This window comes from Esox lucius, chromosome 13 (genome assembly GCF_011004845.1).
Source record: "Esox lucius isolate fEsoLuc1 chromosome 13, fEsoLuc1.pri, whole genome shotgun sequence".
In the NCBI taxonomy this organism is placed as follows: Eukaryota; Metazoa; Chordata; class Actinopteri; order Esociformes; family Esocidae; genus Esox; species Esox lucius.
In genome coordinates this window covers 20,531,408-20,675,586 of record NC_047581.1, presented here as the reverse complement: position 1 = coordinate 20,675,586, position 144,179 = coordinate 20,531,408, and the positions used below count along the sequence as shown (strand labels likewise).

General features: G+C 40.0%; 5 protein-coding genes across 9 annotated transcripts; 4 read left to right on the top strand and 1 right to left on the bottom strand.

Moving 5' to 3' along the window:
• The first annotated feature begins 22,641 nt into the window (after positions 1-22,641).
• LOC105025601 (G-protein coupled receptor 1) lies at positions 22,642-24,023 on the top strand. Its single transcript, XM_034296352.1, has one exon. The coding sequence runs from the start codon at positions 22,672-22,674 to the stop codon at positions 23,629-23,631; it is 960 nt and encodes a 319-aa protein (XP_034152243.1). The 5' UTR covers positions 22,642-22,671; the 3' UTR covers positions 23,632-24,023.
• A 12,758-nt stretch (positions 24,024-36,781) lies between these two features.
• Positions 36,782-52,447, top strand: LOC105025604 (C3a anaphylatoxin chemotactic receptor-like). 2 transcript variants are annotated; one of them, XM_020052163.2, is made up of 2 exons: positions 36,782-36,923; positions 51,213-52,447. In XM_020052163.2, the coding sequence occupies exon 2, from the start codon at positions 51,234-51,236 to the stop codon at positions 52,242-52,244; it is 1,011 nt and encodes a 336-aa protein (XP_019907722.1). In that variant the 5' UTR covers positions 36,782-36,923; positions 51,213-51,233; the 3' UTR covers positions 52,245-52,447. The 2 variants fall into 2 exon arrangements, with proteins under 2 accessions (XP_019907722.1, XP_010894691.1); XM_010896389.3 differs by lacking the exon at positions 36,782-36,923 and adding an exon at positions 50,033-50,194.
• cmklr1 (chemokine-like receptor 1) lies at positions 37,158-45,719 on the top strand. The gene is made up of 2 exons (XM_010896390.4): positions 37,158-37,235; positions 44,246-45,719. Exon 2 carries the CDS (start codon positions 44,262-44,264, stop codon positions 45,327-45,329), a length of 1,068 nt encoding a protein of 355 aa, XP_010894692.2. The 5' UTR covers positions 37,158-37,235; positions 44,246-44,261; the 3' UTR covers positions 45,330-45,719.
• Positions 52,448-55,809: 3,362 nt separating the features above from the next.
• On the bottom strand, positions 55,810-143,514 carry wscd2 (WSC domain containing 2). Of its 4 annotated transcripts, none has more exons than XM_010896393.5 (10): positions 142,701-143,277; positions 124,744-124,806; positions 113,596-114,478; positions 109,519-109,633; positions 101,568-101,752; positions 98,656-98,777; positions 98,259-98,433; positions 93,127-93,291; positions 92,813-93,013; positions 55,810-60,759 (listed from the first exon to the last, which is right to left on the bottom strand). In XM_010896393.5, the coding sequence occupies exons 3-10, from the start codon at positions 113,978-113,980 to the stop codon at positions 60,401-60,403; spliced, it is 1,707 nt and encodes a 568-aa protein (XP_010894695.1). In that variant the 5' UTR covers positions 113,981-114,478; positions 124,744-124,806; positions 142,701-143,277; the 3' UTR covers positions 55,810-60,400. The 4 variants fall into 4 exon arrangements, with proteins under 4 accessions (XP_010894695.1, XP_019908397.1, XP_019908398.1 ...); XM_020052838.3 differs by having other exon boundaries at positions 124,781-124,806; XM_020052839.3 differs by lacking the exons at positions 124,744-124,806; positions 142,701-143,277 and adding an exon at positions 143,493-143,514.
• On the top strand, positions 86,557-89,026 carry LOC114829678. The gene is made up of 2 exons (XM_029115396.2): positions 86,557-87,970; positions 88,066-89,026. The coding sequence occupies exons 1-2, from the start codon at positions 86,787-86,789 to the stop codon at positions 88,289-88,291; spliced, it is 1,410 nt and encodes a 469-aa protein (XP_028971229.2). The 5' UTR covers positions 86,557-86,786; the 3' UTR covers positions 88,292-89,026.
• Positions 143,515-144,179: the final 665 nt, after the last annotated feature.

Genomic DNA, 144,179 nt, shown 5'->3' with positions numbered 1-144,179 from the left:
GTTGCGGGAATTTTGAAATCAGGCGGAAGCTGTGGCCCCAGCAGTCTCATTGTAGCAGGCCACATCTGGAGAGTCTCATCATTATGTTTTCATAATGGAAACTAGGGCTTGACAATGGCACCCGCCCACCCGCCAAATGCGGGTGGAATTCCGCTGTGGCGGGTAACGCAGTCACTCTTACTAGCCACTTTTGGCGGGTGACATTCCATATCTATACACAGGGTTTTTCCATTTTTCAAAACTCAAAGGCAACAGCCTTCCCAACATTTGGCACCGCCTCTGTCTGTTGGCGTGGTCAAACATGATTTTGTCCGGGAGAATAGCCGTACTGTCAATGAAATCTTGCAACCTTGCATACCACAGGGGTCCTGACATTGCGGAGATGAGTAACGTCGGAAATACAAGTGGATCGTAGTTTTCTTTTAAACCCAAACATGTCAAAATATTTCAACAAAACGTAATAACCTCAAACTTCCAATCCGCATACATTTTTTAAACTTTTCAGGTGACTTCTAGTAGCCTACAATTACAGATTTATTTTATGAGAGATCGCCAGACAAATGAAGATGACTGGTAAAACGATCATCAGATTAGGGTATGTACTGTCACCAAAAACATTGGGCTATATATTCAATATACAGTGAAGAAAATGTACATGTACATATTTAAGTCACTAAAAATATAAATATATAAACGTGAAGACTTTGGATCAGCGACAGCAGCAGAGCCTAGCAAGGGTGGGTAGAGTACTGAAAATCTGTACTCAAGTAAAAGTACTGTTACTCGTCCTAAAATGTAATCAAGTAAAAGTTGAAGTACCACCTGAAAAAACTACTCAAGTAAGAGTAAAAGAGTACTTGGTCAAAAAACTACTTGAGTACTAGTTACATATTTTGTTCAAGTCATTATAACGCCATAGTAACAACAAGGAAAAAACGCAACCTGTATTTTTAATGTTTGAATAAGTATGTTTTCCAGAGCCCATAGCGATGCAGAATAGAAAAACAAAATAAATTGCAAAAGTAAATAATACTGTAATTCTATTATTAATCTGTGTTGCAAATAAGATTATTGCAAATTAAGTCCATCATACATGTTACTGGTAAAAAAAATAAAAACACACATCTTGTAGTAATGCTGGTTGGTCTTGTCAATCAAATATTTGTTATTATAATAAGTCAGGTCTTGCATGGAATTACTGACCGCATTGCAACCAAGCAACCTGGTTAGCAGCAATTGCTTTCAACTAAAATCTAGCTAAAATGTTGCTGCTAACTAAAGTGCATTTCTAAATAATAAAATTAAAGTCAAGCCCAATGAACCGCTAACACAAATATACTAACAAGTTGTAGTGTTATTATATATTGTAGGTTAGCTAGAATATTACATTATCATTAGGATATATTACATGTCGTTATACTGTACGTGTACTTGTTCAATGACAAAACAGTTGAATCTAAAAAAAAAACAATAATAGGATTATTAGATGTCTAATAGAAGAAGCGCGAGCCGGTTCGCTAACCTTACCTCTATGTTCTTGCGGAGCTCTGATTAATAGTTTTTGAAACCATACGTGGTTCCGTCTTTGGGAATAAAAAGACAACATTTAATGATGACTGTGTTGCCTATTTTAAATTAAAATCATACATTTTGTGCAACTGTGGCCAGGGATTGGAATTTCCCTCGTCAACGTCCTCCAATTGACAACTTTCCATGTCGGTGTCGGTGTCTGTCATTTAATTAGCTACGTATTTTTTGACAAAGGACTGAAGACAGAACTGTTACAAAAGAGTAGATGAAATGTAATGGAATAGAGTAAGATTTATTTAAAAATAAATACTTGAGTAAGAGTAAAGAGTACAGCCCCCAGAAAGTACCTAGAAAAGTACTTGTTCCAATGAAACTGTACTCTTTTACTCATTTGCGTTACTTGTAACGCGTTACTACACACCTCTGGAGCCTAGGACTGCAGAACGAAGTCGAGAGAGGGGGAGATTAACGATGCGGCGTCAAGGATCGGATGGAAGAAAAAGGTACGTGACAAGGCTGTAATATATACAGCTCTGTTTCGTTTTTATGCAAGTCTATATTAACAAGAATATAGCGTAACAACGAAAATAGACAACTATAATATTGACTGATATTAATTATATAGTTGATGAGTGAGTTCATATTTCATTTTAAATAACATGCTAATAGGACTATGTTAAGAATAAATAGATTGCATATATATTTTGGTTGATATTAGGGAGGACATGACAGAGTGCATTAGCTGCTCAAGTGGATATGGACAACAGGGTAGATTTTACACAGTGCAGTGCACAAGTGTGTAGCCACATATTATATAAAGTGTTTCACAGAGGGGAGTCCGGTAGAGTGCTAGGGTTGGGGTTCCACCTTTGCCTAATTTTTACTAGCCAATATATATGTATTGTGGCTAGTGAAAATGGAGAGTGGCTAGTAACTTTGGAAAACCACTAGCCACAGTGGCTGGTGAGCCAAAAAGTTAATGTTAAGCGCTGCAGGAAACCATTGGCATATTTTTCATTCTACATCCCATGCATGGACATTTCATTCAGCTATTTCAGAGCTGAGAGGAGCAAAAAAAACCTTTTTGAATGTATTTAATTTAAATTCAGATATTTTGTATATGAAACAAGCAGAAAACTCCACTTAAGATCAACAACACTCTTAGTATTTTTTTTTACTTGTTATATGTGGTTATTTATCTAATTTGGGTGGTACCAATAACTGCAAGTTGCTCTAAATTACTGTAAGTGCACAAATTTTAAATGTAAACAATAAAAATGGATGATGGATATTATTATTCTAATGAGCTCCCACCCTTACATGAAACCTGAATTATATCAAGACTGTTGAAAATACATTTGTAAAGTAAACCAAAACCTAGGATATGAATACATTTATTTCCTACCCCTACCAAGTGAAACAATTCATAACAGAGCAAACATGGGAGGAAAAGAACAAAGGACTAAATAGAAACAACGGTGTGATAGATTTATTGTTTTATAGATTTATTGAAGGAACCCTAATCTCCAATAGTCTCCTTGTAACTTAATCTCCTTGTAAAAATCCCATTCTCTTATAACAAATTACAATAAGGAATATTGTCAAGACTTTATACTGGTTTGCTGTTATACAGATAATAAGTATTATATGCAGATGAATAGAATATGAGAATAATACACTAACACTATATGAAGAGGTTCAATAATACACTCAGTCCAAAGCACATTATTCAATATCGCTATTAGAGACTGAGCTTCAAAATCAAATCTATAGAAGAAAATAATAATAAATGATAAATGTTCATGTCTCCTTTGAGTGGTTTGTGGAGAATGTGCTTTCACCCTGCCCACGCACAAACTACTCATTAAGAAGTACAAATAATGAATGGGATACACACAATTAAAGCAGAGGGAAATGGCAGCTAGTGCAGTAAGCTGCTCATCATGAATTCCCATACATGCTAATAGCTTTAATGTTGATCAACTCAAAATAATCTAGAAAAAGCTGCAAATTGAAACATGTTATAACCATTATTTGTAACTTTAGTCGTGGTTTGTTTGCAGGCACAGGAAAAATATCCCAATGTGAACAGCACACAACCTTCAGCAGGGAGGGACTACAGGTATAACAGGAGCACAATTCTACATTCTACATGTAGAAATCCACCCTGAACCCAGCCTTTAGGGAGTTAGGGCAGTGGTAAAGGTATTTCTGATTGCAGTAACTGGAATTAAATTAATTGCCAAAGCCAACAGAGATGATCGCCTATATTCCTTTCGCCCATAGAACTGTAATGTGTGAAGGAATAAAACAATTAATATATAAACAATTGGCACATTATTATGAAATCTTTTTTATAAGGCCCCTAAAATAGTAATGTGTTAGGGCTAGTCAGCTTGCCGTGCCAGTGAATCCAACACCCTCTCTCCATCATTTCATCACGGTCACCTGTTTTCCCTCGCCACGGACCCTATTTAAGTTTCTGCCTCCTCAATGTTCCTTGTGTGCTTTTATTTGGTTTTCACACCAACCCAGGAGAGAGGGAATGTCTGTATCTTAAAATTGCATACTACGTACTACAAGTATGTACTGTTTTGTACATCGTAAGCTAGTATGCCAGTATTGGGACCGATTGGGACAGACTACCGTGTCATAAAATTGCGTCTCAACATTACATTTTGGCGCGCATTAACATCATGCAATTCTGGTTGCTCATGGACCCCATTCCATACGGTTGCTGCTTTTGGTTTCGCCTCGCCCCCATTCTTCCGGTGTCCTGTTTTCCTTGTCTTGCAGTTGGAGCTGCGCCTTTGCGGGGGGTATTGTCACACCCCCGTGCCAGTGAATCCATCGCCCTCTCTCCCGCAATTCATCACGGACATTTGATTTTCTCATCACGGATATTTAAGTTCCAGCTGCCTCAATGTTGCTTGTTGGTGTTTGTTTTCACCCCCAACTGTAATGTTGTTCTGTTTTTGTGTTTGGTTCAGCTTTGTTATGTCTTAGTTCTTTTATTAAATGTCCTCCGTTCTCAAGCACATGTGTCCTGCCCATGATTTAAATGTTACAGGTATGATATTTCATGTTAATACACTGTATTTCCCAATGTTTTTCTTTCATCACAAGATGCATTTCATAAAATCACTGTTTTTCATATTATTGTGACCCAATATCAGTGTATTTCATAGCGCATTTCATAATTCCTTGGTGTATTTCATCATTTAATAGAGTATTTCATCATTTAATGGTATATTTCAACATTTAAGGTGATATTTCATTGCATATTTTATAATCCCAAGGGATATGACAATCAATGCAAGTGGATGATGTGCAAACTAGTTTTTTACATGGGCAAACTTGTTTTTCTGCTTTATATTTTCAAGACCAGACATTAAAGGTGTCTTATGCAGCATTTTCCATATTGATATAACTGATAATATATATCAATAATAACATCATCAGTTAAGGTTACATATCATCAGTTAAGAGTACACTATCCCCACTGCCATGGTTGCATGTAGAATGTAGAAGGTTGGGATGTTGGTAGGCAGGGCCGCCTTAATGCACAGGCTTACCGGGGCTTAAGCGCAGGGGTCTACGAAGACGGGGGGCCTATAATGAGCCAATAAAAAATCACATTGTTTTGTAATTTGTCAAATTTTCTGTCCATCACTTGAAATTCATGATTCTGGCTGCTGATGGATACAATTTTGACGTGACCAATGACACTACGTTACCATACGTTAGCATTAGGCCGTTTTCATGGTACCGTATAATGCTAGTGAGAAGTTGGGGCTAGCTAGGTCAAAAAGTTTGAGAGCAGTGCTCAAAAACGAAAAATATTAAGCCAAAAAGAAAACAGTGAGAAGGATTAAAAGCTAACAGGATTATTTAAACCTGCTAAAAATGAAGAGGTGAGTTCCTTAACGACCAGTGCAGCGATAATTAGTGGAGAGGATGACGAGCAGACAGGAGGACCGCTAACGTTACTGGGAGAAGCTGAAGAGGACGAGGACTGGATGAGCGTAGAGCCAACCGGAGATGGACAGACCGGAGGCCCGTTACCTGTCTCACCAGGAGAAGAGGACCTGGCAGCGATGGGTAGATCCAACCGAAGGGGATCACAGAGGAGGAGACAAATGGGCAGGATCAGGACGGGACGAGTCGGATGACGACCCCAAAAGCACTGACCCGGGTCTCTGGGGCCAAAATAATACTGACGAACAGTAAATCTGGATTTGGCATTTATTAGATGGAGACAACTGAAGTTTGAAAAATGTATGAACAGTTATGCAGAGTCGGCTACCTTTATATTAGACTGTTAATGTAACAACATATACCTAATTTAGCTTGATTGTCAAGGGAAGATATACAGCTCTGGAAAAAATTAAGAGACCACTGCAAAATTATCAGTTTCTCTGGTTTTAGTATTCATAGGTATGTGTTTGAGTAAAATGAACAGTTTTGTTTTATTCTATAAACTACTGACAGTATTACTCCCAAATTCCAAATACAAATATTGTCATTTGGAGTATTTGTAGAAAATGTAAACTGGTCAAAATAACCAAATAAATATGCATTGTTTTCAGACCTCAAATAATGCAAAGAAAATAAATTCATATTCATTTTTCAACAACAAAATACTAATGTTTTAACTTAGGAAGAGTTCAGAAATCAATATTTTGTGGACTAACCCTAATTTTTTATCACTGCTTTCATACGTCTTGGCATGCTCTCCACCAGTCTGTCATATTACTGTTGGGAGACTTTATGCCACCACTGGCACAAAAATTCAAGTAGCTTGGCTTTATTTGATGGCTTGTGACCATCCATCTTTCTCTTAATCAAATTCAAGAGGTTTTCAATGGGGTTCAGGTCTGGAGATTGGGCTGGCCATGACAAGGTCTTGATCTGGTGGTCCTCCATCCACACCTTGATTGACCTGGCTGTGTGGCATGGAGCATTGTCCTGCTGGAAAAAACAATTCTCAGAGTTGGGGAACATTGTCAGAGCAGAAGGAAGCAGGTGTTCTTCCAGGATAACCTTGTACTTGGCTTGATTCATACGTCCTTTACATAGACAAATCTGGCCGATTCCAGCCTTGCTGAAGCATCCCCAGATCTTCGCTGATCCTCCACCAAATTTCACCGTGGGTGTGAGACACTGTGGCTTGTAGTCCTCTTCAGGTCTCTGTCTAACCATTAGACGACCAGGTGTTGGGCAAAGCTGAAAATTTGACTTGTCAGAGAAGATGACCTTACTCCGTTCCTCTACGGTCCAATCCTAATGGTCTTTTGCAAACTTCAGCTTGACTCTTCTTTGCTTCTCATTGATGAAGAGCTTTTTTCTAGCTTTATTCTAGACTTTGTCCCTAGGAGCCAACGTCTTCGCCGTGCACTTCACCCCAGCTGCTGTTTGCCATTATTTGTAGGTCACTTGATGTCGTCCTACGGTTGTTGAGTGACATTCGAATGAGTTGACGTCATCTCGGTCAATGGTCAGCCATTTTCGCCCTCTGCCAGTCTGTACAGTAGCTTTGTTGTCCACAATATCTGTTGCTTGACCTTGTTCTTATGAACTGCCGTCTTTGACATTTTCAGGATGGAAGCAACATGACGCTCACTGTATCCCTCTGCCAGTAAAGTCATAGTTGAACTCTTCTTTTCCTCACCCAGAGCTTTCTTTTCAATCAATCAGTCGAATTTATAAAGCCCTTTCCACATCAGCAGATGTCACAAAGTGCTTTTACAAAAGACCTGGCCTTAAACCCCAAGGAGCAAACAACAGTAGTGTTGAATTTCAACACTTTTCAACTCTTTTGTCATGCTGAATAGTTTTTTTTTTTTAATTCAAATTACCTTTGAGGTACTACTTGCACTGTTTTTGCCATCCAGCCTGTCCTACTGGATAGTGATGACCACAGCAGTGTTTTTCTATACTTTTCCTAATTAAATTAGATTTGGTTCAGGTAATCACCTAATCATTACCTCATTAAGTAAAATAAGATGTGCCTGTGTTGGAATTTAACAGACACTGGAATGGAATGGCTGCCATACATGTAGAGATGCTGATTTAAGAAAAATCATCATTAGTCTTATATTCCAATGATAGGATGGAGAAAAATGTCTGCTCATTTTGACCAGCTCACTGAAATAAATAATTTTCTTTTACTTCTAGGAGTGCAGAAACTTTAGGAAGGTTGCTCCACACTCTGTGATCAAGACAGTAAGCTCGTTAGCTAACTAAGATAACCCAGATTGTTTTGGTTAGTTTAGCTGTTTACTGTGTTTATTCTGTGTTGTGTAGTTTCGGAGAGGGCCCATCAACTAACCCCATCTAAACGAATGTTGCTCCAGCACGAATGACAATTGGAGGTTGCTGCTTCAGACCAGTCAGTATTCTCATAGCTAGTAATAGTGTCAGATCCTAATGGAGTTATAGAACTGATATTCAACTCACTGCCCGACAGGTGGCTCAAACTTGCACAGTGCACCTTTATGGTGGATTTCAAATCCCTTGCTGTGTTCTTCTCCCGAAGAAAAATGACTTATGGTCTTGTCTATTTCCATGGCCATTTTTGTCATATTCTCAGTCTCTTTCAATTACCTTCTCACTCACCCCTTGTTAACCAATCTCTCCTCTCAGTTCAAAGATGTTGCTACTGTGTTAAACCAGGTCAGGCGAATTAACTAGACTGGGTGAAGGTGTGCCATGCGTGACTTCCAGTCATATAAGCTGGTCTGACTTCCCAAAGCACGTTGTGTTTGCTCCAGATTTAATGAAAATATAGCTATTTGGCCAATTACTTAGGTTTTTGTTGGTGAATATTTAAGCTATTAATGTCTAGATTATAGCTGTCTAAATAAAATATGTCTGTTTACGCCAGTAGGAAAACTATTGGATGAACACAAATTACATTGACCAGTAAAAGTCCATTAGTGTATAAGCAGTTAAGACTAAAACTCCATTGAAGAAAGGCGTGGATGAGAGTTTCAGTGTCAGGGTGTGAAAGTGAGGGTTGTAGTTGGGAGATGTTACGGAGGTGAAAATATGCTGTCTGGGTGGTGGTTTGTATGTGCAATTTGAATGAGATGGAATTGTCCAGGATGACACCAAGGCTCTTAACCGATGTTGACAGGGGTACCGGTACGCCACTTATGGCAATGCTGGGATCGTGCTGTTTGATCAGGGTTGATTTGGAGCTGATGAGCATGACCTCTGTCTTGTTGCTGTTAGGTTTGAGGAGGTTCACGCTCATCCTGGTCCGGATTTCTTGAAGGCAGTTGATCAGGGAAATGCCTTTTACCTTAATTAAATCCAAGCAAACACAAGGAGTCACTAGAGCAACCATAAGGCAACCATATTACATTACTATGCTCCCCAAACCTTGATTGTGCTGGCCAATTGCGCCATCCTCCTTGGTCTTACAATGTTGCAGTTAATTGCAAGGCAGTGAATTTACAGATGCATTATTTAGGCCTCCACCTATATTAATATTTTAATATAAATATTCAGAAATAGGGGCGTAGTGGTTTTGGGTTTATCCATGTACTGATCTAACACACAGTTCAGGTCTCTGAGGCACATATTGTATCAGTCCTTTTCTGAAAATGGTGTGATAATTTGTTTGGACCATTCATTTGTGTTGATTCACCTCTGGAGAATTTAGTTAAAGGAACATTTGTCAATTGAGATTTGGCTTTTACATTTAACCCACACACTCCAAATTGGAGAGGTTAGTGGATCTGCCATGGTGACCAACAGTTTTTTTTTACTTGCTGGCTCACAAATTTGGTCCAACAAACTTTTAGTAACTGGTCAGATATGCTAACTGTGAGGCCACCTGCCACCCTTTTTTGTCAAAAAATTATAATTCAATTTCTGTGGCCCCCAAAAAGTAAGACAAAGCATAACTACAATTTGTGAGAATTACTATTGGACCACAAGAAAAGACACCAACAGATCTCTTCAGGTTGTTCTGTGAGATAAAACAACAAACAGTCAGCACTGCTTTATTACAGTTTTTGTCAGTTGCTTTGGCTCATTTCTTTAAAAAGTATTAACATTCTCTAAACTGTAAGTGTAATCTACACTTTATGGGACTTCACAACTATACTGCATGTCTGCAAAATGCAGTAGGTTAAGTCATGCTTCAAAACCTTGTTCTTGTGTCAGTAAATTGGCCAATGCCGCCAAAAATAAGTTTTTTTTCTCATTGTGTGAGCTGTACTGTAGATGTTTTTTCACCTTGGCAGTCAAACCTGGCTGCCAATTTGTTATTTACAAATGTCAATGTTTTTTTTTTTTGGTGACACTGACTGCTTACTCTACTATAAAAATGACAGTTTTGCCTAGCTTAATGCTTTTGTGTATCACTGCGCTTTTTAGATACCGATTTCAAATGTAGGTGAAAGTTTACTGTGATAAGTCAATACTGTATAATACTGTAGTACACAGAATAAGGATATGCACATTGTATGTCTAAAGTAAAAAAAAAAAAATGTGGCAATGTGTTACATGTTAATTTCTACATATTTCTTACATGTAAAGTCATAGATGGTGAACAGACAATTTGCCACAAAATGACATACTGCTCTGGAAAAAATTAGGAGACTTATACTGCACCTTTTTCTTTCTTTTCCAAAAAAGCTGAAAAGTTGCAGTGGTCTCTTAATTTTAACCCTTCTGTTCCTTTTTTGGAAAAATCTGCTTGCCATTCCTATTTCATTACTATGTCACCTGGCAGGTATTTTGTCAATTTAGCAGATATCACAAACATTCCATGACATAGATTTTTATGGAATGTACATGTATGACTTACAGATTTTGATTATTAAATGGATGATTTTGCAACACGATGAAAGAATGTTTGGAACTATGTCAATTTCACTGAGAATCCACTCAATTAATTGCATTCAAAATGGTTGAACTAGTTGTCATAATCTGTCAATCATATTTTCTATACTCAGCCCCATAATCAGATGACCGTGCTAGCTGCCATGGATGCAGCATGTGAGGACATAACAGATGCCTGCAGAGGCTGAATAAGACACTGTAAGAGATTATTTCTGTGGCCCGACAGACTGGGACTTCAGGAGGTGTAGCAAGACTGCACTGCAATTCCCCATACAGTGCTGCATGAACGGTTCTGCCTAAGGGGTGTTTCCTATGTTAAACATGCTAATTTTATATTTTATTTCCTTTTTGCTGTGATATAGTTTTGTTTTTACATTTTCTGTATCGCAATGACATTGTACTATAATTTGTTGACAGACCAACAAAAAAAGAATTAATGTGAATCCAGTCCAATCTGTTGCAATCAATATCCCACATACAGTAATGTGTAACTTTGTACTGTTGACATTGTGAAGCCTTGTGAATTTTCAATCATTGTCATTAATAATGTAGGCATAGTTTACATCAGAAAATACTTACAGAGTTCACTGTTAGATTGATAAATATTAACTTTTGAGAGATGAACTAAGGATTTTGAGCAAGGTCCAGGCATTTGCCAGTAATCCATTGTGTGGTGCTGTTTGTACAAATTGTTTCTAGAAATGCACTGACTGGTTTGCAAACGTTAAGGATTATTCAAGAAATGTACCAAAGCGACTGAGAAAACTGTAATGCCATTTCTGTGCCCTAAAGGTTACCACCACACATAACAACTATTCACTTATTACCCCATATTTCAAATATCCACTAATTTAATCTGCATTGTTGAGCTGGATTTCAGATAAGCAGATTTCTGCAAGGGAGCACACATAGCCTAATGCATTTCTATCTCACACTAATCATATAATGGCTCTGAAGCCTTGCGATTTTTGGTATGCTTTTATGTGCGGGGAGAACACTCAAGTTAATATAAAAGACAATCTAAGTGGGACACTAACTGACCGGACTGGAATGTGAAGCAGATTTTCGAGCAGAGTATGAAAGCAAGACAAAGGCAGAGTTCACTCACCCATGAAGTGCCGGCCCTAACCTTTTGGGGCCTAGTGGTCTGAGGCACACTAGCAGTCCAGGACTCCCTGGCAGTCGTGGGCCCTAAGCGGTCGCTGATGTCACTTATGCCTCAGGCCGGCCTTGCACCCATGCAATGGGAGAGAATTGAACACTGATTCTGCAATTACATTAATCACTGTGTCTTGGCCAGGGCTGGGCCTCGCATTAGGCAAGATTAGGCAACTGCCTATGACGGCACTTGAATTTGAGGCTGCATTTTGACGATTGGCTGCTGCAATTGGGGGAGGAGGAGGGGGCAGCATTTCTGCCTTGCGTAAGGTGGCAGAGCATCCAGGGCCGGACCTGACTTCGGCCATATCACTCAGCCATTACTTAATGGAAAGTTGGATAGGAAGCACAAGCAGGCAAGCAGTGTGGCTAATGGGTACCAAGCAGAGACAGGGCAGAGCCAAGGTATCAACACAGCGGGAAAGGAAGTCACATCTTGGGGATTTTTTGGTTCCTCATTTAGATCATTCTGTTGTCAGTTTGTCTGATGTAAAGGTCATTTTGTAGAATATCAGGCTAAAGAGAACCAAAGAATAATATTTAAAACAAAACAAATGATTCACAAGCTGAGTAAGTGAATTGTTTACTGTTGATTAAAACAGACTCTCAGCAACAAAGCCCATAGCATCCTTGCTTCTGCAGTACTTCCTGACAACCAATGTAATGGGGAAGTTCACCCACATACATTTGGCCTTATTTTATTACTGAGGGAAGTCATCACCATAAATATAATCTTCTGGTCACTTCCACTTAAAGTGAGCAACAGGAACTAGGAGCCTTTCCAGGAACTGAGCTCTTGCCGAGTCACTTTGTATGACGTAACGTGCATACGTCAGAGTGAGAACCTACGTCAGAGTGAGAACATACATCAGTGAGAACGTAGGTCAGAGTGAGAGAATAAGTATTTGATACACTGCCAATTTTAGGTTTTCCTACTTACAAAGCATGTAGAGGTCTGTAATTTTTATTATAGGTACACAAAAATCCAGAAAATCACATTATATGATTTTTAAATCATTAATTTACATTTTATTGCATGACGTATGTATTTGATCACCTACCAACCAGTAAGAATTCCGGCTCTCACAGACCTGTTCGTTTTTCTTTAAGAAGCCCTCCTGTTCTCCACTCATTACCTGTATTAACTGCACCTGTTTGAACTTGTTACCTGTATAAAAGACACCTGTCCACACACTCAATCAAACAGACTCCAACCTCTCCACAATGGCCAAGACCAGAGAGCTGTGTAAGGACATCAGGGACTTGCACAAGGCTGGGATGGGCTATAGGACAATAGGCAAGCAGCTTGGTGAGAAGGCAACAACTGTTGGCGCAATTATTAGAAAATGGAAGAAGTTCAAGATGACAGTCAATCTCCCTCGGTCTGGGGCTCCATGCAAGATCTCACCTCGTGGAACATCAGTGATCATGAGGAAAGTTAGGGATCAGCCCAGAACTACACGGCAGAACATGGTCAATGACCTGAAGAGAGCTGGAACCACAGTCTCAAAGAAAACCATTAGTAACACACTACGCCGTCATGGATTAAAATCCTGCAGCGCACACAAGGTCCCCCTGCTCAAGCCAGCGCATGTCCAGGCCCGTCTGAAGTTTGCCAATGACCATCTGGATGATCCAGAGGAGGAATGGGAGAAGGTCATGTGGTCTGATGAGACAAAAATAGAGCAGAAGGTCTGTATGGAGGAGTGGGCCAAAATCCCTGCTGCAGTGTGTGCAAACCTGGTCAAGAACTACAGGAAACGTATGATCTCTGTAATTGCCAACAAAGAGTGAGAACATATGTCAGAGAGAGAACATATGTCAGAGCCAGAACATACGTCAGAGAGAGAACATACGTCAGAGCCAGAACATACGTCAGAACCAGAACATACGTCAGCGTGAGAACATACCTCAGAGAGAGAACATATGTCAGCGTGAGAACATACATCAGCGTGAGAACATACGTCAGAGCCAGAACATACATCAGCGTGAGAAAATACGTCAGAGCCAGAACATACGTCAGAGAGAGAACATACGTCAGTGTGAGAAAATACGTCAGAGCCAGAACATACGTCAGAGAGAGAACATACGTCAGCGTAGAAATTTGCCTAATCTTCGCAGGGACTTTAGATTGTGGTGGAAACATACAATAATGGACTGAAGAATCCTTTTATTTCCTTGAAAATTTTTCCTTCAGGGCACTTTTGGTGGAAACCATGACTTTAAGGCTAATTTCTATGAGAGGCAGAGCAGAGTTCCATTCAGGCCAAACTCAGTGATTCACCAGAGTTTATATACTGTATATAAATAGTGTTATTTTATCTGTTAATGTATTACTTAACAGATGGATATTTGTTTTTCAACAAACATGGATGGCAATGTTATTATATTATCTGGGATACTTTTAAAGCATTCCTTAGGTGGCATGTCATAGCATACTCTACAGAAAAAAAGTAATGAAGCTAGTAAGGAGCTTTACTCTTTGGAATGAGAAATTCCAAATGCATTAAATATAAAAAATCACAAATATCTGAATACTTACTTCTAAATGTATTTTAAAGTAATTGAAATTCTAATATTTTCAAAATTAGAACATTTTTATTGGAAAATGTATTTGGAAATATAATAGCACCAACAATATGCGTGCCATACTTGTGAAAACCAAACACATTAAAAACTGAGGGAGGATGATTTTGTATACATTTTGTGCCGCAACTATTTTCATAATGGTGGCACTGGAGTTTTTGATTTTTCAGTAAAAGATTTAAATTTAAAGATTAAAAAAAACACTGTGGATTGTACTTCATTCTCACCCAATACAGAGAATGTCTTTTTTTTTTTAATGGCACAACTTTCCAATATCCAAATTTCTATCAAGTTTTGTCAAAATTTTTCAGTAATTGATATTTTTGAATTTGAATTAAAGAAATGTGTAAAAGCCAAATACACAGATTTGAGTCTATCCTTCCCTGATTCAGAATATATAATTTCCATAGTCATGTAATGCTTGATTTAATAACAACTGACAGGAGAAAATGATGAACCACCGAATGTCTACTATAAAATTAACTTGACCTTGCTCCTTTACAGCCCCGTTTTGAAGTGGATAGGGGCGTGCCTCCATTTCTTGTAGCCCAGCCTTGGATGGGGTACCATCTAGAAAATTACTAACACGCATAACACAGTAACCCTTATTCAGCAATCTGTATTTCAAACTCCCTGAGAGGAACCAGAATACCCAGCTGTAAGTAAACCTTTAAATTATTCAATTATATAAGATGAAGAGAAATAAATTATTACTGACCATAAGACTGTAATTCACGTGGGCGAACCGGGTTTGAAACTCAGTATGCCATAACTTCAACTGTCCCATGCCCTCTTAAAGGTGCACAACACAATTCAGCAGGGCTCTAAACAGACTTTAGTTTTACAGTGAGCATGTGAGGTATTATGTATACATTTATTCTATCAACCCCTTTCCATATATAATTATGTCAATGCTGTTAGATCATGAGTCCAGATATTTTCTCCTAACAAAGTACATGACATAATATAGAAGAGCACCATTTGAAATGTAATAAAAAAGCATATAACATTTACAAACAATCAAGAACATTTATGTAATAAAAAAATCATTTTATTGATCACCCACCTCACACTCTCCCAAGTTTGTCAATGGTACAGAAATTTAAATCAGAACTGTGTGGGACTTTAAAACAAACAGGAACGATAAAGTAGGAAATCCCACCTAGTTCATTACAATTAAATTGCAGGAATTCAATGGCAATAACCAGGCTAAACAAACAAAAAATCCTTTAACCCCCTATTTAGCCTGTCCGGTTCTGCTCCATGTCGAGTCATTGAGTGTGTTTCATGTGTGTCCCAGCCTGCCTCCCTGTGTTTCCTGCTATTTATTTTTTTGCGTTTCCTCATCGGGATAAAAATATGTAATGATCATGGTCGTGTAATGCTTGATTTAATAGCAGTTGACAAGAGAAAATAATTAACCACTGAATATCTACTACAAAACTAACTTGACCATGCTCCTTTACTGCCCTGTTAATGTGGATGGGGGTGTGTTCACACTTTGCCCACAACACATTACCCCTTGGACCCAGCAATCTGTATTTCAAACTCCCAGAAAGGAACCAGCATACCCAGCTGTAAGTAATCCAGAGATACTGCTGTATTTACATATTTGCACACAGTACTGAGCCAGGTTTAGGTACATTATTTACATGCAGGAGTCGGTTTCCCAACTTTAAAACATCTGTAAACAATAAAGTGTAAAGGAGAAGGAAAATAATATGAATTGATTTTAGAAGAAAAAAGGAACATTCTACAATTAGGTCATATTCTTATGCCAGCCATACATCAATTGCAGATTTAGAATTGACAAATTCAGACAATACATACAACACAATTTTCATTTTTAATACTTTGTTGAGAATCCTTTGCAGGCAATGACTGCTTGAAGTCTGGAACGCATGGACATCACCAAACATTGAGTTACTTCCTTTGTGATGCTTTGCCAGGCCTGTACTGCAGCTGTCTTCAATTACTGTTTGTTCATGGGTCTTCCTGCCTTAGGTTTTGTCTTCAGCAAGTGAAATGCATGTTCGATTGGGTTGAGATCAAGTGATTGACTCGACCTTGCCGAATATTCCACTTCTTTGCCTTAAAAAACCCCTAGGTTGCTTTTGCATTATGTTTTGTCCATCTGTAAAAAGCCAAAGCGATTGTAAACCCACGTAATAGAATAGCCAAGAGTATGGGGTTTTCTATTGGACATGCTATATTGAATATTAGAGACCAGTGGGCCAGTGTGTTTGTTAAATGGTTATGGATACATTTGTTCCCATAGCATCAAAGTGCTGCTATGTCTTCAGAAACCCATTTTAAATAATAGTTATTTAATAACTGTGTTAATTGTCATGGAATACCCATTAGTCCCTACACTAGTGGGTTCTTTAACATTGGGATATTCTGATTACACTCCTGGAAATAGAGGTCCTCCTGTAATTATTTTGGATGTGTGAAAGGGGGCAAGGATTAAAATACATTCAGGGCTTAGCCCGAATGTTTGGTCAATTTGAGATCCAGGGCTATTCATAAAAGATCCGGGGCTAATGATACCACTGCCTGTTGTCCAGTAAAATGCTACACATTTCTGGTGTGTTCATTTCAAGTAATATTTTTCTGACTATATGGCTTTATCTACACTTCTGATATGTCAGCCTTTAGTTTCCTGACATCAGGATCTATAATGTGTCAAAGGCATGGCTTGCAAGTTTAACCTAGAAACTCTAGGCTACAGAACATTTTAAAATAAGCTGTAAGAAAGTGGGTTCATGCATCACAGGCTTGAGAAATGAATCTAAAATTCTGAAACAAACACGTCTTAATCTATGTCTTTCGAGGTCAATTTCCTCTTGTTAGTCTTGAATCCCAAAATTATATGGGAAGTGTGGTCTACATGTTCAACATGGGCTACCTCCAACTGTTTATTTTTTATTGCACTCTTACATTGACTTGAGATTCCTGGTAATTCTAAAGCTTCCATTGTGACATCAGCCATAACTCTGCTTCACAGATAAGAGAACACTGTATAGGCTGATTACATAAAGCTCTTATACATCAGAATAGATCAATTTGTCAGCCAGCTTACCTGGGACCTGTTCTAAACAAGCAACAAAGAAATACATGGCGTGGGAGTGAAAACAATAACAGTATATAAGGGTCATGTAAAACAATTCTTCTCCTAAACATGAGAATCATGGTATTAGAGAGGGGATATATATTGTTGTGTGAAGGGTGAAATGTACAGAGTGGATATACAGCCTAAGGCACACCTGTGCAATAATTATGCAGTCTAATCAGCATCTTGTTATGCCACACCTGTGAGGCGGATGGATTATCTCGGCAAAGAAGAAGTGCTCAATCCACTGTACATTCATGAAGTAAGTATTGATCTTTCTCAGGGAAAGGTATAAGTGTGCAGAATTATTAGGCAACAATTGGTGTGCAGAATTATTAGGTAACTAAATTACAAAAATAATTTCTCCCAACTTGCTTGTTAATTCTCAATTTTTAAATAAGTGTAACAAAAAACACAAATGAAAACATCTCAAAAATATTGTGTGACCAATATAGCCCCCCTTCTTTTCAATAACTGCCATGAGTCTTCCATCCACGGAGTCTGTCAGTTTCTTGATCTGTTCATGACCAACTTTTGCTGAAGCAGCAACCATAGCCTCCCTAATGCTGTTCAAAGAGGTGCATTGTCTGACTGTAAATCTCACGTTTGAGAAGGGCCCACAAATTCTCAATAGGATTTAATTTAGGTGAGGAAGGGGGCCAGGTCATTATTTGGGCATCTTTGAGGCCCTTGCTTTCTAGCCAATAGTGGAGTACTTGGATGCCTATGATAGAGCATTGTCCTGCATAAAGATCATGGCCTTATTGAATGTTGAGGACCTCTTTCTGTACCACTGCCTGAAGAAAGTACAGTGGGGAGAACAAGTATTTGATACACTGCCGATTTTGCAGGTTTTCCTACTTACAAAGCATTCAGAGGTCTGTAATTTTTATCATAGGTACACTTCAACTGTGAGAGACAGAATCTAAAACAATTATAGCGGCAATCATCGTTTCAGGGGGCCAAGTGGGGCACAGGAAGCATCTCACTGCATTCTCTCACTAGAGACATTTTTTGATATTTAAAAATGTCCAATGCCGCTAGTAGTCAGGATGTCCAATCGAAGGAGAGGAAATCAAAACAAAACAAAAAGACCTTGAAACCAGAAAAGGAACCAGGCAATCCTAGTTCAGTCGATTAGGAGGGATGAATATTGTTGTCGCAGGCAGGTTTCAATCCCTGGTTTTCTATGTGGCAGACTGTCTGTAATCATTACACTATTTAAACAGCAGAATGCAACTTTTACCTCAGCCATTACATTTTTGCTGAAATAACGTGGACAAAAGAACATTTATTAACGGAACTAAAGAGTACCCTTGCACAGAGACTATATAGCTTATAGCTATACAGCCTACTTATAACGAAAACAATGACTCCAATCACTCCATGGCTGATTTGTGTCTTTGGAAAACAATAACAGTATATAAGGGTCACGTAAAACTATTCTTCTCCTAAACATGAGAATCATGGTATTACAGACGGGATATATATTGTTGTGTGAAGGGTGAAATGTACAGAGTGGATATACAGCCTAAGGCACACCTGTGCAATAATTATGCAGTCTAATCAACATCTTGATATGCCACACCTGTGAGGCGGATGGATTATCTCGGCAAAGAAGAAGTGCTCAATAACACAGATTTAGACAGATTTGTGAACAATATTTGAGAGATATAGGCCTTTTGTGTATGAAGAGAATAACAATAACAGTATATAAGGGTCACGTAAAACAATACTTCTCCTAAATAGATGAGAATCATGAGATTACAGAGTGGATATACATTTCAGAAGTACAATATTTGGAACATCTAGGGTTAGACTATTGAAGAACAGGGATGTCCCAACTACACCACAGGGGCTACAGGTTGGCCCCAGAGCTCTCTATCCTCTCCAAATGTAAATTTTACCCCAGTCATTACAATTTTGCTGAGATAAAGTGGGCAACAAAACGTTTGTAATGGAGCTAAACTGTACTGTTGTACAAAGATAACTATAGATGGCTAGCTAATAGCTATACAGCTTACTTATAGCGAAATCAATGACTCCAATCACTCCATGGCTGGTTCCTTTCTTTGGAAAACAATAACAGTATAAAAGGGGTCATGTAATACAATTATTCCAGCAAATTATTCTATTCTATTCTGAACAAATCTTAATACAAAACTTGTTTTGTCTACAGCGAGGCTGAAATAGTGGTCAGCTGCATGGCAGTCTGCATCTCTAACCATACTATGCTATTTAACAAGGGATAGCTTATCACTCCCTCACTTACTCAGTAAGAGACAATTGCTCTTCTTGACCGGCTTCGCTTACGCGGTCTGGCAAAAACCATGTGTGTATGTGTTATGTGTAGAGATATGGGACATAGTGTTTGTGGGGGAGGAGTCAGGTTTCTTGAGTGAAAATAGGAATGTCTTTATGCTGAGTGATAGGAGAATGTGTGTGTGATTTTATGTGGAGATATAAAAGAGTGTGTAAAGAGAGAGAAGAGAAAGTGTATTTGGAGTAGAGGGTAGAGTAGGAATATGTGTGTGGAGCAAAGAGTGGGTCTTGTTGAGGAGTGGGAGGAGAAGAGTGTGTATTGTGTGTGAAGAGAGAATGTAATGTGTGTGTGATAGCGTGGAGGGAGGAGTGCGTGCATTAGCCATCTTGTGTTAGCCACCTAGCGTTACCCACCTTGCTTTACCCACCTATCGTTAGCCACCTAGTGTTAGCCACCTAGTGTTAACCACCCTGCTTTAGCCACATTGCGTTAGCCACCTAAGGTTAGTCACCCTGCATTAACCACCTTGCCTTGAGCTTGCAAGCCACCTGAGTGACAGCTAAAATCCTCTTCCTCTAGCATCACATGCAACACGCAGTGGCCAAAATGATATGGTTGAATTCCTAATACCATTGACTTTGAATGGGAAAAGGTTTAGCTTGCTAAGCTGAAGAATGTTTGGCTTAGTTACCTCATTTAGTGATTAACTAAATAATTCGCCGTGTTTGGAGGAAGAAGAAGGATGAGTACAACCCCAAGAACACCATCCCAACCGTGAAGCGTGGAGGTGGAAAGATCATTCTTTGGGGATGCTTTTCTGCAAAGGGGACAGGACGACTGCACCGTATTGAGGGGAGGATGGATGGTGCCATTTATCAAGAGATCTTGGCCAACAACCACCTTCCCTCAGTAAGAGCATTGAAGATGGGGTCGTGGCTGGGTCTTCCAGCATGACAATGACCCGAAACACACAGCCAGGGCAACTAAGGAGTGGCTCCGTAAGAAGCATCTCAAGGTCCTGGAGTGGCCTAGCCAGTCTCCAGATCTGAACCCAATAGAAAATCTTTGGAGGGAGCTGAAAGTCTGTATTGTCCAGCGAAAGCCCTGAAACCTGAAGGATCTGGAGAAGGTCTGTATGGAGGAGTGGGCCAGAATCCCTGCTGCAGTGTGTGCAAACCTGGTCAAGAACTACAGGAAACATATGATCTCTGAAATTGCAAACAAATGTTTCTGTACTAAATATTAAGTTCTGCTTTCCTGATGTATCATACTTGCATCTATACTTATGTCATGCAATAAAATGCTAATTAATTACTTAAAAATCATACAATGTGATTTTCTGGATTTTTGTTTAAGTTCCGTCACTCACAGTTGAAGAGTACCTATGATAAAAAATTATCTTGCTTTGTAAGTAGGAAAACCTGCAAAATCGGCAGTGTATCAAATACTGGTTCTCCCCACTGTATCTTCCAGAAACTGGCAGTTGGTATGGGCATTGAGTTTCAGTCCATCTTCAACCCAAAAACGTCCAACTACCTCATCTTTAATGATAGCAGCCCATACCAGTACCCCTCCTCCACCTTGCTGGTGGCTGACTCAAAGTGGTGCCATGTCCATTAGTGATCCACCCACAGGCCCGTCCATCCTGTCCATCAAGAGTCACTCTTATTTCATCTGTCAAAAAAATCTATCTTCAGGTATTTCTTTGCTCAATCTATACGCTTCAACTTGTGAATCTTAATCAGCGGTGGTCTTCTTTCAGCCTTCTTGACCATGGCCATGTCTCTGAGCATTTGATACCTTGTACTTCTGGACACTCCAGGTAGGTTGCAGTCCTGTAATATGGTGGCGCTGGAGGATAATGAGTTCCTGGTAGCTTCACGTTTAAATCTTCTCAAGTCTTTTGCAGTTCATTTGCGTCTTTTCTTCTCCATGCATTTTTTGCACTCCAGTTGACTATTCGCAACAAAACATTTGATTGTCTGGTGACCACGAATCAATAGTTTAGCTATTACAAGAATGTTGCATCCGTCTGAAAGGCATTTTACAATTTTTGACTTTCAGTATCAGTTAAATCTCTTTTTTTGCACATTTTACCTGAGGTAATTAAACTGCCTAATAATTACGTATCACCTGAAAATAATTCAATCCAATGAGCATTGAAGTTTATTTGGAGTTGGAAAATGTGCATAGAAATAATGATACGATCAGAATACTCACTTCCCTAATAATTGTCCATGCAGTGTATGATTTTGTTGCATAACCATTTCCAAAACATACTGGTTATGGTCATTCACAATGAAGAATAAGTACCCAAAGCTTTCAAGTGAATGATTAATTTACAAGATTAGATATCTCTTTAAAAACAAAAGAATGCACATTGAAAAAAGTCAAGGGTAAAACGCTGTGTCCCTTTTGGAGTGAGGGGGAAAAGTAAACTACTAATACCATACAACATTGCAGTCTCTCGTGTCTAAATACTGAAACAGATGAAAGTCACCTTACCACTGAACAAAGTCTTTAGGAAAATGGCAGATTTTAGGCAAGCAATGAGTTTCTCAACAAGGGGGTTTTAGTCCCATATACATACAATAATTAATATTCAGATTTTCTGTAAAATCAGTTGAACCCAACTTTGAATACCAATGGTCACATTAGTCACATGGTTGGGCTATCCCAACTTACAATTATACGTGTTTTTTATAATTTATAATTATTGAAAATAGCATATGTTTTCATAATTACTGTTAATTAAGCCTTATACAGTATATTTAGAACCATTAAAGCTGGAGAGAAGAAACCACTTTTGTTTCACATGTTTTGAATATTCTAACTTAAAATTATTAAAGGTGTATCATTTATCTAGGACATCAGGGTATTGTGGGCCAAGACACTAGCGCCAATCAGTTATTGCCATTCTTGGACTAATGTGATCTAACAGATTATTGATAGTTACTCATGGATATAAAAATGATTTACTAATCTTTAATTAGGTAATTATTCACTTTATTAAACCTTTGCAAATGTTACCTTATTTTAAATTGTTATTCCTTGATTTTGCCGTATTTATGTTAGTTTGTTATCATGTAGACACAAGATGTGGACTGATCATAACATTCTTTTTTTTCCTTTTTTTTATTTTTATTTTTTACAGTGAACAGAAATCATGGTGGACTTTCTCAGCACAGTTGAATATGACTACAATGATTCAGTGGAAATACCGAGCCAGTCCCCAGTCCTTTATAAGACGTATCAGATGAGGACTGGCATTAGATTCATGTATGTGGCAGTGTACTCAGCCACCATTTGCCTGGGTCTACTGCTCAACTCTGCTGTCATTTTTATGACTGTGAAATGCAGATCTAACGAGAAACTGAGTCAGTCGACGTTGATCATGGGCCTGGCTGTTACCCACCTTGTATTATGCCTCTTCACCCCAATCTACCTGATCACTGCCTGGAACTACTTCTCCTGGACATTTGGAAATGTTGTCTGCAAGCTGGGGTCCTATGTTATTTCCATGAACATGTTCTCCGCCTCTTTAATGATCACCTTCTGGAATGTGTGTTGTTATGTCCCAGTCTGCTGTGATCACCACATGTCCACAAACATGGTCCTGCTATCCTGGATTGCTGGGGCCATACTGAGCACCCCTTCGTTACTGTCCAGGGAGGTTCAGTACACTGCTGATGGATGTGCCTGCCTCGACAAATATGATTACATTGAACATCTCCAGATCTTTAAAGGGGGAAAGGATAGAATGATGGCAGTTGTATTCTCTCGCTTCATTTTCGGGCTGCTGCTCCCTCTGGGTGTGACCTGGCTCAGTTGCTGCTGCACGAACAACAGGCGAAGCTACCAAGTGAACTCTCTGATTCGACCTGTGACGGTTGCCCATTTCCTTTGCTGGGCTCCTGTCATCTGCCTCACGGTGTTGCAAGTGGGGAGCAACAGAGTCTGGTTCATATACGCATTGCCTCCAGCAAATGCCCTGTCTGTCTTAAACAGCTGCATATGCCCTGTCATCAGCATATGTAAGGGAAAGATGGAACTGAACTCTCTTGCACAAGACCCTCATATAGAGGAGAACAGAGAGGAGGATGAGGAGATGTCTTCACTGGCATAAAGACGAAAAGAAGGGATTTAATATGTACTACGGGGGAGCCCCATCTAGCCTTTTCGGTGCCCTAGGGAATTTTGTCACTCATTAATGGACTTAATGCACAATATGCATGAACCGTAGTGCTAATGTATATTTAAAGACATTGTTTGGTATGTATTAATGATGGTTGATATACTGTAGTGTGTGTGTGGCCAGTTTTCAAGACTGTGTATAATGGCCTTTGGGTATTAGGTGTTTGGGAGAACTTGGGCTAAAGACGAATTACAAGGATGGCAGCATTCTATCAAGGATGGTCTGGTCTGTACTAGTAATATTGGGAATGTAATGAGGTGTTGAATGATTAGACACTGTTTAAATACTTTGCTGTGACATTTATAGTTTGCATGGATTAAATATATAGAAAATCTGTGCGTATATTCATCACAACTCACAAGTAAAAATAGGATTTGTAAATGTGAAAAAATATGTTGTAAATAAAAACATTATCTGTGTTACGCATGCAGGTATCTTGTATGTGCTTTTGTGTTTTTTCCCCTCCTGCCTCCCCAGGTGTCCCTTATGTTCCTGATTGTGCTAGTTGGTGTTTCCAACCTGGCAGTCATGAGTGCATCGCCTGACTGCTGAGGTGGACCAATCAGTGGACACCCCTCCTAATTGCACAACCTGTTCCTTTTTCCATTACCCAATCACATCACACATCCCTGGTTTAAAAACCCAGTCAGTTGGTTCTCACAGAGAGATTCTTTGGCTTCCCCCCACATGGACATAGACACTCTTGAGATACACACCTTTTTTGATTGACAGACACATTGTTCATTCATACGTCACTTAGTTTAGCAAATACATCTCACTTTGTCTTGTTTCATGTCAGTATGTATTACTGTGGTGTTTTGTTTGGTGTTGTCTAATCAATTGTTTGCTGTTTAGTCCTTGTTCAACCTATGTTTTTGTTTGTCCCTGGGAAAGTTTTTTTTTTAGCAAGTCGTCCTTGGGCATACACAACCCATAGGAAAACTGCCTAAAAACACTAGTTAGAATTGAGCGGACCACTCACTGTATTTTTGTATTGGTTAGTAGTCAACTAAGCGGTTCTTGAGGCAGGCAAGTTCAGTTTAAGGGTGTTTGGACTATTATTTCATTTCTTGGGTCCAACTCAGCCCATTTTCCCTAACCCCTTTACCATGTGTTCATAATAAACGTTTTATGTTTGACGGTAGCTTTGGTTGTCTGTCGTTTGTTCTCACTGTTTATTTACTCTACACAATTTTGCATGAGTTTTATGTTACAGGTCTCTGTACCATCCACCCTAGACTGCTAGAGCCACAGGGTTCGTAATAATCTGTAAATATGTAAACATGTTTCACAAATATAAAATCTGTGAAAATTTAAACATATTTAGCAAAAAAAACCACAAATCTGTTAAATATTTACACGTGTTGACTTACATTTACAAATCTGAATTTATTTACGGATCTGAATTTTATATTTACACATTGAGACACATTTTCCTTCGGTCGACAAGTTCTCATGTGCGTGGTTTGAGGGCTCGCTTGGTGGGACTCATGGAAAATCAGGACTGGATTCTGGTAGATTTAAGTCTATAGGTAGCTAGGACACGTTTTTCCTGAAACGTGAGTATGACGTTTATTGGTATAACAATATTTTCAGCAAATGACTGCATTACCAATGGGTAATACAAGGACGAGTATGTTTTCGATTTCAGGCAACTAACTTAAGCACAGTTATGTCAGCCTACATCTGGTTGGCTAGCTAGCCAGCTAGAAGGCTACTGTTGCTTAACTAAAGTAATGAAGCCAGGTATCAAACCCCATCGCGTGACTGACTAGATAAAGGTATGTTGCATATAATATGTTTGTATTTCTTTGTTTCCCTCCACCTGTAGCTTGTGTCAATGTCCCCTCACAATGTCCTTCAATGTCCCTCACACTAAACCTCAAGGAAATAGGTGAACACTCTTCAGTTCCTTTGCAGTATTTTAAGAATGGCATTCCCTAATATTCAAAGTGTTAAATTTACTAAATGCATGAACTATACTGTAGTGATCTTTGCTGACTTCTACACTACCTGAATCTGTGTTCTTACCATTGATTTGATACTGTTACTTAATTGCACAAAAAAGATCCATCAATCATGTGACATTCTCTGTCCTTTCTTCAGCAATGTGTTTTAATGACCATCCTCTTTGCCACCACCACCGAATGATGCCCTGTCATTGAACTCCTAAAATAATCTGTCTCCAAGTCATCAGGAACTAAGGATTATTTCTCAGAGAGGAGACTATAACATAAAATATACTGTATAGTTATTAATATTGCTTTTATTATTATAATTATATATTTTTGTTATGAACCATGTCTTTGTTTGACATCACGTTGTCAGTATGATTGTACAAAATACTCTGTATTTATTAAATCCCCATGTATTCAAATTAGTAATTACATACTGGAGTATCCTTGTATTCAAAAATATAAACTTTGCTTTGTGAATGCCTGATGTCATCCTCCATTCACTACTGTCAATGAGCAATTACAGTTCAAAAGTTTGCATACCCTTGGAGAACTTTAAAGAAAACGTGGGTGAGCAGGCAAAACACATAAATTTTATTTCTTATGGGATTCATATTCAACTATAGGTTATAACATAATAGCACAATCATGAAACAAAACATGTCAATAAAGAAAAAAATTAAATGACCCTTGTTCAAAAGTCTGCATACTCTTAGTTCTTAATACTTTAGCATCAATGATAGCGTGCTGTCTTTTGTAATAGTTATCTATGAGGCCCTAAATTATTGCTCGCGTTATAGCTGTACATTCGTTTTGGTAAAATGCTTCAAGGTCATGCTAAGTCTTTGGTCGTTTTGCATGAACCACTCATTTGAGATCTCCCCAGAGTGGCTCGATGATATTAAGGTCAGGCGACTGTGATGGCCACTCCAGACCCTTCACCTTTTTCAACACTAATTCCAATTTAAAAAGCCACAGGTGTGGGAAATTACCCTTTAATTGCCATTTTAACCTGTGTGTGTCACATTTTGTGTCTGTAACAAGGCCAAACATTCAAGGGTATGTCTTGATCAGGGCCATTTGGGTGATTTCTGTTATCATGATTTAAAAAGGAGCCAAACAACTACGTTATAATAAAGGGCTTCATATTATTATTTTTTTTTTGCATGATCAGTCATATTTTCAAAATCGATGCCAAAATTGCACAATTTCTGCCAGGGTATTCAAACTTATGAGCAAATTTGTATAACCACTAACACTAGCTATATGTGCAAGACTCATACTGAATGAACCAAATGCAGCTGTGCAAGTCAACAACATATCACGCTGTGGGGTTGGATTAGGGTTGCCACCTTCAAAGTGGAAAAATAAGGGACCCCTTGCCTGCGGCCCCAAACACGGGGGACACAAATGAAGTGGGTCTGGGGGTCCTCCTCAATGAGAGTGTCAGATGCTTCATTCCCTGCATTCTGGTGAATTTCTATGCACCAATTTGTATGCATAGAAATGCATTGTATGCATTTCTATTAATACCATACCATACCATCTTCTTCCGCTTATCCGGGGCCGGGTCGCGGGGGCAGCAGTCTAAGCAGGGATGCCCAGACTTCCCTCTCCCCAGACACTTCCTCCAGCTCTTCCGGGGGGACACCGAGGCGTTCCCAGGCCAGCCGGGAGACATAGTCCCTCCAGCGTGTCCTAGGTCTTCCCCGGGGTCTCCTCCCGGTGGGACGGGACCGGAACACCTTCCCAGGAAGGCGTTCCAGAGGCATCCGAAAAAGATGCCCAAGCCACCTCAGCTGACCCCTCTCGATGTGGAGGAGCAGCGGCTCTACTCTGAGCTCCTCCCGGGTGACCGAGCTTCTCACCCTATCTCTAAGGGATCGCCCGGCTACCCTGCGGAGAAAGCTCATTTCGGCCGCCTGTATCCGGGATCTTGTCCTTTCGGTCATGACCCAAAGCTCATGACCATAGGTGAGAGTAGGAACGTAGATTGACTGGTAAATCGAGAGCTTCGCCTTGCGGCTCAGCTCTTTCTTCACCACGACAGACCGATACATCGACTGCATTACTGCAGAAGCTGCACCGATCCGTCTGTCAATCTCCCGTTGAACAAGACCCCTAGATACTTAAACTCCTCCACTTGAGGCAGGCACTCTCCACCAACCTGAAGTGGGCAAGCCACCCTTTTCCGACTGAGGACCATGGCCTCGGATTTGGAGGTACTGATTTTCATCCCCACCGCTTCACACTCGGCTGCAAACCGTCCCAGCGCATGCTGAAGGTCCTGGTTAGAAGGGGCCAACACGACAACATAATCTGCAAAGAGCAGAGACGAAATTGTGTGGTCCCCAAACTTGACACCCTCCGGCCCCTGGCTGCGCCTAGAAATTCTGTCCATAAAAATTACGAACAGAACCGGTGACAAAGGGCAGCCCTGCCGGAGTCCAACATGCACTGGGAACAAGTCTGACTTACTGCCGGCAATGCGGACCAAGCTCCTGCTTCGGTTGTACAGGGACCTGACAGCCCTTAGCAAAGGACCCAGGACCCCATATTCCCCAAGCACCCTCCACAAGATGCCGCGAGGGACACAGTCGAATGCCTTCTCCAAATCCACAAAACACATGTGGATTGGTTGGGCAAACTCCCATGAACCCTCCAACACCCTGTAGAGGGTATAGAGCTGGTCCAGTGTTCCACGGCCCGGACGAAAACCACACTGTTCCTCCTGAATCCGAGGTTCTACTATCTGCCGTATTCTCCTCTCCAGAACCCTGGCATAGACTTTCCCGGGAAGGCTGAGAAGTGTGATCCCCCTATAGTTGGAACACACCCTCCGGTCCCCCTTCTTAAAAAGAGGGACCACCACCCCGGTCTGCCATCCCAGAGGCACTGTCCCCGACCGCGACGCGATGTTGCACAGGCGTTTCTATTAATCATTTTCAAATTTAAATACACACATTTTTTCTCTTGCTTTTAGTTCAGTCTGATGTTGTCCCTTGGTTTTTGTCCAGTCCACTCTTTACTTATTTTTAACATCCTCTTACTGTGTATTAATATGTTGTTGGTTTTATTCAATTTCTCTTAACTTCTTATTGATTTGATTTTACATAATTTTAGTTGTCTTAATTGTACTATTATATGTACTTTTGTATTCTATTATGTATGGTTGCCTTTTATGTATTATTCCCTTAATCATGTATACAGACCCGGTGGCACAGGGGCATTGCCTCCCAGAAAGATTTCTTTGCCCCCCCAAAATAGTTGGTTAATGCTTCCCAATACTGTACTTCACTAATAACTGTTGGGAATGTAGGCTAGCTCTCTTGCTGTACTTTAAGTGATGTGATCACTAAGCTACAAAGAATGTGTAACTACTGCAGTTAATAAAGCTTTTAAATTTGATTGACTGCTCTGTATTTTGCTAGCATATAGCCTTAGCAAGCCTTGTATGCAACGTCTATTTGCATTCCGTATTCGTGCTTTAGCTACTATTCTATGTTGATAAGTAAGACAAATGTGCCCGTCCATGGCAATCAAAAGCCCGTCCAAAACCTTTGTTCTAGGGCCTGCACATATACCTGTTTTGAAGCAGATGCTAATCCATCTGCCTCGACTGTAAAGCACTTTGTGTCAGCTACTGTTGTTTATAAATGTGCTCTATAAATAAAAGTGACTTCACTTTCCACCAAGTGGGATATTGGCAGTGGCGCAAAAAGTGGGTATGCGCTATATGCGGCGCATAGGGGCGCCGCACCATGGGTGGCGCCAAAGCGGTGGTTACATTTTTTTTAAATAATAAAAGTTATATAAATTTATATAAAAGTTATATAAGTTATTATATATATAAAAAAGGTATATACATTTTAGAGGACTAACAGGCTAGGCACCAGTGCCCTCATAAGATTCCATCATAGAATGTATTTAGACATAGAAGGGTAATATCGCGAGTGGGCGAGGGCGCCGTGAGCGCTGAGTGAGCAGCAGTAACGTTAGTGAGTTGTCATTGAAATTTGAATTCGAAAAAAAAGGATAAACCAAAAAAGCTGTCGGGGGCTAAAAAGAAAAAAAGAAAAGGGAAAATTAGATGGCCTGTCAAGGGATGCGACAGTAGCTAAATAAGTGGATGGTGAAAGGCAACAGGTAGGATTTAAAATGTGACGTCTATGCTTGCAAATAAAATATTCATGTTAACAGACTAGCTAGCGTTTGCTAACACTGGGAATGTAGCAGCCAGAATATATAAGGTAGTATTTACAATAAATGACAATAATCTGGAAAACGACTATAATATCTCTGGTTTACCGTGGAATCATGCATAGATTTGCTACCAAACATGGAGGCTTGCAAATATAAATGTTGACTGGCAAGGGTTTGCTAACTTAATGCAAAATAATGTTGCTGCTTATATCTACATTTAGATTTTGGTTAAACCCTATTGTACCAATGCCATGCATGACATATCTCAATTTTATTCAAGTAAAATAACAACCGGTAAATCCAAAGTAGCATGCACAATAAATGACTAGAAGCTGGAAAACATTGCTTATGCAATAAGGCTGGTTTATCATGGAAACAAATATATATATATATATATATATATTTTTACCATTAGCTTCATGTTAGCTTAGCTGTGCTGTCAGACATACAGGCTACTCTGCTGGGTGACATGGAAGCTGTAATTAGGGTCACATCTCTCTCTCTCTTTAAAGATCTTTGCTATATATGTGTGTGTGTGTGTGTGTGTGTGTGTATATACATATATATAACACAGACCTTTAAAGAGAGAGAGATGTGACCCTGTAATTACTTTTCTGTGTGTGTGTGTGTGCCATATTTGTACTTTTTAAAATCCAAAATGTTAATGTAATTTCAACAGCAGCACAACCTTAGTTGTCTTATCTGATGCCATTACTAGGCTGATTTAAAAATTGAATTTAGGCTGCTATATTTAACAGCAAGTTTATTTTATTCAGGTGTGAGGATGGTGGATCAGGAAAGACAGGGGAAGACAACAGGTAGGGGTCATGAATAGGCTTAGGGGTCATGAAAAGGCTCTGGATAAAATACATTTCCTCCTACAGGAGAACCTTGATTTGGTTTTTCCAAATGTAACAGTAGCCCTGAGAGTTTTTGAGTTTTGCTGACAGTTGCCTCTGCGGAGAGATCATTCAGCAAGCTAAAGCTGATAAAGACATACCTTCGTTCCAACATGAGTAATGATCGCTTAACCCAATTAGCAGTCATTTCAATTGAAAACAGTGTGGCACGAACCATTTCATTCGATGCAATACTAGATAAATGGGCAAGTGAAAAGGCACGCCATGTTACAATTTAGTAGAAACTAAAGAGTGCTTCTGCTTTTGAATGTTTGGTAGCAACATTGTTACTATATTGGGCATCCAGTGTTTATTCTGTTTGTAACTGTTTATTCTGTTTGTAACTTTTAATTATTTGTTAACATTGTTAATGATATGTATATATTTGTGTACATAAACCATACAATTATGGTATTCTTACAGTGGCTGTCTGATATACTTTTAAAATAAACCTTTATTATTTCAACCCCATACATGATAATGTCCGGCACACTTTTTTATTTAGGAGGGGGGGGGGCGCCAAAATTGTTTCTGCATACCCCCCTAACACTGGGTAGTTGCGCCCCTGGATATTGGTTACATTTCTCTCACACATACACAGCTCGTGCGTGCGGCGGCTCGTGTCTTCTGCTTACGGAACTGTCAACTTCTGTGGGAGAACCGCACTGCTGATGTTACCGTGCGTCTTTCTCCGTAACCAGGGTAACGATGACGTTCAGTGACAGACAACTCGCCTGTCATTCTGATTAAATACTTCTCTGCTATGTTTCATGAAACTATTTTGGTTTTATAATTTTTTGTGGCAATCTAATCTTAACGTAGGGTGTGCATGTAAAAAATCGCGCCACGTATTGATTTAGTAAGGCACAGTGCATTTTATTTTTCAATACAGGACGATCCCGTATTATACGGGACAGGTGGCAACATAGGTTAGATACCTTCATTACTTTAGTAACCTATTATCTGACTAGCTAGCCAACCTGATGTAGGCTGAGATTACTGTGTTTAAGTTAGTTTCCTGAATGTCGAAAACACGTTCGGCGTTGTATTACCCATTGATGATGCAGTCAAATATTGTTACACAAATAAACAGTATACTCACATATCAGGAAAAACGTGTCCTAGCTACCTATCGACTCCAATCTATCAGGCTCCAGTCCGGATATTCCATAAGTCCCACCAAGCGAGCCCTCTGACTGAAACCACGCACACGAGATCTTGTCGACCGAAGGAAAATGTGTCTCAAAAATATGTAAATATAAAATTCAGATCCGTAAATAAAATTAAGATTTGTAAATGTAAGTCAACACTTGTAAATGTTATGCAACAGTTGTAAATATTTAACAGATTTGTGTTTTATTCGCGAAATATGTTTTTTCACATTTACAAATCCTATTTTTATTTGTGAGTTGTGATGAATATACGCACAGTTATTCTATATATACGAATATTGAGACCCATCTAACTCCATACATGGGTGGTGTTTTTTTATACTTTTGGAATAACTCACAAAATCAATTATAAATGAAAAATATGCATTTGAGTTCCAGAAATAAGCACAGACTAGCTAACCTGAGTAAGGTTTTTCAGCCCCTGTTGATTTCTGAGTATTGATAGGTAATCAAGTATTTAGGACTTCTTTTATCATGAATGGAGTCAGTGAAAAACTGATTGACCATGCTCAAGTTATTGATTATCATCACTACTTTTTGCCAGACTGTGTAAGCGGAGCTGGCCTAGAAGAGCGAATGTCTGTTACTGACCGACTGACTGAGTGTCTGACTGACTACCCCTTGTTAAATAGCATAGTGGTTAGAGACGCGACAGAATTATATAATGTCAATAGCCTATACTGACACTCAACAAATGTTTAGTGAGGTGGCGTAGTGGTTAATGACAGCCCTTTAATGATAAAGTGCCCTCTAGGGTGCCCCAACCTGCGAGAAAACGTGATGCTGTGCCCTAATGGGCCCCATTCCAATGGAGAGATTGTGATGCAGTGCCCTCTAGGGTGCCCCTATTTGTGTGGAAATGTGGTTAAGTGCCCTCCAAGGTGCTCCTATGTGCAAATAAACATGATGAAGTGCTCTCTGGGTGCCCTTCCAGTGGAGAAATTGTGATGCAGTGTCCTCATTGGTGCCCCTGTGTGTGAGGAAATGTGAGTAAGTGTCCTAGTGGATGCCCTTCCAATGGAGATAATGTGATGCAGCTGCCCCACATGCTAGAAAATGTGTTGGTCTCTACATGCTCCTATATGCAAGACAATGTGCCCTTATGGAATGTCCCTGGTGGAAAATGCCCTCCTGGTGCCCCCTGTTTTTATATATCCTTTTTGTGGCGGTGAGGTGACGGACAGCACCGTTATTTCCCGCTTTTCCCGGATTCCCATTGTTCATGAATTCACCCCGGAGTCCTTCATTTGTCTCATCTCCAATGGTCACTCATACCAGGTCCCAATTAAGTCATTAGTATGTGTTTAAATGTTTCTCCTCTGCTTCCCTCACCTGTCGGTTATTGTTCCGCGAGGTAGGGCGATGTGCCTAACACCGGGTTCGCGGTCCTCCCCTGAACGGAGGTCTCCTCGGCCTACTGAACCCCGGAGGCCTACCCAGGATTCTTTTAGGTGGGGGCTTGAGGGGAGCCTCTTGAGGGCCTGAGGGGGGGTTCCCTGCATTCGGGTCATGGCACCGGCCCTTCCGGACCACCCCTCCAATGCCAGGAGGGCTGGACAGGCAGTCATCTGGCCATCCAACGCACCCCAGCCACTGCTCCGCGGCACGCTACCTCCCCAGCCGCTGCTCCACGGACTGCTCTACGTCCGGGGCCAGCTCCTAGGCGCCGGGTGGTCCCTGCTTCCCTGTGGTCGCCGCCGCCAACTCCCAATGCTACCCAGTGGTTGCCCGAGCCAGGAGCCCCATGGCGCCTATGGCGCCCTCTCCTGCCCAGGAGCCGTAGCTGCGCCCACTCCTATCCCGGCGGCCCCACCTCCTCTGCCTGTCCCGCCTTCCCTGCCTGTATTACTAATGTGTGTAGACTGAATTTTCTAGTTTGTTTTGATTTTTAAGCTGTATACCATGTTATACAATATGCTAGAGGATGCCTTGCTAGGTAGCTTGCTCAGCCATTTATATGCTAACTGGTGGAATTGATCCAACTCAAATCAAGCAGAAAGTGTAGTAGGGATAATATTAGGGAATATGATTTATTTCAGCGTATATTTTATTTCATCCAGTTCCCAGTGGATCCGAAGTCTACATACACTCAATTAGTATTCGGTAGCATTGCCTTTAAACTGTTTAACTTGGGTCAAACTTTTCGGGTAGCCTTCTACATCCCATATAGCAATGAGTCAGCGGACCAGCAGCGGTCCTCCAGAGACAGTAGAAGCGTCAGAATGTCTTAATCGCAAACACGTTTGCCGGCTCACCACCAGTGGCAGCCGCTTTTAAAAAGCGGCAGCTGCCTTCCTACCGCCTTTGTTTCCGCGGCCGGCCCGCGTGCCAACCGCCGTTAAACCGAAGGCGGACCTTCCGCGGTCCGTCGAAGGCAAACGCTATTTTCGAGTGATCTGCCGCTTGTATATATATACACTCACTTAAAGGATTATTAGGAACACCATACTAATATTGTGTATGACCCCCTTTCGCCTTCAGAACTGCCTTCATTCTACGTGGCATTGATTCAACAAGGTGCTGAAAGCATTTTTTAGAAATGTTGGCCCATATTGATAGGATAGCATCTTGCACTTGATGGAGATTTGTGGGATGCACATCCAGGGCACGAAGCTCCCGTTCCACCACATCCCAAAGATGCTCTATTGGGTTGAGATCTGGTGACTGTGGGGGCCATTTCAGTACAGTGAACTCATTGTCATGTTCAAGAAACCAATTTGATAGCTAGTTACATTTGTACATGTACTAGCAACATTGCGTAAACAAGGCTACTTTAGCTTAAGTAGCTTAGGCAAGAACAAAGATGACTACAGATTTTAAATATATAAACTAAAAACAATGTAAACATAACATTGCGTTACACAAAAAGGAAACATGTACCTAATTAAACGATGGTAGTCGATGACTTTGCTAGCTAGCAAACTGCAGGCTGTAGTAACTCGCGATGGAGCGAGGAACTGATGCGAATGCGTGTCCAAACCAACATGGCTGGTTTGAGAGTTTCATCCCCGCCAGCCAGACGCACCTATAGCCGACAGCTTAGGGCCAGCGACAAAAAGAAGCTGTGCGGATATTTTTTGCTATCTGGGATGCTTCCCATAATAAGTTGGGTGATTTCTGGCCTACTACTCCTGACAGAACTGGTGTGTAACCTAGTCTGGTTGTAGGCCTCCTTGCTCGAACACGCTTTTTCAGTTCTGCCCAAACATTTTCTATAGGATTGAGGTCAGGACTTTGTGAGGCCACTCCAATACCGTGACTTTTTTTTCATTTTGCCACAACTTTTGAAGTATGCTTGGGGTAATTGTTCATTTAGGAGACCCATTTGCAACCAAGCTTTAACTTCTTGACCGATGTCTTGAGATGTTGCTTTCAAATATCCACATAATTTTCCTTACTCATGATGCCATCTATTTTGTGAAGTGCACCAGTCCCTCCTGCAGCAAAGTGTCCCCACAACATGATGCAGCCAACCCCGTGCTCCACGGTTGGGATGGTGATCTTAGGCTTGCAAGCCTCCCCCTTTTTCCTCCAACTATAACAATGGTTATTATGGCCAAACTGTAAAGATTTTATAACCAAAGGATATTTTCCCAAACGTACAATCTTTGTCCCCATGTGCAGTTGCAACCCACAGTCTGACTTTTTTATGGTGGTTTTGGAGCAGTGGCTTCTTCCTTGTTGAGCGGCCTTTCAGGTTAAGTCAATATAGGACTCGTTTTACTGTTTCCACCAACGTCTTCACAAGATCCTTTGCTGCTCCTCTGGGATTGATTTTCTCTTTTTGCACCAAAGTACGTTAGTCTCTACGAGACAGAATGCGTCTCCTTCCCGAGCGGTATGACGGCTGCGTGGTCCCATGGTGTTTATACTTGTGTACTATTGTCTGTACAGATGAATGTGGTACCTTCACGCATTTGAAAATTGCTCCCAAGGATGAACCAGACTTGAGACGTCTACAATTTTGTTTCTGAGGTCTTGACTGATTTCTTTTGAGTTTCTCATGATGTCAAGCAAAGAGGCACTGGGTTTGAAGGTAGGCCTTGAAATACATCCAAAGGTACACCTCCAATTGAATCAAATAATGTCAATTAGCGTACGGCATAGTCAACATACATGTAAACTTCTGACCCACTGGAATTGTGAAATAGTGAATTATAAGTGAAATAATGTCTGTAAACAATTGTTGGAAAAATTACTTGTGTCATGCACAAAGTAGATGTCCTAACCTACTTGCCCAAACTATAGTTTGTAAACATGAAATCGGTGGTAGAAAAATTTCTTTCAATGACTTCAACCTAAGTGTATGTAAACTTCCTACTTCAACTGTGCAAGTAATTCTCAGTGATATCACGTGTGTGTGTGTGCGTCAAAATCTGAGTCACATAATATAACAAATCTTAACCAGGGTTTGGAACTGTTTCACCATAAATGCATTACAAATGTCTGCGTGCTGGTGCACCACCATTTACAGCTGGTGCCATTTCTTTCGCCCCTGCCCGTCAGACAGCCTGAGTCTGGCACTGGGCAGATCTCTCAAACAGAAAGCCTTTTGCATTGAATTGGTGATTGAAGTAATCAACAATTTCTTTCTCATCAATAATGAGCCCAGATTCTAAAACAAACGTTTCGGCAATGAGGTGGTGGAACTGTTTTTACTGTTTTCCATAATTTGGCTGGATTCCTCTTACAATCAGATAATGTATTCATATAGTATTCAGATTCTGCACTGTGAGCAGGGTTTATGCATAGATTTCTCAGTTGTGTATTAGTCTGCCAGTCACAGCTTTAAGCTGTTTTTCTAGCCCATGTCATATTACTTTTAGAGAGATATTTCATGAGTGAGCCAAGGGTTTTATGACTGAACTAGGGGCTGATTTTCACCCTAAATCTTGTAAATTGAATGTGCCTATCTGCAATGGAAATGAAAGCACAAGTGAAATACTCACTACGCATAATGGACTCCTTTACGTCACTCTGGATAAGAACATCAGGTAAATTACTTAAGAGTTTTAACGTGTTTATTTGCATCTCAAATGTTTATTGTATTAAAATTTGGCAAAAAAAATCCTAAATGATTTTTTTTAATGAACTACCAACAAGGTAACATTGTTTCCAAGCCTGAAAATTAGAGTAGTGAAACTAATGGAGGGAATGTATGTTGGGAAACTGCACTGTCAGCCAATGTTGATATATTGCTCAAAAACTAAGCAGAATTACGAATGTGTGTCACAAGTGACTGCCAAAGCTATATTGACAAACAGCACTGGACACTGACATGCGAGCGCCATCAATTGAACTCTAAGGTAGGTCATAATCTTTCCCTTGTTTCTGGGTAACCATTGTGTCAGATTATATGATATTATAGATTTAATATTCAGTTCATTGATTTGGACATTGTCAATACATTATTTACTGAATGTAGGCATTATTTAACACATTTGTAAATGGGGATTTTTTCAATACTGAATAAAACATTTCAAATAGTCTTACACATGTCAGTATTTATGTTTCTTTAGATACACCTTCAGTAAAGGGAAGGAGAAACACCAAGCTTTTTATTTCATTGTACTTTTTCACTGAAAACAGGGATGACAGAGTTCTAGGGTAGTGAAGTGAGAGTTTGTGACAAATTAGTAAATGGTCTGGATTTTGAATTGACAGTGGCAATGTAAAAAAATGATTAGATTTGACGTAAATAGCGAGTCCTAGATTTGTATTTAAGTATACCAAATTCAAAAAGCAAATATGCTTTCAATGCACATTTTTGCACACCACAGATATATTGATTAGTGGAAAAAACTTTGATTGCTATTATAGTTGTTTATCATTTTTAATACATTCTTCCAAAACTCTTAGCTCAAGATGTATACTTTTTTTGTGTCAAAACAAACTAAGCGCAGTTAATTTGTTTGGCAATCATAGGAAACAATATTCAATTTCTTTCTGATTTACAAGCACATTAAAACCATATCTGAGAGCATATCAAAGCCATTCTGCCTTCTTTGGCATTGCAATTTGTGCTGAACAATTAAAGTCTATCAAAGACTACCCTTTTACCTGGGCTTAACTTATATATTTCATAACCATAATGCAAATTCCCCTGTCTCTACTGAAGATTACACTTCCATCATAAAACAGTGCACTCTGACAGTTTTGAAATATCCTTTATTGTTTTGGACAAAAACTATTTTCTGTGTTGTTTCACAAATGCCTTGTTTTTATACAGAAAGCATTCATTCCTTTTACACAGGCTTCTTTTCACTTATTTATACAGTCCAGTGTTGGAATGCAATGTTTTTTTTATCCCTTTTTAATTGTGGAGGTGATGGCATCATATATTGTGTATGCTCGTCATTGGCACAGAGTGGGTAGTTTGTTAAAATCCAAATAACTTTGAAGAAGCCAAATGAAAGCATACAGGAAAATGGGAATAAACATAAAAAGACTGAACTGGAAAATTACACAAATTGTAATTTGAAAGAATCACGATAATAATTAACTCTACTTAAAAAATATGTGCTAGTTTTTCTGTCCATGTCATAACAAAAAAAAATATAAAAAAAATTAAGTGAAGTGCGCTTGCTAGTTTTGAAGTATTTATTGTGTGATAAAAAATGGTAGTAGTTGTAATGATGCAGTAGTGCTGTAAATAGTATTAATGGTGGCACTGGGTTTTCTGTGTGTTGGTTTTATAGTATGCCCTACATTATTTAGTGTTCTGTTAGTGTGGATTATTTAATGGGTTAGTCAGCTAGAGTCTGTATTGTCATCATACGCCATAAAATGATAATAGTAATCCATATATTCAAATCACTATCCTGAGTGAATTGGTTCAAAAACAAACTTAATTTACTTCTGTAAGACCAAATAATTAATGGCTAAGAGGAAGTTGCAGTTAATGGCTAAAAGGAAAGCACCAGTGAGACCCCTTCAACAGACTGAAATGTTCTGCCTGTATGTCTCTGTAGGACCTGCTTATTTCTTTAAGGTGTTTATAGTGTCACCAACCCATCTCAAAATGTTCAGTTTTTGTTAATTTACAAACCTGAAATGAAAACGACTGTGAGGTGCAAGGGTAGCGAGTGCTTAAAAAGGAAAGGCAAAAACAAAAAGTAACAACATGGAGAATCTTTTCATTTTATGCAGAAACGCACCTCACGGACTGAGGTGAAATCAGTATTATATTCGAGATTCAACAGACATTCACATTCGTTCCACCGTTCAGGCTACCTTCCACATTTAGGGGCCGAGGTAAAAGAGTAAACCAGGCAATTGCCTAAATGTCAGAAGTCGAAAATAGTATCACTATGGACTCTCGTCAACATCAATCCACATGCTAAATACTATACAACATTTCATATTGTGAAAAATATATTTATTGTGGATTGATGTTGATGAGAGTCCAGAATGATACTTTATTTGTCTATTGACATTTTGGCAATTACTGGTTTACTCTTTTACCACGGTCCCTAAATCACAAAACACTTTTAACGACAGAGCGGCTTGCTTCTACCAGGTGTTGTAGTACACATACAGGAGAGAGAGAGAGACCTTGTGTAATTGCTCTCCTTTCTCAAACACATGTAAAATTACCACTGTCACATTTACAAACCTAAATTAGGAATGCAACCAAGCTCAGAACCAATGTGCCTGCAGGGCTGAGGGCTCACTTGAAGAGAAAGGTGGCACGGCGGTTCATCCTCTGAGCAAACTTTCCGATTACTTTGGGAATGAAGTCATGTAGCTGCTGAATCAGCTGTCTTTTGATGGACAACATGGCCAATGCGTTGAGTCGCGTCTGTCCCATGGTATTGTGAGTGAAGGTTTTCACCCTCTTCAAGTTGGAAAAGTTCCTCTCTGAATCAGATGTCGTCATAGGTGTTGTTATGATAATTTTCAGCAGAGTGACGGTCTCAGCAAAAGCCTCCTCTAGGTTGTTCTCATGGATGGATCTTAATTAACAGAGACAGGGCTGTCTTACCATTGTGAAGCTCAGTGTGGCGGTACAGAGTAGTCAGCTCAGACTTCAAGTTTTCCTTATTTCCTAGAGGCCATAGTTTCAACGCACAGTCAAGCTCAGATGTAGGGAATGACAGAACAAATTGTGGGAAGAGCGAGCTGTCAACTAGCTTGGCAGCGATCAGGTGGTACTTTGTGAAAACCTCTGCTCCACCTGGGAGATGACTGTGTCGCATGACTTCTTCATCACCGGTGATGTGTTGGTTACTTGTTGGTCTGGCTCGGTCTGTTCCATCATGAATGGTGGCAGCCAATCAGTTTGCTTCCGCATATTCTGGACATTCTCCTTGAAACAGGGGAGTGCACTGCTAATCCCAGATGCACTTATGCTCCGTTTCTGCAGAGTGTTGTATAAAACATCAACTTCTGGCATAAGGAAGAAAAAAAATTCCAGCAGCTGCAGAAAGGCTTGGTCCCAGAGTATTTTTGACAGACCATATGCCTCACTTATGGTGGCCTCATCCCATCTTGGTTGTGTGCGTCCTCCATTCACAGGAGCAGCGCAGTACGGTTTTCCCAAAATGCATTGACAGTTCTACTTTTAAAGTTCGTACATCGTACAGCAAGTGCCGCAACATGTTTTGGAGCGCCAGAGAAAAAGGTGGCAAAAAAAGGTCTTCAAAAAATGCCATCAGGACGCTCATCCTTGCTGAACAAAGTTGCTGCAAGGTCATGTTCAGCTTAGCAGTGAACAAACTGGGCATGTCTCATTTATTAGCATCTGTACCCCTCGGATGTTTCCACTCATTACAGCTGCACCATCATAAGTCTGAGCGATCAGCTTTTCTCCCAGCTTCAGTGGTTCCAGCACACCCTTGATGCTATTAGAGAGGCCGAGTGATGATATTAGAGAGGCCGAGTCCAGTTTTATCTTTGACTTCCACACACTCTAAAAACCTCTTTGTCACTGTATTGTCAGGCAACATGTATTGTCAGGCAACATGTATCACAACACAACCACCATTTGTGATTTATAGGAGACATCAGTTGTCTCATCTGCCTGTATGGCAACAAATTATGTCTCATCCACTTGCTTGGCTATCTCCTCCCTGTACGTGAGGATTGGGCCGCCTGTGAGAAGAGTGAGAACGAAACGCACTTTCACATTAGTCTCAACAAAGTCGCTAAGTTGGCAACACTGTATACTGTAGTAGAGATGAGGTTACTGTTGCTATTAGTGACTGTGATCTCTGGCATATGAAAGTTTGGTAATCTAGGTGACATTACCTCTAGCTAACTACCTCCCATAACATATGAATGAGGTAGATCATTCATGAATCTATCTAAGCCATCTATCCAAGTGTTTTTTTAACCGGCATCAATGTTAGGTGAGGTTAGGCTAACGTTATATATTAATAACACAGTTTAAGGTGACCAGACGTCCTGGTTTGCCCGGGATGGTCCTGGTTTCAAGCTGGGTGTCCCAGGTCCCCAAATATATCTGTAAAACAAAATAATTTCCCGGTTTTCAACATTCACTACCAAATTGTCCCGGTTTTCACCAGAATTAAAATAATAATATTGTATTGTATCCACATATGAGTTGGAGCCCAACAAACAACGGCATAGAACTGCTTAGCAAAGCAACAATTTTCATCAATGCTCATTTGAGTGGAAAAACACACCGGACAGTGAATACAGACACAAACTCCCGTTTTTTTCTATCCAAAGACAACGTAAGTGATACAGCTAGCTACCTATGAGATATTAGCAGCTATGGTAGGCTAAATAAGTAGCCCGATAGTTGGTCTCTTGAAAAGTTAGCTAACGTTACTTGTAGTTCCCTACACAGGTTGCTGCATTTGACATTTCAACCTAATGTGGATCTTATAGATCAAACATTCTTCAGGTGTCAATGTAGCTCAAGCTGTTCATGTCATATTCTGTACGGCATTTTAGCAAGATCAGATGATGATCGTGACAGGGGTTCCTGTCACAGCAGGATTAGACAGCCAGGGAGAAAAGTTCTACCGTGGAGCTGAGGTGAAATGTTGCTGCTTCACTATGAGGACATATCAAAGATAATATCATAAATAAGTAATATTAAATGAAATGACAATGTAAGTACTTTTCATTTTTATTCCACCAGTGCACATACACTATATGGCCAAAAGTATGGGGACCATCGACCATCACACCTATATTAGCTTGTTGGACATCCCATTTCGAAACTATGTGCATTGGCAAAAAATATTTGTCCCCGTCATATTTGAAATAGAACCTATGCTCTTCTCAGGATAACATTTCTGTATTATATATTTTTATTCAAATATTTTGAGGTACTGGATTTTTTATTTCTGTGAGCTGTAAGCCGTAATCATCAAGATTGAAAGAACAAAGACTTGAAATGTTTCACTTTGTGTAATGAATCTAGAATATACAATGGGGAGAACAAGTAGTTGATACACTGCCGATTTTGCAGGTTTTCCCAATTACAAAGCATGTAGAAGTCTGTAATTTTTATCATAGGTACACTTCAACTATGAGTGACGGAATCTAAAAGAATTAAAAATCCAGAAAATCACATTGTATGATTTTTAAGTAATTAATTTGCATTTTATTGCTTGACATAAGTATTTGATACATCAGAAAAGCAGAACTTAATATTTGGTACAGAAATGTTTTGTTTGCAATTACAGAGATCATACGCTTCCTGTAGTTCTTGACCAGGTTTACACACACTGAAGCAGGGATTTTAGCCCAATCCTCCATGCAGACCTTCTCCAGATAATTCAGGTTTCGTGGGTTTCGCTGTGCAATACGGACTTTCAGCTCCCTCTAAAGATTTTCCATTGGGTTCAGGTCTGGAGACTGGCTAGGCCACTCCAGGACCTTGAGAAGCTTCTTACGGAGCCACTCCTTAGTTGCCCTGGCTGTGTGTTTCGGGTCGTTGTCATGCTGGAAGACCCAGCCACGGCCCATCTTCAATGCTCTTACTGAGGGAAGGAGGTTGTTGGCCAAGATCTTGCGATACATGGCCCCATCCATCCTCCTCTCAATACGGTGCAGTCGTCCTGTCCCCTTTGCAGAAAAGCATCCTCAAAGAATGATGTTTCCACCTCCATGCTTCACGGTTGGGATGGTTTTCTTGGGGTTGTACTCATCCTTCTTCTTCCTCCAAACACGGCGAGTGGAGTTTAGACCAAAATATCTATTTTTATCTCATCAGACCACACAACCTTCTCCCATTCCTCCTCTAGATCATCCAGATGGTCATTGGCAAACTTCAGACGGGCTTGGACATGCACTGGCTTGAGCAGGGGGACCTTACGTGCACTGCAGGATTTTAATCTATGACAGCGTAGTGTGTTACTAATCATTTTCATTGAGACTGTGGTCCCAGCTCTCTTCAGATCATTGACCAGGTCCTGCCGTGTAGTTCTGGGCTGATCCCTCACCTTCCTCATGATCAATGATGCCCCACGAAGTGAAATCTTGCATGGAGCCCCAGACCGAGGGAGATTGAGCGTCATCTTGAACTTCTTCCATTTTCTAATAATTGCGCCAACAGTTGTTGCCTTCTCACCAAGCTGCTTGCCTATTGTCCTGTAGCCCATTCCAGCCTTATGCAGGTCTACAATTTTATCCCTGATGTCCTTACACAGCTCACTGGTCTTGGCCATTGTGGAGAGGTTGGAGTCTGTTTGATTGAGTGTGTGGACAGGTGACTTTTATACAGGTAATGAGTTCAAACAGGTGCAGTTAATACAGGTAATGAGTGGAGTACAATGTGATTTTCTGGATTTTTGTTTTAGATTCCATCTCTCACAGGGTTAAAAAATCGGCAGTGTATCAATTACTTGTTCTCCCCACTGTATGAAGGTCTAACTTTTTGATTTGAAAAAATGAAAAAAATTAACTGTTCCACGATATTCCATTTTTTTAGATGCACCTGTAAGTCGTATCCAAAAACAGTATTCATCACATAAAATATTGTGCAGCAGATGGCCAATAATAATGATAATAATAAGTATGAGGGATTTATAATGTTTTATTTTGCTTTTGACAAACACCCTTAACGATTTTGAGCAGCAACATATATTGAATCAAAGGTCCTTCCACTAAGCATTATCTCTGGGCTGTGAGGTCATACAAAATCAATGCATCCTTATTGTTTATTTTTATTTCTGTTGTATAATATAATTATAATTATATTATAAGGAATATACTTTCTTTAGATTTTCTTTTTCAAGTATATGTAAATTGCAATGGTAAGAAAGACTCTGAAGTACAGATAAGAAACTAGGGAGGATCCTTACCAATTTCTAATTATTACAACATTTTATCTTCACAGAGATTCCTGGAAAACAATGGAACAATCTGAAATAGAACTTGATTTAAGTTATGATTATTTTGTGGATTATAGCAATTATACCAATGACAATTTTACTCCAACTGAGGAGGAGATGCATTTCAAACCCTCTAAGACATGTTTTGCTGAGTTTCCATGTGTCATCCTCCTGGTGGTCAATGTGGTCATCTTTCTGCTTGGGATTTCTGGGAATGCGGTAGTCATTTGGATCGCAGGTCTCAAGATGAAGAAGACAGTCAACACCACCTGGTATCTCAGCCTGGCCATTTCTGACTTCATACTATGTGCCTGTCTCCCCATAAACATAATCCACATTGCAACAAAGGAGTGGCTCTTTGGACTGTTCATGTGTAAGTTCACCTCTTTTGTGATGTTCCTCAACATGTTCAGCAGCATCTTCCTCCTGGTCATCATCAGCGTTGACCGCTGTGTGTCTGTGATGTTTCCAGTCTGGGCTCAGAACCACCGCACAAAGGGCAAATCCTCAGTTATGGTGGTCATGGCCTGGCTTTCTTCTGTTGCCTTAAGTATACCCTCTGTGGTGTTCAGAGATGTCCAGAACCTATTAGGGAATAACTTGTGTTTCAACAAGTACCCAGATAAACAAAGCCAGAAAATGATCGCAATGAGTAGGTTTGCTGCTGGATTTGTAATACCATTCCTCCTCATCACCTTCTGCTACTCCGTTATCATTCTGCGACTGAGAACCAACCGAATGATGAGCAGGTCCTCAAAGCCCCTCAAAGTAATGACTGCCCTGATAGCCACATTCTTCATCTGCTGGCTGCCCTACCATGTTTTTGTACTTCTTGAGCTAAACCACCAAAATCACGACCTGAGGGTTATAAAAATTGGACTTCAGATAGGCACTATAGTAGCTACTGCCAATAGTTTCTTGAACCCAATTCTGTATGTTTTCATGGGGAATGACTTCCAACAGAAATTCAAGAGCTCCATACTGTCTAAGATTGAGAATGCGATTGGAGAGGAGGGTCGCACCACCAGTCGCTACCTGTCTAGGTCCAGCTCCATGGAGGGCAGCCGCAGAGCCTCGACACATATCTAATACTCTGTGAGGATTATAAGGACTCACTGGGGTTGGGCCTCATGTTAACTAACCAACAGTTTTGATTTGTTTCTCTTGTGAATAACTGAGTATGGTCTTGCAATTAGTCCTACAGCAATTATTTCCAACCAAGTTCAATGTCATTCTCTTACATGCAGATATCACATTTTCATTTGAATCTATTTCAAATATAAGGAAAATATTCTTACAGCAATTGGAAATTTTATTGTAATTAACATACCATTTTCGTTAGGGCAAAACCTGTCTTACATGATATACTCGAAATTATAAAAATGATAAGCCTTTTTTAACCTTGCATACATTACAAGGTTCCATGTGCATTATTATTGTAACAACAAGAGGATGAAATAAATATGGAATCTGGTTAAATTATTATTGTTTTTAGTTGTTTTAGTGCTATTTTCACAAATATGCAGTGATTTTCCAAGTTTGTAATACAACTTTTGAAACTGATCACACTTGTAACAGTTAATCTTACATTCAAAACCAATGATTGGCCTATCATTTGGTACGTTAACCTCTTTCACTAACCAATCATTGTTTTTTAGTGAGATGTACCAATGTACTCTATTATAAGTTCATAAAACACAACATTTTGCAATCCTCTTGAGGAATTAATTGTAAAAAAAAAAACAGGTAATCAAATAGCAAAGAATGCAATATACGTTTTAAGAGTACCCTTCAAAGTGCAGAAGGTAATGTGAGGCAGTGTCTCCACGTTAGGAAAGTCACTTAGTTGACACTACCACAAGTGATATAAATAATTACCCTATGTCCCATGTGATATCAAAGCTGTGAGCAACAAACGTATCTCCTCTAACACCTGATGCCAGAACTTACTGTTTATTGCAACTTAGGTTTTCTGTCAAATCATATGGAACAAATTAGAAAGAAATGAAACAAATTTTATGACAGAATTGTTTAGCACACATTATTTGCATCAATTATATCCATACTTTTTCATTCACGTCACAGTGAATGTATTCACTTTTTCCATTATTCACCAGAGGTTTTCAAAGTGTTGTTGCAATTCGAGTCTGCAGGCAACTAATGCTGCTTTTCCACTGCAGATTCGTGGTGGTTCTTGTTGTGAAAGTCACAGTTCTGTAAGTTTTTAAATTTTGTAATGGCCCGGCCTGAACAAGAGCCTATCTCCTCTTTTCATCCTGGTTTGATATCTGGTACTCAGTAGGAAATCGATAGCAGGTGGATGAGATTACAAATGGCAAAATTACATTTTGTGTTCTCCTGCACTGCCAAGGTAGCTATATTTGGACAGACCATAAGTCATCCTGTAATTATTTGGTGCAAATTGTTAATGTGCCAGTGAAGCTTGCCTTAATTGGTCAAACACATGAAAGATTGAAATTGCCCTCATATCCACATCTCATTAAATCCCATAGTAGATCTAACCATAGGACAAAACCAGAGGTAACGAGATTCTATTCCAAGTGCTTTCTTAAGGGTGATGCTGTAGCTGCGTGTTTGTGGGAGAAAAAACACTTAGCAATGACTTAACTAAGAGAATCATTCTCAGTTTGTACTACAGGTTTGTAATATTATAATGAATCTAAGGGAAATAAGGGGGAAAAAGTTTCTATAGTACATATGAACCAATTCCTCGCTGACAGTTCCCCTGATCAATACAGGGAAAATGTTTCCTTGGCTTATCAGACATCTTACTGCAATGATAATATTGAAGTTGGGTATTCATTCAATCAACTAGTAGCTTTCCTAAATATGTTCGACAGTGAATAACCTGCATATGAGCATACTGTACTCACCTTGTTGAATTGTCGTTAAAAACAAAATGTTGATGTATGCACAATGTTATAATGCTATAATACTATATTGTACTTACCATGCACATTATGGTAGATGCTGAGTTGGTGAACGGATGATCTCTGTGGCTATTCTGTAGAATCTACAATATGAAACTAATTTTGATCTGTTTAACACTTTTTTGGTGATTGCATGTTTCCATATGGGTCATTTTATAGTTGTGATGTCTCCGCTCTTATTCTACAATGTGGATAATACTTAAGCTCAATAAATACTTTTTAATTTGTAGGTGTGTCAAAACCGTTGACTGGGACTAGTATTATATATATTCATATAAACTACCGGTCAAAGGTTTTAGAACACACCTTTTATTCCAGTTTTTGTGGAACTTTAAGTCCAATGAGTCCAATAACCTGATGTGTTACAAAGGTAAGCGGTAAACTTCCGGAGGTAAAAAGAAAGGTTTAAGTTGACCAAAAAATTACAATTAACATTTTCGGGGAACATGTAATGGGTTAACAACTTACAGCTGTTTTGCAGCAATGAAGATATATTAAGCCTTGAAGGTTTTACAGGAATCGTCAACTTCTGTTCATTACTTACAAACCCCTCTGTCTGTAACAGAATCAGTGTTGGAACAGACTGTGTTACTATACCCTCTTAAGCATTATTTGGACAGTATTGTACTGCAGGTAGTAGTATACTGCTATCATAATGATGAGAAAAGGGCAAGAAAAAGGAAGACAGACAGAGCGAACCAATTAATAAGATGGTGCACCACCAGTGGACTACTGAAGAAAGTCAATAAATGTTATCTTCAGTTCATCATGCAGGGTTATTGCACACTGTTGAGTAGGCGAAAGGATGGTTCCAATGTGTGGGATACCGACTGTCAAACATAGAGGACGCCTGATGGTCTGGGGCTCTTTTGCTTTATCCAGAGACAACAACCTGCAAAAAGTGAGAGCAGGCAACTTGCAAAGAGTGGGTGCTGCACCATGTAATTCCTTCTAGTGTTTGCATATTTGTTCAGGAGTTCATCCTATAGCAAGATAATGAGCCAAAACTTATCTCCAGGCTATGTCAGAACTACCTTAGAAGTAAAGAAGATGGTAGGCTTCAAATCATGGAATGGCCAGCACAGTCTCCAGATTTAAACACCATCTATCTATTTTGGGATGAACTGGACCGAAGGGGGTAACCAAAGCAATTTACAAGTGCAACACAAAAAAATACATACAATTTTATTTTACATTGTAGAAAGAATTCCATGAGTGTGTATAACCTATATCTGTGAAAGATGGCTACTTCCATTAATCAAAAATGTAGATTCGATTTTGTTAAATAAAATGATCAATGAATCCTTTTTTGTCTCAAATTCTTTATTTGGTCTATGCTTTAATTTCATAGTACAATAAGACACTTAACTGTGTGAATTTCAATAAAAACTGTAAAGATTAAGGTTTAATTATGCTTATACAGTGGGGAGAACAAGTAGTTGATACATTGCCGATTTTGCAGGTTTTCCTACTTACAAATTATGTAGAAGTCTGTAATTTTTATCATAGGCACTCTTCAACTGTGAGTGACGAAATCTAAAACAAAAATCCAGAAAATCACATTGTATGATTTTTAAGTAAATAATTTGCATTTTATTGCATGACATAAGTATTTAATACATCAGAAAAGCAGAACTTAATATTTGGTACAGAAACCTTTGTTTGTAATTACAGAGATCATATGTTTCCTGTAGTTCTTGACCAGGTTTGCACACACTGCAGCAGGGATTTTGGCCCACTCCTCCATATAGACCTTCTCCAGATCCTTCAGGTTTCGGGGCTGTCGCTGGGCAACAAGGACTTTCAGCTCCCTCCAAAGATTTTCTATTGGGTTTTGGTCTGGAGACTGGCTAGACCACTCCAGGACCTTCAGATGCTTCTTACGGAGCCACTCCTTAGTTGCCCTGGCTGTGTGTTTTGGGTCGTTGTCATGCTGGAAGACCCAGCCACGACCCATCTTCAATGCCCTTACTGAGGGAAGGAGGTTGTTGGCCAAGATCTCGCGATACATGGCCCCATCCATCCTCCTCTCAATACGGTGCAGTCGTCCTGTCCCCTTTGCAGAAAAGCATCCCCAAAGAATGATGTTTCCACCTCCATGCTTCACAGTTGGGATGTTGTTCTTGGGGTTGTACTCATCCTTCTTCTTCCTCCAAACACGGCGAGTGGAGTTTAGACCAAAAAGCTCTATTTTTGTCTCATCAGACCACATGACCTTCTCCCATTCCTCCTCTGGATCATCCAGATGGTCATTGGCAAACTTCAGACGGGCCTGGACATGCACTGGCTTGAGCAGGGGGACCTTGCGTGCGCTGCAGGATTTTAATCCATGATGGCGTAGTGTGTTACTAATGGTTTTCTTTGAGACTGTGGTCCCAGCTCTCTTCAGGTCATTGACCAGGTCCTGCCGTGTAGTTCTGGGCTGATCCATCACCTTCCTCGTGATCATTGATGCCCCACGAGGTGAGATCTTGCATGGAGACCCAGACCGAGGGAGATTGAGCGTCATCTTGAACATCTTCCATTTTCTAATAATTGTGCCAACAGTTGTTGCCTTCTCACCAAGTTGCTTGCCTATTGTCCTGTAGCCCATCCCAGCCTTGTGCAGGTCTACAATGTTATCCCTGATATCCTTACACAGCTCTCTGGTCTTGGCCATTGTGGAGAGGTTGGAGTCTGTTTGATTGAGTGAAAATCATACAATGTGATTTTCTGGACTTTTGTTTTAGATTCCGTCTTTCACAGTTGAAGTGTACCTATGATAAAAATGACAGACCTCTACATGCTTTGTAAGTAGGAAAACCTGCAAAATCGGCAGTGTATCAAGTACTTGTTCTCCCCACTCTATAAACTGTAAATGCATACACACACACACACACACAGTTTATGGTTCAAAGAGACAAACCACAGAAAGAGAAGCTGCGTTAAAGGAAGTGAATGGTGATGCATAAGATGCCTTATCACTGAATTTTAACTGTTTACAACTTAGCAGCAGGCTGTGTGGTGAGTGCCTTTTTTGTGCTAAAAGCATTTTCTTTATTGTGTCTATGAACTATGACAAAATGTACTGTAATGTAATATTGCAATTATGGTTATGATTTTCAAACATTGGTGGAAAGAGTGTAGATAATCTCACTTAAAAATATAGATCATAGCCTACATAAAGAACTATTAAACTGAGTAGAAATCAAACTAATGTTCAGTATTTTCTATTTTACACTTATTACAAATTTGAAGGTGCAGTCTGTGTTGAACTATTAGTTTCACTGTGCATTTAATACCATGGCTTTTGCAGCATTTGCTATGTTTTTGCCATTGCCATAGATGGTTAGGCAACATTTCTCAACCTTTGAGGTCAAATAAGTTTGTAGGCACTGACATTGAAACCAAAACTTTTAATAACCATGCTGTTGTGTATGTGGGACAATATCTAAGTGCCACTCACTAGTTTGAAGCAGATTGAAAAACCATTAAGAATTTAAATAAAATTAGTCCAGATATTTAAGTAATCTACACAAACACCTGCAGCACTCTCAAATAAAACAATTTCGAACATCCAATTGCCTTCGGTAAAGTGTATGTCATTCATCTTTATTTGGAGATGAAAAGCGATTTGGATATTGCACATGTCAATATCGCAATTTCAATTATAATTTGATTAATTGTGCAGCCCTACTTCAGTATGAATGAACATTGCAAACATTCTAGAAATGGTGTCCTGAAAGCAGGGCTGGCTCCAGGCATAAGTGGTTCCCCAAATGCTGCTGATCCAATGTTAATTCTTGTTTCCGCCTTTGCTTTATCCAGCTCTTTTTTGCAGGGGACACGACCGCTAGGGCCCCTAAAAGGCTAGAGCCGGCACTGCCTGAAAGGAATTGACATGAAAGACTTTAATGCACTTTCCCTCAATGAATATCTGTTCAATAGTTAACATTCTGAATTTAACTGAACAAATATGTATGTGTTGATGTAATGTATTGTATGCAATGACATGCAAAGTTCCTTCCTTTTTTTTGGACAGAACAAGAGTGCCTTGGATGCAATGACAGACCAAATTCCAACTGATTCTTATGATTACGATGACAACTTCACCCCTGCCTCAAATGGTAAACCACAGGAACTGTCAGACAATTCACAAAAGGCCGGCATCATGTTGGCCAATGTGGTCATCTTTTTGCTTGGGATTTGTGGGAATGGGGTGGTCATTTGGATCGCAGGTCTCAAGATGAAGAAGACGGTCAACACCACCTGGTACCTCAGCCTGGCCTTTTCCGACTTCATATTCTGTGCCTGTCTCCCTTTAAACATAATACACATAGCAACAAAGGAGTGGATCTTTGGGCTGTTCATGTGTAAGTTCACCTCTTTTGTGATGTTCCTCAACATGTTCAGCAGCATCTTCATCCTAGTTGTCATCAGCGTTGACCGTTATTTACTGGTTGTATTCCCAGTTTGGGCCCAAAACCACCGTTGTTTGAGAAAGGCCTCTGTAGTAGTGGTTGTTGTCTGGGCCATCTCTGTGGCACTGAGCATTCCCTCTACAATATTTCGGAAGGTCACTGAGAGTAATGGCATGCAGGTATGTTTTAACCATTACCCAACCCAAAACAGCCACTTAACTTTAGTTGTGAGTAGATTTGTTTTCAGCTTTGTACTCCCACTCCTCATCATCATCTTCTGCTACTCATTCATCATCATACGGCTAAGGACCATCCAGCTGAACAGATCCTCCAAGCCCATCCGAGTCATGACTGCAGTAATCATCATATTTTTCCTCAGCTGGCTTCCATACCATGTCTTTATTCTTCTTGATTATGGAGTCAAGTCTACATCTTTTATTAGAGATGGGATTAAGATATCAGTGACTTTTGCTAGTGCAAACAGTTGCCTGAATCCATTCTTGTATGCATTTATGGGCAAAGGTTTTAAGCCTAAATGCTGGAGCTCATTTCTCTTTAAGATCAAAAATACGTTTGATGAGGATGAGGGCTACACAGGGAGTAGAGGAACCACTTTATCCCTGGCTGATTCAAAAGTGTCAACAAATGTATAATTGCCCTTTAAACAAATACTGTAATTTTAGGAACATGCCAAAAGAGTATTTTCCCCAGGACACAACCTGGGAAAATTTATGAGAGGAGCAAAGTTGGTTTCTACCGATGTTAATACTGCACACATTGGTCTCATTTATGTAAGTTAAAACAATTCCATGTTCAAGCAAGGAATAAAAGATCATATAGTATAACATAATTATGTTATAGTATGTATATATATGTATATGTATATATATATATATAACAATTATGTTATAGTATGTATATATATAACATAATAATGTTTAGTGTATATATATATAGTTGAAAAGGAAGGTTTGGAGTGAGGAACAGAAGGGTTAAAATTAAGAGACCACTGCAAATTGAACGCTTTTGTTCCTCACATAAAACTTTCCTTTTCAACTTTTTTGGAAAGGAAAGAAAAAGGTGCAGAGGTCTCTTAATTTTCCCTGGAGCTGTATATGTGTGTGTATAATATATATATATTATACACACAATGGTTTCAGGAATGCATGCTGAATACGGTATATGGCATTCCTGATTTAATATACAGATGATTATCAAGGACATAGCTTGTTCCACAAGTGCACCATGTCAATGAAAAACATATTGCCTCACATAGTGAAAAGGGCAATAAAATTACGTAATTGGGGGAGGGTCAACCATTTTCATATTTTCGGGGGGCTTTATCCTCTGAATTCCCCATTTCATAAATAAAGATCATTCCCTTACCACTCAAGTTACAGTCAATGCTATTGTGCTTTATGTTTTCAATATTGACAATGACTTAATCATAATTTTTATTTCCTGCCATGCACCTTATGGGTTTGTATAATCAGATTTGTACTATAATATTTAACACTCATCGGTCAGATCATCTGCTGTGAGACTAAAGAACATGTGTAATTAAATGTAAAGTACATATCTAATGAAGGAACGTTTGGGTCTTATTGGTTTGCCTTGCATTTATTCTTCACAAAACCACTGAGCATGAAATCAGTTAAATTGCAATAGTAACATTTACAAAATGGGAACTAAGTACTGTACATACTAATGGCTGAAGCATTTATTTTATTATATTTGTATGATGTCATCACCAAAGACACCTCTGTGTGCACCACTTGATTTCTATTATCTCATATGTGTGTTTTAGTGAGAAAGACAGAAAGTTAACCCTGCATCTCAACAACAATTTCAGTTTAATATTAATTAGCTGGCTAAAGAAAATCTAAAATGTAACATGCTAGAACCCCTCAATTCTTCCAGTTTTTATTGAAATTCACACAGTTTAATGTCTTTGTTTACTACGAAATTAAAGCATGGACCAAATAAAGCATAGACCACTGTAGTTCATATCAGAAGTGTGGGCTGGACTTGAGGCGAGAACAACATGCACTCGTGTTTGTCTATAAAGCACTTCTAAACTACCTTCTGAGTTAGCATCACTTATCAGCATTAGAAATATAACTAAAAATAGATGTCAAGCCTGGATTACACTTGAGGCCCCCTTAATCTCCACAGAACTGGGTATGACTGCCTTTTCCTGTTACGCTTCTTGCTTATGGAATAGTCTGCGGACCAAACTTAAACGTGGGACTCTTGTCCCCCTTGCCCATTTCAAACATTTATTGGAGAGGTTTTGTCTCTGTGTTGCTTGTAACTGCTTTGAATAATGCAAGTTCTTGTGCTATCACTGTGTAAATGTAACTATCTGCTGCCATCTTTGTTTTACCTATAATTTAATAATTTTTTTGTTTTACCTAAACTGATGTTTATTTTTTGTTGCCTGTAACTGTTTTTGATTCTGTGCACTGACAAAAGTATTACACTTAAAAAACTGATGCTGGAGGGCATTGTGCATGGCCTGTGTCCCTGGGTTGGGGTATCTGATGTACATAATCCTCCTGAGTGGTACATCAGGCATGCTCTGATTGTACATGACTTGTATGTAAAGCTCTAGAGTATTCCATGATTTGGATTTTCAGGGGTGTTACATGTATTTATCATAGGTTTGTGCTTTACACCTAGGGATAGCAAAGACCTTGCCAGGTCCAACATCCACTAGGGAATGACACCGGTGTTTAAGGAAATGTACTTTGTCTTGGTTATCTGTGAGTGTCTTTGTCTGTACTCTGATTTTGTTTCTGTTTGTTATAATCATTGTACCTAAACTGTATGTGTAAACATATGCAGGGGCCAGCTGTAAAAGAGACATTGGTTTCAGTCTGTATTCCTTGGTGAAATAAAGATTTAACAAATAATAAAGAATTGGAGACAAAAAAGGAATCATAGAATCGTTTTGTTTAACAGTGAATGACATACACTTCTGCAAATCCTGAAACATCTGAGGGAAATATATATTGTATGTGGATTGGAAATAAATTATGTTTTGATTCTGAATGTGTGGTGATCCTTCTTCTGTTTCTACGTTAGTTCATGTTTGACTCAACTGACAGGTGTGCAACAACCCATCCAAATCAAATAAGGACAGACATCACCCATATTTGGCTTTGTATAATCAATTTGGTGGTGACATGGAACCTCATTTCTCTGCCCAGGTGCTAAATCAACACAGCACTGGGAATGAAATAATTTACATTGCCAAGATAATCTACAGAGCTCAGGAATTGTGGGAAAAAAAGGAAACATATGTTCTGGCAGGCTTCTCTACCTGAAACTGATCCAGGACAGAGGAAAAGGAAGAAAAGAGCTACTGTACAGAACAGTTGTTTGGAATTGAATTCTCTACCTGAAACTCATATGGTAGCCTCCAATCTATCGAACTTCTATTCCTCACAGTGCAAGTCACTTGCGCTGCGAGGAATGATGGCTTTCCCAAAATTTCACTCTGCCTGTGATATTCAGTATGTTCTTTGTTTCAGTTTAATGTGCATGCTTGTTATGTTCTCGATATCTGTCCTAATATGCCTAAAATGAGATCCTTTCCCTGCCCAAATAAGGCCATAAATTATAACTGCTTCATTAATGTGATCTCTGTATGCACCTCTGTGTAACCTCTAGATGTCTGTGTGTTTTAGTGAGAAGGACAAAAAGGTGACTAGAACATTGAGAGTGGGTTATTAAGAACATTTCTGATGAAACAGCAGCATATTTGAATTGTCTAGAAAGAAACCAAATGACTGGTCTAGTTAACTTGTTTATTTGAATTGTCTAGAAGGAACCACAGGACTGCTCTCCTTATCTTATGAAACCTGATCTTTGTATCCTTCTGTTGACCAACTTCACCCCACTCCACTCTGAAGTGCATAAATACCAAGTGTGTGCCCTTAACCTGGGAGTCACCACCAGGCTTCGTCCAGGTTGTCTCCCCAGCTGGTAAAATAGAGTTTGGTCAGTCTTAACCCCGAACTTAAATCTCCAACGTTTTGCTTATTTTCACTGCAAAACTAAGCAACACATCTGGTGTTTTAAGTCATAAAACTGTGAATACAAGATTTGCAGAATGTGTTGATCTCATTTAAAGCCGATTTCAACACTTTCACATTGTACTATATGTAACTGATAGCTGAGGCTATAAAGAACAAACATCACAGTCATCTTTTATCAGAGTATTAAGAAACATTTATTAGAGGAATAACTACATTAATGTAACACAAAATCATGTGTTCTTCACTAAACCACCAATAAGAAATGTTAATGTTTCCTGGTTGTGTTGTACTTTTACGGTGACAAAACCATTCTTTCAGATGGCATGTTTATTTGAAATCTCTGTCCATTACTTTCTTATGTATTGGGTATAATCACATTACATTCATTCAATACAAAATACATTCAAATGTGATGCCCCTTTTCAGATAGTGCCAGCCTGTCAATACAACCATGCGACACTCAAAGTGAAAGCCTGTGTCAAAAATAGAATTGATCTCTCCCATTAAACGTGTTGAATTACAAATATGGTTTTATTTTATGTTGCATATACTATAAAAATAGAAGTGTTTATATAATAGTATATTTTTTCTTTCATTGCAGTCATGTTTCAAATAGACATGCACTTCAGTCTAGAATACGTTGTGGGTGTACAAAATCTAACTAGAACACCTCACAGATTATTCAGGGGTTGTATATCAAGGAAAAAAGGTGAACTGAGTAAAAAGTAATCTAATGTGATTCACAGTATTTCATCGTAACTTACCACCCGACACCTGGATGGTAAACCTTCAGTTATGTGCCTTACAGTCAATGTTCTCTCAATTTATTTGGGACAGTGAACACATTCTGGTGATCTAAAGCATAAATGTGAAAGTTGTGAAAATTCTGTGCAACTGTCACATGCGTTATTACAGTGAACACTGAGGCTGAACCAGCTTTGTGATATAACAGTTTTAAACTGTTTTCGATTGGCTATTGGATATTTAAGCATAATATAGGCAGCTTAGTGCCCAGCAAAAAAAAATAAAAAAAATGAGAAAGCAAATCCCATTAAACATTTACATAGAAGTTGCTTTGAATTCTATGATATTGACTTCAGTATATGTGGTGTTCATTGCAGGCAGAGACTTTAAAAAGCTAGGGCTTGATCTGTAACACCATGGGCCATATATGTAAATATAAATTGCATTGTATTGAGTTGCACGATGCAAGAAACCACTATACAAAATTAGTTATTTTTACCACAGAGAATAAAAATACAGAGAATGACACAATACAGGTTTTATGCTCTTTACCTGACGTTTAAAAAACAGGTTCAAATGTAGGCCTAGCCAGGGATGGGCAAACTAAGGCCAATTCCATCCGGCCCGCAAGGCAATTCCGTCTTAACTAGTTTTGAGGGGAAGTAAAACATAACTCAGCAGCCCATTCTTGTACATCTGAATCTGAATTTAAAGTATTTAGACATTATAACGGACCTACTGTATAAATGTTTTAATTATTGCCCTTTTCTGGCTTGCAAATCATTTATGATTAACAAATTGCAACACAAATGTGCCCCTCCAGTTAATTTCAAAAACCTGATGTGGCCACTGAGCCAAAACGTTTGCCCTGCCCTGGCCTAGGCTATACATTTTGTGCTGTTATAGGAAGCAGTTAGTTCGCCATTGCTAACCAATATTCAACCAATTCCTGGTCTAATAACTTGCTAACAAGCAAAGACTATTAACAAATGTCCTTTACACACTTGGTTAGGAGAGCGCATTCACTCACTGGTTAGAACAACCGCTACTGGACCACAGTAAATACAACTCTAAGTGTGGTCTCTGCCTACACAAATAATCTCAGTCTTGCAGTTACATTATTTTTGGTTTGTTGCATTTAAAAGGGATGTATAATTTGTTGATTCAATTACAATATTACAAAATAATTATCTATTATATTTAGTGCAATCTAATAGGGTAAACTCAGTCAGGTTGAATCTTGCGCATCTGTGCCGGCAGACATTTCTGCTTTAACAGCTCGGGAGGAATTAGATGGCTATGTACACAAGCAGCTTAGAGGGTTTTCTTATTTTGCTTACCGTCATATTCAACTTAAATCGTGAAACACAAATATTTAAATAACTGCAGCGGTTAAGTCCAGTAACCCAGAGACAATGTATCTGGATCAGTGGCCATAGGTGGTTGGTTCTCACATCAACAAGACATTCCTCTACTGTTGTGCCCTTAAGGCCCTTTACCCCAGAACCTACTCTTCATTCAGGCACTGCACAGCAACTTGACCCTGTGCTCTTCTCAACTGCATGTATAATGTGAACTGTCTGGAGGTGAGAGGTAGAAATTAGCAGAAGACACATTACTGTGTTTTTGCTGTAAGGTATGGAAGTTGCACTGTATCATGTACCTTTATTAAGTCAATCATACTCATTGACACATTATACTGCGCTCTCCATACACTTTAAATGTGTGGCACAAATGCACCCACACCCTGTTAATTAGCATCACACCAACGCCCGAAACAGAGCATGCTAGTAGCTTCCGGGATCTTCCGGGAGCAGCCAGCATGGCCAGCCTCGCCCCTACACAGCTGCCTCCTATTTGGACCTACTTGGATCTGGGGAGGTGTTTAAGATCTCCCAGGGAGTATTTTGTGGCTGAGGCCATAAGCAAAGAGAAAGAAAATGTGGAACCAGGTGAGGTGGAGGAGGGTGTCGGGGGCAGCCCATGTTACGACTGCCAGCACCCATTCCTCCCAAACCACCACCGGGAGGCTGCACCTGAGTCAAAGCGTCCTCCCCATAAAAGGGGTTTGTCTTCTGGGTTTAATTTCTCCCTCGCATCACCCTTCTTGTTTAATAAATATAATGCCCTCCAGAGCGCTGAACACCCTCTGTGTCTCTTCCCTGTGTCTCTCCTGTTACAAATGTAACAACTCGTCATATGAAACGTTCAATTACACTATGTGGGTATGTTTGAGAACTCAGCCATCTTAGATGTCTTGGCCACATAATGAGGTGGCATATCAGTAATACTAAAAGACAATGTTCTCCCGTTCGTATCTATAAGCCAAATGATAATCTGTACCATCAATGCATTGCACTGACACAGTAGTTGCATGAAATGCAGTTAAAACACTAATGCTTCAGGGGATGCATTGAGTTGCAAGTTTAATATCAAATATCATTCATATTACCAATAATATATGATATTACTCCTACATTTTATTTTCCTTACATTTCATATTAAATCCAACAGTCAGCTGACAGGGAGGCACAACAGTATCATGTTGTTGGAAACCACCTTATAAAGCAATTCGGACTACAGAGGCATTTAGAAGATTCAAAATGGTGTAGTTTACAAAAGAAAACTATGCTCAATAAATGCACAATAAGTGTGTTATGCATGACCGGGTAACTGCCTAGGAGATGGGGGAACAAGCAACCGATGAGTCGATCATGAAAAGAAGAGTGAAGATCTGTCCTCATGGTGGGTACGCAGGATGGGGGACAGACGGCGTTCAGTCCCATTCATTACCACTTTTATATGGATAGTAATGATTTGAGCACATCCATGTTAAGTCCAGTAGCTCTAAAACATACAGTATTCAGCAAGTGGAGGTATACATATTGTAAATCAAAAAAATATATTTGAAAAAACTAATCATGAAGGTTTTGTGACATTTCAAAACAGTTCATTAGAGCATTTCTTTCTCTTAATCTGATAGTAATAGCAGCAGATACTCTTTCATGACGTAATCATTTTAATAGACTTTAACAGTGCTTCTTCATCCCATTCAGATTAAAAGGAATTAGAGTTTTGTGGTTGTCTGACAATAATCCAACCCTAATGCACAGCTACTATACCTTCATGTAAATTAAGGCATAGTTCACATACAGTATGTGCATAGAGGGGGAAGTGCTTTTGATTGGTCCGTATTTGAATGCATATTAACCTATTATGCTGTGAACAGTATGATGTGTGTTTTAAAAGATTTCATGTCTGTAAGTCAAACAAATAAAGAAAGGTAAGAAGAGGTAAAGAGCAATAGAATAAAAGTTTTTAGTTAATGTAGATTTTTTGGGCTAAATATTTTTTGTAACTAATATTTGAATACCTTGTATGGAGTTAGATGTGTCTCAATATTCATAAATAAATCTATGAAATCCATGCGTATATTCATCACAATTCACAAATAAAAATAGGATTTGTAAATTTGAAAAAATATTTTGTAAATAAAAACATCATCTCTAAATACGTAGCCTACTAGCTGGATAGCTAGCCAACCAGATGTAGGCTGACATAACTAACCGTACTTTAGTTAGTCGCCTGAAGTCGAAAACACGCAGTCAAATATTGTTATACAAATAAACGTTATACTCACATTTCAGGAAAAAGGTGTCTCAGCTACCTATAGACTCCAATCTATCAGGCTCCAGCCCGGATATTCCATAAGCCCCACCAAGCGAGCCCTCTGACTGAAACTACGCACACGAGAACTTGTCGATCGAAGAAAAAAGTGAAAAAATTCTCTTCACATTTACAAATCCTATTTTTATTTGTGAGTAGTGATGAATATACGCACAGATTTTCTAGATATATTTACGAATACTGAGACACATCTAACCCCTTAGCCTTGTATCAAGTGGATGCCACTGTATTACAGAAACAGTTGCATGTGCAGAGAGCTGGAGAAACAGGCTATAGATAAGGAAAGAGAAAGAGCAAGATAGCAAGAAGAGAAGGGTAGCAAGAAAGAGGATGTATCATCTCAGAGTTGGTCGGTACTCCTTTGGCACCCCAGCCATGTTCCTCTTCTTTAGGGCAGAGTCTACAGTCATGACTAGCTCATCAATGCTTGCCCGCATCTCCGGTGTGTATGGGTCATAATCCAGTTTACGTAGGCCGGAGCGCTTGAAGTTACCATCCTTCTGTCCCTCTACGCAGAGTAGGCGGTCCTCAGCTACCTCCAGGCCCAGAAACAGGACCATACCCTTGAGCTTAGAGAACAACTCCCTCTTAAGCTCCTCAAAGTGGACCACATGGACATTCCTCCCATATTGCAGCCAGTCCAGTGTGTGAGATGCCCACCAAGGAGCATAATTCTTAACAAACTCAGGCCATTCTGAAAAACAAAACAGAACACGGGACGCAGTTTAAAAGTAGTTTCTCAGGAATAATATTTTACTGTAATTGTTTCGCAAAGTTTGATTGGTTGATCTTGACAATGCAAGATAACCATTCAGTTGTATGAGAAAGCCTACAGTCTTAGTTAAGGTCAAACAAGAATACCCTGGGGTACTTAGATGCCCACTGGTTATTTACATTTTCATCAACTTAATTTTGCTAGGACAGATGTTTTATGTTTGTAGCTTCAATAATTCAAGTGTGGTGGTGAATCCAAATACTTCCTATTCAAGTCAATGGAGAATTTCAGCACATTTAAAATGGTTTAAGTTCAGAATGCATTCATGGTATCAAAAAGCTGCATTCAAATACACTGTTCCAGACCAGTTTGCACATTTTGAGGTGAAATAGGTAAAAAACAAGAAACCTGGCAGGCGTAGTTCAGCCGGCCTGCAATAAAAAGCATTGATCATTGTTGCCCTCCAGAGATTTGAACCCGGTTCACCCACATGAAAGGCCATGTGTTCAACAACACCACCAAGCTACACATCTTGGTGACATTATGTAATTCTGTAAAGCATTAACATCACATCAAGATTTAATATTTCTTTAGACACCATTAACCATTGTGTTACACTGAATAATATTTATTAAGTTTTGTTCCACCACAAATAGCATCTATGAACTGACACCATTAACCAATGTGTTAAACTGAGTAACATTTCTTATTACCTTTTCCTCCACCACAAATAGCATCTATGAACTGTATGGCTTTTGCCACAGGCCGTTTTAAAAGCTTATTAGCCATTTGTGAATGACATTGATACAGTATCTATCAATACATGTGACAATAACTGACCTTTTCGTCAAGTGAAAAGACGATAGAATCGTGAAACCCACCAGAAATAGTCGCAAGACAGTATAAATGTAAACAGTTTTAGTTGAGCCTTACTATAGCGACTGAATGTTGTAACCAGCCAGGTTTTTGTCTATCCTGACCCAAAAAGCATGCCCGGATGCGTACTTCGAAAATACACAAGAAATCGTCACACAATAACAGTAAATAGTTTTATTGCAGCCCGCTGATTCCCGCCATCCTCACTGGATTCAAACTTGTCTCCCCCACGTGAGTGACACTGTCTTTAACCACTACGCCAAGGTGCTACACATTTACTAATCACTAGACACCATTCATTGTGTTAAACAGACTAACGTTTCTTATCAAGTTTACCTCCACCACAAATCTATGAACTATGGCTTTTGCCACTGGCCATTTTAACAGCTTATTAGCCAGTAATAGGCTAGTAGGCTAGTAATAAGCCAGTATCTATTAACTTCTTAGGGATAGTCATAAGAATTGAGCAACTGCTAGCAAGACTGAACATTAACATTTTAACATTAATCGTGAAAACCCAAACTCTTTTACTACCCAAGGTGTTTTGATAGTCTGTATTATTACCCCCAAAAGCATGCACAGATGCGTAACATTGGAAATCCACTAGAAACTGTAGCAATATAACCATAAACAAATTTATTTTAGGCTTACTATAATGTATATACTGAAGGTTATAGCCAGGGAATTTTTGTCCATCTGGAACAAATCTAAACGCATACTTTATTATGACTATGAGGAGATTAGATCACGGAACCTATAGCTTGCAGGTCCACTTCTCTAACCACTGCGCTATTTAACAAAGTAAGGCAGTCAGTCAGTCACTCAGTAAGAGACATTCACTCTTCTAGGCCAGCTCCGCTTATGTGGTCTGGCAAAAATGGAAGACTAGTAATATGCCGAATTATTCCCATTGAAGTTCCCCTACAGAGGACAGCAAAAGAATAGTAAGTGTGACATATTTCTAAGTTCATGCTTTGCTTTCAGCAAGCACAGCTAACGAGAAGATGAAAATGTTTACTCTATTAGCCAGTATAGCCAGTAAAGAAAACGATACGGTACAGATGTGTACTGTAGCGTTACACCCCTAGTGTGCACACAGTTCTCTTCTCAGATAGCAACATCAACTCTGGGCGCTCTATAACCTCAGCTACTGAATCCATCTTGACAAACCTAATGCATTGTATGACACGAAGGATGGTAAACACAGAAGGCAGTCTTAATCAAAGTAGCATAGTACATTAAAGAATTAACAATGTATAGTAAATGTACCATGTGAATGGATAGAGGTTTGTGTAGAACTCAAATTGTTGGCAAAATAAGCTATTTTACCTGCACTAAACTCCTCAAAGCACACTGTAGCACCCATCTATGGTATGCCTGGCAATCACACAGCTGGGCCTGTCTCTTACACAATATCCTCAAAAGGTCCCATACCAAAATTCATTCTATTCCCTGTTTAGAGCAATACCCTTATGGCCTTGGCCAAAAGTACTGCACTATACGTTATAGTGTCTTTTGGAAGCAAAGACCGCTTCCTTCCAAATCACAACTGGCAGCTGTCAGAAAGCCTTTCTCCCTCTCTGACACTCACATCATCTCTACACCAACAAATAAAGGGAAAACAATCATAGGAGATGGCAGTGTGGATCTGCTGATATTTTCAGATGGAGGGCTGGGGTCTGTGTGTCTTCATCTCTCTCCCACCAAAATCCATTTAACTACAAACTCTCAGGAGTTTTCAGAAAGGAGTGGGGTTGTCATGGTTACTGACATACTGGAGTGTATCAAGGGGAAACATTTATAACATGACAACATATACAAACCTGTCTGACTCTCGGAGAGCAGACATTTATAAAATGCATAAGCTGCAAATATATACGTTTTGTCATCTGAATAAAATACACCCTTGGAGCAATGGACAAACAAAACGCATGCCTACCGGTTTCACTACAACACAATAAAAATAAAGTCAATTCAAAAAAGGTACAAAAAAACCCAAACATTTTCAGGCAGCATTTTTCACAAAAGCAATTCACGCTTGGGTCAAAAAGAAGCAGTGAAAATCTGCTTCTCGTCCATATTTCGTGTGCCTTGCAAGGGATGTATGTGTTGTATAAAGAAATAGGAGGACTATGCATGCAGAAAAGATAAATGTGTGATGCAGTCTGTGGACACAAGGTGTTATTCAACAGTGATGTCATCAGTAGCTAGTGAATGCTAAGTGTTTATTCAGTATGGTCAATAAAGTTATGTTTAAACATAAAAAAACAGGAGCCAAAAGAAACCTAAAGAAAAAAGGTGGAATGATACCATTGTGAGCGATTCTGACAGGCAATGCAGCTTTTATTAATCGGGAAGCATAGTTTCAATGCATGCTAATTCCAGGCTGGGACAGAGTTGAATAATGGCTTTTGTGAAAAATTACTCCATGGGCCTTCAAGAACAACTCAAGGTAAGCCTTATCCCCCCCCAAATATGAATCTAGGTAAAACTATTCCTTTAAGCTCTTATCCCTTACTAACCTGTACATTTATCAATACTGTGTTCTGAGAACTTTACTCATGTGTGGCACGCTGCATAGCTAAACCTTAACTATAACCCAAAACCATAGCAACATACTGACACTTCCTCAAAGTCATGACTAAGGCCTTCTCTCACTTCACTTTAAATTTTTCTGCTATTGTTAGTTTCTCGATTTATACTATTTATTGGGATCAACTGATGTCCAGTTCATCTCCATTATAATCTAATGAGCGCAACAACATTCTTTTTTATACTAAAACAGTTATTTTCTTCTTTGCTTTCACACATTGCCAATGTTAAGCAAATTTTTTGCAATATACACTGCTCAACAAAACTAAGGGAACACAAATCACTGAAAATGATTGAAAATCTATTGAAATCACAGGCTGTTCCAACTCAATGTGACTCAGTAGTGTATATGGCCCCCATGTGCCTGTATGAACTCCCGACAACGTCTGGGCATGCTCCTGATGAGAGGGCAGATGGTGTCCTGGGGGATCTCCTCCCAGACCTGGATCAGGGCATCAGTGAGGTCCTGGACAGTCTGTGGCGCTACTTGGCAGCTCGCATGCACCGATACATAACTTCCCAGAGGTTCTCAATTGGATTCAGGTCTGGGGAACGGGAGGGCTAGTCTATGGCATCAGTGCCTTTATCATCCAGGAACTACATACTCTGGCCACATGAGGCCGGGCACTGTCCAGTGTGCCACTGCACCAGCGTAAGGTCTGACGATGGGTCTGAGGATTTCATCCCGGTACCTAACAGCAGTCTGGGTACCGTTGGCTAGCACGTGGAGGTCTGCGCAACCCTCCAAGGATATGTCTCCACAGACCATCACTGACCCACCGCCAAACAGGTCATGCTGGATGATGTTGAAGGCAGCCTAATGTTCACCACGGTGTCTCCAGACTCTTTCACTTCTCTCACATGCTCATTGTGAACCTGCTCATCTGTGAAGAGAACGGGGCACCAATGGCAGACCTGCCAATTCTGGTGTTCTCTGGCGAATGTCAATCGAGCTGCACGGTGCTGAGCTGTGAGCACAGGTCCCACTAGAGGATGTCGGGCCCTCATGGAGTCAGTTTCTGACAGTTTGGTCAGCACACCAGTAGCCCGCTGGAGATCATTTTTTAGGGCTCGGGCAATGTTCCTCGTGTTCTTCTGTGCACAAAGTAGCAGATACCTGCCCTGCTGCTGGGTTGATGCCCTTCTACGGCCCTGTCCAGCTATCCTCGTGTAATGGCCCGTCTCCTGGTATCCCCCCCATGCTCTGGAAACTGTACTGGGAAACCTTGCAAACCTTGTAACGGCACATATGGATGTGCCATCCTGGAGGCGCTGGACTACCTGTGCAACCTGAATGGGCTGCAGCTACCGCTTCATGTTTCTAGGAGTGACAAGGACATTAGCAAAACGCAAAACTACAGAAGAATCAGCCAGGAAGGATAAGGAGAGAGCAATTGTCCGTGTCCACCAGCTGCAAAACCATTTCCTATTTGGGGGTTGTCTGGCTTTTGCCTCTCCAGTGCACCTGTTGTCATGTTTATTTGCCCCAAATAAGGTGATTTTGATGCACAATAGCTTATGCTTTCACACCGGACCGACTGATATCCCTGAAGTTTAATTGACTTTGTGTAATACTGTGATGATTGTGTTCCTTAACATTTTTTGAGCAGTGTAGTAAACACAACTCACTATACCACTAAGATACAAAACTCGTCGCATTAGGCACTTGTTCTTCAAGTCTTGTTTTAGTCTTTGTTATGTCTTATCAGATGAAAAGTAATCCGTTCTCATTGTGCCTAGCCTTTTACCAACAAGATTATAGATATTATAGACAGTACAATCTTGTCTGGAAAGTATGCTTAACTCTACAGAAAATACACAATTGATCATTTTATGGGGCTTGTGCATTTTGTGGGTTGCTCAGTAACTCATCATCACTTAGATATTTAGTCCAAGAAGATTTGAGGGGAAAAGTATTATAGTCATAAAAGTAAATGATTTTCTGCCACAACAGGTGTTACAAACTACTTCCTTGAACGTGAATCTCTCTTACCCACAAACAATTTTGTTTGCTGAAGTGTTCAACCAGCAATCACACTCGTGCATGAATAAAATAGGTCATCGTTAAGTTGCTATTTGCAGAAATGGACCAAACAAGATGAAAGGAAGTGTGGTTTAGATGTGTTGTTGCTTTTCTCAGAGAACCAGAAGTAGTTTTAGATTAAAGCTGCAAGCAGCATTTCAGGGGGCCAAGCGGGGTAAATGAAGCATCTCACTGCATGCTCTCATTAGAGAAATGTTTTGATATTTAAAATTGCCCAATGCCGCTAGTAGTCACGATGTCCAAACTAAGAAGAGGAAATCGAGACAAAACAAAAAGACCTTGAAAGGAACCAGGCAATCCTAGTTCAGCCGATTAGAAGGGATGAATATTGTTGTCGCTGGCAGGTTTCAATCCAAGATTTTCTAATCATTACGCTATTTTAACAGCAAAATGCAGCTTTTACCTCAGCCATTACATTTTTGCTGAAATAACGTGGGCAACAGAACATTTATTAACGGAACTAAAAAGAGTACTCTAATAGCTATACAGTCTACTTATAACGAAAACAATCACTCCATGGCTGATTCGTCTCTTTGGAAAACAATAACAGTATATAAGGGTCACGTAAAACAATTATTGAGAATCATTGAATTACAGAGGGGATATACACTCACCTAAAGGATTATTAGGAACACCATACTAATACTGTGTTTGACCCCCTTTCGCCTTCAGAACTGCCTTAATTCTACATGGCATTGATTCAACAAGGTGCTAAAAGCATTCTTTAGAAATGTTGGCCCATATTGATAGGATAGCATCTTGCAGTTGATGGAGATTTGTGGGATGCACATCCAGGGCACAAAGCTCCCGTTCCACCACATCCCAAAGATGCTCTATTGGGTTGAGATCTGGTGACTGTGGGGGCCATTTCAGTACAGTGAACTCATTGTCATGTTCAAGAAACCAATTTGAAATTATTGTAGCTTTGTGACATGGTGTATTATCCTGCTGGAAGTAGCCATCAGAGGATGGGTACATGGTGGTCATAAAGGGATGGACATGGTCAGAAACAATGCTCAGGTAGGCCGTGGCATTTAAACAATGCCCAATTGGCACTAAGGGGCCTAAAGTGTGCCAAGAAAACATTCCCCACACCATTACACCACCACCACCAGCCTGCACAGTGGTAACAAGGCATGATGGATCCATGTTCTTATTCTGTTTACGCCAAATTCTGACTCTACCATTTGAATGTCTCAACAGAAATCGAGACTCATCAGACCAGGCAACATTCTTCCAGTCTTCAACTGTCCAATTTTGGTGAGCTCGTGCAAATTGTAGCCTCTTTTTCCTATTTGTAGAGGAGAGGAGTGGTACCCGGTGGGGTCTTCTGCTGTTGTAGCCCATCCGCCACAAGGTTGTGTGTGTTGTGGCTTCACAAATGCTTTGCTGCATACCTAGGTTGTAACGAGTGGTTATTTCAGTCAAAGTTGCTCTTCTATCAGCTTGAATCAGTCGGCCCATTATCCTCTGACCTCTAGCATCAACAAGGCATTTTCGCCCACAGGACTGCCGCATACTGGATGTTTTTCCCTTTTCACACCATTCTTTGTAAACCCTAGAAATGGTTGTGCATGAAAATCCCAGTAACTGAGCAGATTGTGAAATATTCAGACCGGCCTGTCTGGCACCAACAACCATGCCACGCTCAAAATTGCTTAAATCACCTTTCTTTCCCATTCTGACATTCAGTTTGGAGTTCAGGAGATTGTCTTAACCAAGACCACACCCCTAAATGCATTGAAGCAACTGCCATGTGATTGGTTGATTAGATAATTGCATTACTGAGAAATTGAACAGGTGTTCCTAATAATATTATACAATAAACAATAAAATATTGTTGTGTGAATGCTGAAAAGTACTGAGTGGATGTACAATTCTGAAATACAAAATTTGGAACATCTCAGAAGGGAATCGAACCATTGTCAGAATATTGAAGAACAGGGATGTCCCAAACTACACCACAGGGGCTACTGGTTGTCCCTACAGCTCTCTATCCTCTCCAAATGTAAATTTTACCCCAGCCATTACAATTTTGCTGAGATAAAGTGGGCAACAAAACGTTTGTTAACGGAACTTAAGTGTACTGTTGTACAAAGATTACTATAGATGGCTAGCTAATAGCTATACAGCCTACTTATAACGCAATCAAGGACTACAATCACCACATGACTGGTTCCTTTCTTTGGAAAACAATAACAGTATAAAAGGGTCAAGTAATAATTATTCTCTCAAATATATGAAAATCAGGGTATTAGAAATATATATTGTTGTGTGAAGGCTGAAAAGCACCTAGTGGATAAACACTGATGAGATACAGAATTTGGAATGTCTGAGAAGGGAATTGAACTTGGGTCACAATATTGAAGGACTAGGATGTTCCCACTTCACCACAGGGCCTGCTTGTAGCCCAAATAGTCTGAATGGGTTGTGATCTATAATACCCCAAATAACATACACAGGCGTATATTTAGAAAATCCACCAGAAACATTTACAATATAACCGTGAACAGTTTTGTTTTAGGCATACAATAACCCAGCTACTGAAGGTTGCAGCCAGCAAAGCTTTTAGTCTATTCTGAACAAATCCTAATATGTAATTTGTTTTGTAGGGAGCGAGGCTGGAAGAGCGGTCGGCTGCATGGCAGTCTGTGTCTCTAACCACTATGCTTTTTAACAAGGGATAACCTATCACTCACTCACATAGTAAGAGACATTCGCTCTTCTTGGCCAGCTTCGCTAATGCGGTCTGGAAAAAACCAGGTGTGTAAAGAGTGGAGAATGTGTGCGTGTTATGTGTAGAGATATGGGACATTGTGCTTGTGGGGGAGGAGTCGGATTTCTTGGATGAAAATAGGAATGTCTGTATGCTGAGTGACAGGAGAATGTGTGAGTCATTTTATGGGGGGATAGAAGAGTGTGTGTAAAGAGAGACGAGAGAGTGTATTTGGAGGGAGGGAGTAGAGGGAAGGGTAGGAATGTGTGTGTGGAGCAAAGAATGTATCTTGGTGAGGAGTGGGGGAGGAGAGTGTGGATTGATGAGGAGTGGGGGAGGAGAGTGTGGATTGATGAGGAGTGGGGGAGGAGAGTGTGTATTGTGTGTGAAGAGAGAATACAAAGTGTGTGTGATATTGTGGACGGAGGAGTGCATAAATTATCCATCTTATGTTAGCCACCCTGCGTTAGCCACACACCTGAGTGACAGCTAAAATACTCTTCCTCTAACGTCACATGCAGTGGCCAAAAGTCACTCGGGTTCAATTCCTAATACCATGGACCTTGAATGGGAAAGGGTTTAGATTGTTAAGCTGAAGAATGTTTGGCTCATTTAGTAATTAACATCTCCAGAAAGTTGTGTCTCTGACATATGTATGATTTTTTATGAATTTTGTAAAATTTGTGAGGTTTGTAGCACCACCATGAGAGCCAGCTGTCCATACCTTTCAGGGTTCATTCCTGGCCTTAGTGTTTATCTGTAAAGCAATTAGCATCTTTCTTGGATAATCCTTTTAGGAGTTATAGCCTTATAAGATCTGCCACAACTATGTCAAATTTAATTGTGCATTGCGGCCACATAGTTTGAATTATCACCTTTTTACAGACTTTGAGAAAATGGTCCACAGATACTTCACAGCAAACAGCATGCCAATCCATTCAACGTCTAGGAGATGTCATTTAAAAAGTCAAAATTACGCAAAACACTGAGGGTTATAGCGCACCTATAAGGTCATTCTATACTTGACTTCTGCAGTCCATTTGTGGCAGAGATGTTAATGGGCATGATTCACTTGGTAGCTGTCGTATATTCCCATGTGGATTTATGGCCTTATATAGTTTATAATGCCCCTAAGAGGTATTTCTGTATGGGACTTTTTCTGTCCATTCCTGACAGACACATTTACGAGTATGTTTCGTTTCATAGCTGTTTGAATGTTCATTTGGGATTAATGGACTTCTTAATTCATAGACCCGCCCAGCTGAATTTCATTCGCTGATTTCAGCCATATTATTTGAGATATAAACTTTTCTTATAGAACTTTTAAAGATAATGGTTCAAAGGTCATTCACACCAAACGGCATGCAAATCCGTTCAGCGGTCTCGGAGGAGATGTCGTTAACATGTTTTTCACCAAATTCAAAATGGAGGAAAATTCAAGGGGCGAATTTGAAAGACCCCAGAGACTTATTTGAAGGGGCATGAGAAGGGGCATGTATGGAACTTGGCTGCATGACTCTACGACATTCGGTTCATGAGATATGCATGCTCAAACCAAGTGCTACAGCGCCACCATGGGGTGTATAGGTATAGGGCCTCTCATGGCAACAAGTATGCAAAGTTTCATGAAAATTGAGCCACATATGGCCGAGTTATGGGCCTCTGAAAATGGGCCCGGAGAAAAATTATAATAATAATAATGGTAAAACCAACAAAAACAATAGGGGACCATACCTATGGTACTTGGTCCCCTAATAATAATAATAATAAATGCAACAAATAACAATAGGGTACCCATACCTACGGTACAAACAAAAGAGGGTTCCAGCAACTTCGTTGCTTGGCCCCCTAATAAAACATACAATCATAAAAGGGTTCCAGCAACTTCGTTGCTTGGCCCCATAATAACATTTGTGCCACAATTAATTACCATGTTGTCAATCGTGGCCTTTCCATCTGAGAGGCTAGGCAGTAGGTCCAGTGTCAGTAGAGTAGATTAACTGTGTCATCATTGCGCCCTTGTATAATCATTGGTTGAGGTAACGTCCTGAGATAACAAGTTGTACGTTTTGATGCAAGAAGTTGATATTAACTCATGTATTAAATGTTTTCAGTCTCCATGCATTTTGCAAATTGGATTTATAATTTTTCTATTTGGGCCTGCATGTTAATTGTTTTGAAAAAGGGATTTCTAGTTGTACAGAAGTGCTCAAGTGATCAAGAAAAAATGTTATGCAAAAGACAGTATCTCACAAAAGTGAGTACACCCCTCACATTTTTGGAAATATTTGATTATATCTTTTCATGTGACGACACTGAAGAAATGACACTTTGCTACAATGTAAAGTAGTAAGTGTACAGTTTGTATAACAGTCTAAATCTGCTGTCCCCTCAAAATAACTCAACACACAGCCATTAATGTCTAAACCACTGGCAACAAATGTTGGTACACCCTTAAGTGAAAATGTCCAAATTGGGCCCAATTAGCAATTTTTCCTACCAGGTATCATGTGACTTGTTAGTGTTACAAGGTCTCAGGTGTGAATGGGGAGCAGGTGTGTTAAATGTGGTGTTATCGCTCTCACACTCCCTCATACTGGTCACTGGAAGTTCAACAAGGCGCCTCATGGCGAAGACCTCTCTGAGGATCTGAAAAAAACAATTGTTGCTCTACATAAAGATGGCCTAGGTTATAAGAAGATTGCCAAGACCCTGACACTGAGCTGCATCATGGTGGCCAAGACAATACAGCGGTTTAACAGAACAGGTTCCACTCAGAACAGGCCTCGCCATTGTCGACCAAAGAAGTTGAGTGCACGTGCTCAGCGTCATATCCAGAGGTTGTCTTTGCTCAGACCATACACTGCACACTGCATCAAACTGGTCTGTATGGGTGTCGTCCCAGAAGGAAAACTCTTCTAAAGATGATACACAAGAAAGCCCGCAAACAGTTTGCTGAAGACAAGCAGACTAAGGACATAGATTACTGGAACCATGTCCTGTGGTCTGATGAGACCAAGATAAACATATTTGGTTCAGATGGTGTCAAGTGTGTGTGGCGGCAACCAGGTGTGTCTTGCCCAAAGTCAAGCATGGTGGTGGGAGTGTCATGGTCTGGGGCTGCATGAGTGCTGCTAGCACTGGGGAGCTAAAGTTCATAGAGGGAAACATGAATGCCAGCGTGTACTGTGACATACTGAAGCAGAGCATTATCCCCTCCCTTCGGAGACTGGACCGCTGAGCAGTATCCAGGGAGTAGCATGTCATCTCATCTTGAGTAGTGAATCCACTTGAGCAGGCCTTTCTTTCAAGACAATTAACCTCGGAGAAGATTTACCCAAACTACCCCTACCCTGCAGAGAAATCATGAAACACCTCAAAGGTCTGGTCCAATCACCAGTGTAATCGCAGCACCTAGTGCTTTCTCTGAGGCAGACTCTTTGAGGGAATTAAGTCAATGGCACAAAACAAAGCAAGTTTGAGTCCTTTTAGCAGAATCTTTGGAGGCTCAGGATTTGCCACCTGTGTCAATGTAGAAACATAGTGGATATCATACTGTAGAGCAGATGACAGCTATCATACATGTACACCAGTGAATTTACCAACACCCTTCTGTATACACTATCCTTCTGCTGACCGTTACAACAGTTCACTGCACCATACCCTTTTGGAATACCTTAATGCAGAAGCATTTCAATAATTCATATGCCACATAAATAAATTGGCAGGCGAAGCCAGGGCTGCATTAAAATGTATCTAAAGAAAGGATTGTTGTTAAACTTTAAGGTCTGCTGAGTCAGATGTGCAGTCCTGGGGATTCAGATGATATAAGAAATGAAGCTATGGCAATCGTAAACTTCAGATTGCCTGTTGAAGTGCAGCAATGAAGCAGAGAAGGACTGCTTCCTTCCAAATCACAACTGGCAGCTGTCAGAAAGCCTTTCTCCCTCTCTGACACTCACATCATCTCTACACCAACAAATAAAGGGAAAACAATCATAGGAGATGGCAGTGTGGATCTGCTGATATTTTCAGATGGAGGGCTGGGGTCTGTGTGTCTTCATCTCTCTCCCACCAAAATCCATTTAACTACAAACTCTCAGGAGTTTTCAGAAAGGAGTGGGGTTGTCATGGTTACTGACATACTGGAGTGTATCAAGGGGAAACATTTATAACATGACAACATATACAAACCTGTCTGACTCTTGGAGAGCTGACATTTATAAAATGCATAAGCTGCAAATATATACATTTTGTCATCTGAATAAAATACACCCTTGGAGCAATGGACAAACAAAATGCATGCCTACCGGTTTCACTACAACACAATAAAAATAAAGTCAATTCAAAAAAGGTACAAAAAAACCCAAACATTTTCAAGCAGCATTTTTCACAAAAGCAATTCACGCTTGGGTCAAAAAGAAGCAGTGAAAATCTGCTTCTCGTCCATATTTCGTGTGCCTTGCAAGGGATGTATGTGTTGTATAAAGAAATAGGAGGACTATGCATGCAGAAAAGATAAATGTATGATGCAGTCTGTGGACACAAGGTGTTATTCAACAGTGATGTCATCAGTAGCTAGTGAATGCTAAGTGTTTATTCAGTATGGTCAATAAAGTTATGTTTAAACATAAAAAAACAGGAGCCTAAAGAAAAAAGGTGGAATGATACCATTGTGAGCGATTCTGACAGGCAATGCAGCTTTTGTTAATCGGGAAGCATAGTTTCAATGCTAATTCCAGGCTGGGACAGAGTTGAATAATGGCTTTTGTGAAAAATTACTCCATGGGCCTTCAAGAACAACTCAAGGTAAGCCTTATCCCCCCCAAATATGAATCTAGGTAAAACTATTCCTTTAAGCTCTTATCCCTTACTAACCTGTACATTTATCAATACTGTGTTCTGAGAACTTTACTCATGTGTGGCACGCTGCATAGCTAAACCTTAACTATAGCAACATACTGACACTTCCTCAAAGTCATGAGACTGAGGTCTTCTCTCACTTCACTTTTAATTTTTCTGCTAGTGTTACAGTTGTTCTCGATTTATACTATTTATAATCTAATGACCACAACAGCATTATCTTTTATACTAAAACAGTAATTTTCTTCATTGCTTTCATACATTGCCAATGTTAAGCACATTTTTACAATATACACTGCTCAACAAAACTAAGGGAACACATATATCACATGGGTCTCGATGAATGAAATATATTAATGATCAAAATCTTTACTGTACTTTGTGTAATTCGTTGAGAACAAAATGACCTAACTGTCAATGGAAACCAAAAACACCAAGTGCTTGAGGGCTGGATTCAAACTCACACTGAAAATCTATTGAAATCACAGGCTGTTCCAACTTGCGTGAATTTCATCACAGCAACTCAATGTGACTCAGTGTATATGGCCCCCACATGCCTGTATGCACTCCCGACAACGTCTGGGCATGCTCCTGATGAGAGGGCAGATGGTGTTCTGGGGGATCTCCTCCCAGACCTGGATCAGGGCATCAGTGAGGTCCTGGACAGTCTGTGACGCTACTTTGTGGCTTCGCATGCACCGATACATAATTTCCCAGAGGTTCTCAATTGGATTCAGGTCAGGGGAACGAGAGGGCTAGTCTATGGCATCAGTGCCTTCATCTGTCCAGTGTGCCACTGCACCAGTGTAAGGTCTGACGATGGGTCTGAGGATTTCATCCCGGTACCTAACAGCAGTCTGGGTACTGTTGGCTAGCACGTGGAGGTCTGTGCGACCCTCCAAGGATGTCTCCACATACCATCACTGATCCACCGCCAAACCGGTCATGCTGGATGATGTTGCAGGCAGCATAACGTTGACCATGGTGTGTCCAGACTCTTTCACTTCTCTCAAGTGCTCATTGTGAACCTGCTCTCATCTGTGAAGAGAACGGGGCACCAATGGCAGACCTGCCAATTCTGGTGTTCTCTGGCGAATGTCAATCGAGCTGCACGGTGCTGAGCTGTGAGCACAGGTCCCACTAGAGGATGTCGGGCCCTCATGCCACCCTCATGGAGTCTGTTTCTGACAGTTTGGTCAGCATACCAGTAGCCCGCTGGAGGTAATTTTTTAGGATACCTGTCCTGCTGCTGGGTTGATGCCCTTCTACAGCCCTGTCCAGCTATCGTCGTGTAATGGCCCGTCTTCTGGTATCTCCTCCATGCTCTGGAGACTGTACTGGGAGACCTTGCATACCTTGTAACGGCACATATAATTCAACACTACTGTTGTTTGCTCCTTGGGGTTTAAGGCCGGGTCTCTGTAAAAGCACTTTGTGACAACTGCTGTTGAAAAAAGGGTTTTATAAATAAATTTGCTTGATTGATTGACATATGGATGTGCCATCCTGGAGGAGCTGGACTACCTGAATGGGCTGCAGGTACCGCTTCATGTTTCTAGGAGTGACAAGGACACTAGCAAAACTTCAGAAGAATCAGTCAGGAAGGATAAGGAGAGAGCAATTGTCTGTGTCCACCAGCTGCAAAACCATTTCCTTTTTGGGGGTTGTCTTGCTGTTGCCTCTCCAGTGTAACGTGTTCCCTTAATTTCTTTGAGCAGTGTAGTAAACACAACTCACTACACCACTAAGAGGCAAAACTCTTTGCATAAGGCACTTCATGTCTTGTTTTAGTCTTTGTTATGTCTTATCTGATGAAGAGTCATCTGTTCTCCTTGTGCCTTGCCTTTTACCAACAACATTACAGACATTATAGACAGTACAATTTTGTCTAGAAAGTATGATTAACTCTATAGAAAATACACAGATGAATTGATGAATTCATTTTATGGTGTTTTTGCATTTTGTGGGCTGCTCAGTAATTCATCATCACTTAGATATTTAGTCCAAGACGATTTAAGGGGAAAAGTATTATAGCCATGAATATAAATGATTTTCTGCCACAACAGGTGTTACAAACTACTTCCTTGAACGTGAATCTCTCTTACAAACAAACAATTTTATTTGCTAAAGTGTTGAACCAGCAATCACTCTTGTGCATGAATAAAATAGGTAATCGTTGAGTTGCTATTTGCAGAAATGGAACAGACAAGATGAAAGGAAATGTGGTTTAGATGTGTGTTGGTGCTTTTCTCAAAGAGAACCAGAAGTACTTTTAGATTAAAGATCCAAGCAGCGTTTCAGGGGGCCAAGCGGGGCACAGGAAGCATCTCACTGTATTGTCTCACTAGAGAAATGTTTTGCTATTTACAAATGCCCAATGCCGCTAGTAGTCAGGATGTCCATTCGAAGAAGATCAAAAAAAAAACAAGACTTTGAAACCAGAAAAGGAACCAGGCAATCCTTGTTCAGCCAATTAGAAGGGATGAATATTGTTGTTGCTGGCAGGTTTCAATCCCTGGTTTTCTATTTGGCAGACTGTCTTTAATCATTACACTATTTAAACAGCAGAATGCAACTTTTACCTCAGCCATAAAAATGTTGCTGAAATAACGTGGACAACAGAACTTTTATTAACGGAACTAAAGAGTACTCTTGCACAGAGACTGTATAGAAAATAGCTATACAGCCTACTTATAACAAAAACAATGACTCCAATCACTCCATGGCTGATTCGTCTCTTTGGAAAACTAACAGTATTTAAGGGTCACGTAAAACAATTATTCTCCTAAATATATGAGAATCATGGTATTACAGAGGGGATATACACTCACCTAAAGGATTATTAGGAACACAATACTAATACTGTGTTTGACCCCCTTTCGCCTTCAGAACTGCCTTAATTCTACATGGCATTGATTCAACATTGTGCTGAACGCATTCTTTAGAAATGTTGGCCATTATTGATAGGATAGCATATTGCACTTGATGGAGATTTGTGGGATGCACATCCAGGGCACGAAGCTCCCGTTCCACCACATCCCAAAGATGCTCTATTGGGTAGAGATCTGGTGACTGTGGGGGCCATTTCAGTACAGTGAACTCATTGTCATGTTCAAGAAACCAATTTGAAATTATTCAAGCTTTGTGACATGGTGCATTATCCTGCTGGAAGTAGCCATCAGAGGATGGGTACATGGTGGTCATAAAGGGATGGACATGGTCAGAAACAATGCTCAGGTAGGCCGTGGCATTTAAACGATGCCCAATTGGCACTAAGGGGCCTAAAGTGTGCCAGGAAAACATCCCCCACATCATTACACCACCACCACAAGCCTGCACAGTGGTAACAAGGCATGATGGATCCATGTTCTCATTCTGTTTACGCCAAATTCTGACTCTACCATCTGAATGTCTCAACAGAAATCGAGACCAGGCAACATTCTTCCAGTCTTCAACTGTCCAATTTTGGTGAGCTTGTGCAAATTGTAGCCTCTTTTTCCTATTTGTAAAGGAGATGAGTGGTACCCGGTGGGGTCTTCTGCTGTTGTAGCCCATCCGCCTCAAGGTTGTGCATGTTGTGGCTTCACAAATGCTTTGCTGCATACCTCGGTTGTAACAAGTGGTTATTTCAGTCAAGTTGCTCTTCTATCAGCTTGAATCAGTCGGCCCATTCTCCTCTGACCTCTAGCATCAACAAGGCATTTTCACCCACAGGACTGGATGTTTTTCCCTTTTCACACCATTCTTTGTAAACCCTAGAAATGGTTGTGCGTGAAAATTCCAGAAACTGAGCAGATTGTGAAATACTCAGACCGGCCTGTCTGGCACCAACAACCATGCCACGCTCAAAATTGCTTAAATCACCTTTCTTTCCCATTCTGACATTCAGTTTGGAGTTCAGGAGATTGTCTTGACCAGGACCACACCCCTAAATGCATTGAAGCAACTGCCATGTGATTGGTTGATTAGATAATTGCATTAATGAGAAATTGAACAGTTGTTCCTAATAATCCTTTAGGTGAGTGTATATTGTTGTGTGAAGGCTGAAAAGTACTGAGTGGATATACATTTCTGAAATACAAAATTTGGAACATCTCAGAGGGGAATCAAACCATGGTCAGAATATTGAAGAACAGGGATGTCCAAACTACACCACAGGGGCTACTGGTTGTCCCTACATCTCTCTATCCTCTCCAAATGTAAATTTTACACCAGCCATTACAATTTTGCTGAGATAAAGTGGGCAACAAAACGTTTGTTAACGGAACTTAAGTGTACTGTTGTACAAATATTACTATAGATGGCTAGCTAATAGCTATACAGCCTACTTATAACGAAATCAATGACTACAATCACTCCATGGCTGGTTCCATTCTTTGGAAAACAATAACAGTATAAAAGGGTCAAGTAATAAAATTATTCTCTCAAATATATGAAAATCATGGTATTAGAAATATATATTGTTGTGTGAAGGCTGAAAAGCACCTAGTGGATAAACACTGATGAGATACAGAATTTGGAATGTCTGAGAAGGGAATTGAACTGGGGTCACAATATTGAAGGACTAGGATATTCCCACTACACCCCAGGGCCAGCTAGTAGCCCAAATAGTCTGAATGGGTTATGATCTATAATACCCCAAATAACATACACAGGTGTATATTTTGAAAATCCACCAGAAACATTTACAATATAACCGTAAACAGTTTTGTTTTAGGCATACTATAACCCAGCTACTGAAGGTTGCAGCCAGCGAATAGATTTTGTCTATTCTGAACAAATTCTAATATGTAATTTGAGTTGTCTGCAGCGAGGCTGGAACAGTGGTCGGCTGCATGGCAGTCTGTGTCTCTAACCACTATGCATTTTAACAAGGGATAGCATATCACTCCCTCACTTACTCAGTAAGAGATATTCGCTCTTCTTGGCAAGCTTCACTTATGCGGTCTAGCAAAAACCATGTGTCTATAGAGTGGAGAATGTGTGTAAGTGTATTTAGAGGGAGTAGAGGGTAGGAATGTGTGTGGAGCAAAGAATGTTTTTTGGTGAGGAGTGGGGGGAGTGTGGATTGTGTGTGAAGAGAGAATACAATGTGTGTGTGATAGTGTGGTGGGAGGAGTACATATATTAGCCATCTTGTGTTAGCCACCCTGCATTAAACACACAGCTGAGTGACAGCTAAAATCCTCTTCCTCTAACGTCACATGCACACAAAGTGGCAAAAATGATATGTCACCCTGGCTGAATTCCTAATACCATTGACTTTGAATGGGAAAGGGTTTAGCTTGTTAAGCTGAAGAATGTTTGGCTCAGTTACCTCATTTAGTGACTTACATCACCAGAAAGTTATGTCTCTGACATATTTGGCAGATTTTTTATGAATTTTGTAAAATCAGTGAGGTTTGTAGCACCACCATGAGAGCTAGCTGTTCATACCTTTCAGGATTAATTCCTGGCCTTGGTGTTTATGTGTAAAGCAAGTAGCATCTTTCTTGGATAATCCTTTTAGGATTATAGCCGTATATAAGATTTGTCACAACTACGTCAAATTTAATTGCGAATTGCGGCCACATCGTTTGAGTTATAAACTTTTTAAAAGACTTTTAGAGATAATGGTCCACAGATCCTTCACAGCCAACAGAATGCCAATCCATTCAACACTGGTGAGGTTTATATATATATATATATATTCCTACTTACAAAGCATGTAGAGGTCTGTCATTTTTATCATAAGGTATACTTCAACTGTGAGAGATGGAATCTAAAACAAAAATTTGCATTTTATTGCATGACATAAGTATTTGTGCAAACTTTCAAGTGTCTACTAAAAACTCATCTCTACAGCACGGTTATTAGGTGTAGCCTGGCCCGGGGGCGTGAAGGTGACCAGTAGGCTTGATACTGTCCACCCTTGCTGTCTTGCCAGGTGGGCTCTCGTCGCCACTGGGATGCCCTCCCTCCAATGCCTTTCGGGGGAAGAGTCACTGGCTTGTTGTTGACTCTCTGTTGCGCACTTGTGCAATTGGGCTGTACGCCGCTAGCAATACTCGGCCCTCATTCAGGGGGGTTGCGGTTGGTGGGTGTCCCTTTGGTTGATGCCTGGCAATGTGGTTGGATTGATTTCCTGCCTGTTGGGCCCTGTCCGGGGCCTCCCCCGGGTAGGGCCACAGTGTCACCGGACCCCCCCGTCTCAGTTCCAAGGTGTTACGCTGCTATATTATTGTGCTGGGGGACATGAGGGATGTACTACTAACTTTTCTCAGTTTCCTCCAGTTTAAAATTTTAGAAGGAGATGAGGTCCTGGTCCACACCTGCGGATTACCTGGTTTGGGGGGCCCGTTGCTGTCCCTGTCCTTGTCCACCTGGTCATACTTCTGACCTAGTCTAAATTCAAATAGACTCTGGATTTAGCCCAGAGAAATGTATTTATTATTCCAATTGGACTCTAAATATCTCACCCGGCACAGCCAGAAGAGGACTGGTCACCCCTCTGAGCCTGGGTCCTCTCTAGGTTTCTTCCTAAAATTCGACCTTAGGGAGTTTTTCCTAGCCACTGAAATTCAACACTACTGTTGTTTGCTCCCTAGGGTTTAAGGCCGGGTGTCTCTGTAAAGCACTTTGTGACAACTGTTGTTGTAAAAAGGGCTTTATAAATAAATTTGATTGATTGATTGATTGATTTGATCACCTACCAACCTGTAAGAATTCCGTCTCTCATAGACCTGTTAGTTTTTCTTTAAGAAGCCCTCCTGTTCTCCACTCTATACCTTTATTAACTGCACCGGTTTGAACTTGTTACCTGTATAAAAGACACCTGTCCACACACTCAATCAAACAGACTCCAAGCTCTCAACAATGGCCAAGACCAGAGAGCTGTGTAAGGACATCAGGCATAAAATTATAGACCTGCACAAGGCTGGGATGGGCTACAGGACAATAAGCAAGCAGCTTGGTGAGAAGGCAACAACTGTTGGCGCAATTATTAGAAAATGGAAGAAGTTCAAGATGATGGTCAATCTCCCTCAGTCTAGGGCTCCATGCAAGATCTCACCTCGTGGAGCATCAATGATCATGAGGAAGGTGAGGGATCAGCCCAGAACTACACAGCAGGACCTGGTCAATGACCTGAAGAGAGCTGGGACCACAGTCTCAAAGAAAAAACATTAGTAACACACTACGCCGTCATGGATTGAAATCCTGCAGCGCACACAAGTTCCCCCTGCTCAAGCCAGTGCATGTCCAGGCCCGTCTGAAGTTTGCCAATGACCATCTGGATGATCCAGAGGAGGAATGGGAGAAGGTCATGTGGTCTGATGAGACAAAAATAGAGCATTTTGGTCTAAACTCCACTCGCCGTGTTTGAAGGAAGAAGGATGAGTACAACCCCAAGAACACCATCCCAAGCTTGAAGCATGGAGGTGGAAACATTATTCTTTGGGGATGTTTTTTCTGCAAAGGGGACAGAACGACTGCACCGTATTGAGGGGAGGATGGATGGGGCCATGTATCGAGAGATCTTGGCCAACAACCTCCTCAGCAAGAGCATTGAAAATGGGTCGTGGCTGGGTTTTCCAGCATGACAACGACCCGAAACACACAGCCAGGGCAACTAAGGAGTGGCTCCATAAGAAGCATCTCAAGGTCCTGGAGTGGCCTAGCCAGTCTCCAGATCTGAACCCAATAGAAAATCTTTGGAGGTAGCTGAAAGTCTGTATTGCCCAGCGACAGCCACGAAACCTGAAGGATCTGGAGAAGGTCTGTATGGAGGAGTGGGCCAAAATCCCTGTTGCAGCGTGTGCAAACCTGGTCAAGAACTACAGGAAACGTATGATCTCTGAAATTGCAAACAAAGGTTTCTGTACCAAATATTAAGTTCTGCTTTTCGGATGTATTTAATACTTATGTTATGCAATAAAATTACAATGTGATCTTCTGGATTTTTGTTTTAGATTCCGTCACTCACAGTTGAAGAGTACCTATGATAAAATTTACAGACTTCTACATGCTTTGTATGTGGGAAAACCTGCAAAATCGGCAGTGTATCAAATACTTGTTCTCCCCACTGTATAACTTGAAAAGATAATGGTTCAAAGGTCTATCACACCCAATAGCATGCACATCTGTTCAACATCCTTCGGACCTTGGCTGTTTACAATCAGACAAAGTTTGGAGCGTTTTGAACCAGAGGGGACCAAGCTATGGACCTCTGAAAATGGCCCTGGAGAATAATAATAATAAATACAGCTGCAAGCAGCGATTATGGGGACCAAGTAATGACAAAAGGAAGGTATATGTTACTGTAACTATTCAATTGTCTTCACATTTCCAACTTCAATTAAAGCAGCAAACAGCACTTAGTGGATTTCAGCATTTAATTAGCATGAAAACTATGCAATATGTTAGGTAGGGTACAAGACAAAGACAAGTACAAACATTAACCCAATGTTGGATGTTTTTTCCAGTCCAATGGTGACCCCATGTAGTTTTTTATACATACTGGTCTGGTTCATACAACACTTGAAGATCTTCATGCATAGATACCAAATGTCATCAAGATTGGACATTTGCTGCCATATGAGTAGTGTTTTAAGTGTTTTTCAAAATAACTAAGATGGCTGAATATCCATGATGTCGATTTTTTGGGTCTCAGTGGCAAAAATGTTCATAGTGAGAAGATGGACTGATTTCCAAGACTAGGTCAAAAGGGATGGGTGTGGTGAACTTTCAAAAAGTCCAACATCACAAGCTTGAGCCACCATAAGGCTGATTGGCATGTCCACTGCACTAGAAGTTGTGTTTCTCTACGCGTTACGATATTAATTTGGGTACCTTTACACCATTTTAACTCACAGGAATTTGCAAAAAGGACTGTTTTTTGCCAGAAGAATAATATTGGTGAACTGGCACCAACAATAGGATTTTGGTATACTGTTGAAACCTTAATGACACACTGATTGTGGAATAGCTTAGATTATTACAAAAAAAACATTCTCAGCATCAGTGTAATAAAACTAGAAAGTTGAATGTCACACTCACAGAACATCTTGTATAGTGAAAATCAAAATTTTCAACTGATAACAATACAGTCGGGACATCAATGATGTAAAAACATTACTTTTTAAGTATTTTTTATTAAATCCACATAGCCCTTATTTCCTACAACCATTACTCCAACACTTTATCCTTGAGTGATCATGCCAAATTGCTAATGTGATACTAGAACGTCACTTAATTATATCAAAAACAGCTAAAAGCCATTTTCAATTATCAAACAAGCAGGTTAGAATTATTTAAGGATGAGGTGTAAAAACTTCCCTTAGTGTTTTCCAGAATTCACCTAGCAAATGTACACACTGAAAATGGAAATGACTATTTCAAAGATAGTTAAAAGTTATTTTAAAACTAGCCAAGCAACTTTGACATTTAGGTTAGTAAAATACAGGGTTGGAACTATTTTTTTTTAAAGTGAGGTTGAAAATTTTTTGTAAATCTCCTGAATTCTCTAATTTTACACAATTGAATATCCTGCTGAGACATGGTGCACCAAGTCATGCAGGCTGAATTACCATGACATTGAAACATGTAGAACGTTGCTACAGCTTGACAAAATATTTTAATTTTAAAGAATTTGGTAGATAACTGATAGACCCTCTGATAACTCTCCTTAAACGTCATAATATCGGTCGTCAATATCTTACATGATTTAATCTAGACTGATGCTAGAAGAGTGCTCTATAGCCTGTCTTAAAACAGCTTTGTTAGCTGTCTATAGCGTAGCTCTCCAGCACAGCACTAATCAACTAGCTAGCGAACTTCATGTAGCTCAATTAGTAAATTAGCTAGCTACAATAACGCATACAAAACATCTGTTAGATATTTTATCTTTATCTGCCATCAACCTTGTTTGAAACAGGAACTAGCTTGCTATTGTTAAGAATTTTACGTGTATCAGAATTTCTGAAGAAGGACGAGGTTCCGGTCCAAATGGAAATTTAGCACAAAGATTTATTAATATGAATTGATAAGTCAAAATACATGAAATACACTGCAGCGGTCAAATATTTGCTCAACCCTCGAGCTTCCACAAAATATTCGCCCCGAATCAAGATCGAACATTGGTTTTCATACTCCCGCCACAGGGGCGGTTACTTTTCACTCTCGTGAGTAAAACCCATCCTTATTGGCTCTTCGTTGGCATGGTGACATGTTGGACGAATCTCTTTGTTTTCGCTGTCCAATGAAGAAGGACATGCTCTAAACTTTTCCCATTTGGGGGTTACTCTCAGTCATAGATCAACAGGTTCTTTGCATACAGGTGTGAAATCTTAACCAGGTTACAGTAATTTACATTCTATTGTCCTAACCTAGACTAGAACATCAGGGGGCTGGAGACAGAAGGTCTCTTTGTGCTGTATAGGGGGCAGTTTCATTTGTATGTTAATTGTGGGGTTTCAATCCTGTCTCTCTATCTGAGCCAGGTGTAAAGTCTGAGTGTGTGTGGCTGAGTGTAATGTATGGAGTTCTAAACTTTTTATGGTTATTGTATTCAATCATATTTCCCTAACCTGGCTGCAGCATACAATTTAATAAAACAAAAACATAAGAATACATGGTTATTAAATCAGCGTTATTTAAACTTCATTTATCTCAACACTATATCAATGAGAGAGTGGGCAATGTATGCTTTACCTGCTTGTGCACAACATTGTGAGAAATTAGGTTGCTAACCAGCGCAATCAAACTCACCTTACTATACGATATAATGCTTTGCTTCAGGAAAACACACCCAAGCAGCTTTTGTTGTAAAGAAATCTAGCTGCACATACCAGTACTAGAAAACGATTATGAAACAAAGAGGAGAGATGTCAGAGTTTTATACCCTCTGGCTCTGACTATTTTTTTGTTGCCTTGGCTTGCCTGCCTCTCTGAAATTACTGCCAGGTACTGAAGCACGTTGTCCTAATTCTTTCCCCATAAAAAGTGGAAGAGGGGGACAATAATGCAATTTCGAAATGTGGAGGGGACAAGTCCTTAGTGAAATGTCCGCCTTTGTAAAATACCATTTTTTAAAAATGCGACTTTCCAATAGCTTGTTTAATAGTTTACGTTTCCAGTGTACAGGCTACATTAAATCACTTTTGACAGGAAATGTTGCCTATATATCTACAAACATTTCCAAAATATTCAACAACAATTTACCAAATAGGTTAATAGCCCCATTAAAATACCTAGCTTCATTTGAAACTTACGATTTGAATACACAGTGTTGTGTAATCTTGGAAAGCTTGTACTCTTCCGAAATACTACCACCTTATAAAAGGGAGCAGGTGTGACCTAACGAACAATTTAAGTAATAATCATTGATTATTAATTGACACGAAGTCACACAAAAAAAATGACCTGCTGCAAAAGTAAAGTCTTACCAAGAGAAATTAGAAAAAAGATCTGCTAAAAACATTTATCTATGTGCAATAATATTTGTGTAACATTTAACAAGAAACTAACCTTACTGGACACACCTACTATAGACTATTATTATTTTTTAAACAGAAACAAATGCTTTAGTAAAACATATTACCCGGAATACCCTCAAATATTTTTTTTATTTTTTTTAAGAAATGTGAAATATTAAAATATTTCACATATTTATTTATTTTAATATAAAAAATATTGGTCTTCTTTACAAGGGGAAAATAAAATGATAAAATTGACTTATTTTGAATTATAATTTCAATAGGGTCAGAATTTACACAGTCATTTATCATCCATAGCCTAAACATTAGGATGTTTTGCACTAGAATCTAGCTCATGGCAGCAGCAATTTCAACTGCCAAGACCAACTTACTGTTCAAGGAGATTTACAAACAATTAACATTTGCTCTTCCTAAAATAGGAGTTCCTTCAAAATAATAGTCCAATATAAAGCTGCCATGCAAATCCATTCAGCGGTTTCCGAGGAGATGTTGTTAACTTGTTTTTCACATAAGTTAAAATGGAGGCCCTATCTTTTGAGATATCAACTTTTCTTATATAACTTTTAAAGACAATGGTCCAGTGGTCCTTTACACTGATTGTCAACCAACTCTGTTCAGCGTTTTCGGAGCAGATGTCGTTTAAGTGTGTTTTTATCAACGTCAAAATCGTGAGAAACATTAGTGATGTTTATAGCGCCCCCAAAAGGTATTTCTGTATGGGACTTTTTCTGTCCATTCCTGACTGACACATTTACGAGTATGTTTTGTTTCAAAGCTGTTTGATGTTCCATTTGGGATTAATGGACTTCTAAAGTCATAGACCCGCCCAGCTCAATTTCATTTGCTGATTTCGGTCATACTATTTGAGATATAAACTTTCCTTATAGACATTTTAAAAATAATGGTTCAAAGGTTCTTCACACCAAACGGCATGCAAATCCTTTCCGCGGTATCCGAGGAAATGTCGTTAACGAGTTTTTCACAAAAGTAAAATGGAGGCCATATTGTTTATGATATCAACTTTTCTTATATAACTTTTAAAGACAATGGTCCAGTGGTCCTTTACACTGATTGTCAACCAACTCTGTTCAGCGGTTTTGGAGAAGATGTTGTTTAAGTGTGTTTTTGTTAATGGCAAAATCGTGAGAAACATCGGTGATGTTTATAGCGCCCCTAAGAGGTATTTCTGTATGGCTGTCTATCTGACCTTCTAACTGTTCGGACGCTCTTGCTTACTGCTCCGTGCTTTGCTCTATCGCTTTTATATTCTTATACTTTATTTCCTTTTACCACCTAGTTTTAAACTCAGCAAATCAGCACAGTGCTCAAACGCTTGGATTGTGCTCAAACGCTTGGATTACTATTTTATTTTTTTTTATACAACCAGTCTCCCACAGAAAGCTTACATTCCGGGAAAAGGAACTCTTAAGGATAAGAGAAAATGCCTCTTCTGGAATCGACTTGCTGTACTAACTGCCACAAACTTTTACAAAGGATTGCAGTTCTTGAAACAAAGTTATTTGTGGGATCACCAAGCCAGACGGAACACACAACAGAGCTCCATCGTGGACACCCTCAGCACACAGCCGGTGAGTCCCATGAATCTAATGCTCCTCAACAGACCATACTGAGTGTAGAGAAACAAGCCGATCGACTTACACATCGATGGCATAAACAGGGAGCGAAACCTAAAGGCATTCGAGACATCAGACTGTCACGAGTATCACACATTGCCGCAGTAGCATCCTCTACCCCAAATACGGCTCTGACAAGGATTGCAAACACTGGTCTCCTATCACCGCCTATACATCTTGAGAACAGATTTGATGTATTATTGAATGAGGAATCCCCAAACTTGAAGAATGTGTTTGAACATAGACTGAATCAGCCAGTAGCTAACTCTAAAGCTAACAGGCGCTCAAGGTTGAGCAGACAGCGGCATTCAGCTCAGAGCACAGCTGAGCCCAGGACTCTGATAGTGGGTGACTCCATAATCAAAAACATTAGTAGCAGGGATACAACTACATGCTGCCTTCCACAAGCAACAACTTCTGATGTAAACAGGGAACTTCAGAACATTCTGATGAAACATAAGACTGCAAATAGACTCGTCATTCATGTGGGGAAAAATGACATTCATAAAGAGCAGTCAGAACTCCTAAAGAAGGACTTCAATGAACTTTTTGAAACACTTAAAAGACTGACAGTTCAAACTTTCATCAGTGGACCACTCCCAGCAAGAGGAACAAACAGGTTTTCACGCTTGCTTGGGCTTAATACATGGCTGCAAAAAACCTGCAATATAAAAGGAGTGAACTTCATTGACAACTTCAATCTTTTCTGGAGTCAGAGGCAACTGTTTAAACAAAATGGTCACCAGCCAAACAAACTGGGGTCAAGAGTGCTTAAGGACAATATCTACTTCTTCCTCCGTCATCCTTCTGCCAATCCACACAACCAGAATGGCACATACACATCTGGACACACTATGAATGACCACAGGACTTCACTTCAGCACCTAAATGGACATGCGGTGAACGGATTATACAAGGACAATGATAACACCACTCAGCCACAACAACCCTTGCTCATGGACACAATCTCAGCTGAGCCCTGCCCACCAAGGTTTGCCAACTTACTAGATGTCACAGACATATCACAGCCTCAGATTACACCTGAGAAAAAGACCCTCTCACCACATACTTTATCTCTTTCTCCAGCATCTCCTCATCTATGCTTCCCAGAGAAAATGGAGAAACTGGTGTGTGCTGGAACCATATTATCCCACTCTTTTGCAAGCCCCCAGATACCGGTCAAAAAACGGCTGGCTCCACAACCACCAAAGCCGGCGGACCCAGCTCCCCCTCCTCCTGTGAGATATCTTCGATCACAACGCCAGGGCCCACACCCTCTTCCTTCTGTTCGAGGTGTACCAAAAACAACTGATACCAGCTCTCAGTGATATGGGTCGGGTCCCCGCTGTGACAACAGCAACTTTATCAAATGTTTACAGAACAAGCGGGAACCCAATGTGCCTGTATCTTTCTCTATTGCTGTTCTATTACATGATAGAAAGTCTAAGGCCTTCAAAAGCCGCACAGCAAACCCATCTAATCTAGTGCCTATTGCACGTCAAACTAAAATTACTGTGGGGACAAAAAGTAAGACTGTTAAGTTAGCACTTTTAAACATCCGCTCACTTAAAAATAAATCACTTCTAGTCAACGAATTAATAACTAGATACAACCTGGATTTTATGTTTCTAAATGAAACTTGGCTAGAAGACAACTGCAGTGCAACAATTCTCAATGAAGCATCCCCTCCTAATTTTAATTTTATGAGTGTCTGCAGATCAATGAGGAGAGGTGGGGGAGTAGCTGCTCTTTTTAAAGATGTCTATCAATGTAAGCAAATATCATTTGGGAACTACCAGTCTTTTGAATATCTGGGTATTGTGTTAAAAGGTGCCCCTCGCATTTTACTTATCACTATTTACCGACCTCCTAAATACTCTCCAGCCTTTGCTGAGGACTTTACAGAACTGTTATCATTAGTTTCCTCAGAGTTTGACTGTTTTGCTATTGCTGGAGATTTTAACATTCACATAGATAATGCAGAAAACAATATGGCAAAAGAAATCAAAACAGTTTTAATAACTTTTGATCTGACTCAGCATGTACATGGACCCACACACTTTCATGGACACACTCTAGATTTACTTATCAGCAAGGGTATAAATATTTCATCAATTATTATTAAGGATGTAGCACTGTCTGATCATTTCTGTATTTTCTTTGATATATTGATCTCTCCTGCCATCGAAGTTAGATCTGTGTCTGTCAAGAAGAGATGCTTAAATGAGAACACTAGTATACTATTTATGAAGGCCATATCTTTAACACCAAGCATATCTGCTGACTCTGTTGATTTTCTCCTTGATTCTTTTAACTCAAAGGTTAAAAGTGTAATTGATGATATTGCTCCTGTGAAAGTCAGGAAGAATGGTAGACAAAAAGCACCTTGGAGAAACTCGACAGCAGTGCAAAATATGAAAAGACAATGCAGAAAAGCAGAGCGCATGTGGCGAAAGACAAAACTTGTAGTCCATTACAAAATCTACAAAGACACCATCCATGCTTTCAACATGGAATTAGGCAAAGCTAGACAGATTTTTTTCTCAAATATTATAAACAGAAATCTAAATAATACTCGCATTCTTTTCGCTACCGTCGATAGACTAACAAATCCCCCAAGCCAGATTCCCAGTGAAATGCTCTCAGACAGCAAGTGCAGTGAGTTTGCATTCTTTTTCTCTGAGAAAATCAATAATATCAGAAAGGTGATCAGCACATCCTCGAGTAGTGCTGGGGTCAGACAGATCCAACCACAACCTGAGAAAGTGGTTACTATGTCTGATTTCGAAGAAATTGATTGCAAAGTTTTGGAAGAAACTGTTCAACACCTTAAAACATCAACATGTGCCCTTGACGCACTTCCCACATCTTTTTTCAAAAGTGTGTTAAACTGTTTAGAAGTAGATCTCATAAAAGTGGTAAATGCCTCACTTCTCTCTGGAAGTTTCCCAAACTCCCTGAAAACTGGTGTTGTCAAACCCCTCCTGAAAAAGAGCAATCTGGATAAGACCATATTAAACAACTATAGACCGATCTCAAATCTTCCTTTCATAGGCAAGATCATTGAAAAAGTTGTCTTCAATCAGCTGAACAAATTCTTAAGCTCAAACGGATACTTTGACAATTTTCAATCCGGTTTCCGACCGCATCACAGCACAGAGACAGCGCTCATTAAGATAATAAACGATATTCGCTTAAATACTGACTCAGGCAAATTATCAGTGCTGATACTACTTGATCTCAGTGCTGCATTTGACACTGTCGATCACAACATACTTCTAGACAGGCTGGAAAACTGGGTGGGGCTCTCTGGGATAGTCCTAAAATGGTTCAGGTCATACTTAGAAGCAAGAGGGTATTATGTGAGTATAGGAGACCATAGGTCTGAGTGGACGTCCATGACATGCGGAGTTCCTCAAGGCTCAATTCTTGCGCCACTCCTATTCAACCTGTACATGCTCCCAATGAGCCAAATAATGAGAAAGAACCAAATCTCTTATCACAGCTATGCAGATGACACACAGATCTACTTAGCCCTATCGCCAAACGATTACAGCCCAATTGACTCCCTGCTCCAATGCATTGATGAAATAAATAGTTGGATGTGCCAAAACTTTCTTCAGTTAAACAAAGATAAAACTGAAGTTATTGCGTTTGGAAATAAAGATGAAGTTCTCAAGGTGAACGCGTACCTTCACTCTAAAGGTCAAACAACTAAAAATCAAGTCAGGAATCTCGGTGTGTCTCTAGAGTCAGACCTTAACTTCAGTAGTCATGTCAAAGCAATAACTAAATCAGCATACTATCATCTGAAAAATATTGCAAGAATTAGATGCTTTGTTTCTAGTCAAGACTTAGAAAAACTAGTGCATGCTTTCATCACCAGCAGGGTGGATTATTGTAATGGACTCCTCACTGGCCTTCCCAAAAAGACCATAAGACAGTTGCAGCTCGTACAGAACGCCGCGGCCAGGATTCTCAGCAGAACCAGAAAATATGATCATATCACACCAGTCCTCAGGTCTTTACACTGGCTGCCAGTTACATATAGGATCGATTTTAAAGTATTACTACTGGTATATAAATCGTTCAAGGGCCTAGGACCTCAATACATTGCAGATATGCTCAATGAATATAAACCCAAACGAACACTCAGATCATTAGGATCACATCAGCTAGAAATACCAAGGGTTCACTCTAAGCAAGGAGAGTCTGCTTTTAGCTATTATGCCAGTCGCAGCTGGAACCAGCTTCCAGAAGAGATCAGATGTGCTCCTACAGTAGTCACATTCAAATCCAGACTCAAAACACATCTATTTTACTTTGCATTTAATGAATGAGCACTGTGCCACTGTCCGTCCGACTGTTTTCACTGTCCTTTATTTTATTATATTTTTTATTCTAAACTGTATTTGACATTATATTCTTAACGGTTTTAATTTTTCTTATTTCTTCACTGTTCTGTATTTGATTTTATATTCTTAATGGTTTTTATTATTTCTTATTTCTGTAACAGTTCCTCTGTCAAATGGATATTTATGTAAAGCACTTTGAATGACCATTGTGTATGAAATGTGCTATATAAATAAAATTGCCTTGCCTTGCCTTGCCTATGGGACTTTTTCTGTCCATTCCTGACAGACATATTTACGAGTATGTTTTGTTTGGTAGCTGTTTGTTGTTCCATTTGGGATTAATTGACTTCTAAAGTCATAAACCCGCCCAGGTCAATTTCATTTGCTGATTTCTGCCGTACTATTTGAGATATCAACTTTCCTTATAGAACTTTTAAAGATAATGGTTCAAAGGTCCTTCACATTAAACGGCACGCAAATCCTTTTAGCGGTTTCCGAGGAGATGTTGTTAACGGGTTTTTCACCAAATTCTAAATGGAGGAAAATCCAAGGGGTGACATTCAGTTCATGAGATATGCATGCTCAAACATTCAACATTTGACTAAGTGCTACACACCTTGAACACACCTGCTCCCCATTCACACCTGAGACCTTGTAACACTAATGAGTCACATGATACCGGGTAGGGAAAATGGCGAATTGGGCCAAATTTTGACATTTTCACTTGCCAGCAGTTTAGACATTAATGGCTGTGTGTTGATTTATTTTGAGGGGACAGCAAATTTACCCTGTTATACAAGCTGTACACCCAATACTTTACTTTGTAGCAAAGTGTCATTTCTTCAGTGTTGTCACATGAAAGGATATAATCAAATATTTCCAAAAATGTGACGGGTGTACTCACTTTTGTGAGATATTGTATCTCAAATTTCCTGTTTCAACAAGTTTGCTTCCTGTTTGTTGTGCATGTACTATTTGCTACTGACTATTAGACTATCTGCCAAAATGTTTCCATATGTGTACCTTATGGTCACAAGAGTCAGACATTAATGTACTTAGAATTTCTAAACAAACAGCTGGAAACAGGAAATCCTCCCATCAAACTAAAATATTGTGGAATAATGTCCTGATTAACATAAGAGACCGAGTCTCAACCTAAACATGCTGTTGCTAAGAATATTGGTTCCTCCCTAAGAGATTGCCTCGCCCACACCGGGTGCAAACCTGGGTCCTCTGCTTCACCAAACACAACCACCCTTCTTGGCAACCCATACATACGTACGTTCTTATACACTTGCACAAGCCTTGGATTGTATGAGCAGGAAGGTCAATAAAGCCCAATGATACACTGATCTATTATTGGGCCTTACCACCAACCTATTGCCTTCACACTGATTGCCAAGCAGTGACACACAATGTCCCATTTTGATAGTCTGGCAGGGTTCAACATACTGTCACGATTGTAATCAAATTCTCACCTTTCCCTCTCCAGTGGGCCTGTGAAGCAAATCCAATATGGCCACCATACTTGCGGTTGAACTCAGCCATCAGAGCCTTATAAGGGTTGCGGATCATGACGATGCTGGCATCAAAGGCTTCAATCTCTTTCTTGCCACTCTCATGTGTTTTAATGCAGATTGTTCTACCACTACGCCAATGATCTCGCTCCCCTTTGAAGCCTATTCAAAGAAAAAAAAAAAAGACAAAGGAGAAAAAAAAGATTTTGAAAAAAGTCTGCATGACCCAATGAATACCCATGTCATCCGTTTCCTCGAGGTGAGGCCTATAATACCCTTGTTGTAGAGGGAACCATCAAAATAGTAGCTGCCTGTGTAGAAGCCTGTGGCAAGCTCTATGAGGTGGCGGGCCCAGGTGTTGCCAGCCCCAGGGAAGCTGGCCAGAGCTATCAGCTGCTTGGAACGTGTGGGGAGGAAGCGTCTGTCCATGCAGCGATTATCTGTGGGAACATAATAAACAACAAAGGTTATGTGGGTGATAGACACTCTCACACACACACACACACACACAATGGAGAATGAAACTAATGAAATATAAATCATAATTTCTGTTTCCTCCTTAAAACAGTTTTGTAAACCAGCAACATATTTTAAATACAACACTGAAGCTGGGCAGTAAGAACATAAAATAATGTTGAGAATAGTGCACATTAACAATATAAATTGAACAATCTGGTTTTAGGATTTGACATTAGAACCCAGGAATGAATTGTAAGCCTGAGTACTACTTTAGAACAGACTCTACAACTTCTCACCAGTAGTTGTTGAGTATATGAGTAATGACATTGCACAAAACTCTGATGTGGTGCTTGTGGCACAAATAGACATTTCTGTGCCATTTTTTGTGTGTTTGATTGTCTTTCCACCATGCAAGCGGATCAGACTTCCTACAGATAGTGTGCACATTTTGTATCAGCCCAGTCTTTGATGGGAACAGGGGGAATTCTTAGAGATTTTATGCTTTGGAATAAATCTCCTGACAAGAGCAGCTCACTGGGATCGTTGCCCAAGTCTTCTTCCACAGTCCCAGGAGCCGCAGCGCCACTGCCAAAACCAGACATATTATTTTCACAATGTTCTTCCTCCATAACTTCCTATCTCTTGGTTTTTAGTTATTGAAAAGAACGAGAATTAGTTCTCACTTGGCTTACCTGGTAAAATAAAAGTGAAATAAAAACAAAAAAGACTGCCTCAGAAGATTGCAACAGTTCAATGCATGGTGTAAAGTAACATGGTTGGTGTGAGTAGAGCTCTGTGCAGTTTATTTTGTAAGTCTGGAAGCTGTTTAAGGAAGCGAGAGGCTACAATATGTCAGAATGTGTGCTTGGAGAGCTGGGGATGCACACGACTTCGTCATACTGACGCAGGAAATAAAGTCACATGAAACATGGCCAGTGAGTCAGATAGAATTAAAGTATTGTGCAAGCTAAGATTTTATTTTTAAATATGTTATGTTTTACATGCCCTATCAAAATCAGTCACGCTAGATAAGTAGCATGAAACAAGTGCATTTCGTTAACAATATTATTCTGGTCTACGTTTAGACAACAGATATCCTTAGAGCAAAATGTTTGCTTACCCACTTAATTGGTGGCAACATTTAAAAGCTGACAGACATACTCTATAACCTATGATTAGGCCCTAATCTATGGATTTCATACACTTGACTGGGAATAAAGATCTGTTGATCCCAAGTACTTTGAAAAGAAGTGTGGATCTGAAAACCAGTCTGTCTGGTCGTGTTCACATAGAGTTGATCAAGCCTTTGACTGAGGCCAATGGCTGTAGGAAGTTATCATATTGGTCGATATTGGTGGGACTGGAACAGAGTATCATACACATCGATCCAGAGCGTCCCAAAAAAGGTCAATAGGTGACACTGCTGATGAGTAAAGAGGCCATTGAAGAACTGGGGCATTTTCACCTTCCAGGAATTGTGTACAGATCCCTGAGACATGGGGCTATGAATTATAATGCTGAAACAAGGTGATGGCAATGGATGAATATAAGTGCCTCATATTGTCATGATGGTATTGCTGTGCATTAAAATCTTTTTTTTATTGTCTTGGTTGTCCATAACCTATGATTTTCCATACAATAACCCAACTACTAGGTCTCAGATGACCCTATAGTTGAAAAACCTAAATGTGAAGGTCCTGGGCTGGCCTGGTTACACATGGTCAGCTGTGCTGTTGTTAGTCTGGTTGGAAGTACTGCCAAATTTCAAAAATTATACATTTTATGGAAAATAAAAAAATAAATGAACATTTAATACTCTGGCAACAGCTCTGGTGGACATTCCTGCAGTCAGCTGTATGTAAACTGCAAACTTGAGACAACTTTGGCAAGTGCAAATTTTACAGTACAGTAGAGTTGTTTTATACTGTCCACAGCATATTTTTCAATCAAAATGGAGCCGCAGATGGCTGCAATCACTTAGTAATAAACTGGACAAACTTCACTTGCTGTTGGGGTAAAACAGAGATCTCCTTATCTTCCACCTTGTGTTTCACAGAGACGTGATTGTGTGGATCTATAACGGACTCATCTGTGCAATTGCTTGGTTTTTCTACATTCTGAAGCAATTGCAGAGATTCCACCGCTAGCCAACATGCAAACACAATGGCAACTAGCTGAACAGATATTCAAAGGCGGAGCGGTCATACCCAGACTCCTTATTGTTTTTGCTGACTTAAACAAGGGTAACTTAAGCCACAAACTCTCGAAATACATATATTTTTTTTAAATCCCAACCATTTTCTAAACCTGTTGTGCAAATGTCAAAAAAGTGGAGCAGTGAAGCAACAGAAGCTATGTGTGTGTGTCTGAAGCGCACTGATTTTTAGGTTTGCCACTAATAGTCTAGATGAGTATACTGATTCTGTCACATCATACTTCAGCTTCTATGAGGATAGCTGCGTACCAACACGGACCAGGGTGAGTAACAACGACAAACACTGGTTCACAGCTAAACTCAGATGGCTGCATTTGGAAAAGGAGGAGGCGTTCAGGAGCGGGGACGGACACAGGTACAGAGAGGCTAAATACAGCTTTGGTAAGGCAGTGAAGGAAGCCAAGTGCCTGTATGTAGAGCAAATAAAACAAACAACAGTTCTCAGCCAATGACTCTGCTTCTGTTTGGCGAGGTCTCCAACAGATTACCAACAACAAGCCGAAATCCCCCCACTCCATTAATGACATGTGACTTGCCAACGACCTGGATGAGTTCTACTGCAGATTTGAAAGACAAAAGGGCAGTCCTGACAACATACCTTCTCCCTGTGTATCCAGCCATCAACACCAGCCCCACACCATCGGGGGCCCATACACACTCACCCATCTCAATCATCCCCACCTGTGCCACTACAATGGAACTTTTGATCCTGGAGGGGGATGTTAACAGACTTTTCAAGAGACAGAACCCCAGCAAAGCAGCAGGGCCTGCCGGTGTCTCCCCATCCACCCTAAAGCACTGTGCAGATCAGCTTTCTGCTGTATTTACTGACATCTTTATTGCCTCACTGGAGACATGCTGCATTCCGGCATGTTTCAAATCCTCCATCAACATCCCAGTCCTCAAGAAGCCAAGGATCACAGGACTTAACGGCTAGAGACACGTCACCCTGACCTCTGTGCTTATGAAGTCATTTGAGTGCTGTCCCACCTCAAGACTATCACCGACCCACTACTAGACCCACTGCAGTATGTCTACAGAGCCTCCAGCATTTGGACTCCCCTGGAACCTACACCAGAATCCTATTTGTGGACTTCAGTTCTGCATTCAACACCATAATTCTCGCTTTGCTCCAAGACAAGCTCACCGAACTGGGAGTGTCCAGAAGCAGGTGGATCATAGCCTTCCTGTCCAACAGGAGGCAGTATATGAGGCTGCGGCAGCTGACAAAGTTTAACCTGCCAAAGACTATGATGGTGCATTTCTACAGTACCATCATAGAGTCCATCCTGACCTCCTCCATCACCATCTGGTACACTGCAGCCACTGCCAAGGACAAGGGCAGGCTACAGCACATCATCTGCTCTGCAGAGAGGGTGATTGGCTGCAATCTGCCATCTCTACATGAACTACACACCTCTACGACGTGGAGGCGAGTGGCAATGATTAGGGCTAATCCCTCTCACCCTGGTAATGGACTATACAGTGCTCTCCCCTCCCACACACAGCCCTCAATTGGACAAATCTTGCACCTATTTTTTATTTATTTATTAATGCTCAGTCTAATGTTTTTATAATCAGTCCACTGTTCTTATTAGTTTTTATTTGTATAAATTTGTATAAATTGTTGCACCAATGGACCAGAACAAATTCCTTGTTTATTGTGAAACTTAATGACAATAAAACTCTTTCTGATTCTGAACTTGTGTAGTGTTCATGTTGTTTAACTGGCTTCTTGATTCACCTACTATAGCAAGAGGATAGATCATTTTGGTAAATGAGAAATACTAACAGAGATGTAAACAAATTTGTGTAAAACATTTGTGAGAAATACGCCATTTCTAAGTATGTCTTTTTTTATTTCACAGCCTGGAGCAACACTTTACATCCTGTGTTTTACTTTGTTCCATTTATTCCAGTTTTTGGGTTGTTGCAAAAACCTTATATGCAATACATTTTAAAAAGTATTCAGACCCTTCACTTCCTTAAAATGTTTCACTTCCTTCACTTTTTGTGTCACAGACTTAATAATGAAATATACTCAATTAGTGTTCATTTTGGCAGCATTTTTGTGATGTTAGTTGTTTTAAATTTTATTGCAGAGCTTGAGAAGATCTACAACAAAAAATTGCAGTTTTTTTTGGCATACAAAAGAACCTTCAAAAGTTGTGATCGCCAAAGATGCTTCTAAAAAGTATAGGGTCTCAAAACAGTAACGTACAGAAGATATTATTATTTTTCATTTTCAATAAATTGGCACAAATTTCTAAAAGTGTGTTTTCACTTGGTCATTATTGGGTATTGTGAATAGACTGTTGAAAAAATATTTAATATAATACATTTAAAATTAAGTCTAGAAAAACAACAAAATGTGGAGAAAATGAAGGGGCTTGAATACTTTCCAAACACACTGTACTATGACTTGTGCAGACTAGTATGTTTTGGCGCACAGTTATTACCATATCTATTTCCACTTGACTGTAAGAATTATTTTCAAACTCCATTTTCTGAAGGGTGAGATAAAATCCGTCCTTGTGAAAGTGATGATGTGAAAACTGTTTCACAAAGACACTCCTCACACAGTCTCATGTTCAGAAACACTGTACACAAATGGTTTCCTATTCCACTTCCTGCACCATCTATACAAATGTACGGAAATCCATGCTTTTATGACACGTATCTAGTTGTTTAATGACTATAAACATACAGGTCAGTTGAATGAGGCTCATTTACCTTGGACCTGTGTCTGGTACACCACAAAGTACTCGTCATTTCCACAACTTTCAAACTCCTCGCCATGGCAGCGGTGCAAGCACATGTCCTCCTCTTCCATCTCATGGAGGGTGAAGTGACGGGTGGGGTAACCACAGAGACACATGTCTCCAGCTAGGATTGCTAGGGGTAGCTCCTGGACCAGAGAAAGGAAGAAAGAGAGGGATGTTACAGGGTTGAATATATGTTGTTTGTGCATAATGACACATGCGTAGCACACACACATGCACGCGCGCACACACGCACGCACACACACACACACACACACGGACACACACACACATACACTGTCACTCCCTCTCAGTATCAAGCAAACGGACATCAGAATCTCATCATCACTAAATTACTTCTCCCTCACCTTCTCTGTGCACATGTCCACACATTTCTCCACTGACATGTTCTGGATGACAGCGCTGATGGGCAGGGCCAGGGTGACATTGTCAGGCCTGTGGAAGCACCCCTTAAAAATGGCACTACCATCTGAATCAGAGACAAACACAACAGACAAAACACAGTTTCAATCACTAACCTGTTTTTAAGTGTTCAGACTTGCATCCTGTTTAACCCCTATCAACTAACCCCCCCCCAACCCCTAACATAGAGTATGAGGCCCTGTCCCAATGGCGTGCCTTGAGCCATGCCCTGAGCAATTATCATCAAATCGTGGACAGCCTTCTTTTAGCCCCAAGCCCAACATAGCACAAAAGACAAGCAATTCTGCAGAACAACAAACAACAGGGAAGTGCAACAGTCTGTGTGGGTTATGCACCAAGAGAGGGGATAATGAAAGTCTAACCCCATAAAGCCCAGCATACCAGTTCAATTATTTGATAACTCTAAACTGAAATGGAATCAAACTAATTGAACTGACAATGGTTTAATTATTTGTTAAATAATTACAGCACTAACCAATATAAGTCACTGATTCTCAAAAGTATTAATATTTCGTAAATATTCTAGCACTTGTTTTAGCCCACTCACGCCAGGTACTTTATTCGCAATTGGATGTATATAATGTTTTAGAAGAAGACAAAAAATAAAATGTTAACTAATAAAGCTTTAGGCGGAGCCCAAGGAAGTCACTTCCTTGTAATTCAGTGGTATCATAGCAACCAATCCTGCACTCTAGCAATGCTGCACTCTAGCAACTCCTTGTGGTAGGTCAGGCAAATACCAAAGGTATTTCATAGTTGTTGGCTGGGGTATGTGTTCCCCTCAAGAGTGTGTGTACTAGCGAAAACATCCTGGTTGGGTGAGAAGCATGACAATAATCAGAAAAGCTTGGCGAGATCTGCTTGGAGAAACATGTCCCACACCATTTCGCTCATGGAGAGATGGCCATAAACACAAATTGGACATCATGAAAATTGGGAGGGTATACAATTTGGGTAGAATTTGGATAAAGAAAGGCTGTTTAAATTGGAAAATCACATGTAAAAAGTATATAATATTAGTATAATAATATTAATATTTTTTATATTTACTAATAAATTACTATAACCATTCAACTGTAAAATAATACCTGGATTTGAATTGAAGAGGACAGTCTATATTCTAAGCATAGACTGAAGGACCTCACAGATCTAAAAAGATTCTGTATGTAGAATACACTCTCTCAATTCAGATATTTTCTGCCAGTAAGTTGGTTTCTCTCTACCCCCTCTCATCCTATTTTCGTCTTCCTCTATCTTCACCTCGCACTGTCTCTAAGACATACTTTCCTTATTTGGTAATGAAATGTTTTATTTGGCTTCCTTGGCATGTGTGTCACTGTACTACACATCACACCAAAGCCCTGAGAAAATCAGTATAACCTTGCTGTTGGTACTGAGTCTGTGTGTCTGGTAATATGATACATGATTGGGAACGGAGGAGAGGTAGAAAATTGTTTCTTAAATCTGATACTGTAATATAAATCTGTAATCTGATAATAACAGCCTGGAGTACGGAGGACAGCAGAGGAAACAACTTAGTCCTGTTCGTTTTCTATTGTGAAGCATGTAGCAGGGTTGGTATCACATGACTTCTGCAGTCAGGGTCAGAAGTGTCAGGCCATGCAGAAATACAGTTATACTCAGCAACTGGAATGTTAGAAGACCGCAAAACAGGAGAAATGACAAAAATCACAGGACAGTGTTGTTATTGGAATCCTAAATGCAGAAAATGTACAAGTAAACAATTAAGAACAATGTATGTTATAGGTGGGATGTATAAATGTGCAATCCACCTATAACATAATTTGTTCTAAATTAAGTTATCTAGCAGTAGATGTAGGAGAGGGGTGGAGGGGCGGAGGGCAAAAGACAACCTTCTGTTCCACAGCAGCCTAGGGCATTTTCATATCCTCTCACAGGGTTCCAAGGAAAAACAGACAACAGCTTCTAACTTATATAAACACATCACAGTGACTCCGTCCAACAAAATTCACATTCTTTCTCTCTGTATCTGAATAATTCTCTCTCACTCACGTTAACTCTATTTTTCTCTGTATCTTACACCCTTTCTCTCTCCACAATCAACATTCTTTCTCTCTGTCTATCTCTGTTTGTCTCTATCTCTGAATTCATTTTAAATTTGGAGGGCTTTATAGGCATAAGAAAGTTGCTTATATTGCGAAAGAAATTGGAAAATAAAACAAATTAAAACAATACGAATATTCTAGGTTACTATTCACAACTTTCAAACAAATAAAGGCATCTTAAATGTTAGATTATAAGCCATGTCCAGTGTTAAAAGAGGCCATGTCCAGTGTTAAAATATTTGCAAGAATGACTGACAAGTGAAAGGAAATAAAGAAACAAAACATTGGTCGCATCTACATTGTTGTTTGTGCTCAACTGTTTGTCCTTTTCCCCCGGCAACGGATCACTAATATTGCTGTTGTGATTGCACAAGGGGGTTTATCAGTATTTGACTTCAAGGTTTTTATGGGTCAGCATGATCTGACAGAAATAGGTCTCAAACAGGGCAGGCAATGTATCAGCATCCTTTTCAAAACACGGTTTGGCCCCATGGCCAAATGACGGCACTGAACTGTAATAGTACAACGCATCTATTAAGATAACATCTCTCTTCAGGTTAATTACCCTTCGATATTGTTTTAGTGCAAATTAGCCTATAATATGATGTATTGTAGGTCTCTGTTATATAAAGAGAACAGTGCTTGGTTTGACTGCCTGGCTGCTCCTGTCATTATTCCCTCTGGTTGTCCCAGTGTGAGTTCACCACACCCCCTAGTAGAGGACCCACAAGTGGGTGACCGAGACTCACAACGGCGCAGTGACTCCTGGCTGAGCTCCAGTCGATAGATGGACAGGCGATTGGCACCACCACACAGGTTTCCCTTGTCGCCCTTACACTCCATGTTGCATTCACTGTCAGAGGCGTTGGGGGCCTGGATCTTGTGGCCACAGTAGCACTCTGCCCCAAACTCTAGGCCTGAATAGAGGTAGCCCCTGTTGAAAGGAAATCAGGGTTTAACATGTTTATATATCTAAGTGGCTCTGGACCGCAAAACAATTCTGAAATAAATATATCCTTAGACCGGAAAGTCCCTCAGGGCTTCCGGATGGGAAGTGAACCTTTTGACATCCTCCCTCACAAACCACAGTTGGGAATGACCAGAGGGATGTGATTTGTCATTTAAAAACTCAATTATGCATGGAAGTATGAGATGCATGTGACCATCTCTATCTGTTGCTCTTTGCAGACTCAGTCCACTAACAGGGTGAATGTCTGTTGGGTAACCAATAACCCCCCCCTCCCCCCTCTCCAAGATGAAGACAGCTCCCTGGGGGTGGACAAGGTTACAACCAGAGTGCACACATTATTACTGTACAAAGACACCAGTGCTTTTGATATTGTGTTATAACTGTGAATTTCATTTCTGTTTTTACTTTGTATATAATGATTGTCAGTTTCATATTTGTAAAGCAGATAAAACCACTTTAAGGGAATGTACATTTTCCAAGGTGATGTTGCTGAATGCATCCTTAGAAATAATAAGCTGGAATGTTCTATCCATCTAACACACAAGGGCAAACCTAGCAGTAACCCAGCAGTGGCATATGAACTATACACACAGAACTTGACTCTTGAGAGGTCACCAAAATAACACGTTATACTGTAGAGAATTCATATTGACTACCAGTCAAGTTAAGCACTAGCTAGCTAGAGCAGTCACAGTGGTGCACTGCTCACACACGCTGATATCTGTGCACAAGAGCAGCTTTTTCTGGGAGGGGGAGTGATGGGACAGAGAGTGAGACAAAGAGAGAGAACCGGAGGAAAACATGCTCTCTCTGTTTCTCCCCTCTCCTCCCTCTCTGTAACCAGCGTATGTATTCTCTCTCTGCCCTTCTCTCTGTCTCTCCTCATCTCTGAGTCAGCGGTGAGTGTAATGGAATGCATCGGGCTGAGCTGTCCATGGGGATAGAGAGGGAGAGGAGGAGGCAAAGGGTAACAGGAACAAGAGATGATGTAAAGAGAAGATGATAGGAGAAGAGAGAAAGGAAGAGAGAGAGATAGAGACTCAGGAGAGCTGTGGGTGTGAGAGAATGACAGCTGGCTCAAGGCCCAGCATTAATTAGACAGGACTAATTTCATCCTGCCAGACATGTTAATCTGCTACACACTGATCCAGTACACAATGTTGACTTCTCACTCCCACCCCGCGGCTGTGTGGTGTGCGCATACTATCCTGTCACAGTAGTTTACTGTATAGTCACCAGTAACGCACTGTACAATCTACAGTACAAACTGTAAATTGCATTGCATTGTGGGGGGAGATTTTACAGAGGGTAAACAGTAAATGTATTTTGGACATGAATCAATCAAACTTTATCTATATATCACAAATCATACTGTAACTCCAAGTGCTGAACATAACAAGAAACGAGGCAAACCTAGTTCAGCTGGCCCGCAATAGAAAGTGTCGCCCACGTGCAAGGCTGTGTCATTAACCACTACACCATGGAGCCGTACTATCCTGAACAAATCCTATTTTGCCCCAGGCCGTTTTAATAGTTAATTGGCCATTCGTGAATGGCATTGATACAGTTAAACTGACTAATGTTTCTTACAAAGTTTACCTCCACCACAAATAGCGGCTATGTATGGGGTTTGCCATTGGCCGTTTTAACAGTGTATTAGCCAGTAATAAGATTTACCGGTATATACTAACTTACTGGAATAGTCGTAAGAATTGAGCAATTGCTAGCTAATCTGCCAAAGCTATTTCATTTCATGGCATAACAACTTATTTTTTTCTTTCATGGCAAAACAACAAACTTTTTTCTTTCATTTGTGAATGACATTTATACAACAACTATCAATAAAGGCGACGATAACTAACTTTTTCATCAAGTGAAAAGACGGGAGAATCGTGGAATCTACCAGAAATAATTAATGAATGTCGTTGCTCTCAATAGATTCGAACTTAGGTCTTCCACATGAGAGGAAGACCTAACCACTAAGACATAGCATAACATGTTCAGCAGTCGCTAGACTTCATTTAAGGATTGTGTTAAACTGATTAACATTTCTTATAATGTTTACCTCCACCATAGCGTCTATGAACTATATTGCTTTTGCCACTGGCGGTTTTAACAGCTTATTACTAGTATCTACTAACCTCCTAGGAATAATCATAAGAACTGAGCAATTGCTAGTGAGACTGAAGATTAACTATTCCATGCCAGAAACAGCTGCAATATAACTGTATACAGTTTCAGTTAAGGCTTACTATAGATTTCTAGTTTTCACATTTTGTTTGGGTTAGGCGTTACATGTACCAAACACGTTAAGGTACCTGACAATTGTACCGAACAATCATAAAAAAACCTGTTGGGCTTTAAGCCAATATCCGGATTTATAGTTTTTACCTTGCTCTAGATAAAAGCCAGGCTAAAAAGGTGTGTTTTCAGTTTTCTTCTAAAGATATCCACACTCTCTGCCTCCCTCAGGTGCTCTGGCAAGACGTTTCACATGCTGGGACAATAGCACCTAAAAGCGGCCTTGCCGTGGGCCTTAGACCGGGTCCTAGGAATCACCAAGAGACAACTACCAGAGGACCTGAGAGATCCAGTGGGTACATATCTTAAAACCATGTCAGATATGTAGTCGGGAGCAAGACCATATAATGATCTGTAGACCAATAATAAAATCTTAAAAGGGAGCCAGTGCAGTGATTTTAAAATGAAAATATGCTCTCCTTCTGATCAAACGAACAGCTGAATTTTGTATGCTGCAATTGATCTATGGCTTTTTTGGCAGACCAGAAAGAAGAGCATTAGAATAGTCCAGTACTCGCAGTAATGGCCTGGGAGAAAAACGGTTGCACTTTGGCAAGATTTTTTTAATGATAAAAGGCAGATTTGGCCCCACTCAAATCTGGCATTTGATTTGAGTGCGGGGATCGAAAATGAAATTTGAATCTATGATGACACCTATGTTTTAGCCTGGTGCTTGGGATTGAGTGCCAATGACTTCAATTTGGAGGTCAGTTTTTCTCTCTGTGGAGTCAGCTCCAATGACGAGTATCTCGGTTTTGTCCTGGTTGAGCTGAAGGAAGTTCTGAGCCATCCAAGCAGTAATGTCTAAAATACACTTATGCAGGGCAACAACAGGGCTTGTGTCATCAGGAGACACAGCAATATAGAATTGAGTGTCATCAGCATAACTGTGGAAATTGATGCCATGTCTCAGGATGACACTGCCAAGGGGCAGCATATACAGACTGCAAAGTACTGGACATTGGATCAAGCCTTGTGGTATGCCACAGTTGATAGTTCTTAGAGGATTGTTTGTCGAGGGCACACAACAAAGAATTCCTCTACCAGTGAGGTAAGACGTAAACCAGTTATGTGCAGTACCAGAGCAGCCAACACATTTATGTTGTCCATCTCTGAGAATATTGTGTCAAAAGCTGGGAGGGTCAACTTTTTCTCCAGGCCGTAAAGGTATCCCAGGACAGCGCAGGAGCTTGCTTCACTGTACCGAAGTCTTACAATCCTTACAGTATCTTGCTTGTTTAACATAATGTCTGCATTCTGTAGATGATGATGAATCCAGTCCATTACACCAGCTCATGGGGCACGAACCACACAACAACCTTTGTAGTCAGGGGTCACCAACAAAGTATCCTAGAGCAAAACTGGCAGCAAATCAGACCAACACACACACTTCAACAGCTGACCATAATTTCTGCTCAAACACAGACCCACACAAAACCAAGAACCAAAGACGCTGTCAACATGCCAAAAATGTAGGCAGACATGTTACTACCACACAGCATCTAGGCCTGTGCCTGACTAACATTGAAGAGATAGACCACCCAATAATCTACATTTGTCAGCTGTTTCCTTAGTTTTCATGGTAAGAAAACAGCTGACAAATGCGGCAGATTTTTGGGTGGTTTATGTCTTTAAGTAGCAGCTAGACTTATGTATTAGTCTTCAAAGTAGCTTAATGCAAAGGATTCTATCAAATCAGCCTTCCCTTAAACATTTTACTACTGAGATTTGGGTTGATTCTCCTGGGATGAAATGCCCAGCCATTGTCACACAGTGAGTCAGAAAACATGAAAATGACGGGACATCTCCAACAGATTTGACAGAAGTAACGACCATAACCAATGGAAAACTCAAGACCACGTTAGCAATTTTCTATTGTTACATTTTCATGCAGTTTAAGACAGAATAAATAAGTTTTAAATGTTTCAACTTTTGTCGGGAATTTGCAGTACGTCACTAATTTGTCTTTTGTGTGTCATTAATTAACGGTAAATATATTGCAATATTTACGATTACAGGAAAGAACGATATATAAATGTTTCGCCCCCCTCCCCAACCTGTTGTTTTTACCTTTTTTTGGGGGTGACCAATTCTTAATTGGGTCAAACCCCCTCAATCCCCCCCGTCATTCAAACCCTGAATTCTAAGGTATCACTTCTTAGCTGATCAATACCATGCCTGATGGAGTACGCAGCAGACCCTTCACATCTAGAAGTCGAAAATCAATCATTGGAGTTTAAGGGGCCAGGGTTAATCAGACGGTCAATTGTTGAGAAGAGTACTTATCAGTGGTTCTGATTATCATTGACCAGTTTGGAGATTAGAGCTTGTCTAGCATTTCTGATTGCCTTACTATACACACCAAGATTCTTACAAAATTAATGTCATGGTGGACATGTAATTTAGATTTTCTTCATTTTCACTCTACTACACGACACGTCTCTTTAATTTAGTAATTTCCAAATTTTTCCAGGGGGGGGTCTCAGTTTAGGGTTGCCCTTTTTTTGTTTGTTAGGGGCAACAATGTCAATAGTTATCCTTAGTTTGAGAGTTATACCAGATTGTCAAATGAGGAGAATAACTGCTGGTATACATTCTAAAGGTCTAGGTTATATATATATATATATATATATATATATATATATATATATACACACACATTCTAGGTCATAAATATATGCACCAACCTCAGGGTTAAGACATCATTTTTTAACAAGGTGTACTGTGCAGACGATAACTGAAAATAATACACCACACTGATCAGACCATCATATCAACAATCGAGGATACTTCAACAGTAAGTCCATGTGTAATCACTAGATCTAAGGTTTGACTGTGGATATGGGTGTGACCGTGGCCATATCAGTCAGAATATAAAAAAATTACATGGTTTTGGAATCTGACTTGTTATCCACATGTAGGTTAAAGTCTCCTATGATTTTTGTCATGATTACTGTGGATAATAGATAAGAATTCTGCAAAGTCGTCTAGGAAAGGGGGTAATTTCTTGGGAAGCATGTATAATGGTATAATGTATAATGGCACAACGCTCAAATTAACAAAAGTCTCCCAAAGATGTTCCCCTGCCGGCAAGCATGTCTGAGGGAATAGTTGCGGTCCCACCACACTTTATCTCGTCTACAGGAGTGGGAGGAACTATAGTTCAAGGGAGAGGCCTGTGCTAAGCCAGGTTTCAGTTAAAAACATACAGTCCAGTTTGCGCTCCGTAATTAGGTCATCAACGAGAAATGTCTTATTAGAAAGTGAACGTTGAACATTACAAATTGCAATACTCAATGTCTCTGGGCTGTTCTTCAAGGCTGACTGTTTTAAACAGGATATAGAGACCAGAATAGAAATGTTTACAGAGCGACAGGAAAAGGATTCATTTGTTCTACATCCAGTCATAACGTCCTTGCTGTCGACCGGTGGGATGGTGAAGGCCTGTGTTGCATGGAGGGGGGGGGGGCATATCTCCTCCTGGCTGGGGGGAGACTCAGCTTTAGCAGCTGGGAGGGTGGGTCCATTGCTGCTGTCCTTTCAGGTGTTGGCAGACTGCTGGACAAGACTGCTATTACTGTTGGGTGGTCAGCCAATAGGAAGTTTTTCACTAACGTTATTGACCACCACATCAGGAAGACTTGCAGACAAATGCATAAATCTGACAAGTATTTTAGTATAATAACAAAATGTGGTACACATTGCAAACGGTGTGAATGGATATGCAAGAATGTTAATATCCATCAAAAGGTGGCAACAAAACAGCACATGTGCGTGTCTCTTGAAATGTTTGATTCAGTGTAATGACATTTGTCAAACATGCCCTGGGATGTGATTCTCACTCACCCATGAGATGTCTCAGACACCAATGGCATGATTTTGATTAAACTTGGATGAATACTAATGCGTTTTGTCATGGATATCTTGCCTTTACAAAATAACACTAATCAGCCCAGGTGGCAGTACATGATTCTATGGGGGACAAATTGTTATAACTGTTGCCTTGTTACATTTGTATCATTTGAGGGGCTGATGGCATCACAAGCAGAAGGATTTGCACAGGTTTGAATCTTAATGATGCTACATAAATATTGTGTTTTTCAAGTTTAAAGTGTTATTATTTATTTATTTAACCTTTATTTAACCAGGGAATAACCAATGAGACCCAGAGTCTCTTTAGTAATTTGTATAATTTCACTTTGCCTGTAAGAATTACTAGCACAGGCAAGTCTTATTAGATGTTACGATACCACAGCATCCCCCTTAGAAACAAACAAGACTTAGACATGCAGGAGAAAAAACTGCAGAATAAGATCAATTAAATTCTAGTTCTACCCATTCAAAACCAAAGCCAAATTTTTGCAGAGATTTATAGGACCTTTAAAGTTGAACAAACACATCACTGTCACATGATTGTCGCAGAAACTGTGACAGAAAATATATGATTTGCAGTATGGCTCAGAAGGGATGGAGATCGTTACCAGTAATGAAATAAAATGATATTTTAGGTGTGACAGAGAACTGTATATCACATCACGTTGTGCCACTGTGGAAAAATATGTTGGGAACCAATGCATAGATTACAGTACCAGTAATAGTGCACAGCTCACTCTCACTAATGTCTGCATATGTACGAGCTACTGCTTCGACTTCTTTCTTCTTCCTTCCTACCACTGACTTCAATGATGGCTACTTCAATCTTTTCATCACTGCATGGGAGCATCTGCCAAATAACTAAAATGTAAACATTTAATGTAGGAGCAGAGCAGGAAGGTTGACCATTTCTTGAAATTTGGCAACACTTCTTCCAGGCCTGACAATAAACCACTAATTACAGGCTCATTCATTCATTCATCTTCTTCTGCTTCATCCGGGGCCTGGTCACGGAGATGCCCAGACTTCCCTCTCCCCAGACACTTCCTCCAGCTCTTCCGGGGGGACACCGAGGCCTTCCCAGGCCAGCCGGGAGACATAGTCCCTCCAGCGTGTCCTAGGTCTTCCCCGGGGTCTCCTCCCGGTGGGAGGGACCGGAACACCTTCCCAGGAAGGCGTTCCGGAGGCATCCAGAACAGATGCCCAAGCCACCTCAGCTGACCCCTCTCGATGTGGAGGAGGATGTGTGGAGGATGTGGATGTGTAATAACAGGCTATTACAGTATATTAGGCTGTACATTTAAATCAATAAGTAACTATAAGCATATATAACTATTTATTTACAGTGCATTAGCACTTACATATAAGTCCTATAAACATAATGTGTCTTTAGGATGTCCCCTGTATGCTGGACTGTCCTCCTTCAGTCAGTTACAGTAGTAACCATCAATCAGCTAAGGAGATGAAGCCAGAAGCACACCAGGGGACATTTGATTGCTTGTTGTGTGTTTGTACTGAATCATCAAGTTTGTGAGTTTTTATATTCGTAGGCTTACCTTTCAGCACAGTTGTCCTGGCAACGGAAGACCGTCATTTTCTTGTAGTCAAAAAAGGACACTCCCCTGAGTGCTCTTTTAGCTGTGTTGTCAATATAGCAGCCAATGTACTTTGCTGTAAAAGTGAAAAACAAAATTCACATAACAAATCAAATATGCACCATTCAAGCAGACCAAATACCACTACAGGAATCATACCAGGGAGAGTGGTACCATTTTGGGTTCCACATAAATAAAAATGTGTTTACCAAGTAATTTCATGGTTGTTTTTCTAATGGTAATTAAATATTAACATAGACAAGACACATTCTATATTTGACAGCCCAATGTTTTTAATCAACAATTCTATAGAAAATACAACTTTAGTTGCTGTTTGCTAATGTGAAAACCTGAAATGTGTCTTTTGCACTGTTTTCAAACCCCCACCCACCCAGCATAACATGCTCTCCATCCAGGGACAATGCCAGTTATATTTATTTATGAAGAGACACAACCCCTTCTAGTGGCCTGCTGTTGCAACTTCACTCAGGGCACTTCCTCCATGACTCACATTAATAGGGAGAGAAGGCCTGTAAATGACTTTCTGCAGTGGGACTCGTTCAACCTTTCACCCTTCTTACTCCATCTCATAAAGCAGCATGCTGAGCTAGACCAATCTATGCCTACACCTCCCAACCCCTGGACTCTCCAAATGAGTAGTAAAATGCACATTTTAACATGCCATATTACTGTAATTGCAATAGTGTAAAAGGGTCTTGAGCAGCAGCATGTGGTGCTCTGTAGGACATACGCAGTAATCTGTCTCACAGACAAAGCAGATTTAACATGATCCCTAATCTGCTTTACGATAAAGAAAATCTGTGATTTTGCTCTACTGAACTGCACTTCAATGAGGCTGACCTTCCACTTTTGTTTTTTATGCTGAGTTTAAATGATATAATCAGATCAGCAGTCGTTCAAGTAAGCAGAGATATCTATTTAGCTCTGCTTTCCTGAGATTAATAAATAGTAAATGTATTTGTGATGTAAGCATAGTCATGGGACTGGAAGATTAACAACAGACATAAACGCTGTGTAAATAAATACTGTGTGGACACCACTATATAGTTGTTTTCAGGGCCACACATCATTGTCATTCAGGAGATCTGATGCTGATAGGTGACTGATAGTGGATCTTTTTCAAATAGCAGCTGAGTTTTATCCGTATGATTTCCAAAACAAATCACAGACATGTCAAATACAATCTGCCTCTAAATTTTAACGCTACTGTAGCCGAGCTTACTGCCTCTACTCTCATCCTATTATCATATAATCGTGTTACATTCTACAGTTATGGTCTGGTCTCATGAGGAATGTAAACAGATAACATTAATCTGCACTAGGTAACAACGATGCCCTTGGTGGTATCTTCATTAAAACAGGGTGTATGGAGAGGTGGTTGGGTACAGGGACTTTTTGTGTGTGTGTGTGCGTGCGTGTGCATATGCTTGAGTGTACGGTGGAGAGCAGGTTGGGCGTGGTTGTTTTTTAAGGGAATAGGGCAGGGACCTGAAGTGTGATAAGGGGCCGCAGAGGTAGTGGAGTACTATAGGACAGTAGATTTGGAGTTAAAGGGGAGCTACACTGCTTTTTAGGCACTAATTGCTAGTTCAGCTAATATTCTGTTGTGGGCATGTAAGGGTTACCAGTTCACAGAGAAAGACTCAATGGAAGAGGAAGGGACCGAGTGGGGACATGGATCAAGACATTGCGGCATATTATCATCGGACTGAGGGATTTGCATCTGATGATCATAATATATAAAACATTTACTAAATGAATAGTTCTGTTTCTCTCAACCACAAAATGGAAAAGATTCAAATGACTATACCGAATGTTTTTGTGACTATACCGAATGAAAACAGTCAGGTGACTATACCAAATGAAAGTCACAAAAACGATCACTTCCACTCAGGAAGGACTTACATTGACTTGCTACGGTATATGTAGGTATTCTTGTACTGCGAAGGAAATAGATAGATGCAAAAATAAATAAATATTTCTGCTGTTGTCATTTGGTAAATCTCCATATGTATTTGTTGATGCTAAGTATGGGAAATGAAAGGTCCAATGAAGGGGATAAAATAATTAGATATCAGGGAATCAGGGTGCTCAAACCAGCCAGGTTACTGTACATCTCCATCATTTCACATGAGAGTCCTAAGCCAGCTCTTTTTGGAAAAGGTTAAAGGGTATGCACAGCAAAACCTACGCTTTTACTGAATTTGATCAACATTTGAACTAAAGCAGGTGTAATTACAATCACCAAAGTATGAACAATCAAGTAAAGCCTTATCTGAAAATCCAATCATGTGACATGAATCTTAATCAGTTTTGAGTTTGCTTGGAGGAAATTATGTCACATTGTTGTCTCATCTTAATACATCCAATGATATGCTTTTTATATTTTCACTTCCCGCCCTAATTTGTATGTGTACAGCCCATCACTTGTCATTCCAAGATTTAGCAGGCAACAGATCAGATAATAAGCTAAACAGTGCCCATAACATCTAGCATTTGTTGGGCAGATTTTTCAGACGACTTCTTTCAGAACATGATGCAAAAACTGTTGCCACTGACAGTCCCAGTACGAGTACCCGATAACAACCGACAGGTTAGCTAGCTAGCCAATAACATTAGAGATTGTTAAGATACAGTGAAAAGGCTAGCTGTATAATTGTTAAAATATGTGGTGTTTTTATGATTTTGAATGAAAATTGTGTGTGAATGTTGGTTAGAATCAGAATGAGAACTAAGAAACAAGAATATTTCTAACATCATTCCCATACCATTCTGTTCGGTTTGTGTGTTTCGAGGAGAGATTCTGGCTTTAGCAAAAGCAGTTGTTAACATACTTATTGCGCAGTAAGAAAAAAAAACTAACGTAACTGCTTTATGATACTTCAGGATCATTTATTAAACTTGAGTGAAACTAAAATATCTGTGCCTACGCTTTAATTGCCATGGACATGGTCCATATCGCCGCTGACAATGAGCAGTGCAGGATTTTACCCAAGATTGGGGATCCTAATTAGTAAGCATCTGTTACAAGTATGAGGCCTGATAGAATTCACATTTGCACTTATTTTGCATTGGTTAAAAGTCACTTTTCTGTGCCATATTGGTATCTGAAGATTCTTACGATGACCACTATTAGCACCCCCTAGAAAGAAATGAATACTCTTCTCAATTGTCAATATTTCTAACGATTTGGGTAAACATATTTCTCTCTCTGAAAATCCTGCTTTCACAAATCCAACTGTGTGGCAAGACAATACAGCTTATATGACACAATATGTCTCTGAGCGGATATGACTAACCTAGCCCGGGCACCTGGGTAGTTGAGATTTACAGTCAAATTCTATTTGGAAATGGGCACCTCCAGGAAGTGAGTATGGGCCTGATTGAAAGCCTACAAGAATGTCAAATGATGACCATGTGAAGAAATGAGTAGGATTCCATTTTAACCTGCAAAAGGGGTTGCTTTTTGGGATAATCTTTTATTTATTGGGACCCGAAGCTTTTCAAACTCTAGGAATCAATAAAGAAATATTTACACATTATCCTCCAAAAAAAGTTGCAAAATGGAAAGTATCAAAGCCCAGCATCAAAACATTTGTGTGTCCACTGGTGTATGCACAAATCTCAGACTCAATATTGGCCAAATTGTTGTGTTCCTGTCAAACCACAATGCAATTTTTATGAGATACTGGCAGTTTTCAATATAATTAACATTGTCATGCAGCTCACATGTGGCTCATGTCAAATAGTGGTGTAGATGCCTATTGTTTTCTAGGATTTTTTTTAAAACTGTGATATACTCATGATTTTCCCTTGTGCTGGGACTCTGGCTTACTATCATCTCTGTTTTTGAAACAACAAAAACAAGTGGGGCAAAGTAAGAGCTGACTTCATGAGACACATTCTGTATGAAATCCAACTGAGAGTTCCTCAGGGTGCCTACTTTAATATGCCAACCAGGTACTTTTGGTATTTTATTAAACTAGCAGTGTCTCAAAATAACAACTGTTGACTTACCTCGTCCATCATCCAGATCTTTGGCGTTGCGTCCTTTGAGTGCTCGGTTCCAGCTGCTTGTGTAGTCTCCTCCTCGGCCTTCCCAGTCATGGCTGTCCTTCCCAGCAGCTCTTTTCATCCAGGGAGGGCCATACCTACGCAGGGTGGGTCTGCGCGTCTCTTTGAACACCCTCCCATTCATCTGTGCCCCCTCTGCCACCCTTTTCCCCAACTGAGACGCCAGCAGGGGGTCCCGTCCCCTATTAGCTCCTGCTGAACTGTCCCCTACGAAACCCGAGTGCAGGAACACGAGGCTCCCAGCTGTCAGATAGAGGAGGATGAAGGAGAAGAAGCGCACTGGTTTCCTCCGGAAGTAGCGCTGGATCTTTAGCAGAGGTCTGGCCATGCTGGCTCCCCCTGCCACTCCGTTAAAACGCCCCAAGGACACAAAAACATAAAGTAGCGGAGCAGGACCCTGAAAACTAAAGGTCCTATCACACAGGACAGTGAGTCACAATAGGAAATTCAAATCCGGGTGGAAACATTTATTATTTCTCAGGTTAAAAAGGTGTGTGTGTGTGTATGTGTGTATAGGATCTCTGGATGAGTTTTGTCCCCATGAAGGTGTGCCGTCTATGGTGTCGGAGAGTGGCTCCTGTGTGTGTGTGTCTCTCTACGTTCCCACTGAGAGGGCATCAAGAGGACAGAGCGCTGCCGGGGGGGCCATTACAGGACAGGTGAGTGGATGAGACCAATGACCACGGCAGCAGCTCCGATGCTTCCCACCACTCAAACGAGACACTTCCCCTGCTGTGCAGATGCAAGAAGGCTTGATTCAGTCTTCGCCCTGATACCCCCTGTCCATTCACTGTCGCAGTCTGTGAAGGAGGTTGTGACTTGCCACCTGAAAGCAGAACAAGCCACATTACTCCTCTCCATTAGCCGCCAACACACGCATAGCAACCTCCACTGCTCCTCAACAACACTCAACTATAGACTGCCAGGAAGCCTCCAAAGTAAACAACCATGAAGAAAAAAAACAGCCAAACAAAGGTGAAGCACTGGCAAGTAGCAGGTGAAAGAGAGGCTTTGGGCTTAGTTGTTGTTGCCTTCGGTTCTTACTAAACATAGCTGTGGGTGGTCCTCTCTGTTCCAGCCTGCTCTGCTCTACAGACTTCATTATCTCTGCTGAATGAGGTTGGAAAGGGAACATTGGATGGGGAGGGGTAACAGAGTACTCTGCAGCATTTCCACTGAAGCTGGTTTAGTTCATCAAGGTGTCAGTAGGTAATTAAAAATGCCCAACAATACAGTCTAGCAATTAGTCAGTATACTCTACATCAGGGCAGCTCCATCCTGTTCATGGAGAGCTACCTCCCTGTACGGTTTCTCTCCAACTCTAATTTTGCACACCTGATTCTAATAATGAGCTGGACGAAAAGTAAAGTCAGGTTAGTCACACGTGGGGTTGGAGAGAAAACCTACTGGATGGTAGATCTCCAGGACCAGGATGGTGCAGCCCTGCACTACATCATGGATGGTAGCGGAATCATTTATTAAATCTGTCTTTTCTTTTTCTGTTTTAGTGGTCCCAGATCAGCATCTACATACATTCTTTCTATTCAGTGGAAAAAAAGTTAATGGGATTCAATATATTACTAAAGATTTTTCATGTAGTAGAAAATCAAATTCAATCATCCCCAAGGGCAGTTGGTTGGTGGCACTGTAATGCAGGGGATTTTTGGGGATCGGATGGTAGGAACATAATTACAAAAATTATAAAAAGGAATTTATGCACTAATTATTGCCCCAAAAACACTATTTGAAAATAACAATTTCATACGTTGAATACATTGTCACACATGCACACACTTCTTTTGTTTTTACCTAGGGGCTATTTTGGGACCTACTTTGGCCCGTGGGCTGCCTGTTGACGACACCTACTGAGGAGGCTTTGTGCCTTTTCCCAGGTCTTTTCTATTTTTTTGTGAATAGCCCCTCTGTCATGTCCTGTTCTGTCCAGGGCCACAGCAGCACCTGGCTGGGAGGGGATTCACACCGTGGGGGTAACAGAACACCATCAAGAGGGACATGGAATTTTCCAGAACCTCCATGGCAACAATCACCCCTTTACTTTGTTGTCTGGCTCACGATAAGTCAACAAAGCACCTGAAACTGAATGTGATTTCCTTCACACTATTTTGTCCTAACTTTCTCTTCTAGACCATGGCATTAAGAAAAGATTTTGGGCTGCGGTTGTGAAGAAAGATAAAGGGCACAATTGGTAAATGCTGGCAGAATATTACAGTAAAAACCCATGTACAAATGTGCGGACACGGAAAAGCATGCTTGCAATCACTCGTAATTATTCATAATCACACAAAATCACAATAAAAAGCAGCAACATATCATCAGAAACATGTCATCCCCACAAATGATACACAACACCACCATGGCCAATCAGTATAAATCAAAAGAAACGTAATTCACCCAAAAGTAGTCAAAATCTTAACCTAGGTGTATGAGATAGCCTATGGGTCCCTAACACTTCAATCCTTTTATTCTTGAATATGTTTTTCTATTTTCAACTCTGACTGATTTATCCATCTATGTGCGAGGCCACGTACATGTCAAAGATTACTGATCAATTGTGGCAAGTTTGTTTAAGGTATTAATCTGACCAATAGTCTATAGAGTGATCTTTGTCTACAGATGCGGAAAATCAAGTTAAATGTTTTTCTTGAGAGAAGAGGAACTGAATAATTGCTTTTGGTCAAAACAGGGATCTTGCTTGACCTTGCAATGTATGCATTTTCAAAAGGTTGTCATAGTTCCGCCATCTGCTCAAGCTGTATACTTTTGGTAATGGAGGATCACTATGGCTAGTTATATAATTCCCTGAGGTTTTGGCAAAATTAGGCCTGTGGTGTCCAAGCTATTTTGTGTATTTTAAAAGGTAGAGATACTGTAGAATATGGGTCAAATGAGGTGAGGAGAGCAAACTTTCAAAGTTAACATTTTCAATCGCTTTTTATAGTCCATCCAATAATCTGGAGGACAACAGTTTTTTGGGATACAACCATGCAGCCGTCGAGGTTCACAGTGAGATCTGCTAACAATGCTCTTTGTTTCTTGGGTCCTAAAACGAGCATTTCTGGTTTCCTTGAGTTTAAGAGCAAGAAATTCTCTGTCATTCACCTAATATCTGAAACGCATGCTTCCAAAGTAGCTAATGTAGGGGCTTCTCCATGCTTCATTGAAATATATAACTGTGTGTCATCAGCATAACAGTGAAAGTTTACATTGTGATTTCGGATTACATCGCCCAGAGGGAGTATATATAGTGAGAATAATAATGGGCCCAGAACCGAGCCTTGAGGAACACCAAAGCATACATTTGACTTGTCAGAGGATATGCCATCCACACTAACAAACTGATATCTTTCAGATAAATAAGATTTAAAACAGGCTAGAACATGTCCAAGTAGCCCAATATGGGTTTCCAGGCCATTAGAAGGTCATTTGTTACCTTCACGAGTGCAGTCTCAGTACTATGATGGGATCTGAAACCGGACTGGAGTATTTCATAAATGTTATTTGTCTTTAGAAAGGCATTCAGTTGTTGGGAAAAAAAAAATCTTGTTGGGAAAAAAAGATTTTTGAGAGGAACGGGAGGTTCGATATTGGCCTATAATTGTTTAATATGTCGGGATCCAGATTAGATTTTTTTAGAAAGGCTTAATTTCCGCTATTTTTAGTGAGTTTGGTACACATCCGGAGGAAAGGGAGCAATTTATTATGTTCGGCATTGGCTGACCTAGCACAGGAAATATCTCCTTAAGTAATTTTGTTGGAATCGGGTCTAGCTGAGAGTTTGTGGGTTTAGAACTCATTACAAATGTAGTAAATATGTCGAGCGATACGGTATCAAAAAAATTCAAGTGTCCCCATTGACACCTGGTCAGGGAGGTTCAGGAAATTTTTAGGACGACTGAGATTTTGAGGACCATAACTATTTAAGGAGGAGTCAGTTATTTGTTTTCTAATGGTAATGATCTTTTCTTTAAAGTAGTTCATGTATTCATTACAACTAAAGTGAAGACCCACTTCACTTGCTAAGCTTTGCTTTTTTGTTAACTTTGCAACTGTATCAAAGAGAAATTTTGGATTGTTTTTGTTCACCTCAATCAGGTTGGAGAAATAAACTGATCGAGCAGACGTGAGTGATTTTCGGTATTGTAGTGTACTGTCTAACCAGGCTAGTCTAAATATTTCCAACTTGGTGGAGCGCCACTTGCGCTCCAATTTTCTGGAGGCTTAATTGCTTAAGTGCTCTAGTATTGTCTGTGTACCAGGGAGCAAGTTTCTTGTTGCGTATTTCTTTAGTTTTTAGTGGTGCAACTGTGTCTAATGTATTTCGCAGTGTTGAGTTTAGATCCTCGATTTGATCGTTTACAGATTTATTTACTCTGTCGTTAATGAGCGAACTTGTAAGAATATCAAGGAATTTATTTGTAGTCCGAGAATTTATAGTACGGCTTTTGAAACTCATTGTTTGCCGAGCAAGTGGATTTCTTGTTTTAACAGTAAATGTAATAAGACAGTGATCCGATAATCCAGGATTCTGGGGGGAAATTATTAGATCTATAATATCTATTTCTCGTGACAGGACTAAATCTAAGGTGTGATTGTGGCAATGTGTTGGACCTGAGACATGTTGGATGAAACCCATTGAGTCAATTATGGCTTCAAAGGCTTTTTGAAGAGGATCATTGGACATTTCCATATGAATATTGAAATCGCCAAAAATTAGAATACTATCTGCCATGACTACAAGGTTAGACAAGAATTCTGGAAACTCAGTGAGGAACATTGTGTATGGCCTGGGGGGCCTATAAATAGTAGCTATGTAAAACGATTTATCGGCCTGGTTAACTTTCATTAGTAAAACTTCAAAAGAATGAAACTCAGTGATATGTTTGAGAGTAAATTTATATTTACTGTCATAAATATTAGCGACACCCCCTCCTTTTCGGGATGCACGAGGGATATGATCAATAGTATAACCAGGAGGAGAGGCCTCATTTAAGGCAGTGAATTCATTAGGCTTTAGCCACGTTTCACATAAACCAATAACATCTAGTTTATGATCAGAGATTAATTCATTTACGGCAACTGCCTTTGGAGCAAGGGATCTAACATTTAGGAGTCCAATTTTGAGATGCGAGGTGATACAGTCATTTTTATTTTATTAAGACTTTATCTTAATAAGGTTGTTTTTGTTAGCACTACCTTGTTTAACTTTTCTCAGCCTCAACAGTTATCTACATATCATTGTAGAGGACTACACATTTGCATTTCTAATTAGTATGCTCAAATTACCATAGTAAGTCTTAAATTAGACACTGAAAGAAAGACAGGTTTCAGTTTTCAGTTTCTTTGACACTCTTTACGGGCAGAGAGTGAGATGCATCCTTATGTTCTGTAACTGTCAGTTATGGATCTGTGAACGCCATGAACGTACAATGTATTGCATGAAATTAACTAGGAGGCTTTTGCAGCAGAACAATCTGAAGCGTCTTAAATTGTATCCAGAAATTACAGAGAAAAATGGAACCATTAGATTTTGTTGAGAACAGTGGAAAGGAGTTGTTGAGGAGGGCAGGGGAGGACAGGGGAGGGGAGCGGGTATGAACGAGAGTGGGTATTCAGCCAGCCAAGTCACAGCTGAGCCATCACTCAGACAGGACAGGCTCAAGCCCCCTGATTGGCCATTAATTCACATTCATATTAAATTAGCCAGCAAATATTTAATCAGAGTGGATTCTGGGGGGAAAAATGTCAGAGTTAATCATTGCCGGGCGGGCAGGCAGGCAGCTCATGCTGTGGGTCATGGCTCCACAGGACACTCTATAAATAAACTTCATATCTGCTCTGGGACTCATTGAGAACTAGGCACATGGCCATCCTGCAGCATGGCCGCAGTCCTCTCCCTCTGTGACACCTCACTTGGGGAACAGGTCTACTGCACACACAGTAGACATGGGCTGTGATTTGTCTTTAGCCTGGTTTGATAACTAAAAAGAATGCAATGTGTAAAGTCAGAAAATCAGCTGTCTCCGCTCACCCTGTTATTAATAAAGGGCCTGCTCCTAGGCTGCAGAACCTTCTTATTAACAACCTCAACAACATAGCTCAGGCAGTATGAAACTCTCATCCATTTATATGCAAATCACACAGTCTTACATTAAGATGGCCCCTCCCTGGAGTACTGTATTCACGCGTTTTCTATCATGTGTAGTCCCTTTGCGTTGTAGGGTAGGGAGGCAGCAGTAACTGGTGTTCACACAAGCAGCATCCCAGACATGAGCTCCACACACAAACATGAAACCAAATCTACTGCAGTAGCCTTCAAAATGTAGCAGAACTTGTCGCTAGACTCTTGACCAAAAATGGAGGGATCTGAATACTCTCTAAATCTGACAAACACTGAATGTACTGTAGCGGACTGTGCATGGTGAGCCTTGAGCAATTCTTTCAACCAGCAATGTTTTTTTTTCCACTAACAGATTTGAGCCACAGAAATTGGATGTGACCCTGTATCAACTGCCAAAATGAATAGTTCTGAACAATTCCCAGAACATTTAATTTTAATGATTTTCTGTTTACATGTGGTGGTGAGGTGGAGGCTTAAATTGGATAGAGAATTACCCTTTAAGTCAAGGTCAGATTGTTTTTACACACCTCTGCTACAAATCACATTCCATGGCTGCCCTCCAAATCAAATAGAATGGACATTATATCATGCTTGAGTTCAAGGTCATAAGAAAATTGCATTAAAAGTAAACAAAGTTGACAATCATAACTCAGGTCTGAAATCTCCCCAATATTAAACTGTAAGGCACTTCATGGTTTCAGATGACAGTATCCTGGACTTTTAAAGTAACATTGCTGTTTAGTGCAGCAATGGTGGATTGTTTGAATTAGGGCTTAATCATGTTTATGTAATTTGGCAACAGATGAAGCTAATACAGGCCATACAGAATTAATCTAATTTAAATCATTTGTTTTCATTATCTTTATTTGTGCTTCTAGAGCTATTGTATTACTTTATATAAACCTTGTTTCTCCACTTTACAGTGGATATAAAATGGAAGGTTTTAGTGACGTAAAAGAATGAGACAAAGTTAAATCATGTCAGACCTTTTTCCACTTTTAATGTGACCTATAATGTGAACAGTTCAATTGAAAAACATACTGAAATCTTTGAGGCGGAAAAAGGAAAAATAAAAACCTTACAACAACCTGGTTGCATAAGTGTGCACACCCTCTTATAACTGGTGATGTGGCTGTGTTCTGAATTAACCAATCACATTCAAACTCATGTTAAATAGAAGTCATTACACACCTGCCATTATTTAATGTGGCCCTGATTAATCACAAATAAAGTTCAGCTGTTCTAGTAGGATGTTCCTAACATTTTCTTCATAGCAAAAGCCATGGTCCGCAGAGAGCTTCCAAAGCATCAGAGGGATCTCATTGTTGAAAGATATCAGTCAGGAGAATAATTTCCAAAGTATTAGATATACCAAGGAACACGGTGAATACAGTCATCATCAAGTGGAGAAAATATGGCACAACAGAGACATTACCAAGAACTGGACATCCCTCCAAAATGTATGAAAGGACGAGAAGAAAACAGGTCAGGGAGGCTTCCAAGATGCCTATAGCAACATTAAAGGAACTGCAGGAATTTCCGGCAAGTAATGGCTGTGTGCTACATGTGACAACAATATCCTGTATTCTTCATATGAAGGGTGGCAAGACGGAAGCCTTTTCTTACAAAGAAAAACATCCAAGCCTGGCTGAAGTTTGTAAAAACAAACATCAAGTCTCATCAAAAGCACATGGGAAAATGTGTCTGATGAAACCAAAGTTGAATTAATTCCAAAAGGTATGTTTTTGGCATAAAAGACACCATGCCCACAGTGAAACATGGTGGTGGTAGCATCATGCTTTGGGGCTGTTTTTCTTCAGCTGGAACTGGGGCCTTAGTAAGGGTGGAGGGAATTATGAACAGTTCCAAATACCAGGCAATTTTGGCACAAAACCTTTAGCTGAAGAAAGCTGAAGAGGAAGTTTACCTTTCAGCACGACAATGACCCAAAGCACACATCCAAATCCACAAAAGCATGGCTTCATCAGACGAAGATTAACGTTTTGGAATGGCCCAGCCAGAGCCCAGACCTGAATCCAATTGAACATCTGTGGGGTGATCTGAAGAGGGCTGTGCACAGGAGATGTCCTTGCAATCTGACAGATTTGGAGCGCTTTTGCAAAGAAGAGTGGGCAAATATTGCCACGTCAAGATGTGCCAAGCTAATAGACTCCTACCCAAAAAGGCTGAGTGTTGTAATAAATTCAAAAGATGCTTCAACAAAGTATTAGTTTAAGGGTGTGCACACTTGCATTTTTACAGGGGTGTGTAGTCTTTTTATATCCACTGTTACTCTTTAAGAGGACAGTTCAGTGTTGTTTCCATCTATGGCTAAAAATTATGTTCTAATCCCAAGTTAATATACTGGGTGGACATTTCCTGGTAATTACATTTTCATGAGAGAAAAGGGATGATTACGATATCAATCATAGAAAATATTTCCCAAAAATATTTTGTTCCCATGGTCAAATAACTACAACATAAAACATATGGTTTGGTTTAGATACATATGCATCCAATATCCATTGTTATGTATTTTCTTTGCCAAAGGAACACTATTCTGCTCCCAGATTCCTGGGAAACAGGGAGAGGCTCTTAAACAGTTAGACCAAAAGTGTTGAGGTAGTGTTGACCACAAGTGCGTTTAAATCTATTCCTCCCCTGGCTTGTGATGCATGGGTTTGGCTGTGACTGGTTTCCTCTCAAACATCAATTGGTCATTTGGTACAACAGGAGTAGCTTTTGAAGCATTTTTCACATAATTCAATAATCCAGTACAGCCAAATGTATGGGTCCTAATAACAAAAATAATTTCCTCGTGAGGAGGGGGACCTGTATGCCGATTTACAAGACTCCAGGTAATATGGGACTGAAATGTAGTGAACTTGTGGCTTGTTACAGCGCCACCGTTATGCTTATAGCATGGTGTTTCTTAAGGTGTGGAACATGGGCCTTCACTGCGAGGCCAGTTTGGGCGTTTTGGTGACATTTTTAAATATCCCGGGAGAATACTCAAATAATAATGAACCTGAACAAATACAACAGGATTTCACCAGTTTCACTGCTGAACATCTACAGTTGAAGAGTACCTATGATAGAAATTACAGACTTCTACATGCTTTGTAAGCGGGAAAACCTGCAAAATCGGCAGTGTATCTAATACTTGTTCGCCCCACTGTAATGAACACTAACAGAGACCGGCTACAAGAGATACTTACAGTACTCTAGGATTTGAGCACTACTATCGCCAAAAACAAGAGGGCTTCTGGCGCACTGGCACCATCATGCAAGCAAGGAAATAGTGAGTGCCTCTGTGTATACCTGTGTACACCTGTGTATACCTATACCTGTGAGGCTGAGAACAAAATAGGCATATAAATCCATATCCCTATTCTTGCCCATGGGACAGTAAATTAGTTGTAAGCACAGACGTACTGTCCTGTTAAACAACCACTGCACTCTCTTTCCACTCTTTCTGCTCTGTTGTCTTCTTATGGATTCAGCCGGCTGCTGCTGCACCGTGTGCAACAGCCATAGCTGTCAAATCAAATCCCACTATAGACAACATTTCTTCCCCAGCGATAACAATGACCATGTTTACATTAAAACATGTGGTGAATGTGCAGTGATTACAGTTCCCAGCATCTAACTTTCATAGTGCTTTCAATCACCTGGACAGCATGAGACTCCTTTTTTATAATACAAGCACACACACCTGAGGAAATCAGCTGTGCTTAAAGGGCCATTCCACCCTGAGGGGTGTAACATGTTTGAAAGATTTCTAGGTCAGTGAGATTTCTTTCACAATTTTTGGGGGGAAATTCTAGTACACTAAGGTGACCTGGTGTTTTTGAATTTCCAGTTTATTGTTAGTTTGTTTTTATCCTCAGCAGATAGCAAGCTAGCTAATCTACTAAACACAATGCAGCACAACAGCTATCAGTTGGATTAATACTTTTTCAGGAGTGATCTCACATGGTGATATTGCTTCATACAATTTTGAACCAGATGAGGTTAACAAAGAGGATTTGAGAGAAAATCAAAGCTCAACATATTCTAATCAAATCACCTAGCTACTTTCTCTTGCCAGTATCTTTGTGTGGTGAAATACATTCAAATACAAATTAAATAATGTATTTACTAATTGGAAAACAACAGTTCTATCATGACCAAGACGGCAAATTAGTTAATTCAGTTGCTATGGTTATTAACTTAATTTTCTTGGTTTAGTTTAGAAGGTACAATATGTGGCTATCAGTAATTTACTGTAAAACGCATACTGTAGATATGGCTACGGTCGTTAAAACAGCAAATTTACTATAAATTAGAAGAAGCTATTTGCCTGTCATAATGAAATTACAACTGGAAAACATTATAAAGCTTGAAACTTAATATAAGGTAAAAAAGCACCACAGGTTGCCAAAGTCTCAATCGTTATTGTTATGGGAGGGTTAAAAGAAAGGAGCTTCCAGCATATTATTAAACATTATTATATATAATGTGCCTGAGAAAAGTGAAACTGTGCACCATAGCAGCTATTTCTGCTATGGCAGTGGTACAGTGGTAGCCAGCACCCAAAGAGTCTCGGTCAAGTCTTATTGCCAACCATTTAAATTAGACCCATGTTTGATCCTAGTGGGTCAGTCTGCATCAGCAGTTGACTCAATTCCAAATACAATGAATTACTGGTAACCACTTAGAGGCTGTAGAAGCTCAACAATGAGGCTAGGAGAATCTCCAGACCTTTTCCTCTCCTTTGTTTAATGGTCCTGTAAAGATGACATAATACTTTCAATACAGCTTGCATGGCCTTTCACGGGGTGCCCAAAGGAGCAACTTTACATTCTATCAAACTATTTCATGGTGTAACACTTGCAAACACTGTATTTCCCATAGCAACTGGTGAAATTGTTTACTATATTTAATGACAGGATTCATTGAAACTCACTTACTTGGGGAAGGAAAATGTTTCACATTAGCTGTACTCACAACTCACAAACTGTCCAGAGGCAGCACTGAAATGAAGACAGTGAAAAGTAGTCAGAAAAGCCTACAGCTTGAACACCAGTAATATATTGTATATGTCTTGTATATTTAGCTAGCTGTTATCAAGTTAGCCTATAAGCCAATCAAGAGCTGCTATTACCTTGTGAACACTACAGGAGTGAAATTACAAATATGCTTTAAAAGTGCGTTAAAACAATGATTTTCTTCAGAACAATGTATGGAGTGGAGTATAAAAATCATAAAAAAACATTTCCATGAGTAAACTTCTGCTCATCCTTCCTTATTTATAATTGGCCAGTTCAAGTTGCTCAGCAGGATTAGCATTTTTACAGTGTAATATGGATGTGTTTTTTAAGCTTTAGTTAGACGAGTATAGGGCAGGTCTGCAATTCTTTTGTTATGAATGAACTCAATTAAAACATTATAAGATGAAGATTTGAGATTTAATGTGAGAGTTTCATTGGGCAGTTACTTTAAACAGTGGCATTCAATGAAGTGGCAGATACCAATAATGCCCAAGCATTTGGCACAAAAAGGCTTTAACAGACTAATCACAGGATGGGGTTTTAGGTGAGCCATACCGTTTAAAGATTAGAAATTAAGCCCATGGATGGCAGGGGAAAGGTAATCCTTATAATACTCCACAGACCATTAAGCTCAATGGTTTCCTTCTTACAGTGAAAGTGGTAAATAAAAGCCTCTAAAATACTGTAATCCCATCCTATACTGTAATAACTGTCTCTGTGCAGTAGCCCCAGCTGACTGTGGTGTAATGGAGTAACTACATTGGTTCTGAGAAACATAATCAAATGAAAGCCATTATCCCTATCCACCCATGTGTTTTTACTCTGACATTTCCACATTGGTCCCAGAAACTTGCAGTCTAATAAAAACTGTCCAGAAATGGATTACGTTTCCTTTGACTATGAAATGTGCTTAAGAGCTTTGAAGTGCAATTTAGCAAATACATTTTTTTGACCGTGCACTAAAAACCAGATTCAGCAAGTGTCACCCTGTCCTCATGGTCTCTTTGTTTTACCTCCTACCCCATCATATTTCCAACCACCCACACAGAGAGACCAGCACCCTGCCCCGTGGCCCTGGACTGAAATTTTAGAAACAATCGGGTGAATTGGCCCTCTCTGATGGCTCACTAAAAGAAGTAATTATGTGCAGTGCTTCTGAATGGGGAAGCTCTGTCAATGGGAGATCAAATGATGTCTTCCACTCACCAGCTTGAACAAAGAGATCATTCAGGACCCAGAGAATATCTGTATTTTTTCCCCTGGAGGGAAAACGTTTCTACTTGTTTCCAGTGTTCCCAAACGCAGAGAATGCCGTGGCTTTATTAAGAAATAACTCATAGCAACATTATTCTCAGAAATTCAGTCCACTGTGATCTAAAGAAGGTTTGTTGTGGTTCATAGTGAGTTTTGTCAATGGAACGAAAGGGAGGGCAAGAAGAATAGAAGGATGTGTCGGGAAATCGCAGCAATAATCGCAGAAATATATGTCTGTTATTGATAATCCAATCATAGTGTACACAGACTTACACTGTACCTTACTATACAGAAAAATTTTATACATGTGGGGACCATAAAACCAATTCGCTATCCTATAACTTAATCCCAACCCTAACCTCAATAACCTAACTTTATGCTTAAACAAAACCTAACCATAAACGTAACCCTGTAATATCTAAATCTAAAAACACACCAACGTTAACACTAACCCCAGTGGCACAGTACAGTATATCCTAAACTTAACCACAAAGTCGTAAATAGCCTAGTGTATCTGGCCAAATCGGCGCCCTAGACGCAAACTATTGACCCAGACTGGCCTTTAGTGTACTACTTCCACCCTTTGCCCACTGCCTGAGCACAGGCTATGTATGTACTGCTACTCTTAGTAGTTCTAGCTTAGCAAGCTTAACGTGTTACATTTGAAATAGCTAAAACCTTTTAAAAATGTCCAGAAAAAAAACATACCACTATACTTGTCTACTTTAATTGTCTCCTTTCTTTCTCATCTATCCTCTTCTTTCTATACTGTGCACCAGAAGTGTTGCTAGGATTACAATATGTTCAGCCAGGGCTTAGCCCAGAGTCTACGTATAGATTGATTGCCCCCATATATATTTTTAAGGGGGTTTGGTGGGCGCCCAGTTGGCGCCCCTCTGCAGTTTGGCGCCCTAGGCAACCGGCTACTTTGCCACTGCCTAGAAACGCCCCTGGGGACAGGCGAAAAAATCCTTGTGGCAACCAGATGATCAGGTTTTACTATCTTTGTTGGGACACACTGGATCACACCACAGCAACTCCGACATTGGAGTAATTTATTAACTTAAAAGAAGGCTCCTTGTTTTCCATATTCATATTAACCAAACAGGAAGCCACATCCCTTAGCTTGGCAGAGACGGGGAGCAGCTACTACTCTATCTCAACTTTTACATTCCACCTTATCTTACATCAGCCTTCCTGCGCTCTGATTTAGTACCATCTTTTCCAAAAAAATGTGTTTGCATATTAACAGCACAACCATGCCTACACCAAGAATGAAACAGGACACTTCACACAATAGCTCCCTTTTTTATCTTGTGAGAAAGAGATGGTCCTGCTACACTTATCGTTTTGCCGACAGGTGCATCCACCCACTACAACCTTATCTTCACTTCACTCAGCAAGCCAATCAGACAGCAGCACACTGACCCAATCTGAGCCTGCTGCTATTTACCGAGTGGGTGTGAGAGAGAAAGTGAGAATGAGGGACATGGTAGTGCAATCATATGCATAACAATGTAATGCGTCAAAGACTAAGAGAGCTTGTGTTGCTAATTTCTATTGTTTTATTTAAGTCTTCAATTCGTCCACATTGTCCATTCTGATTTGTTCCTTTGGAACGTAGATTTCAGACAATTACACAGAATGCACCTTTACTTCAAATGTTAAGCATAATGACAAACCTCAGCAGGAGCAAAACCATTTTACCAGAACTGTGCACACCTGAGCTCACTGACTCCTATTAATCAAATAGCAGCTGTTTTTCTGGACAGAATAAATCACCTCTATCCTGTCCAGTCCATAAACATGCAAATAAACATAAGCACTCAGACACAGTGTTACAGTGAAAATGTCAAGATGCTGTCAGGAGCAGGCCTGGGCTGGACAACAGCTGGATCTGGAGAGTGTAACAGTTTCACCCAGTCTCCCCCACCACCACCAACACTCACCCAGTCTCCCCCACCACCACCACCAACACTCACCCAGTCTCCCACCCCCACCACCACCAACACTCACCCAGTCTCTCCCACCACCACCAACACTCACCCAGTCTCCCCCACCACCACCAACACTCACCCAGTCTCCCACCCCCACCACCACCAACACTCACCCAGTTGCTCAGTCACCCGCCTCGGGCAGAGCTGTCTCCTCCATTCAGAATCAACACCTAGCTACAGGGAGCAGCACCAGTCTCAACACAGACGTGACAGCCATTCCCATGACGTGTGACATTGTATTACTTGACCCTTGCCTCATGAAGAGCAGGACACTTTAAACATTGAAGCACTTCCTACGCAGCATTAACATCCATGGTGCATTTCCTCTCTGTCTACATCAGGTTGGGTTGATCCCCAGAGCTGCATGTCATTTGTTTTCAATGAGTGTCTGCTAAATGGCACTACTGGAGAACTATTGTTTACTGTTGTCTGAACTTTTAGGTGAAACATCCTATACTGTAATAACTGGCACTGTGCAGTAGCCCACCTGACCGTGGTGTAATGGAGTAACTACATTGGTTATGAGAAACATTCTCCAAGTATAATGAAAGGAAAGTCACAATCCCCTTCCACCCATGTATTTGTACTTTACAATTTCCACATTAAACAAAAAATAGATAATAGCTTTTCTTGGACTATGGGACATGCCTAAGAGCAGTGAAATGCAATTAAGCAAATTGAAACTGGACAATGCAAGTTTCACCTAACCTTTCCACAAAAGCTGATTCAGCGTTCTTTTCATTTTACAGTAAAAACACCCCACAATATGTGCTCATGGGAGTTTAATGAAACCCAAAAGGCTCATGCACAATTGGCAGATATATAGTTTAATGATGCAGATGAAAAAGGCCACTGAGATGAAAATCACACAGAGCTAAATTAATTCAAGTCACATTTGAAGATATTATGGTGTACATGAATAAACAACAAGCAGATATACTGGACTGCTGTCAGGAATGGTGTAGTGGTGCAGAGGAAGGAACCAGGCGCAGGCAGAGTGGCAGTCAATGCTGAATGTTGACTTGAAAATAACACAGAGCACTCTAAACACACAAAAATTTAAACAAAAGGGCTGGCTATGCAGAAAACCACAACTCAACACAGACAAACACACACAGAGATATGGAACAATAACCAACAAATGAGGGGAGCAGAGGAGCAACATCTAAACACATACTGATGACTTAAGTATGTGTTTAGATGTGAGTGACAAATGAAGGAGTCTGGGGTGAGTTCGTGAACCATGAGAATCCGGGAAATGCCGGAGATGACGGAGCTGTCCGTCACCTCAGCGTCACAACTTCATTTAAACTTTTAAAATAGTCCTTTATTATGCACAGCTTGAGCAATGTACACCTTTGTACATTTTTGAGTAAGCATAAGTCTAAAGTCTAAGTCATAGAAAACCTAAAGAGCTACATTATAATTCTGAGCTACAAGATGTCACAGTTTGACATCAGTTTTAACATTTGTCCATTAAATCTAATCTTTTGATTGTATGCAATGGGTTAAGGTTTGGGATAGGGTTCCAACAGAAATAATTTGAGAGGTCAATTTAGGCATTAATCCAGACTGGTTAATGTAAGTTTTTAAGGGATACTACAAGATTCTGAGAATGAGGTTGTAGTAATTAGTGAAACAATGTTGGGCAAAACAATTGGGATTTGTATACATTATGTGACAACACTGTAAAAAAAGGTGAATTTAAATTGATACACATTCAAAACATTATGGCAAGTAATTTCAATGATTTGTTAATTTACTTTCACCAATGACGCTCACAAATAAATCCAACTCAATATTTTGCAAATAAATACTAAAGAACAAGTAGTACTAAAGAAAGATAATTTTGATTGCATTTACTCAATTGTTTTAATATTTTTATTTATCTCAACAACTTTCCACTTAGACATACTTTAGATGATTGTGGGTAGTTCACTTGTCGATATTAAGATAATTTAAGGTTTGGTTTAAAGAAAGTGGTGATGAATCCTGATGAACGAATATTAAAAGTGTGAGAATGGTTGAATTATGCTTTTAATGGCAGAGACTAATGCAGCACATTTTGACGCTTGCATTTCAGCTTCAAGTTATGGTTATATAACTGGGCATTCAACCATACCTTCTAAAGCTGGTAAATGTTGTTTATAACAATATGTTATACAAGGACAAGATGACCTTTGCTGGTGTAAATTAATGTAGAATTTTTCAAGGTGGATATTATGATTGCTCTGTCAGTTAAAAGAACACATTTTCATAGATCAATTTAATATGATCAGTTCACGTCTAAGATCTGTAAATATATATATTTTTTTATCAAACCTATGTATTCTAGCTAACCTATTCATTAAAAAAAAAGTGAAAATATCTTCTTAATGATACTGTATGTAATTGTTATTTTATGTCGATTTTTTAAAATGTAATATAATCTTGATTTGTTTTGATTATAAGTCACATGAACACATTCACAAAAAATGTATGCATATGTATAGCTCAGAATCAACCAGCAACAACCCAGCTTTGGAGTATAAGAATAAATAGTTATCTGCATCTGAGAGAAAATGCCAATTGTAATGACAATATCTGCTAGACTGTTCCACTTAATAGCAACTGTTCCAAGGACAACCAGAGGAATTCTTTATTTTGTCTGTATACTGTAGGCTCAAAACTGTTACAATTATTTATATGCAAAGGGAATTACATGTATCTGGACCAATCTGTATACATTTTATACATGATATACAACACTGACACAAAGTCCAAATGGTAACACCATAAACATTACCGGTTAGATGATTTTGAATTGGGCAATGTCACAACATCATTGACTTTTGATGATTAACAGCCATCATCATTGGTGATGACATAATAATGAAAATAAATAGTAATTACACTTTAACTTGTTTCACACTGCGATTGACACAGACCCAGAGTGCAGTGCAGTGAGTGACGAGCAAAGCAATATGAAAAAATAATCAATTCCCATATGTACAGTGTATTCATAAGTATTCAAACCCATTCACTTCATAGTACTCTGTTGAAGATAATCATCTTGGGTATGACACACCTATATTTGGGGAGTTTTTCAAATTCTTCTCTGCAGATCCTCTCAAGCTCTGTCAGATTGGATGGGGAACGTTGCTGAACAGACATTTTCTGGTCCCTCCAGAGGTGTGTAATCGGGTTCAAGTCCAGGCTCTGGCAGGGCCACCCAAGGACATCCACAGACTCATCCCAAAGCCACTCCTGCATTGTCTGGCTGTGTGTTTAGTGTTGTTCTCCGGTTGGAAAGTGAATCTTCACCCCAGTCTGTGCCTTTTACTGAGGACTGGCTTCAGTCTGGCCACTAGACCCTAAATATCTGATTGGTTCAGTGCGGCAGGGATGATTGTCCTTCTGGAAGGTTCTCCCATCTCCATACTGGAGCTCTGTCAGAGTGACCATTAAGTTCTTGGTCAACTCCCTGACCGAGCCAGGACATGACAAAAAATATAACTGTAAATAATATTTTTATGTAGGCTACAAGTGAATATGTCCCTACAAAATCATTCTACAGGGCTGAACAGAAAAATATAACTAGGCCTTTTATTAATATATGGTTAACATTGATATTACTAGTAATTATTTTGACTCAATTTAGACTGTTTGTGGCCTTGATAGCAATATGCTAACCAACGTTTCTTACTACAGTATATTACACTGTGTCATTTTTAAATTCGACATGTTGTACATTCAAAGTTTGGGCACAGTTTGTATCCAAACAAAAACGTGCCTATCACTGGGATTGATGCAGCGATTCTTAGAGCCACATTTCACGGCTTATGGTACCCACCATCCAAAGTCTCAACCTACTTTTTGGCAGTAGCACTCACTGTTATCTCTAGTGGCTGGTATTTAAAGTACGTCTAAATGTCCTGGGGATCTAAACAAATGTATATAATGTGTACAAATATTGTATTGAATCTGTTGTTACCTCAGATTTTGTGCCTTAGAGACTGAGCAGACTGCAGAGGCTTTGCCATGAAAACTACGACACAAAGTTAACTGCAGTGGATTGCCTCTCCAGTACACAGGCAATTTAGACTTTTAATATGTGCTCTGCAACACTCAACAGTCATGTCAGGATGCACGTTTTAGCTGGAAAGAAGGGATCTGGGCTTGGGTTAGAAGGTTCATGGGCATGCTCCTCTTAAGGAACAGCCACTGATCCATGGCCTCCTCACGCCAATCTAACTGAAAAGGCCAAGTAATGCCAGCAGCCTGTTATCATCATAGCCTCATCAGTTAATGAGGGACCACTGTTAGTTGATCAGTGCTGTTCTATTTCTAGAAAGTTTGTTGTTTTCATTGTTCTTTCACTGGTCGTCACTTCGCTCAGAAAGGAAAATGCTAAGGAAGCCGTGTAGCGCTAACGGATTCATAATGAAAATAAGCTGAGATTTACTGCAACATTCATGTTAAGCCCTAGACTGAAAGTTAAGAATTTATATCCAAAAATACAATTCCTGTTGCACAGCACAACTAATTTGTGAAATTCACAGATTCTCAGCAAACTGATGAAACAAAAGGAAAAGGTGCAGACACTTTTCTCTCCAGGCAACAGAATGTCACGTAACATTAAATTGACAAAAAGGTCACCAGGGATTTATGGAGAGATTATGCATGTGCTATGTTTACAGTGAAGAGTGTTGTAATATATGGTTTAATATCCTGGGATATGTATCTGTACTGCATCCGCTCTCACAAAGAATGAATAAAATATGAAGTACACATAAACAATAACAAAACGGATGAAGGGGATGAGCGTGAGGACACGAGTGCAGAAAGCCTAGGGAGGAAATGTATGAGACTTTTCCCAGAGCCTTGAATGGTGAGAAGAGACTAAGAAAAACATAATAGGAATACATGCTTAATTCTGGAATTGCTTTCAGTATGGCAAAGATGGAGGCACTTTGTAAACTACTTCAGTCTGAATTGAGACCTTAATTAATAGAAATATAGCATAATGTCTACCTGGTATTTGAAGCCTTATACATCCACAAACATCAACACCACTTTTTCCAGTTTTCCACCATCATACCAGCAAAATGTGTCCCCATCAACTAGCTAAATGCTGTAGAAGTAACAACATACAGTCCTGGCCTCAGTCTAACCTTGCAAGAAGGCTTTGTTTAATGCATGTCCAGGTGACTGAGTAACAATGTTGCATCAGTCTTTCTCCTTGTCCCAACCTGGGCTCAAACAAGGGACTGAACACATCAAGATCAACCACAGAGTCATTGACCTTGTAGAGCAAGGGAATTAAGTACTTCAAGGTCTCCCCTAATATAGATATAATACAGTTAAATACAGCTGAAATTATCTAAATTGGATCAGCTTTTAGTATTTTATTTGCCTTTAAAGATCATTTGGGACATTCACAATTAACCAGAAATGGGCTGGAGGTATAATATGTTGTTTACATGTGCATTCATCAATAACTAGGATCACAATCATACCTCAGTTAGCTATGAAAGTCCAAGTTTGAAGGCAGTTGGTTTTGATTAGATGGGGCACAAACTGGCACATGACATTGTACACACCTTTTGGAGACGGTTTTGGCGCGACAGCACCACTTTTACAACCAGTGGCGAAAGATCACTGACTGCATCTTTAACTATGTTAAACACAACATCTTAATTGGGGGCAGTAAAACAATTACAAAATGCAACTGAATCTCTACTGTTACACAAGCTAAATAGCTTGACATTCACTCACCCCTAGAGCCCAACTCAAAGACAGCATCTTTGTGACAGTGTTTCTACTGTCCAACTCATTTAACCAACGTGGGCTAAAACCAATGACCCTCTCAAAACAGAACCATCATCCACAAATTCATCATTACCTACTGCTCCACCATACTTACAGCTCTTAAAGAGCGAGGAAAGCTACCATTAAATTTCTTTTAGCGAGTGACATCACTGTTAGAAAAGCTACTAGCATGCACCGCTAACTGGCTCGCCATTTCAGACTAGTTACAGCTGCATGGAGGAATGTTGCGTGATAAAGACAGTAATTCACTAAGTGAGCTGAGTCAGAGCACATCTATAATAAACCTGCCACTGACACATGTTCAGTCAACAGAGTAAATTCAGTAGCTGACGGGAGCCGTCATGGCATGGGGTCTAGTTGCCAAGTGGCTGACACGGTGCCACAGTGTGACACTTCCATACATCTCACCAGACCTGTGGGACTTGACTGTCAGACGCAGAGTGAACAGGCTGTGTAAACTGAACTTGCTTAGCATGCTTACTCGTCCCTACCAGACGGGAAATTAGGCTAATACTCAAGACATGCTTAGAGCTTTATCCAATTTGATGCTTCTAGAGCATGAGCCAACTCTTCATCTTAGAACAATGTGGAATAGTAACAGTGGCAGGTCTTATAGGAAATAGAGAGCTTAGCTACTACATTGCATTACATTACAAAACCATAGTCGTGAAGAGCATAAAACATATTGTCAGAAGATATTAAGTTTACTCTACATGTAATTGTTCACAACAGTGTATCCCCAACTTCATTAGTAGCCATTTAAATACTTATCCCATGATAACTACACAGTGGTAACTGGCCAGCTTTATGTAGTGACTCAGCCGGAACTGTGGGATGCACCCTGTGATTTTGACAGTTGCTTCACTTCACAGCATTCAGACAAATCTGCATGGCAGGTGTGACAGCCTAATTAGGGCACAGCCGGCTAAGAGTGGAGATCAGAAGCTGCTGCCTGCCTCTCCTTGTACAGACCGACAGAAACAGAAAAGAGACAGACAAATAGACAGGGAGAGAAAGAGACGGACAGAAAGGTAGAAACATATAGATAGACCCACTAACAGGGGATCTCATCTCTAAACATTGCTTCATCATGGGAAAGAGCATAGTGAGGAAAAGGCTCAGAAATGGGCTTTTCCTTCCCTTCCACTTAAGCTTTCTGAATATGGGTTTATATCTACTGTGTCAATTAAAGTCCTGCTGCCTATAGTGTAGCTGGGAGGCGTTGCAGATTTACCATGATTCGTAACGAAGATTTAAATAGGTAAATTAGAGTATTGAGGATTGTGATTATTGGGGAGGTGATTCATTTGTAATAATGCAGACCATCCCCATACTATAATAAAATTATTCCAACAACAAGCGGAATATCTGTGTAAGAGCCTAAATCCATTAGGTAGCAACTACTTTAAATCAAAACATGAATGCTTGAATAAATTCAGTGTTTATCTTTCTTCACACATTTTCCAGTGCTAATCAGCCTACGAAGGCATTATTTACTTTAATGTTGGAATTATTGCAGAATGGACTAGTTGCATATTTTACTCATGAATGGGGCTTTGGCACAGAGTTAGTACAACATACATTTTTGAAAATCTGCCAGTAACTACTTCTCACTGCTCAAAGACGCACTTGTAAGTGAAACCAGAGAATTAAAGTCTGTGGATGGGAGTTGGCAAGTTGGTAACCCTTTTGGTAAACCAGGTACAGGCTCCAGTATTGTTAAAAAGACAAAGGATGGCAAGAATGAACAAGATGGCATCTTTACTGTAGCTCAGCAATTACAGTTGGCTGATTTTCTCAAGGTCAGTCATTTACTAAATAATGGACAATTATTTTTCTCCTTCCCCATCTACTTCTCTCATTTCCTGTCTCCCAACTCTCCTTCATTCCCTTCTCCGGCAATTTGACACACACACACAAACCCACTTCTTAAAGTGGTGCCCTCTGAACCCCCGGGGCTGTTAAGTGTTGTTCATTCACACTGATGTGAGAGTCAGTCTCAAAGACACCATAAATGATGGATGGAGCTGGAGGAGAGAAGAGAGAGCTGGTGAGACTAAGGACCCCCACCTGGGACTAGGTTCCAATGATCTGAAATAGTTAATAAATACATTTTATATACCTGAATGTTAATAAAACAACAAAACAGTGAATGTTAAATACCAATATAGATCCAGAAGTACAATATTTATGTTTCTGCTTGGGTGCACAACTACCAAATTTAAACAACAAAGTAACAAAAACAACAAAGTAACAATTAGGTGCCAAAGATCAAGGAAGGGTATGTGCTCGTTGCACCACATTACAGTACAGTAAATAAACAAGCCTAAAAACAGAACTGTCCCTTTAGTGGATTCATTGTATTTTTCCACACAGACTCACAATGTAAAAACTATGACCTTTGCTAATGACGGCAATGATTACAAATCCAGTGCTAGCTCCTGTTACAGTGTTGACAGTGCCTGTCTCTCTGCCCTTTCCACAGTGTCCCGCAGTCATCCACTGCTACGAGATGCCTCTAACACAGCTGATCCATCATCCTCTGTCCTCGGCCGGCAGACACGACAGCTTATGGCCAGGCACATGCGGTTAGAAATGCTTACGATGTTCGTTTGGCATCGCACAGGGAAACTAAGTTGTGATTCACTGACAGCTGAAGTTAAAGAGTCTGAATACTTTCCAAAGGCACAGAACCCCCCACCCATCCTCCACCATCGGCCATAAACCATATGATATTGAAGGAAAGGCACACTGAACAACATCCTCTTCCCCAGCAGGGTGCTGTTATCTGCATCTGCTGGAGGATGTCCAGCAGAGAAGCAGGTATTACACTGAGTGTGTAGGGCTGGGTTCAAATCCTTCAGAGAGAACAGGTGTTATACTGAGTGGGTAGGTCTGGGTTCACATCATTCAGAGAGAACAGGTGTTATACTGATTGGGTAGGACTGGGTTCACATCCTTCAGATAAAGCAGATGTTACACTGAGTGGGTAGGTCTGTGGTCACACCCTTCAGAGAGAAGCAGGTGTTTCACTGAATGGGTAGGTCTGGGTTCACATCCTTCAGAGAAAGCAGATGTTAAACTGAGTGGGTAGGTCTGGGTTCACTTCCTTCAGAGAAAGCAGATGTTACACTGAGTGGGTAGGTCTGGGTTCACATCCTTCAGAAAGGGCTGAGGAGAAACATCTGTCCACACACTGACTCTCAGAAGTATCAACATTACCATTAACAACATTTTTAAGCATTTCATGAAGATCAAGTGAATGAACTGAATTAATGAGACATGCCTCGCATTAGTATGCATGCACAAACATGTGCATGCTTGCACAACATCCTACCCCATTAGAACACTATCTGCTTACTAAAGTCTGCTGGAATTTGTTTGTTTCTTCCACAGTATTTCCTCATAAAGCGTTACCCTACCACCTACACAGGCAGCTATACCTGGAGTAGAATTTACTTGGAAAGCCCACTATCGCAAATGATCCCTGTCTTAAGTCAAAAAGATATAAATTATATAAAACCCTTCCTAGGGTTTCCCTGTAACTGCCCGAAGAGTCTTGCCGATTATCACTCAATGATCATCTTAACTTTAGCAGAAAAATGACGCTCTTTCTCCTGTGCTACATAGGTCCACAGAAAACAATTAGCCATACTCGTATATACTAAAAACATAGAGCTTTTAATGTACACAGGCCTAGAAGTGGACAAATAGTTCACATAGACAATCATTATATGACAGTTTGGAGGCTCAAACCTACTGTAATAAGAAATCAATATAGAAATAAATGCATGTATATACAGGAACATTGTCAGAGCAGAAGGAAGCAGGTGTTCTTCCAGGATAACCTTTTACTTGGCTTGATTCATGCGTACTTCACAAAGACAAATCTGTCTGATTCCAGACTTGCTTAAGTGGGTGCGAGACACAATGGTTAGGTCTCCGTCTAACCATTAGATGACCAGGTGTTGGGCAAAGCTGAAAATTTGACTCGTCAGAGAAGATGACCTTACTCCATTCCTCTACGGTCCAATCCTTACGGTCTTTTGCCAACTTCACCCTGGCTCTTCTTTGCTTCTCATTGATGAAGGGCTGTTTTCTAGCTTTGCACGACTTCAGCCCTGCCCCTACAAGCCTGTTTCAAACCGTCCTCGCCATGCACTTCACCTCAGCTGCTGTTTGCCATTCTTTTTGTAGGTTACTTGATGTCATCCTACGGTTGTCGAATGAGTTGACAGTCATCTCGGTCAGTGGACAGTCGTTTTCACCCTCTGCCAGTCTGTATCTTCTATACCTAACGCTCACTGTATCCCTCTTCCAGTAAAGCCAGAATTGAACCCTTCTTTTCCTCAATCAGAGCTTTTCTTTTCAACTCTTTTGTCATGCTGAATGGTTATTTTCTTATTCAAATTACCTTTGAGGTACTACTTGCAATATTTTTGCGATCCAGCAGGTCCTATTGCAAAAGGATAGTGATGACCACAGCAGTGTATTTTATACTTTATACTTTTATACTCCTTGTTAAATTAGATTTGGTTCAGTACCTCATTAAGTAAAATGAGGTGTGCCTGTGTTGGAATTTAACAGACACTGGAATGGAATTGCTGCCATTCATGTAGAGATGCTGATTTAAGAAAAATTAGGAGTGGACTCTTATTTTTTTCTAGAGCTGTGTATATACAGCTCTGGGAAAAATTAAGAGACCACTGCACCTTTTTCTTTCTTTTCCAAAAAAGTCAAAAAGGAAGGTTTTGAGTGAGGAACAGAAGGGTTAAAATTAAGAGACCACTGCAAATTGAACGCTTCTGTTCTTCACTCAAAACTTTCCTTTTCAATTTTTTTGGAAAGGAAACATAAAGGTGCAGTGGTCTCTTGATTTTTTCCGGAGCTGTATATATGCAATAATGAATGAACACATGAGCAGACAAATACAAAAATGCTGACAGAAAATTATATATCTACATAGCTTCAAATTAATTAGCATATAACTAATAATCACATGTTAATACATTTATTTATTAACATGTGATAAAGGGGAAGTGTCAATCTCATAAATAGCTTTTTCGTGTAAAGTAAACATGGGTCAGCTAACTACAATGACACAAAGGACACATTGGTGAACAAATACAATTCATCATTATCTATCTGATTTATCAGATAGATAAATGTATTTATTTTTAAGACATTAGCGAGACAGTTGTAAATGGCCGGGAAACTCACATTAGATTACTCACTGTCCAACCATTGGAGCTCACCTTAGCTACAGAAAAAAAGAAGTGGTAGCAGACTTCTGAATATATAACACTAAGTCAAACTACTGTTTATTGTTGTAGTGAGGACTCAAATTAATAATTTTACTGCAAAGTGGTGTAGGTCAATTTCTGATAAAGTGGCATCTGTGTTCACTTAGATTCCCAAAGCTTTAGTTGTTCTGGAAGCATGGGCAGAACTAGCAGCCATTCTGTCATTATATATTTTATATACCCATTAAAATGTATTCAGTATCAACTACTCTACATGTCATCACTGATTTATATTCACTTTGTATACATCAATTTTGTTTGGGATATATATACAGTATATATTTTGGGTTGTCACAACTGTGATGTCTGACATATTAATAGAAAATGTACATGAGATCTTCATTTATGTCAGAACTTTTGAATCATAAGTTCTAACTCTTGTCAGGTTGGCATTTTTTTTTTAAGCGCTGCTTTAGAGATCAAATGCATTTATTTCCCACATGCACTGAATAAAACCAGTGTAAAGCGATATAGATGTTAGATGTTGCATTTATATTGTGTGTAAAATCTTTGACCCATTTGTTATATTTGTATTTTTTTTTTTAATCTACTTGGGTAGTATACTGCTTTACTGAGATACTGCATTGATAAAACATAGGACCAGTAAAGGGCCACTGTCCACATGCCAGAGCTTAAGCACTCACTAAAGCTCAGTTTTTATAGCCAGGCCATTTCTGTTTGCACTCTAATGAGAATCTTGGCATTGGTTCATGATAATGAAATATTGATAGAATTTGAGCACATCAAACACTATAGCACAACCCAGTGTCTTCCATAACACAGAAAGGTTGAGAAGGTTTCACTGCTATGACCTGCTCAGTCAAATATGTTGATGCATGCTCCTCTGGTGATATTTACAGACCAGAGCCACTGGTTCTTATCTATATGGTGTCATTGGGAGGTCACAAAGAGGATTAAGACATGAGGAAGCTGTAGAAACATTGTAGAAATTCAAACCTTGGTGCTGCTGCTGAACTACTATTTTGTAGTCTACAGACAGCTGCATGTATTAGGGGAATTAAATAGCTTCATTGGGCTGGGTGCTATGCCTACTAGAAAAAAACTTGAATCTGAATACTATTACAGTATATACATATTTTTGTTATTTTTTTAAAGATCTTGTAAGCTTGACTGGAATGCGCGTTCAGAACCGCCAATGTAATGTGTTATCTGGCATGGTAGATGTGAATGGACAATTGAACAAAAACATGGGAAGTTGACCATACTATTTAAGAAACAGTTATAACTATATGAACCACAATAGTCACATAGGTGGGGGAGATGATGGGTGGTTGTAATTGTCAGCAGAAGTGTTTAACGTCCAAGTAAGCTCTTCCGTGTTAGCTAACACTAGCTAGACACAAACTAGCGAATTCCTAGGTGGCATTATGAGAGTGGTGGGACAAGCGCAAACCTAAGACTATCCTGGATCTTGAAACATGTTGCATGGAGGAATGGTCCACGATCCCTCCAAAAGTGTGCACCAACCTTGTCAGACATTACAGTAAGAGGCGCAATGCTGTTTTTCACTCTAAGGGCGGCTTCACAAAATATTAATTGTAGGGGTGGCAATACTTCTTAAACCAATGTTTTTCAGAAAAATGTCATACTACACATTGAAAGGTTTTATGTTTGAGAAGTCATTGGGTAAAAATATTATGCGGCATCCCTTTATTTTTGAGGCCAAAATATGACCCTTTTTTGTTTTTGTTTTTTGAGTTGACTGTTTTCAGGTCACTGGATATGGGGGATAACACACCATGACTTTGAAAACGGCCGTGGCACACTGCAGCAAATTTAGAGCTTCCACTTGATGCTTGTCTAACCTCCAATCCCTAACTCACACTCATTGATGTATTTTGATGATCACCAATGGTGAGCATCTAACGCTTAGAGTTTCACCTGGTTGAATCACTAGTCGCTAGACGCCTACTCTGAGCCAATCAGAAAGCGGGAGAAGAAATTGGATGTAAGACAAGCAGACAAACTGATATGGCACTAGACAGTGTGGGCCTTCGCAGTCAATTTAAAAACGGGGTGTATCCCTTCAGCACCTTAGAACAGCAATATTTATCAGCAAATCCCCCCCACCCACTTTTTATGTAAATGTATTATTTCAAACATGAAAGGTTTGGGTAAAGGCTCACATTGCATGGGAGAGTTGGCACTTCAGTAGCATGGTTAAATGTATATACTTAACATATTGCTACTCTGTTAATTAATACGCACCATCTGACAGGAGATGATGTTTCATCATAAATACCACAGAATATGACTTAAAGTCATTTCATTATGGTTGCCACATCACTGCGCTGTCACAGATGCTGAAAGAAGGGAAGTCAAGATTGCTGCATTCTGCAAGTTAAACATTAGCAGGAGGGCTCTAATGAAAGTCCAGCTTCTTTACACTTTGTGTTAAGCAAGCATGGCAATGTGTTGATTCTCAGAGCCACATGATATATACACAGTGGCAGCGCATCAGGACAGACAGAGGAATAATTACATGCAACCTAGCTGAGACGCTGACTGGTCATGACACACATTGAGATGTGTGTCATGACCACTGGTGCAGAGGGCACTCTCTCATTTCCATTAGCACTTAACTAATCCAAATAAACCCTGCATGTACCACAAGGTGCTGTTATGAGATCCAGAGGAGGTGATCATTTTACACACACACACACAAACACACACAAATACACAGATCAAACTACTGGTTTTGTCTCAGCCTTTTACTGACTTGATTTTTTTCAGATATATCACATTATTATGTGCACATGAAAGCAAATTAATGGAATAAAAATATTCTTATTGGATATGAGAGCCGCTTGGAAAACATACAACAGGCATCCTGGCCTGGTTTAGTGAAAAGAGTAGGCCCATTAGAGGGACCATACAAGGGCCTTAAACCTTCAGTTATGTATCCTGTTTCAGTTCAATGGTTGAGGCTCTCCACCATTTCCAGTGGATCTTCAGTGGTGATGAGACCTAACAAATGGTCTTTGTTGTTAAAGCTGTAGCCTGCATTCAGATAAAGTGTTTCTATAACTTAAATGCAGGTCCGCTGCAGACCAGACATAAAGATTGACTGAAAGAGGAGGACTAACAATGAAAAAGGGAATATGTTGGAACTGCATCCTTTCTGAAATGACACCACTTAATGTAAAAGCTAATGTGATGGGGCTCTTATTAATGTCCTCGTTTTAAGAGAGGGTGGAACCCAGAAAAAACAGAACACTATCCAGTAGATACCAGCTAACAGATATTGTAGTGTACCCTAAATGGGTTCCAAAAGGGTTCTCAGACTGTCCTTATGAGAAAAGCCTTTGACGAACCCTTATTGGTTCCATGTAGAACCCCTTTGGTTACGGATTTTATCTGAAACCCTAAATGGTTCTTGAAAAGGTTCTCCCATGGGGGAATGTTGTATACTTATAGGCCTGACTGACAGAAAGAAAATGTAGTAAACTTTAACTTAACAGAATAGAAGATGATACGGTGCATAACCTACCTTGAAGAAAGAAGAGTTATGAAAAATAATTCCAAATCTGAGAAAAATATCCGTTATGGTATAGTCGGAGATCTTTGACTGAACCTATGCGCTGGTAACTGAAAACAGCTCTTATGCATCTTGGTCCGTGAAAATTGGTCAGAAACTCATGGCAAAATATCCAACTGTAGTCTAAATGTTGAGAATACATTGAGATAACTAATTCACGGATTCAGCATAACGTACGTGTGTCTGTCCTCTGTGACTTAATATTCTCAATCGCGGTAAAACCAACATCGGTCCCGTTCAAAACGCAATTCATGAGTGTATGCTGCCACTCGCATTTTAGCAAGAAGAGAAGGCGGAATATGGTCCTTGAATCCGAATTATGATGATCACGGCAGCCAGGAGACCATGACACACCACGGCAATATATTTAGGTCAAAGTAGGTATGATGCAGGCAACGTGTCGCGGCGAAGCGACCTGTCTATTCTGTCAGCGTTCAGACCGCCTGTCAAACAGCCCTGCGGACCGCGTACACCAGAGGTAAGAGCGCTCCGCGCTCCACACAGGCGGACAGTCCTGCCTACTGAATTTAAAGAGACAGCAGAAAATAATATTACCAAGGGAGCAGTGACTGTGCATTTCACTTTGCGTTTAGCAGGAACTGATTTTTTTTAATCAGTTCCAGATATCATATGCACAACGATGTAGGGCATTTTACCGTCACATGAAATGCATCATGCAGTGTAAACTATTTATGAAGGGTTAAGGTCCTACTGTATAGATCAGCGTACACAGGCCTACTTTACCTGAGTTGTAGACGCCCGGGTTTTTATGACGTCTTCCATTCAGAAAGAAGCCATCGAGTATAATATTAGACAGCTTTGCAAATGTTGCAGCGTGAAAATACGTTGTGAACTTACCAAAACATGAAGCAACTTTCTGATTTACTGCCATTACATTTACAATGTATTTATTTGTACCAAATATATATTTTCTACATTTTGTATTTTATAGTAATCTCGATTCCTCTCTTGTCTTCTAAAAAAACTTTGAAGAGGAAAGACTTGACTTCTCCAATGTGGTTTGAAAAATTAACTGACAGGAACTGAGAAATAGCCTATCTATAGGGTGGCTTGAGGTTAAATGCTTACTTGGGTTAAACACCCCCGTAATTCTCCACCAAACCACCAAATGAAGGCACATTTTATTTCCACGCATTCCTTGGTTGCCACTATTTTTGTTCATCTAGAAAATGTTGTTGAATCATCTCAACTGAGCATGTAATTCCACAAAAACGATTTTGACATTAGTTTATCTTATTTTTCGTCATTCAGAAAACAATGTCATGTGATGTGATGAAGTTAGACCTCTAAAGTGATTTTTGATGTGTCAATAGGAAGGCCTTACGCTAAGTAATCCACTTGTTCAAAGAAAAAAAATTGAATACTTTTTTATAGCAATCTTTTTTTTTTGTGGTGGTCATGTCTGTGGCT

Coding starts and splice junctions, on each gene's coding strand:
- wscd2 (XM_020052839.3), bottom strand. CDS start 113,980: ATGGCCAGACCTCTGCTAAAGATCCAGCGCTACTTCCGGAGGAAACCA. Junction 101,753..109,518: donor CAGGACAACTGTGCTGAAAG/GTAAGCCTACGA, acceptor TCCTTTCAACAG/GGGCTACCTCTATTCAGGCC. Junction 60,760..92,812: donor GGCCCACTGGAGAGGGAAAG/GTGAGAATTTGA, acceptor TTTGTTTTTCAG/AATGGCCTGAGTTTGTTAAG.
- LOC114829678 (XM_029115396.2), top strand. CDS start 86,787: ATGCCTCTTCTGGAATCGACTTGCTGTACTAACTGCCACAAACTTTTA. Junction 87,971..88,065: donor GCTGAGCCCTGCCCACCAAG/GTTTGCCAACTT, acceptor CTCTTTCTCCAG/CATCTCCTCATCTATGCTTC.
- cmklr1 (XM_010896390.4), top strand. CDS start 44,262: ATGGAACAATCTGAAATAGAACTTGATTTAAGTTATGATTATTTTGTG.
- LOC105025601 (XM_034296352.1), top strand. CDS start 22,672: ATGGTGGACTTTCTCAGCACAGTTGAATATGACTACAATGATTCAGTG.
- LOC105025604 (XM_020052163.2), top strand. CDS start 51,234: ATGACAGACCAAATTCCAACTGATTCTTATGATTACGATGACAACTTC.